Raw genomic sequence first — 132634 nt, 5'->3', positions numbered from 1 at the left:
CTGTAGTTGCCATTGTTCAACATGAGAACAAGAGCTGTGCCATTGAAAGTATAATAAAGAAGCTGTTCTGAGGCTAAAAAAAAACAAGAATGAAACCATTCGAGACATCAGTCAAACCTTGGAATATCAATAAGAAGAAAGTATGCACTGGCGATCTAATTAATCACTAAATTGACTGGTAGGCCAAGGAAGATTGCTACTGAACTTTTCATGAAATAAAGAGGCTACTCTACCAGATGCAAACCACTAAACAGATTGACCAGATTACAGTTCGCAAATAAATACTTTAAAAAGCCTGCAGAAGTTCTGAACACCTCAGATCAAGATTAACTTGTATCAGAGTGACGGCAAGAGAAAAGTATGGAGACAATGAGGAACTGCCCACAATCCAAAGCTTACCACCCTGCCCACCTGGCTTTGGCATGTATGGCTATGGCTATGGTTTATTTATATCTCCAGTTTATTTATATCTACAAGTTTTTAACTTATGTAGATGTGTATGTTGTGTATCTTATGTTATGTTGTGTAGTTTTTAATGTAAGTGTAAATAGCGTATGTGCTAGTGGTGGATTAGCAAAGTAAGAATTTCTTTGTACAGTGTAACTGCCTGCTTACTGTACAAATTACACTAAAACTCTTAAATCTTGCATCTCTTAATCCCTTGAGGCCTGGTGAGACAAAGGCAGTCTACCCTTTGTTCTCTAGTTAGTGAAAATTTGTTTTGAAGGTTACAACATCTGGAAGAGTAGCAGCTAAGGAGAAGTAACAGTAACAGCCCTGGCAGATTTTACATCATAATTATTGAAACAAAGGCCTCCCATCAACAAGGCAAAATAAATTCCCTTGAGGCCTATTAAATGTTAGACCAGGAAGAGCAACAGTCAAGGAGATCCTGGCAGACTTCACATCATGATCATTTAAATTATGTTAGGAACAGGTCTCTCATTAACAAGGGCAGAATAACCTTGAGGCCTGGTGAGACAAAGGCAGTCTACCCTTTGTTCTCTAGATCGCGAACATTTGTTTTGAAGGTTACAACATCTGGAAGAGCTAAAGTGGAGTAACACTAACAGTTGCAGCCCTGACAGACTTCAAATCATAATTATTGAACAAAAGGCCTCCCACCAAAAAGGGCAAATAATTTATTTGGGCCTAAAAATGTTATAACACCTGGAAGAGCAACAGTCAAGGAGATACTGGCACAATTCACATTACGATCATTTGAAATAGGAACAGGTCTCCCATCAACAAGGGCAGACTAATCCCTTGAGGCCTGGGGAGACAAAGGCAGTCTACCCTTTCTTCTCTATACTTGTTTTGAATGTTACAACATCTGGAAGAGATGCAGCTAATGAGACACTGACAGATTTCACATCATTATTATTGAAAAAAGGCCTCCCATCAAAAAGGTCAAAATAATCTCTTTGGGCCTACTAAATGTTACAACACCTGGAAGAGCAACAGTCAAAGAGATCCTGACAGAATTCACATTATGATCATTTTAAATAGTTTAGGAACAGGTCTCCCATCAACAAGGGCAGAATAATTCCCTTGAGGCCTGGTGAGACAAAGGCAGTCTACCCTTTGTTCTCTAGTTAGTGAAAATTTGTTTTGAAGGTTACAACATCTGGAAGAGCTAAAGTGGAGTAACACTAACAGTTACAGCCCTGACAGACTTCAAATCATAATTATTGAACAAAAGGCCTTCCACCAAAAAAGGCAAATAATCTTTTTGGGCCTAAAAAATTGTATAACACCTGGAAGAGCAACAGTCAAGGAGATACTGGCAAACTTCTAGTTATACCTTTTCAATCCGGTGTCAGCCAGAGGAGGATGGGTTTCCCTTTTTGAGTCTTGCTTCCTCTCAAGATTTCTTCCTCCTGCTCTGAGGGAGTTTTTTCTTGCCACTGTTGCCTTTGTCTTGCTCAATAAGGGCCTGGACACGGATTAAAAGGGTTAACTCATGTCCATTATCTTGTTGAATCAGATTTTATTGGTTAACACCTGCCATGATGAGAATCAACATTATCCTGTTAGATTATACATGAAATTTGAATGTAATTTAGTAATGAAAGCATTTCTCTTAAATTTAAGTAGAACTGTCATTAATGTTTAATTAGTTAGTAATGTTATTAATATTGCATGTTTGACTGACAGTATCTTGAAAGAATATTATTAAAATATGTGAAATTCATTCAAGTAATTGTGGGTGTTTTTCAGTTGATGGACAACCATATAATAAAATCCTTAAAGATGTACTCAGATTTCTATTCTGAATTCAACCTAATTCAGAATAGAACTCTGAGTACATCTTTAAGGATTTTATTATATAGTTGTACATCAACTTAAATTTCATGCAAGCAAGTTCTCACAGACTCACACTATGCACTTACTATGTGCGCAACACTGTATTTTGTACAAATTTGGGTTGTTTAAAAGTTTTTTTGTTTGTAAATGAATAATTTAATTGAATTTTACTGGCCTCTCCCAGAGGTTTTCCTTTTAGTCATACTTTTGTACCTAAATATTTGGGGGATTAATGGCCAGATTGTTCAGAGAACTCACTGGGTGTATCTACTTGTTGTACTCATTAAGTTTTAATAAAATATTTTTTTTAAAATAAATACTAAGTACTTGAAATTTTTTAAAACCAGTTTTCGTGTTTCGTGTTTATTAAAGTTAGCCTAATTAGCCTAAATAAAAATCTGATTTGAATTTGGAAATATGTATTTTATCACATTGTTAAGAAACTAACTTTAGAAATATTACAATATAAAAACTGTAAAAAGTATTGTAAACAGCTGAAAACCCTGCTGCCAGTATTTTACTGTAATTTTACAGGGAAATATTTACAGTGTGGTATTCAGTATATCTAGTGACCAGCCTAATCTTCTGTTTAACATAAACTGTGGTTGTATTGTTTTGGGCCACCAGGAGCTGCCGGAACAGCTATAGTATAGCTTGACACAGCTTTTAATAATAAAAAAATAATAATAACAAATTCAACTTTTAAAGCGCCTTTAATAAACTCAATGACACTTTACATAGGAAGAGAAAAAAGAAGAGTTATGGGAGTAGAAAAAATAAAAGAGAGCAGAGATTTGAAAGAAGGCAGGGTTGAACCTTTGCAGAGAGTATGAGGGAGAGAGTTCTAGGGGGCAGCAGCTCTGAAAAATCTGCCACTCAAAGAAGAATGTCTAATTGAAGAAACAGAGTTTGAAGGAGTCCAGAGGTAGAAGATCTAAGACTAAGAGAAGGAAAATATAAAAGAACAAGATCACAGAGATACAAAAGAGCCAGACCAGGTAGTGCCTTAAATAATTTTACTACAGTCAACAGAAAACCAGAGCAATTGTCAGAGAGCAGGAGTAGTGTGAGCTGAGTGCTTGGTGGATGATTCAAGGAGAAAACCAAACTTTTTAATAACATGGGTTGGCTTGATATCAATACCGTCAATGTCAACAGAGCAATCAGATGTCCAAAATGGTAAAGATATTAATCCAACTAATAAAACATGTTTATTAAAAATGTTTACTGCAGCCAAAGTTATTTATATGCAATGGTTGAACTTATAGCCTGGGCAGAGACAGACGCTGATGCCCAAGCTGTCTAGAAATAGCTTCTTTAAGATGGGGTCCACTCTGGCAGCCTTGAATGATGGATAGTACATGGCCTGATGACAAGGAGCTGTTAATGCTGAAAGAGATTAAAGGAATGAGGTTTGTAGCAATAGGTCTAAAAATAGCATGGATGAAACAGCATTAGTTGTGTTTTAGTAGGTGCTTTGACTGGTGAGTTTGATGAGGTAGGTAATGAAGTTATGCAGTTCTTGGGGCAGTTTGGCTCAGTTTGAACGTAAGATGGAGAAACAACTGGCGAAATGACATGCCCTTAAAAACAGCATCCCTTAAAAACAGGTCAAAGTCCTGTTAAATCAAGTAAGGAAAGTTTCAACCCAAAACCTTTATTGACAGAAGGCCACTGTTCAGGTGAATCCAAATACATAAAGAAGCCTCATCCTGCAGTAATGAACCAAATTCTGAACTTGTCAAGATGAAGTGCAAGTGTCCATAAATGCAAGTGTCGTCTCGGTTCGTCTTCCTCTGGAGATGGACTTCTTATTTAAAAAGGATAGTCTGTAACCACCGTCTTTAGTTGTAACAATGAAATATTTTATTCCAATCAAAAGTACAGTGTGGAGAGAGTCTGCCAATTCTGAGTGCCCCTCGATCTCTCTCTCCTTTACATAGGAATGCCTTGAGTTTTTATACCCTACTACACGTCATATGTTGGATTGTTCCCATATGCAGAATGTTTGCATTTAATCCATAAGGAACACTCATCAGCCCCCACCATTACATACGTGGTCCACAGACACATCTGGACCACTTTTTAAATCTATGTCATGTACACCCAAAGGGATGTCTAAATCTAAACAGCATCTTATGTTCGTTGATTCATGTATAGTTTTCACATTTGGTCAGGAAACAGGACCCCCTTTCTTTTCCACATCTACCCCGTGTGGCTTACCATATCATTCCTCAACTCCATACCATTCCTTCAGGCCTATGAACATCTGTATAGCCAATAAATACACTACACAAGTAAAGAGCTGGCCATGTGACCCTCAAATGCAAAGTACAGCAGGTGGTACTAGCTCAAGGGAGAGTCCTTCTGGAGGGCTATATCAAAGCTAACTAAGGCCACTGGTGACAACATCAGCAACCAGCAACATCTGGATTAACTGGTGGAACCTTTGTAAAGTGTTGCCTAGTCACTATTCCTGAACAACATCCCAACAAATTATCTGTGTGGGTTAGAAATTAAGATGAATAGGATTTAGCACTTTCATCCACTTGTGCCGTTGCAGAGCTTCATACTCTAAAAGAGGTCTATAATAATTTACCTGTCTTCAACAAAAATCTTGAGCCTGTCAAATGCTTCTCAATTCTCACTGAACCCACAAAGTCCAAACTTAAATTTGACTTCTTTGATTCCCCTCTAACAAAAGAGTGGAGGGACAGGAGAACTCAGAGTCTAAATGATTATGCACCTAGTACTTTCCAATGGGCAGCCTTAATATGAAAGAAGCACTGGTGTTCTTTTCAAGCATGCTTGATGAACACGAGAGTAGGCTCTTAGCAAGCTCAGTATGAAATTTAGGGCACACTGTTTCCAGCAAATGGTGGAGACCAACCCTGTGAAAGTCAGTGCTTCACAGACCTGGCCACAACTTCAAACTCTCAGTGAACTTACTAAGGGCTATCCACCTCATAAGAAGGACATAAAAGCCCTTTCCTAACCTTACCCTCGGGGTTACTTTGACCCCAAAGAACTGTTTGCCAACAGATGGACACCCTCTTGCCAGGGAGCTTTTGAGGCAATCCCACAATACCAGTTGCTAATCCAAAATTACCATATGTCCTCCACACGGATGCCAGCACTTCTGGTTTAGGGGCTGTCTTATAGGAACATGATAGGATGATGCCAGTTATCGCTTGTACTAGCAAAAAGCAGTGAAAGGCAGCATTCAGTCCATAAGCTGGAATTTCCTGCCCTGAAGTGTGCCATTGTAGAATAAATTCTGCACTACTTCTATGGAAACACATTCACGGTTGTGACAGATAACAGACCCTTGATATACATTTTGAGGTCGGCCAATCTTATTGCTGCCTGTTATCGCTGGCTGGCTGCTCTTTCTAGCTTTGACTGTGCAGAGAAAATAACAATGATACAGATGACTTGGCATATTAACTGGGTTTGGGATAAGAAAAAAGTGTACAGGTTTTATTTGTCTGTAAAATATTTATTGTGGCTGCATCCCAAACCACATGCTATTATAGTAACCTACACTACCTTTAGGTAAGAAGACACCGCAGACTTCACATAATAATACTAGGAAGTATCAGGCCTCACATCACCAAAGTCAGAATAATCGCCAGAGGCCTTCTGATCCTGGCAGACTTCACATCATCTGAATTATGTTAGGAACAGGTCTCCCATCAACAAGGGCAGAATAATCCCTTGAGGCGTGGCGAGACAAAGGCAGTCTACCCTTTGTTCTCTAGATAGATTATAATTCTTCTGAGTGATACAACATCTGGAAGATGACAAGTTGTGGAAACATTGGCAGAGTTTACAACATACTCATAGGACATAGCTTACGAACAGGTCTCCCATCAACAAGGGCAGAATAATCCCTTGAGGCCTGGTGAGACAAAGGCAGACTACCCTTTGTTCTCTAGATAGTGAACATTTGTTCTCGACGTTACAACATTTGGAAGAGCAACAGGTAAAGAAACCCTGGCAGACTTCACATCACCAAAAATGCCTCCTGTCAACAAGAGCAGAATCACATCTTTGGGCCTACTAAATGTTACAGCGTCTGAAAGAGCAACAGTCAAGGAGCTCCTGGCAGACTTTGCATCATGATCATCTGAATTATGTTAGGAACAGGTCTCTCATCAACAAGGGCAGAATAAATTCCCTTGAGGCCTGATGAGACAAAGGCAAAGATAGTGAACATTTGTTGTTAAAGCAATAGAAAAAACATGAAAGAGTAACAGGCAAGGAGACCCTGGGAGACTTCACATCATCATGGCAAGAAGTAAAATGCCTCACATCAACAAGGGCAGAATAAGGCCTGGTGGGACAAAGGTAATCTACCCTTTGTTCTCTAGACAGTGCATATTTCTATTGAATGTTATATCTAATAGAGTAACGATAAAGGAGAATTTCACGTTATAATAGTCTGAAAACGCCTCCAGACATTAGATCCACCAAAGTAACTGGTTCAAAATCAGTACTTTAATCAGCTCATCATTCCAACAGCTTCCTTCTGGTTATACTTTTTCAATCCGGTGTCAGCTAGAGGAGGATGGGTTTCCCTTTTTGAGTCTTGGTTCCTCTCAAGGTTTCTTTCTCCTGCTCTGAGGGAGTTTTTCCTTGCCACTGTCGCCTTTGGCTTGCTCAAAAAGGGCCTGGACCCAGATTAAAAGGGTTTACTCAAGATTTTATTGGTTAACACCTGCCATGATAAGAATCAACATTAGCCTGTTGGATTATACATGAAATTTGTGAATGTAATTTAGTAATGAAAGCATTAATCTTCTTTTAGTGGAACCATCATCAATAATTGAGATATTTTAATGTTTTGATTGGATAGTTATAAATATTGCATGTTTGACTGACAGTATCTTGAAACAATTGTAATAAAATATGAGAAATATGAGAAGTGATCATGTTTTTTTGTCCAGCTCCCTTCTATGCTCTGGTAGAATATTGAAGGTTGCTGTAGTCCAACATGTCGTGTGTTAGTTAGGTTACCCCATGTGCCCCCTTTGAACTTTTAGCATATCTTTAAGGGATATATATATATATATATATATATATATGTATATCCATGACAAAACGTCATTCAATATATATCAGCATTCATTCCATATATATCAGTGTTCATTCCATATATATCAGTGTTCATTCAATATATATCCGTATTCATTCAATGTATATCAGTATTCATTCCATATATATCAGTGTTCATTCCATATATTCTATATATATATATATATATATATATATATATATATATATATATATATATATATATAAACGTTCATTCATTATATATCATTAATTCTATATATGATATCTATAATATCATTAATTCTATATATAAGTTCATTAAATATTTCCAGTTTGGCTTGGCATAATATATATGTGTCCCTGGTATATACATATATTAAGATTAAAGATTAAAGATACCAACTCAAATTTCATACTGGCTCATACTAAGCTAGTTTATGCTGGTTTACACAACAGCAAAATATTCTATTTTATTGCGCCAATATATATTAGCTTCTGACATTCTGTATTGACATTCTCAGTCCTCTGATGAACAGCTTCTACATAAATAGATTGCTTTATCCATGTGACAACCACATTTGATGTATGTTGGTATATTTGATATCCATTGTCCTGTTGGAACATTGCAATTGTCTCCATGTTTAAATATCTAGTCTAATTTTGACCCTGTGCACAACATTATTTTTTTTTCAATAAAAGATGTATGTTCCCCCCTCACATGAACAGTTCAAAGGAATCATTGAAATCCCAATTTTGCCATGACATTCATGTATGACTTTCCCCATGTGTCACATTAGTGTTACTGTTCCTACTTAAACATGAACCAGTTGAGCAGTGTTTTTAAGCTCCATAATCTTTTCTAAAAAATTAATGAACTCTCTCTACATTTCTTTAATATCTTTTCCTCTTGTTTTGTTTCTCTTAATTTAGGATTAACCAAGGACAGTAGGGCCTGCTTAGCATTTCTATACACGCTGCAGTGCATGGTAGGATGTTTACTGCTTAACTGTATCACCAGTTTAGAAGCACTGTGTTGTTTTTCATAACCATTTATTGAGTTTTTTTCCTGTCACTTGTCACTCATCTGTGAACCACAGGAAATGGGGAAAATACTAACCAGCACTCTCAGCAGCCATTATGGCGACGTCCCATTAGCTCAGACCATACAAATAGCCCATGTTCTCCATCTTGAGATTAAATGCGGTCGCCATCCGTGCCAAGCAAGATACATTAACATTTAAGTGCTGCTCATACACATTACATGAAGCAAACCGTTAATTATTAACTAGCCATCATTTGAGAAGTATCCGAAAAGTTTTAGAGCATTTTTGTAACCGCCAGTATTCAGCAAATATCATATTGCTGATCATGATGTGTGTATCTGTGTGGGTGGGCATGTGTGAGTAAAGAGGTGGCCACACATGCTGTTACATGGGTACACGTTAAAGATTTCAGCGACATCCAGCCTAACAGACTCAGACAGATGACTATGTTGTGGCTGGACTGTGAAAAGTGAAACCCACTGAATCATCCAGCAAGAGCCTGGGTGCCTGATGTCACAGTGTATGTGATATGTGTGTGTGCATGTCTCAGTCTTGGTTTGTGTTTACATACACAACAAAAATGTTTCCACCTATCATATATGTGGATAGATGGAAATACACATATAAATACACATACACTAAATGTTTGAACACTTTAAAACACTGAAATATACATTATTTACTACCTTAACTTAAACAATAGTAATACCAGGACCTTCCTTACTACTCCCTCATAATTAGCGATATGAAATTGTAAAGCTTAATACTCTGTGAAATGTGCTTAATTGCCTCTGAAAGGAAACCTAAACCTTCATTAAATGTTTAAGGGTGTTCGCCTTGTGACAAGTGGTAGGTGTCATGTGTCCCAATGAGTGAGAGTGTATCTGCCAGTTTAATCAGACATAATAAGCTGTCTTTCTGGTCCTAAGAACAGCATTGATGTGTTTAGTGGGCCTTGAGATGTCCACTAGCTGAATGCTCCTTAACTGAACATTCTTTCATTCTCCTCAGTCCTTTTGTCTTGATTTCTCTGAGCTTTCTCTTGTTTATCATGAATGAATGTATGTCTGGCTCACATGTGAGAGGATTTATTTTTCATAGATCTTCATTTCTGCTCACACAGAGGAACTGATACCACTGCCCACTGATATTAAACATACCTGATGGGGAGGTCACGTGGTGTTGCCATGGCTATAGGGAGTCAGTTACTGGATAGCAGCTGCACACCTGGGCTGGCGCAATGTGCTAGACTGCCAGCGTCTAGCAGAACATTCCAGTGCACACGGCATCTCTGAATCTCCAAGATGCCAAAGAAAAGCGATGCTACGAGGAAATTAGAGGATGGTGAGTCTTCAAAATAAGTGGCTTAATTATTCAACCTGTTGTGCTCCATTTTCAAAATATTTGAAATATTAGTGTGATATAAAAGCTATGTTTTGGGATGCTGTGTTTGTTTTTTAGTTGGAATAGAGATTGATGGAGATGCTGAGAGTGCAGACGGTACGTCCAAATATTTCCCATTTATGTATACTTCTCATGCCTTTAATTTATAACTTACTGTAATGTTCCGTTAACTGTCATTTTGGTCTGCTTTATTACATGATTGTGTTGATTTCCCTCTTATCCATCTGTGCATACGAGTTTCTGACTTGATCAAGATGATGTGACATCAAGAATACATGGTTGTGTTGTGCTCCACATATACTGTACCTCTTTGTGTGTATTCAGAGGTCACGAATGCCAAAAGCAAAGGTGGCAGCAAAAAACCAGCAGGCAAACGAGGCAAGGCGGCTGCCAGCGAGGACGGCGAGGACGAAGATGATGATGATGAGCCCCCGAGAGGTCGCAGAGCAGCCAACAGGAGAAAAGCGGCCCAGAAGCAGGAGGAGGAGGACAGTGACGATGAAATTCCACAGAGGAGGGCCGCTGGAAACCGGAGGAGAGGCAAGCCGGGAGCGAACGGGGGTGAGAATGGGGAGACCAACAAGAGAAACAAGAGAGGCGGCAGGAAACAGAAGGAGGACAAAGGCAAGGGCAAAGGCAAAGACAATGACAAGAGTGGGAAGAAGAACAGTAGGTATGCTGGAAAACAACCTAAAGCAGGTTCTTCTGTTTTATGTTGTTTCTGCCAAATAAGTCATTTTCACTCCTACACTTATTGTGTAAGTATTGTGCATTTCTATTCATATAGCCCTTTTAAAACAATCAGCACTGAGCCTCCAAATAATAAAGTATCACATATAGATCAAATAAAGTGATTTGCCCAGTGGGCACTTTAAGATTTAGGTCCAGGGTGGAAAAACTGCAGACTGTAGATTGTAATTAGTAAAAGTAAAAATATAGGTACTGTAAAGATGGAATAACAAATTGGTGAAAGTGGACAGTTTTGGAAGTGTCATGTTCTCTGTCACTTTTGAGCATGGTTCTAAAATAACAACATAATGTACTTTTAAAAAGTTTGGGTTGTCTCCTTAAAAAGAACCAAACAAATGAAATTTTGTCTTCAAACCTCAAATGACCAACTCCAAGTCTTCTTTTTAGGGGAGGGATACCCATACTGTCAGTGGGACATTCCATTTTTATTTTAACCTCCTAAACTCCTCAGAACCACCAGTGGTTTTGTCTTTCCCCCCACTTTTAAAACTTAGGATTAACCCTGTCAGTGTTTTATATTTACCAATTAGAAATATTTTTCCTTGTTGTAATAAAAGTTTAAAAATTAAATAGATTTTTTTTCCCCTTATGGATTCAAATACTAAGTATATTTCTCATCCTGACATATAACCGCAATAACAACAACAAATAAAATTACACATTTGACATTAGACATAGACATAGACATTTTGGGATGACAAAACTCTAGAACAAGTCTTGGTTTGGCTGAGAGTGAGGAACAGCAAAAATACGCTGATCACAAGACCTCCAATATGTAGGGTTTGTATGTAGATTTGACATTGATCATTTAAGAGACAGTCTGTCCATTAAAAGCTTTGACAAATAGAAAAACTACTGACTACTTGCGGAATAAGAGCTCATTTGTAAAAAACAAACAAACAAACAAAAAACCCACTAAGCCTCAATAAACAGCCTCGTCAGAACACAGGTCATTTATATGTACACTGTTGTAGATTACAGCTAAAAAGCAAGTTAGCATAATTCATCATTCAAACTTTGTTTTATTATAGAATTTAAAGAGATGAGCACATGCTATTTTAGCATTTTTGAGCTACCTGAACTAGTGTCATTCTAACAAGCGGGTTAATTCTATATGTTTCTTGTATATTCTTTAACGAGTACATTAATCCAGAGTTGCTCTAAAAAGGGGAGTCGTCATATACTACTTTTTTCTTCAGGCTCTATGGTGAAACTTCCCTATTTATGCTGGTCTAGGCCTGTATTCCAATAGAAGGACCTGCAAAACTGGTCTCAGATCAGCATAAATGTCTGCTATAACCCTCTATTAGCATTGCTCATTGCTCCTTCTTTCTTCATCCCTCCATCCCCTGTAATGTCCCAGTGAGGACTCAAAGTCAGAGGGGGGGGACGAGGAGGAGGAGTCCATGTCAGAGGGGGAGAGGGCCCGGCTGATGGAAGAGGTGGAGGAAAAGAAGAAGCTGATCGCAAACATTAGGAACAAGCCCTGGCGGATGAAGAGGAGACTCAAACATCTCAAGTACTGTGCAGGAGTGCTGACTAGAGTAGGAATGCATGTTTTCCGAGAGCTGTTTGATGAGAGCAATTATTTAGCATTAGCATTAGCATAGTATATTTAATGTTTTAGCCTTTGTATCCAATATAAGTTTCCCACAAGAGAGAATCACTGAGAAACTAAAGTAATCTTAAAATCTTCTTGACACGACATGTCCATGTCCATTCTTAAGATCAAGATCAAGTTCAAAGATGGCCTGGTTAGACAACATTTGGCCACCTAGTTGTTTGGCAATTAGACATGGTGGTTTAGTATCAAGCACGCATGTTATCAAGTTCCACAAAGAGTTCTATGAAAAATGCCGTAGAGAAAGTGAAGCGATTATGGAGAATCTTATGAAGTTTTGAAGAACTGTTACATAATCTAAATGAAATTGTGGCCTGTGGGCCAGAGTAAGCCTTTGAAGATGTTTTTTTTGGCCCACTAGAACATTACACACCCCTCACCCAATGCAAACAAAGAATGTCTTGCTACATAGTACTTATTAAATTGTATTTTTTTTTTTTGTATTTAAAAAAACAAAATGTACACCCTTAAAACAGTCCTTCAGGGGTTCTCTAAAAAAGGCAGTGTATAGAACCATGGGAACTCAAAGAACCATTTAATGCATAAAGGTTTTTTTGCCTGGTCAACCCCACTGTAACCCTAATCCTAAATTGAACCTAGCAAAGGTCCTTAACGTGACCTTAACCTTAACGCTAACCCTAACACTTTTGAAAATAAACTGCATTTCACCAAATTGAAAATCAACAATTTGAACATCTGAAGATATTCTATATATATAAAAGAATCAAAGAATCCTTCTGAAGAATGATTTTTAAAGAACTGTCTATTGCAAGATTTGTTATGGAACTAACATTATTATAGGGTAATAGTGTTTTTGCTTTAAGATTAAATACTCCTTTGGCAGATTTCCTTGCTTTGGCATGCTTTTATTGCTAGTGGGGAACTTGATATACTTGAACTTGACGTAACTGAATCATCATAATAATAATCTTAAGTACCAAACACAGTCTCAAAAACAGGAAATATTGGATTTACTGCCTACTTTTAGAATATATCTTTCATTTCAATTGTAAGTGCAATCACTTAATCAATGCGTAGTCAATTTAGCCTTGATTCAAAAATGTTATTGCTTTCCCTTTAGGGAAGCACAGTTGTTTGTGGATAAGTTTGAGGGGGCACTGGGCAAAGGAAAAGGCAGGAAACTCTATGCCTACAAAGTCATGATGATGAAGGTAAGAAAGCAACAATACATCTCATAAAACACCAGATTATGGTTGACAATGTTTTATTCTTTAAATTTCTACATTTCTCTTCAATTTTGTTTTTTTTATTTTTTTTGTCAGAAATGGATCAAGTTTCAAAGAGATTTTGAAAATTTCAAAACTGCCTGCATTCCATGGGAGCGGAAAATAAAAGAGGTTGAGAGTGAGTGGTTTGGATATTAATAGCCAGTTTTAGTATAATATTACAATTACTCAGTTTATGGAATATGGGGGGTTGCTAATTCAGAATGAAACAGAGTTATATTTATTTTATTTGAGTTGCATTTCTGACTAATGAGAGAGTCACAACTCTGACCTCTTGAAAGTTAGGAAGTTTGTAGCACTGGCAGTTGTATGAAAAAGAGTCAACAACTGCCTTATAATGCTGTTTATTCAGCAGGATCTTTTATTTTCATTCTAGATTTTTATAATTGATACAACAAGCTGTTTCAGTATCAGGCCACAAGGGAAATGGTTACATGTTCTAATCATCATACAGACTGAGGTTAGCACAAAGAGCAATATTTAACCAAAACCTACTTTAAGAGGGGAATCTCCAAAGCATATTTTGCCAGTTATAGTCTTGTTCCATGTATACCTTTTGGCTCTTTAGATGTTGTTGAATTTTTCCTTTTTTCCCCCAATTTGGTACTGCCATTTAACCCACCCGTTCATAGCTTCTACTAGCACAGGCACCCATGCCAGGCAATGTTGCTTAAGAGTAATGAGGGGAGGGAACGCCATCTACTCACCCAGAGAAATCATAGCCAATTGTCCTCTCTTGAAATTCGGTCGCTGATGGCAATGCCACATGGCTTAGGATTGGTGGTTGGTTGGTGTGGCACAACAGATAACTCCACTACCTGCCACTGAGCTACCACACCATGTTGGAGACTGGGGTTAGAGTCCCGGTCTGGGTGACTGTGCTGCGCTACACCAATAAGAGTCCTTGGGCAAGACTCCTAACACTCCATTGGCCCACCTCTGTAATACAAGTAACCTTGTAAGTCGCTCTGGATATGAGCGTCAGCTAAATGCCGTAAATGTAAATTTAAATGATTCAAACTCACAACCCCCGGGCCATAGTGGTGGCACAATACATCACTGAGCCAGCCCTGCTAATCTTTTCTCAAGCCTAACCCTACTGCTGTTGAGTTTCTATGTTGTTAATAATTTAAACATCTATAAATAATCTATAGTGGGCTATCCAAATATAGTGAGTTGCAAAATGAATGTGTGAATGTGTAAAGCAGAAAGGTGACACACTGTATGGTTGTGCCAACACAGCCTTACGTTTTTTTTGGGTTGATGACTTTTTAAAGAAGACCCTTATCCACCTGGTGGAAAGAATAAGAACTGCATTCCCTTTGAATTCCCAGTCTGTACCTCTGCCTGCTTCACTCATAGGTCACTTTGGCTCTTCGGTGGCCTCTTACTTTATTTTCCTCCGGTGGATGTATGGCATGAACCTAGTCCTCTTCAGTTTAACCTTTGGCCTGGTCGTAATCCCCGAGGTCAGTAAGCACGGTCCATGTGGATGAATACTGCATGCTGCCATCATTTGGTTTTCTAATGAACTAAAACAGATAGTGGATGTTTCACAGGTTCTCATGGGCCTCCCCTATGGATCCATTCCTCGAAAAACAGTGCCACGGGAAGAACAGGACACAGCTATGGACTACTCTGTCCTCACAGACTTTAACGTAAGATGAATTCCATAGTTAATGCTGCTATTAAACATTTACATCTACATCTACAAATTTGGTTCTTCTGTAGCATAACACAGAACTGGTAACTTATTAAATGGGAATTCCACTCATTTTCAGTAATTGGAAAATTATTAGTATTAATTATTAAGATTGTGTACAATGGCAGTGACAGGAACGTAGAATCCAAAAATGTAGGATGAGACAAAATGTTTATTACATGAAATTGTGAAATAAATATTTTGCCAGAAGCCTTACACACTGTCACACAATAGTTTTGTATATAATCTATTTTTTTAAATAAACTAGCATCCGCTAGTTATCCACAAAATAGTTCTACAGTACACTAAATGTCCGAATGTTTGTAGACACCCCTTCTAATGAACGTTACTTTAAGTTGCACCTATTGCCGACAGCTTGTCTAGTCCCTGTAGAGAAGTACTGCCAATAGAATAGGACTCTCCGGAGCAGATAAACATGAAACATATTGGCAATATGCCTAATGGTAGATGTGGGCAAGAGGGGTATAAAGCCCCCCAGCATTGAGCAGTGGAGCAGTGGAAATGTGTTCTCTGGAATGATGGATGGTGCTCCATCCAGTACTTCCATCCAGGTAGTTGGGAATGAGGTAGGGTGCTGATCATTCAACATCCTGACCTCACTAATGCTCTCTAATCCACAGCAATGCTCCAAAATCTAGTAGAAAGCTTCCTATGAATGGTAGTGACATACCCTTGACGAACCAAGAATGAGCAGATGTCCCAATAATTTTGTCCAAATAGTGTATTTTTAAGGAAAGCAGTCCCTCGAGACAGTGTTATCAGCATTACATTTTTATGGGTTTTTGGTGAGTTTGTGCTTTCAACATGGTTTTTGAATGAGAAGAGACTGTATGAGAGGCTCTTAGAGCTTGGGCTGAAGTTCTGGGCAGCTTCTGCTCTGTGCTAGAATTCCGGAATTCTTCTTACATGAAAGAAGGGAGGTGAGAGAGAGAACCCTAAGTGCAGGGGGGATTTGGGGTGGCTGTAAGGTATGAAAACTTTGCCACAGACACAGGAAATTTATAGGACATTGAATTTGAAGGAGGAAGAGCTTTAGGCATGGTCCTCCTCCTGGTCATTTCAAAACTCAAAAGTATAACTCAAAATAGGCATGTCATTTCCCTGGTTATCTTTACATGTTGGATATGGTCTCTGGTTCCTATCACTAACATTGTAAAAACATCCCAATTGATATATTCTGATTGATTGTATTTTCTGTAAAACACTCCACATGACTTACATGGTTACATAATAAGAAGTAAATTATGATGAACATCTTAAAAAATCAGTGGAATTCCCCATTAACTATATGACCTTGTGTGCTATATAAAGAGTTACATGAATTGTCTCACTTGATAATCCCTCTCGCTGAATTCTATTTTAACAGGGATACTGCAAGTATTCGGTCCTTTTCTATGGCTACTATAATAACCAGAGAACCATTGGCTTCCTGAAGTTCCGTCTCCCTCTGTCCTACCTGATGGTGGGCATTGGGACCTTCGGGTATAGCCTGATGGTTGTGATCCGAACGTGAGTCTCTTGTTTCATCCATTACTAGATCCTCTAGAAGTGGCATGAAATGCTTTACTGCTACAGACCATACTTAATGTTGAACAGGTTAGTGTGTCTGAATGGTGTTCTTTTCATTGCGTAGAGTAGTGCAGGCCACACTCAGTAGATGTCATAACTATAAACATGATATTTTATATCTTCAGAGGTGCACATGAGCTAATGATGTGCTTTGTGATCAGATTCAGAGCACTGGGTTAGTCATTGGGTTAGGCATTGGATTGGCATTGGGTTGGCATTGTGATCATTAGAACATGATTAGGTTTTAGCATGTTGATAGTCAGCTATACATTTGCTTGGTGCGGTTCAAATCAGTTGCTTGCGCGGAAGAATGCGCTTCTGTTATCCTGCCAGCCAGAGTGGATTCCCAGTGAGTTTGTGAACGCAGTCCACTCTCGCCGTTAGGATGGCTAAAAACGCAGACGTGGGGGGCGGGGACGGCGAGGACAGTGAGTTCACCTTCGCCTGGAAGATGTTCACCAGCTGGGACTATCTCATTGGCAATGCAGAGACGGCCGACAACAAGTATGCCTCCATCACCACCAGCTTCAAGGTGGGTGTGTAGAGATGTGTGTCTGTGTGTTTATCCTGTATGTGTGTGTTTTTGGAATGGTGGGGACGGAGAGGACAAGTGCACACTTGCACATGTGTATGTGTGTATTCTGTATATCTCATTTTCTGGATGTCCTTTCAGATGAAAGCAGTGGATCTCCACCATCTGTAAGAGTTCATGCTCTTCAACATTTATGGCTATCATCTAAAAGAAACTATGTGTGAAGGTTCTTCATCTATTTAAGACTGGGTGTACCACAAATGAGTTGCTGCCTTCATACCAAAAAGTGGTGCAATGTGTTGCAGGAGTCCATCGTGGACGAACAGGAGAACCAGAAGGACGAGAACATTCACCTGAGGAGGTTCCTGCGTGTTCTGGCCAACTTCCTCATCACCTGCACCCTGGGAGGCAGCGGCTACCTCATCTACTTTGTGGTTAAACGTTCTCAAGAATTTGCTAACATGGATGATCTAGGATGGTATGAGAAAAATGAGGTAATATAGCACAACAGACATGTTAATGAGCCCAAACCCCTAAATATGTGGAACCAGAAGCTTTGTTTGAAGAACTTCTGTGGCACCATTGTTTTTAAGAGTAAAGCATTGGAAAGCTAAAATCACTGTACTCCTACACAAACCTCAAATGAGACCCAATACGCAATAGTCAATGCCAGCCTGAACAAATATGTTATTTAACTATTTTAACAATTTTACTTTTTATTTTGTTTTGTCAGATTTTTCCTTTTTTCTTCCAATTTCAATTAATGCACTGGTTTGTAACTCCCCCTAGTACCATCAAAAAACAACATTAGGAGGGTAAGGACACATATCTCCTCCGATATATGCAAAGCATCTACCGACACTTTTTTTGTGAACTGCCACCATTGCCGGGCAGCCGACAAGCTCGGAGGAAAGTGCCGAGTCCTCAGCTCCGCTACACCAGCTAACAGACGCCTGTGCCGGCGAGTATTGCTTAAGCTTAAAGGGAATAAGCACCACTGACAACCTCCAGAGCAACATGGCTCAGGATTCGAACTCACGACTCCTAGGCCATAGTGGTAGTTAGACCACTGAGCCACTCTGAGCCCACAAACATGTTTCGAAGTAGATTTGAGACAAAATCTCAGGCTCTCTGTTCCAGAGTTGAGGAGTGAAACAATTGATATTTAAGAGCTATGTAAGATTTGTTTTTTCTTTAAAGCATTTAAGATCCATAAATGATGATTACATGCTGGTGGATACCTTTCAGCTGGAGATCATCATGTCTCTTCTGGGATTGGTGGGCCCCATGCTGTTTGAAACCATTGCAGAGCTGGAGGACTACCACCCCCGTATCGCCCTCAAGTGGCAGCTTGGCCGCATTTTTGCTCTTTTCCTGGGCAACCTTTATACCTTCCTGCTGGCTCTGTTTGACGAGGTTAATGCAAAGGTAAGAAAAGTCATGATAACACTGTGAGCCTTTCATCTTTGTGAGGTGGTTCTTAGTATGAACATTTGCATGAGCATCATCTTTTAGATTTGAAATAAACATGTGGTAACACTTTGGATGGTTTATTGTAGATGCTTCATAGATGGCATGGCTAACATTCAACTAAATGTCTATTACATGTAACTCAACTCTAAGTTAAATGTAAATGATTCTCTACTGAATGTAACCCTACATCTAACCCTAACCCAAGCCTTAACCTTACCATTTTAGGGTCAGGTTTAGGGTTAGATGTTATTTGATTAGCATTTATGAGGCATCTATAATGAACCATCCAACTACAGTGTTATCAAACATCTTAACTAGTCAAGAGAGAATGAATGCAATAAGCATATAATTTTTTTTTTTGTTTTGTTCCCTAAGTTGGAGGAAGAACAGTCAATAAAAAATGCTAGCATCTGGTTCATGAAGGAGTATTATGCCAACTACAGTGCAAATAACCCCAATGAGACCGGCACACCGCCCCCGGTCAACCCTGCTGATGTCATCCGAGGCCCATGCTGGGAGACAACAGTGGGGATAGTAATGACCCACTTTACTCTCTCTCTGTGTTTGCTGTGGTTATTGTAGTCCCGTTTTGAGCTTGGGTTTTTGACACCACCTTGTCTTCAACTTTGATTTTGCCTCTTGACTCAAAACGTTACTCTACTTCCCCTCAATTAAATTAGCCTCGGCCAGATAATTAGCTAACTTCCTAAACTTTGTTTTACTAGCCATTATTTGAGAATCTGCATTGCATAAGACTACATTGACGGCTGTTAACTTTTACTACATGTACCAGCGTTTGTGGACACCCCTTATATTGAATGCATTCAGCTTTAAATTATGGCCATTGCTGACAGATGTGCAAATGCACACACACAGCTTGTGTAGTCCTGTAGATAAATATTGCCGACAGAACAGGACTTTCTGGAGCAGATAAACCTGAATCTTTTCGGGACCATGTTTAATGCCAGGCGTGGGCTAGAGGGGTATTATGCTCCCAAGCATTGAGCTGTGGAGCAGTGGAACTGTGTTCTCTGGAAGGATAGTTAGTGCTCCTTCCAACACTATTCAGATGAGTTGGTAAGTTGAGGATGAAGTGGGGTGGTGGTCATCCAACATCCTGACCTCACTAACGCTCTTGTTACTGAATGCTATCAAATCCTCACACTAGTGCTCCAAAATGTAGCAGAAACTCTTCACTGGACAGTAGGACAGTTACTTTAACAAACGCAGGATAAACTCTTTTGTCAAATCCTTGATATGGTGTCTCAATACTTTTGTCCATGTAGTCTTTATATAAGTCCATATCCTACAATTTTCTACTACAGCTAATACAGTAACTACACATAATGGAATTTAGATAAGATAGCTTCTGTGTCAAGAATGAGTCACTGCCTTTCTGCAAATAAAGCCATTTTATTTAATATCATAAATTAATATCTAGTCTCATGTTATCCTCCACAATTACTAACAGGAGTTTGTGAAGCTGACTATCTCAGATATCCAGGTGACCTATCTGACTATACTCATTGGAGACTTCCTGAGAGCTCTGATTGTACGGTTCCTCAACTACTGCTGGTGCTGGGACCTGGAGGCAGGCTGGGTAGGTTTTTTCTAAACAGCCTCACATGCTTTTTTTAATGTAGACAGTTTTGATAACTAAATGTCTCTCTATCTTCAGCCTTCCTATGGTGAGTTTGACATCAGCGGCAATGTCCTCGGGTTGGTCTTCAATCAAGGGATGATCTGGTAGGATATAATACATAATACAATAACACATGCAGCAGACCACACCCTCACATTTTTTAATGATTGGTCATAGATATCATGTTCAGTGTAGTTCATAAGTAATTAGACACTGATCATAAAGTTTTGGATTCTGTTTCCCAGCTCAAAACACTGTGACTTTTAGCAACTGTAACTTAGGCTAACTGTCTTGTGGTGAACCCTCTAAGTTAGCAAACATTTTATGGCAGGCCTTGACTCATCTATGCCTGTACTCCTAAAAATAAAGGTGCTACAAAGAGTTTTTTGAGCAATGTCATTAAAGAACCACTTTTGGTTCCATAAAGAACTGTGTTTGTAATAGACATGTGTGAGTGTGAGGAACCTTTAAGGTTCCATGTTAACCTTCATGTTCTTTATTAATTTAAAGATTCTTCATACTCACACATCTCTATTACAAACATGGTTCTTAATGGAACACAAAAGTGTTTCATAGCTTTTCTTGATGATTGACAGCATTCTTTAGTGATTGACAGCATACTTCTGTCACTACTCTGTAATTGTCTACTACATTGTAAAAAATAAAATCAGGCCAACTAAAATTATTTAATTTAAATGTTGATTACAGAGTTTTTTTTGTTGTTGTTGTTAAATTTAACTCAACTTAATTTTGTCAAAAGGTTTTTTGTGTTCTCCCTCTCTGTTTGGGGTGACATTTTAGGTTGAGGCAAATCAATTTTATTATTATTTTTTTTTTTTTACAAAATTAGTAAACCTTAAATTTCTTAAATATTCTGTATGTCTGTGGTCCTTTCCCTTAATTTGATTACTGTTTGTTAAAAATAAACAGTAAACAAATTGAGACACTGACTAAAGGGCTTTTTCAGCTGCAGCTCATTGCCTAATATTTTTGAGGCTCATCTTAAAATTTATTGTCAGACTGAAATTAAAGAACTTGTTGAGTTACGATCTGTAATCGTTACTTTATTACTTTGAGTTGGCCCACAGTGTATGTCCAGTGTGATTGATTACTGTATTGAGAGACTATTAGCATCTTTGTTCAGATCAGCCAGTTTGTGTTACACTGAAAATGTGACTTATGACCTCACCTGACATAATTATTGACATGGGTGTGTATGTGTATGGTTCTACCTGAAGGGGGAGCTGTTTGTCTTCTTTCAGATAAAACCACGATCACAAAATGCTGGGAAATGATGCTGTGAAACAGGAGGCCATGAAAACCTGACCAACCATATTGTCCAACTATCTGTCATCCTTATCTAAAATTGGAGAACTATGTGTTATAAAGAGAGTGGTAAATTCCGCACAGGTTACCAAACATGGAACCAATGTCCTTAAAGCATGTTAAGACTGGACAGGCCCTTCTGACAACGTCATGACCATTGTTTTATTTCAAGTCAAGTGTGCTTCAGCAACTACAAACCTAAAGTCATGTAGCTATCCTCAATGCAAATTGCTTTCATTTTGATGATGTTAGAAACTTTTGTTTGTGTGTGTGTGTGTTTGTGTTTTAGGATGGGAGCATTTTACGCCCCTGGACTAGTGGGTATCAACGTTCTTCGTCTACTGACCTCCATGTACTACCAATGCTGGGCTGTCATGGCCTGCAATGTGCCTCATGAGAGAGTCTTCAAAGCCTCCAAATCCAATAACTTCTACATGGGCCTTCTTCTCCTCATCCTCTTCCTAAGTCTGCTGCCTGTGGTCTATACGATCATGTCACTACCCCCATCATTCGACTGTGGACCCTTCAGGTTATTACATGTATACACATACAAGTTTGGAATGTTCATTATTTTTATGATAATATATGCTTATATATATATATATTTATACATATATATATATATATATATATATATTATAATATATTTTTATATATTATAACATATGTATTATTTTATTGAATAGTAACATAAAATCTAGAGTAATATTCTAAAAAAACAAATTATATGAAGTTATTAATTGACATCACAAAAAAATGACATTCATAGAAGAAGGAAAAAGACATATTAGCTTTGGATTCAAGCATTTTCTTTTGGTGCATCAATCATGAAATTTTCATCTGCAGCAGTTACTACATATACACACTATATGGACAAAAGTATTTGGACACCTGCTAATTTATTGCTACTTCCCAAATCAAGAATATTAAAAAGAGTTGATCCTGCTTTTGTTGGAGTAACTGCTTCTACTGTCCAGGGGAAGGCTTTCTACTAGATTTTGGAGCACTGCTGTGAGGGATTGATTGCATTCAGAACCTTTAGCGAGGTCAGGATGATCACTGCTTTACCTCATCCCCAACACCTATCCCAAAAGAATTGGATGGAACACCATCATTCCAGAGAACAGAGTTCTTCTACTGCTCTGCTGCTCAGTGCTGGGGGGCTTTATACCCCTCTAGCCCATGCCTGGTGCCAATAAGTTCATGTTCCCATTTGTGAGTCTTGGTTCCTCCCAAGGTTTTTTCCTCACCACTGTTGCCTTTGGCTTGCTCACTGGGAGTCGTAGGTTTTTATGTCTTTTTAATCTCTTGTCCTCTTACAGATTATTGATTCTGTAAAGCTGCTTTGTGACAACGGCGGCTGTAAAAAATCGATATACAGATAAATTTGATTTGATTCGATGTGATGATGTTGAGTCCTGTTTTATTGGCAATACATCTCTACAGGCATTTGCACATCTGTGTCAGCAACAGGCGCAACTTAAAATAGCCGAAAGCATTCATTAGAAAGGGTGTCCACAAACTTTTGGACATAAAGTGAATATGCTCAATAGTAATTTCTTGTCACACTATCTAACAACAAGTTATAACCACTTTTACAATACAACATATATTATATCATGTGAAGTTTCTTAGAACGTCTTCCTCAGTGGTGTAGAGCTCTCTCAGTTTAAAACATTTACAACGGTTTTCATCATTCTGTAAACATCTAAACATTCTTACATTTTTATAGCTTCCATTAGACAAACATTAGACAATGTTTGAACTTCTGCGTAGATCTGCATTATCTTCAACCAATTTGTTTCTATTTTATTGGAAACACTTATTCCAGACTTTACAGCATCACTACACACATTCTATCCAAACTGACACATTACGTATCACTTATGAACATGAGAATGAAGTCTGTTACACTGTCTGTCCTCTCTCACAGTGGCAAGGAGAGAATGTTTGATGTGATTATAGAGACCATAGAGCTGGATCTGCCCTCATTTTTGGGGACGCTGTTCAGTTATGCAGCAAACCCTGGCCTCATCATCCCTGCCATTCTACTGATGGTGTGAGTTACTCCCTAACATTTGTGTTTGCTCGTGTCTTGGATTCTATATTCTAGTATATTTGAAGCTTTGCTTGACAGTAACTGTCTTTAACACAGCTAAACTGTTCTTGCAGTCTGGCTATTTACTATCTCAACTCAGTGTCTGAGGCCTATCAAAATGCAAACTTGGAACTGAAAAAGAAAATGCAGATGGTAAGTTCCCATCCACCTCTTTCTTATCGTATCTGACCGTCTACAATTCAAATGAAATATTTCAAAGTGTTTTGTTAGTGAATTAGGGTGCAATCTCATTCCTAGGCGAGAGACGAGGAGAAGAACAGGCGGAATAACAAAGACAGCACTAATCAAGTGATGAAAGATTTGGAGGACTTACTACCCAACCGCTCAAATGTGCCTCCTCCAGAAGAAAAGAAAGGTCAGCAATAAATTACAGTCTGACAACATTTAATTGTAACTAATATTATATATATACTTTTTTTTTGTATATTCCATATTTCTCTTTGAGCATAAACAGCTTTGAGTTTTAATAAAAATTTTATGTATAGAGAAAGACAGGACCTAAACGGCGCATACAAAGTATTTGACTGAAGTATATGACTTTATTTGAGGTGAAAAATGCTCACACACAGTGAGTTTCTGTAGAATGTAGCATTTCACACCAAAAACATTATGGTTAATTTTTTTTGTACCCTATACGTATGCAGACATTTTAGGAAATCAGTAGAATTCTGCTTTAACTATTTCTTAGTACATATTGTAAGTATACAAAGTATTTAGGTAGTAGTAGGTATTTGTTTCCTAATTCAGCCATTTCTTTCTGTACGTAAGACAAACCTGAAGAAAGGAAACCTAAAGTGAAGCCGGGAGCAGCTGGCAATGCTGTGAACCTGCAGAAGGACGTGTCACTAGCGTCGGCTAATCCTAATGCACGAGGACCTGTGACCCAAGCTCCAGGCCCCAGGGCACCAGGACCAGGGGCCGGCCGTGGCAGGGGACAGGGGCCACCACCCAGACACTAGCATTCTACCTGGCTGATGATACAGTATAATGCTTCCTGTCTGTACTCCAAACTAATCTAGCTAACTTGGGGATAATTTTACCATCTTCCAGAAAGTAATATGAAGTAGAAAAGTCATGTTGTTGTAATCAGATAAATACATTATCATATACAGATTGTGAATGCATTTATGAAGGTTGTAGTATGGTATCATATTTAGAAGCATACCTCTAAGCCTGCAACATTTTACCCAGCTATGGAACGAAGAGCAACTAATATAATTTCTGTAATACTGTAATACTTTAAAATTATATCATAATTTTATTCATAACCAGTGTGTGTGATTTCTTTATTCACAAAAAAACAAGCAATTGCTTTCTTGCACCTTTTATAATAAACCGATTGTGAGAAACTTTAAGTGAGTGTACATTGAGTCATTGGGTGTGTGGGTTAATATAAAGTAGGATAGTTAATATACCTTCAAATGTGCCATATACTGCATTTATTGAGTATTTTGAGCATTCTTTGATGTAGAAATTATGAGAATGCGACTTTGTTTGAGGTAAAAAAAAAAATGCTGAGATGAGGTTCTACAAATTTATTTACAATCCTGTTATTTTGCCTTAGAATGAAGCAATGTTCCGAGGCAAAGATTGAAGTCAGGTTTTAGCCTTGCTTTTACGTCCTTCCCTGGGTTTGCCATTCTCTTTCAAGATAAAATAAGCCAGTGCTTCTGATATGTGTTTTACTCCAGTGTGGATAGCCAGCTAAGGTAATAAAGTTTCAGGGAGCAGACACTGGAGAGAAGTGACGGTAAAAAAAACAGTAGGTTAGCATTATCTTTTAGGATCCTAGTTTGCTTTCCTGTTTTCACTTTGTCATGTGCCTTTCATATTCCTTAATAACTAGCAGAGTCTTGTGGTTATTTGCTGCTTTCCAGTCTCAGCAACATGTTAGTGTGAGCAGGCAGCATGTACCGCCAGCCACCAGCAGGGGGCCCGGCCAGCAAAGTAGGAAAGCTGGTGGGGTTGGAGCAAAGAACTCCAAGCCCCAGAATTCCCAGCGGTAATCAACGCTGACCAGGTCCACCTGTGTGGCATGGTATAAATACACCCAGCCAAACACACTTCCCTGTTGCACCTTTGTAGAGGGGCGAATGGTAACAGTGGGTTTATGTTGTGAAAAGTGAAGAGAGAAAAGAGAAGTTTAAGCTGTGAACAAAAAAGAAAAGAGTTTAAGTTGTTAACAGTGAAAAGAGAAAAGCATTTGAGTTGTCTTTAGTTTGAGTTAACGTCACTCCTGGTTTTCCTTTGTTTTCCCGCCTTTTTGTGTTGCTTATGATCAGTGTTTATACTGCCACCTCTCACAGCTGTGGTGGCACAATAAAAATACACTGGGCTCTCATTACTAGGGTTGGTAGTTCAAGCCCAACAGTCACTAAGCACACACCATATGATTATCATTTCATCATAATAAAATGAATTCTGATTGCACTTGAGTCCAAACCCCACACCACACTGTAACAGTTAGTCTCCCAAAGTGGTCGTCATGATTTACCACTTTGTCAGTATTAACTACAGGTCTATCTGGGCCTGTGGTAGTGGACTGGCTGTATATACATTTGGGGGCAAAAATATAGTAAACCAACACTGTTATGAAATCAGACATAAAAAATCAGCCTTTGCTGCAACACTGAATTCACTACTTTGCTTCTTTTAAATAATGAATTAATAAAACAGTGTTTGAAGTTACTATTTGATCTTTCCTGACTTATCTGTTTTTCATTGCACATTCTGACACTATTTATTTTCTTAAATCACACTAGTTTATTCAAACTGCAGATTTTCTTAATACAACATCCATCCGCTGTATGATTAGTCAGACTCCTAAGCAAGGGAATAACTGCTGGTATGCAGACAAGTAGAACCAGAAGTATCTGATTCCATCCTCTCCACCCAGCATGTGTGGGTGTTCTCATAACTTGTTGAGTTGCTCTTTCAGTCTTTTGAGAAACTCTTCACAAAGACAGTGAACAGGTAAGATGCTCTTTGCCTTATTTTATAGTATATTTGGTTTTGATCATACATCCATAATTGTCATTGGACTGCTGGAGATTATATATTCCAAGAATGAGGTCTGACAGAATGGTTGTCAATTGTCAGCAAAGTTGATGTTTATAAATGACAGTACTTTCAGTTTTTTAATGAACTGAAAAGATAATACAAAAGGGCAGTTTTGGTATGTTCATGATACCCATTTTCATACAGCAAATATTAGGGATCCATTCTTTCCATTTCACCATAGACCTATTGGCTGTTTAGATTTGACTGATATTTCAATATTTGATGATATAATTATTGTTTTCCAGAAAGCAGGAATATTTAGATGCCATTTGGATATTGACCTACAACATTTCACTAATATTGATAACATTGTGTCTCAGTTTTTGCCATTTGCCATTTTTTATTTTTTGACATAATGTGAATCTGGCAGTTGATCTTTAAATTGTAGAGAATCACCTGAAACATGGTTCAAGAGAACCTAAATGTTTTCAAACTCAAAATCACATTAATGGCCATTTAAAGTTCATTTCAAAAGGTCTTTTCATTTACCTAAAAAGTTGCCATTTTGGACATACATGTTTTTTGTGTTACAGCAATAATATGCATTTTTTTGCATTTGTTACCCTCAACAAATAAAAAGCTTACTTTGTAAATATTAATTACATGTGACCTCAAGTTTCAAATGCTTATACATGTTTATATATGGTAGATGGTATCTGTCCACTTTTTTCACATTGGTTCATCAATAAATTCAGTAGTTTACTGTGAGTAATATTGAATGGAAGTGACAAGCAATTTGTTAGCATTCTGAATATGATATCAGGGTAATTGGTGATGCTTAGCTTTCATTCATTGTTATAAACATTTGCATGAATGGCTGAGCTATTCCTTTCATATTAATACAAAGCTTCCACATGGTGCTTGATCTCAATGGGCAGATGTTTAAGGTGTCGTTTCATAGAGATGAATATAATATATGTCTTATTAGATATTTCTGTTTTTTCAGAACTATCAAGATGGCTTTTTTCCAGAAACTAATAAAAAAGTTCACTGATGACAAGCCAAAAGACGACAGTGCGGTTAGTCATTATAATAAAAATGTCATCCTGTTTTTTATGTGACATAACTGTGCAGTTTTAAAATCAAGAAAAAAAAAACATTATCCTTCAAAATACTGTAGTGCACAGGTCTCCTATATGTCTCAATACCTCTGTACATGTATTCTATGACAGGGTAAGGATTCTTCCAAAGGAAGTGCCCAGCCTTACTTCGGGACCATCAAGCCTGATCCCAACTTCAATGCCAGCAGAGATGCTGCTGCTCTGCAGAAAGCCATTGAAACCAAAGGTACTGCGCTACAACAACAGCAAATAAATAAATAAATAAATAAATAAATAAATTCCTCTGATGTTTGGAAATATGTAACATTTATCATCTTGCTTATGTGCTCAATGTCATGAAATGAGGCCTTCCTAAACAAGCGTGGCCTTTGTGTGTGTGTATCTGTGCTGTAGAAATGGATTGCAGGCTAGAATTTCTGTCATTAGTTAGATGTTTGAGTGTCGGAATGATCAAAACAAGTGACTTAGTAACTTAATAAATTAACTTAGTAAATTAATAAAACAATATAATTCATCAACAGCTAGTAATGAACAGCTAGTTTCAAACCAACAAAATAACCCATTTTATGTAATTTATGTAATTGGTTTTGAGAATTTGTGCCAATCAGATCTACTCACAACCAATTGCTTATACAGGCAAGCAATATAGTCTGAACTGATACACTTATACATAAACATCTTGATTGTTCGAATAGTTAATTAATGTAAAAAGCATTCTAACATAATAATAATAATAATAACACAAATCAAGAGATATGATTACTTAATTTGACATCAGGCATAATCCAGTTCAAAATGATGTAATTTATTGCTCTACATCCAAGTCAGCAACCTTTCAGAGTTTACCCAATAAAAAACTCTGTTTATATACTTCCGCTCATCTGGGGCCACACAACGCAGGTGTTGTAGCATGTGCAGATGTCTATGTTCTTTCTGTCTGCAGGTGTGGATGAGAATGCCATCACAGAGATTCTAGCAAGACGGACTAACGCCCAGAGACAGGAGATCAAAGCAGCCTATGAACGAGACACTGGAAAAGTGAGACCCTCTCACTTTCTCACCCAGTCACTGAATCTCGTAGTTTAAACTCCACCTCTGACTAATTACTCTGGTTCATTTAAGGATGTTTTAGGGAAATACTGATGTGATATATTAGCATTCTGTTATTTTGCACTTATTGTATCTTAGAACCTTCCAAACACTTTGAAGTCAGCTCTGAAGAGCAGTTATGAAGATGTGGTCTTGGCCCTGCTGATGACACCAGCCCAGTTTGATGCCCATGAGCTCAGGCAGGCCATGAAGGTAATGAGCACAGTCTGCCATATGTTACCTAGTTCCATTCAGAACATTTCCTTATGTAAGTATTTGAGCTTTCAGCATGTTAATGCTTTCAAAAATATTCATGTTTAAATTAAACCAGGGTTTGACAACCAAAGAAAAGGTCCTGTGTGAAATTCTTGGGACCAGATCAAACCAGGAGATAAGGCTGATTAAAACGGCCTTCAAAGAAGGTTGGTACCCAGATTCAAGCATGTTGCACCTCTTTCATGACTATTTGTAAGTGCGTTTGTTTACAATATCCAACTTCAGCATACGGAGAGGAGCTGGAGCATGACATTAAAGGGGACACCAGTGGAGACTTCAAGACTGCCCTGCTTGCCTTATGCAAGGTACAAAAGCACCCAATTGAATTTGTTTTTCATAGTCAAAGAGATATTCTGATCTAAAGGCTTATGGTTAAATGGAGTGGGGGTTTTGTTTAAATACATCCTGCACCAAGAGGATTTCAGGGCAGTCAACAAAGTGTTATAATGTATAGAGCATATTCAAATATGGAATATGCTATAATATAGAGCATTGACAAAGTATCCCAGGAGACTGCTAATGAAGCTGCTTGACATGGGAGTATGTTAACTGTACAAAGTCTCTCCAGCGAAGTTCATTTAAAGGGCCTGCATCCTACATCGTTCTTGTATATACTGTATTTGTCCAGCTTAGAGTTGGGTATGGTTTTAGGTACCAAAACATTCAGAATGAATTTTTGTGCATGACCACTTTTCAACATCTCTTTATCCCTTAGCATTAAACAGCTTGACCCTTTAAGACTGCTATTTGTAATTACCTACATTATGTAATATGCCACACTGCAAAATCAAAAGCAGTAGAGTCTAAAACACTGTTGATATATGTAAATATGTTGGCTATCGTGACATGAATGAAGTAAATCAGGCCATTCTGCAGTTTAGTGTCCAAGTCAAATTGGGTCCATTGTCCCGGATTGGCTCTGGTATCTTCGGTCAGACGGCATTACTGAAAAGACTACAATGCTGATGGCTTTGCAGATGCAGTTTGTGGTGTAAATGTATGTATGGCATGCATGGACTGTATGAACTATGAAGCAGGTACATTTCAGTGTTCTGTGTTATGGGCTCTTTTTCTTTTTTGGTTACTGCACAAGCTTTGTTGTTTACACTGTTAAAATGTTTAAAATAGTGAAAACCAGAAGCAGCTGTATATCAGTGTGTCCAAACTTAACAGATACATGTTTGAACACAATGAAGCAAAATGAATTTGTTTAAAACACACAGGCTACCAGAAGTGAGGACTCTAACATTGATGACGGTCTGGCAAAAAGTGATGCAAAGGTAAGGACCTCTAACCTGTTTTTTCAACTATCAGGACAGTTTTGAGTGTTTGGTAACAAAATACCCACCCACAATGCATTCAACAAAATATACCCCACTACATAGATTTACCATGTATTGTGACACTGATGTGTTTTGTGGTTTCAGGCTCTGTTTGAAGCTGGGGAGAAAAAGTTAGGAACGGTGTCTTCTGTCTTCATCGACATTCTTACATCCAGGAGTGAAGCTCAGCTGTGCAAAAGTAAGCTGAATACATATAAAAAAATAAATATAATATAAAAATAAAAATAATAATAAAGAATTATTTATTGGCATATAGTTCAATTGTGACCAAATGCCATTGTGTGTTCTCTTCAGTTTTCAAGCAGTACGAGAAGGTTGGTACTCAAGGCTTAAATAATGCAATAGAGCATGAGCTAAGCGGAGATATCGAGGACTGTCTAATGACCCTGGGTAAGTGTGAGCAGGTGTGTGGGTCTGAGTCTTTAACCTATGCAACTGCAAACTATCTGAAGGCACGTAAGGAATTTTGTTCACTGACAAATTGTCTGGTGACACACAGAAAAAGAAAACAAAACTTTCCAGTTTAGCGTGTAGAGCATGACTACAGCCAGTAGGTTTGGCTACATTAACAAACAAAGCAGTTGCTTCTAAAGTCCAACCAAACCCCATGTGTCTAACTGACTGATTTGTTGTTTACACAGTGAAGGCCGCCTGGAACAAGCCTGCGTACTTTGCTGAAAGGTTGCATCTAGCTATGAAGGTAAAGTAAAGATTCATGGTCTATTTCTCTGCACAGCAAGTCCATGAATAAATAAATAACACCTATCACCTACCTTAAAAACATCTATCACTGTACTCTAAAAGCTCAACCAAATTAGTTAACAATTCTGTAGTAAACAAAACAAAGCAAGTTATCAACTAAGTGATTTAATACATTTATTGTGAATTTATTCCATTCAATAAATTATCTTAAAAATAAAGGCGAGACGTTAAAAACGGACAGAAAAACTGTACTTAAGTGACAGTAATTTGTCAGAATTTTATTCAGTTTACTCAAAGATGTTGTACCTCCAGAATGTCAGCTGTACAGGAAATCTTCTTTTAATGTAAAAAGATTAAATTCCAAGTTCTTTTGGAGCATTTTTATTGGTCAATTAATCATAGAATTTGAACCTAATTCTAAAAAGAAAATTTCAAATTCTAATTCAAAATATATAAAATAAAAGTCATATTAAAGAAAAACAGCAAAATGGAGACACAATGAACAGAAATTAAATGTATCTACTTTAAAACATGAATTTCTTTTGCTTACTGGTGTGATGTAGTGGTGTGTGGTGTAGTGTCTGGTATTATTAAAATAAATCTGTGTGATGTTAATGCATTTGGCTAGATGTTTTATTAAAAATAATAAAATGTGAATAAAACAAACAACTAATAACTGGCAAAAGCAAAAATGAAAGATATCCTTGACTTACAGCAACAAGCATCTCCCTCTGAATTGGTATAAAAGTATACAGGGATGTTATTATGTAAATGTGGGTTTATTAAATGAGAAAAGGCTGATCTTATTTACAGTCTTATTTCTCTGTATTTAGAGATCACTTAAAGGTTCTTTACACAATCAAATGAGTTAATCTGTGGAGTTTTGGTACATTACCTTTTTGAGTGTGCATTAATTGCACACTCTGCTGAGCCCTTGTTGTTGTTTCTGATCTGAGTCATTTTGTTTGAATGCAATGTGCTCCCTCTTTAGGGCATAGGAACCAACTGCAACACCCTGACCAGAATTCTAGTGAGTCGCTCAGAGAAGGACCTGCTGAAAATCAAACAGGAGTACAAAAGGATGTACGGCAAAACCCTTCAGGAGGCCATCCTTGTGAGTCAAACAGAGATCTGCATAGCAGAATAACACTACTGAGTTTAGTGTAATGTAATGGAATATAATAATGTTGCAGATTGTCTTGTGCATTGACTAGTGATTTTGTTTTTCTCACAGGCAGAAACTAAGGGAGATTATGAGAAGATTCTGCTGCTGCTTTGTGGAGAAAACTAAACAGATCTGTTTAGACACACACTGAAACTCCTCACCCATTGCACACTCAGTTATGTATCACTAATGATAGTAAAGATGTACAGTGATTTTGATAGAACATTAAAAAAAAATAAAAGAAAACATGAGCTTAAGAAAATTTAAACTAAAATTGATACACCCCCTTTGCAAACAGCTGTCGTTCATCAAAACTGGCATCTGAGTGAATCATTTACATTACTTTATTGGTTAGAGGTCAGTTGGACAGTTTTCTACACTATGAATTTACCTACTTTACTATCATTCCTTTGGAAATTATACACTGGACAAATCTGGGGGGTATATATAACATACAGAATTTGTATGTAGTTAAACAAGCAGCCTACATGATGGGTTTAGTTTAAAAAGAAAGGAGAGAAAGAAATGAGTCCGCATCCCTCATGAACATTCAGAAAATGTTTGTCTTGAAAGTTTTTTTTAAAAAAATGCACTACAGACGTTGTGTAAATAAAATCAATTTCAGCTTTACTGTGCTGATATTTGCAGTTGGGGGTCAAAAACAAATTTGCCATTGGATTTGTGCCATACATTTTCCAATTACACATTTATTTGGCTCCAGATCTTGTTATGAAAAATTGTAATAATATTTAGATGAGAGGACATGAACACAACCACAATGTTATGTTTACTAGTGGGAAAATTGTATTTTCATGAGACAATTCATTGCATAGACAATGTTTTACATACCACTGATCCTTAGGCCTGAAAAGCTCCAGTATTGATTCATTGCTCCACAAAACAGAGTCCCAAAACTTGAGTGATGAAGTAAACTGGAGCGTTTGGGGTATGTTTGGATTAGTGATGTGCCTGGAGGAGGAACAATTATGAATACACTGAAAAGAACACCCTGCCTACAGTGAAGCATGGCAGTGACTTGGTGATGCTCATGATAAAGTATCAGGAGAAAACATCATGCTTTCTGTGAAGAAATAAAGTTTGGGCGTCTTTAGACCTTTCAACAGGATAATTATGCCAAGTATATCTCAAAGTCCTAGCTTGTCATAGCTTGGTTTCAGAAGAAGTCCTGGACGATTCTGGAGTGGTCCTCACAGTTGTCTGACTGGAACCTCAAAGGTCTTAGGTGGGATTTAAACACAGGTGGTTGCAGCAGCAAACTCATAAATATTAGTGAGCTGGAGAGCATTGATCATGAGGAATGGGCTAAAACTCCTGCTGCCAGAATGCCAGGAGGCTGCCAGAAGCTGGAGTCTGGCTCTGCATCATGTTTGCAGCAGGTAATAACAGCTAAAATGTGCTCTACTATGTATGAAAGACGCTTGGCATGACAGAGATGCATAATTCCGAGACTGCAGTATGCATTTAATTGAATTTGGACAAAGTACTCGTTATATTAGTAGTGTTAAGCTCAGAGTCAGAATTATGCAGAAATATTGAAAAATCTATGGAATGTACTTTTAAATTGTGCAAAGCTGAAAATGAAGCTGTCACTGTAATTTCTTTGTGTGAAATGTGTGTGTACTGGCATTCCCTTGTTAATAAATCTAACTTTAGTTATAACTTAAATTTGTTTGGTTGGTTTAAGTGCTTCCTGCATCGAATGGCCTGTTGACCTGACGGAAAAGCATCTCTCTCCCACAAACTGGTAATCTGAGACTGACTGCAGGCAACAGATGCTGTGGAGGAACAGAACTCCACATTCAGCACCTTCAAACCAGGTCCACAGGGAACCACTCCGAAACTTCTTTTTTGAAACTCTACCTTTGTTTAGAATGTTGCCAACGACAGTCTTTTTCGCCATGTGTAGTTAGCTAGAGGAGCAGTGCACTTAAAGGTGGAGCGAGGGTCAGAAGAGCACACCATCCAGCCAAGATGATGACAGGAGCAAGCCCACCTGGATCACTTTTTTGCTATGCAATTTTTCTTGGATTTATACTCCCTCTTTGCCACATGCGACTATTCACCAATCATTGGGCGGTCAGAATATCAGGAGGTCAAGAAAATGCTGATTTGATTGCGGACAAATATGGATTTTTAAATATGGGTCAGGTATGTAGTCTACATTGTATGTGCTGCATGTAAGTTTGACCACCAAGCCATTATTTCTAGGCCATTTCTGGACAAAATCATCTCTGTTCTTCGTTAACTGATCAATGTTCAAATATATCAAATGAACCTGTTTTAACTGTAAAACAACTTCCTTATTTCCCATAAAGTTGAAAGTCACACTAATTTACATTTCCTCTGGGATTCATTTCAACATTTAACTAAGGCAAAATGGTCTTTGGTCACTCAAGAAGGCCTAGGCCTGACTCTTTGAGTATTAGCAAATGTAATTCCTCCCCTGTAATTAACATCATGCATCCACTGTATTAAACAACATGTGCTTTACTTGCTTTGTAACTTGTAGTTTTTCAGTGGATGAACTTTTGCTTGAACGATGGCTTTGCTGTATTAGATTCTCTAACTGAGTCATTCATCTCTTTTATTATGTATGTGGGTAACCATGCAAGGTGAGCTCTCAAACCACAGTGGCCTACTGAATGAACACAACTGGGCCCAGAATGAGTTAAAATACACCCCAAATAAAAACATTCCTACATTCAAAAGGGGAATTCCCACAGACTGTTCAAAATGTCTGCATAATCCAGTGGCTGAATTAAAATGGTTCATTGTAAAGACATTTAGATGCTTGGTAATTATAGAAACCATGGGTTGCATTTTGATATGCCTATCAAAATGACCACTGAGTTTGGACTATTTTCCCCTGCAACATTCTTAAGGTACCTTTTCACATATACTTAAAACACAAGCCTGAGGCCACAAGTATTGTAAAATAATATCTAAGGCTTCTCGTAGTGAAGTTGTAATGATGTTGTGTAATTTCTTTCTGTAAGGTAGCTTCAAGTGGCCTGTGAACAATTCTGAGTAGGTTTCTCTAGAACAGTGGTTTGACCATTTTGAAAGACTTTTTGACTGTACTATTTAATTATAAAGGTATTTTGATAAATCAGTGGAATTTGTCTTCAATATACACTCTTAGACATCTTTAAAAAAAAGTGATGCCATTGAAGAACCACTTTTGATAGATGTGTGAGTGTGAACAAGCTTGATATAGGTAAAGAACCTCTTTAGACCTTTAAAATGTTCTTCACACTCATATCTAAAAAATGTATTTAATTGAACCACTCAAAGAACCATTTGAATCATCTTTATTTTTAAGAGTGTAGAAAATAGTAGTAAAAGTTGTTTATCTTAAGGTTTTATGACATGACAGTGTGAAACACCCCAGAAAAAAGTTGTCCTTTAGCCTTGGCTAACATAATAACGTCATAGCAACAAGGTATCAGAGAGTACAGATCAGCCAATGGCTTATGCACCCACTGAGTACGTTCCTCTAGCTCAAGTTGCTCCTTTCTGGTAAGTTTATCAGTGCTGTAAGATGATCCACCCATTGGCTGAATGGCATACGTCAAGGATTGGTGCATAATTTATACTTCTGCCTGTCATGGTGTCGCTGCAGGTATGCAGGTGTATGTTTTAGGCACACAGGCCAATTCTGTTTCCATATTCTGGTGCAGATCGGTGGACTGAGGGACCACTACCACTTCCTGCACCCGGGCAGCATGAAACGGTCAACCGTAGCGAGCCAAGGGAACCACAGCCTGATAGCAACGGAAAGCAAGGTGCTCATATTGTGTGTCTGCTGTTACTGAGAAGCCACTAAATAGTTTATGGGTCAGACTACACATGCACCTGCAAGCATACACACACAGTTACATCAGTGCACTGAACCATACTGATGCAGCCTCAAAATTGCCAAGAAGCTAATTGATCCAACCTTAACTAATAGTATTCAATTATTCATTCTAAACACTCCCTTTTGTAGTTCATGGTTGCGCTTCGTGGTATGTAACTGTGTGCCCCCAATGTAATTCTTTATTGTTTCTCCTGCCAAAGGTGGAGTGGATCCAGCAGCAGATGGTTCATAGTAGGGTGAAACGGACCGACAGAGCCAGTGAAACCCATTCAACCAGCTTTAACGACCCAAAGTGGGGCAGCATGTGGTACATTGTTAGTATCCTACACAATCCGGTCAGACATGTAGAAGAACCTAACCTAAAGCATTACAGCTTACAGTTTGAGGGTGCACTAACTAGGAATAGGGAGAATTTTGTCTCTGTAGATTTCCTCTGCAGGTCCAGAACTGAGTGGAGCTGGATGGAGCTGCATTTTTGTGTAGAATCCTGTAATATTACTCTACGGCATCAGTCCACTACTTTTTCACTTCTGTGGCTCGTAGCTTAAAAATGCACATGTACAGCTGTTCATAAGGGGGCGCAATATGTATTTATGGTAGTGGTGTAAAAGTGTTTGTGTTGTTTTTAAACCAACAATAGAATGCAAATGTTGCATCAATCAATGAAAATATTTTAAGACACACATTCCTTTAAGAAGAGCCTGGACCAGTTCAAAATGTACACTCAAATATTAAAAATAATAAAGGTAAAATAGTTGAATCTATTTCTAGATATTTATACTTCTTTTTAGTCATTTTATCAAGTAGAATTATTTTATTATATTGGTGGATAGTAGAAAATAATATCCCAAGTTAGTGTAAATAGACTAGAGACCAAATATACCTCTAAGCTTAGCTGATCTCAATTGCTAAAGGTTTTGCTTGATTTCAAGCATATTTTTAGAAAGAGATATCTAGACTGCCCAGAAATAATACTCACTACAAAAACACTCAAGATGAGAAATACTAGATATATTTTAACTAGATTTAATCAAATACAATATCATATTATTTTTTTCCTATTTAAGGAGAATTCTGCCTATTAAATGACATTGTATTTCTTTTAATGTTTGATAAAGAAATTTGCATGCAAATATTACAAATATTTGTGATATCATACATATTGACATAACATGGAATGATTTCCCTGTTCACAAATACCTCAGTATATGGTTAAAAGAAACCAAAGAAAAAAGCATAAACAAAACATTTAGATTTGGTGCTGCATTTAAAGCTGCATTGTGTGAGAATTGGTATTTTCACTCCAGGGCTCCCCCTACAGGTGGGAAGTGCATTTAACTTTTACTCCACTGTAGTCAATACAAATCAGGCTATGAGATCCCTCTCATGGACACATTTTATATATGAATTTGTTGACAAGCTGAGACATACAGAATCAGCACTGAAAGTGGAACAAGCATAAGGACTGAGGGGGTAGAGTAATATTACAGGATTTTTACACAAATATGACTTGGGTTATGCAGCATTACACAATTCTGCTCCACCAAAGTTACATAGTGCAGTAGCAACATTCCAAGCCTGCAGGCCAGGCAGTGGCAATGACTGAGATGCCATTCTCTTTATTATGAACCAGTGTACCATCTAAATTATTCTGATGTTAAGGATAAATTAAATAATTAAGAATGTTGCCTTAAGCATATTTGTTTACTAAAAAAAATCAGTGTGTGTGTTTACTATGCCGTTACCAGGTACTGTAGTTAAAATATTTTTACTTAAATCATACTGTGGTGTAAAATTCACAATTCATACTGTAATGTGAAATTTCTGCCTTGTTACACCTCTAATGAGTACCATGCCCCACTGTTCTTCAGCACTGCGACCACAACTGCCTGACTGACATGAATATTAAGGCAGTGTGGAAAAGAGGTTACACAGGGAAAGGAGTGGTGGTCTCTATTTTGGATGATGGAGTGGAGCGGCAACACCCCGACCTGAAGCAGAACTATGTAAGTACTCCAGGTGACTCTGTCTAAATGGAAGGAAATTAGTGAAATAAAATAGATAGCAGTCAAAATGAATAAGGAAATAATTATATCCATATCTTTTGACTTATGGTTATTGTTCATGTGTCTTTGTAAGGATGCTCAAGCCAGCCACGATGTTAACGGAAATGATTCTGACCCCACGCCACGATACGATGCCACAAATGAGAACAAGTCTGTACCTACCACACTATGAAAAACCTTATCTTAACTATATTCATATTTTATACTTATTTTATAACCTCTATCTGTTTTCAAATTAGACATGGGACAAGGTGTGCTGGAGTGGTAGCTGCCGCTGCCAACAACTCACTGTGCATGGTTGGAATTGCCTACAATGCCAGGATAGGTGGTATGTGTTCATGATATACAGACAGTGTCTCTGCATTTGTATGTTTAGCAAATCTAGACATGAACGCCGACCCTTTACATTCAGGTGTTCGTATGCTGGATGGAGACATGACGGACATGGTGGAGGCCCAGTCGCTGAGCCTGAGACAGCAGTACATTGACATCTACAGCTCTAGCTGGGGGCCAGATGACGACGGCATAACAGTGGATGGTCCTGGACCCCTTGCTCGCCTTGCTTTAGAAAACGGCATAAGAAAAGTAAGTGTTTATGTGTGTGCGAGAGAGTGTGTTCAGTTTTTAATTCCTGGAGTATAAATGCACAAAGCAGAGCTATGTAGCAATAGTGTGTTTATATAAACCCGCACAAAGTAATGACTAATTTTAAAACTTTAATTGTAGCATCTCTAAATAGACTGGTCTCAACTTTATCACTCATGGAGAACTTAAAGCCCCAGTGAACCCAAATCCAATTTTGTCAGGTCAATCTTTCTCATGTGGGCACTCAATACACATGTACAAAGTATGCTGCATTAATAGCATTCAATTAACCCAAATGTTTTTTGCCATAGTTTCCCCCTTTTGATATAAACTGTGATGAGGTGCTATTCTTAGGTGCTGCTTGTTTCACAGCACATGTGTTTGTTCTCCACACACAGTTTTACCAAAACTATCCTTTCAGTACCATCTCACTCCGTTCCAGTCAGAGAAATGTACCAAGCAACCAACATAACTAGCAACCTAAATCTATATCAACCAGCATAATAAAAGCTAGAAAGCTCCCAGGCAAAATCACACTAGCTAGCCAAAGCTAAATCAACCAGCATATGCAACATTTTACTTATTTATTAAAATATTGGGACCACATGCTTTTATCATTCATTATTTGTGTTCTTTTAATATTACACTTAATTCTTGTACCATACGGGCAATTTGAAAATTTTACGCCATTTCATTTGGGATATTAAAGCGCAGGGAATCCTCTACAGCTCTGGACAAAAGTAAGAGACCACTTAATTTTTTTCTTAAATTTATATCTCTATGTGTATTCCAGTCATTTCATTCCTGGTATTTCATCAAACAAAGCTGAGTTACCTAAATTATGAATGGCATAGTGAAAAGTCACCCTGAAAGTCACCCAAAAGCAATGTGAAAGACTAAGCAGTTGTCATTTCTGCAAATAAATGTTTTAAATAGCAATATTTCTTTTTGGAATTTAGGGGAAATGTTGCCCATGATTTATGAAATACAACACAAATGTTAATTTCCCTAAACACATTGCCTACAAATAGTAAAAACAATAGAGAAACTGATAATGTAGGGTGATCTCTTATTGTTTGCGGAGCTGTATATTGCAATACTAATGATATATGTATAAAATACGCCCTGTGAATAACTTTCCAATTTGCAATAAAATATTGAGATATGTCATATTTGTCATATGTTTCTCTTCTGAATGAAAACTGGGCAGTTCTAATCTTGTATCCACTAACATAAGGGAAGCTAGCAATGTCTAAGCTAAAGCTAACCCAACCACACGTAACTAAAAGCCAGTGTAAGCAATATTTTATCAGACTCAAGTCTTGTAGTTGTAATCCAAACATTGCTGGATGTTGAATATAAGTATCATACAAGTATTGTTTATACATTGTGTTCCTTGAAACTTTAGGTTAAAAATGTGACTGTTTGGCAAATATTTGACATTAGTGAGTGCTGATCTCACTTTTTCAGAACTATAGAAACTGCACCTATAAATGAATAGGTTATGAAGCCAAACCTGGATTAAACCACCTTGGGCTAAGCTAAATCAGAAAATGTCTTCACAATACAAACAAAACATTTTTTTCCATGCAGGGTAGAAAGGGGCGTGGCTCCATCTTTGTGTGGGCGTCAGGCAATGGGGGCCGGAGGAAGGACCACTGCTCATGCGATGGCTACACCAACAGCATCTACACCATCTCCCTGGGCAGCACTACCCAAAGCGGCCGCAAGCCCTGGTACCTGGAGGAATGCTCCTCCACTTTAGCCACTACCTACAGCAGTGGGGAAAGCCAAGGCCTGGGCATTGTGAGTCATTCTGTGCTTTTTGAACTGTTGAAGATGCTGGGTGAAAAGGTTTGGAACATCTGCAGGAACTGTGTGACGTCACGTCAACATGGACCAGAATCTCAAAGGAATGTTCCCAACATCTTGAGGAATAAGGATTGTGCCACAAAGAATTGAGGATTTTTTGAGAGTAAAAAGAGGCCCTACCCAGTATTATTACAGTGTTCCTGGTTTTGTAGATGTGTTATCTGAGCTAGTAGTGTTAGCTTATTCTAAATGACCAAATAAATACATAGCATAATTATATATATTAAGTCTGAAGTTTTGCCACAAACAGTTGGCATTGATCCCTCTTTTCATCATTGGAAGGTTTTTTCATGCTGTAGCTGGGATGCTTCCATTAAAAAAACTTTTCCACTCAGCTCTTCCATCCTCTGAGGCTGGGGGTGATGTGGTAGGGTCCAGGGCTTATAAAGAGGGCAGTAATTCGAATACTAATGTGCCTGCATTTGACATATGAACAGGAGCTTAATCTGAATGGCTTGTTGAATCCCATGGTTTTTAATCTAAGCAGCCCACAGAAATGTACTGGGTGGTCTTACTTTACAAGTATGTTTTTAGGAACTCCAGAAACTCAACTGTATATGCAAAAGAATTGAAAGGGAGTTTTTCCTAAAAACCTATTTCAAAACCAGCATTTGCTGGTATCTGCTTTCAGATTCTCTAGGATGGTCAAGGTGGTAATAATTTGGTTCAACTGGTCATACTGGTGAACCTGTGTGGTCAGGCTTTTCGGGCTTTGACATGTTGGTCAAAAAGCTTGGTCATACTGGTTGATAAGCCTGTTTAAGAAAGACATGCTGGTAGATAAGCTAAATCATCAGTCCCAAACAAAAACATAGCCTATGCTGGTCAAGAGCTAAGCTAGAGAATCAACCAGCTTAACAAGTTCCACCATCTTGGACTGGCCAGACGTTTTTTAAAGAGGGATATTTATTTAAAAAAAAAACCTAACATAATGGATTCAGATAATGAAGCTTCCCAGTGTAGATTACCTGTAGGTTACATGGTTTTGTGTGTGTGTGTGTGTGTGTGTGTGTGTGTGTGTGTGTGTGTGTGTGTGCAGGTGACAACAGACCTGAGACAGCGTTGCACTGATGAACACTCTGGCACCTCAGCCTCAGCTCCCATAGCTGCTGGAATCATTGCACTGACCTTGGAGGCCAAGTAATGCTTAACGTTATCTGCTCATATGGAAATTTATGAGAAGATTATTTATTCTGTTGAATTGACATTAGTATAAACATTGTATGCAGAGGCTTTAAATTTACATGTAAATGTTATGCTCTCTTTAAACGGGACCTTAGTCCACTGCTGACCTGGAGGGATGTGCAGCACATCATTGTAAAAACATCACGCCGAGGTCACCTCAGTGCCCCTGACTGGGAGAGCAATGGAGCTGGATTTGATGGTAGTCCAACTGAAGTTTAATGGCTAGATATTATTCAAAAAGAATACAGTGGTTTTGGTTGCTTGTTTTTAGCAGCCTATAAAATCTTCTTGGATGCTGGTTTCTCTGTGATGTGTAAAGTGTACTTTTATTTGTCTTATGACAGTGAGTCACCTGTATGGGTTTGGGTTGATGGATGCTGAGGCAATGGTGAAAGAGGCAGAGACTTGGCGAGAGGTTCCTGCTCAGCACGTGTGTGAGGAAAGGACTGTTCAGAATGCAAGGTAGCATTGTAATTTACTCATGCAATGTGACTATGAAATTGTCAAGCTCATTCATACAAATTTTCCAATCTCTCATCTCCCCTCTTTCATTCTCTGTCAGAGTCATTAGTCCAGAGAGAGTGTTGAGGTTGGTCTACAAATCCTCAGGCTGCTCTGCCCAGCGTGCCCAGCATGTGACTTATGTGGAGCATGTAATCCTACGGGTCACCATCACACACCCACGGCGTGGAGACTTGTCCATAACCCTCACCTCCCCATCCGGTACCAAATCTCAGCTTCTTGCTATCCGGTAAGAATACACGACTTATTCAACATGATTTCAAATAATGCATGCAACATAAAAAAGGTTACAATTATTGTCAATTAAAGTCACAATTCAAGAAACCCCATCTCTAGCGGTTAAGTAGGTGAATGCAACAACACTGAACCCATTTTTTCCTTTTCCCTTTGTTCCTTATAAACACTTTAAATTCAGCTTGCAAGGATTTGCTGCTGTGAGAATAGTCGACTTTATTCACCACTTAAGATTTCTTTGTGATGAGCTCCAATTAGTTTATCAGTCAATATTTGTTTTACATACCACTTCTGCGTCCAACATTACTCCCACCACATCTAATAACTCTCTATTTTGGAAAAGCACTTCCACTCCAACAGCGACTGCATTCCACCATGTTTCTGTAACAAACAAAAAATGGGGAAATGGGGCAGAGTAATAGGGGGTTAAAGAGATGAGGATGAAGGAATGGGGCATTAAGGACATGGGTGGGATAATGTGGCGTCAGAAAGATGGGGATGGAGTAATGTGAGTGTCACAGATCAGGAAAAGTTGTTTTTCAGCGGTTTTCTTGCACTCAATATACTTAATACTTAACCTGTATATAATGCTAGTTATATCTGTACTGTGCTGCTCAGGCCCAATGACCACTCCACTCAGGGCTTTGTAAAGTGGGAGTTCATGACCACACACTGTTGGGGAGAGAAAGCAACTGGAGACTGGATCCTGGAAATCAGAGACACCCCATCCCCAAAGAGGAACACCCGATTACAGGGTAAAGGGCCACTTAATTCCTGCATGACAGCTTAGGTCTTCCACGTCTGGGCTCCTGGCATGTCCTTCCTTAAAATCTCATCCTCCTGAATATCGCAGTGCGCAGGCTCTGTGCTTTCTGTACTTTTCTAACCAGTATGTTTTATTGTGTTAAAAAACAGTGATGTATATTTGTAGTTAGATCATGTTATGGTGGGTCTCATTTCTCTAGGTAATGGACCCTTAAGTCTCTGCCAGCCACTTTGTATAAGGGCATCTTTTAATGCCGCATCTGAAACAAAGTAAATTGTAAATGTACAGGGTGACCGAAACTACAAAAATACTCACCACAACTTGGCAGCTACAGTCTGTTTGAGTTGAGCTGTTAGCATTTGACAATGATGTTAGCAGTTATATAGCAAAAGTCTCAGGAGGTCTCACTTGCTCTTTCTTGAATGTCTGCGTGTAGGGAAACTGTTAGAATGGACTCTGGTGCTCTACGGCACCTCCAGCCACCCATATCAGCGACGTGAACAGCCCCGCTCAGCTGAGATGTCCACCGGTGATGACAACACTGAGGAATACGATAGTGGGTTTTTCACCTTCATTTAATTCAGTGGCTTTAGAATTGAATTGAATGTTTTTTTGATAAAAAGAGATTCAGGTTTAAAGTTGGACACAATCACAAATATGTACTCATCTATGTCAGCAGTAGTCATATCTAGCTTATCCAGCATATCTGGGTATAGATATAGTGTAATTTAGCTTAGCTGGACCACATTCAAATAATTTCTAAGCATAATCAATGTTCAGAATGGTAGAAAATGGTGATGTGGTAATTCTTCCATACAAATATGCTGACATTCTTAATCTGGTGGGTATAGGATGCAAGTTTAATCTGAGCTATTTGCACATTTGAATGTTTTCATGTGTAAAAATATGTTTACATTAAATGTACATTAAATATACACTATGGTAGTCCACTTTTACAAGGTAGCACAAATCAACCAAACACTGCATTGGACCAAATCAAACCATAAATGTCCATAAATTAAGTAATTTAAGTAACTGAGTAATTAAGTAATTAAGTGACAAATCAATTCTTCAGTCTCATAACTACATAGAACCTTAAATTGAATTTTGTGGGGCACAAAGAGACAAAATATGCTAAACAGTTTCCAAATAATTCACAATAGTTTCCATGTTAGGATTAATAATTAAATAATAAACCCAGGGTCCAGGAGGGTTATTAGTGAATACAAGACCATTCTCTAGAGATTGTGTCAACTGCTATATGTGTATTCCCTGTGTATTCTCTATTTTCTGCACATCTATTCTTATGCACATCTATTCTATATCTTTCAAAGGTTCTTGTGACCCAGAATGCAGTGAAGATGGCTGTGAGGGGCCAGGTCCACATCAGTGTATTTCCTGCTTGCACTATTTCTTGAAATTCAAGAATGGCACCAGGTCTGACTTTCACTTTATTTATCCATAGTGAATCACAGGTCTCAAGACTGATGATAAATCATCTCTCCTCTGTGTGGGTGCATGCAGGTCGTGCGTGTCTCAGTGCCCACAGGGCTTCTGGGGTGACAGGAAGCGCTGTAAGAGGTGCTACTCTGCTTGTACAACGTGTACAGGCAGTCGTAGTGACCAGTGCTCGTCTTGCAAGCCTGGACACCACCTGGATGAGGAGAGCAGCAGCTGTGTGACCAGTTGTGGAGATGGGTACTACGTTGACCATGGCAAGTTGGTGCAAGCAGGGCTCATGACAGCACCCTTACTCTTAAAAATAAAGATGCAATTAAAGAACCATGATTCCTTAAAGAACCATGTTTGCATAAGAGATGTATGTACCATATGTATAGGTTCTTTACCAATTTGAAGGTTCTTCACAAGCACATAAATCTTCTACAAACATGGTTCTTCATGGAATCAAAAGTAGTTCTTTGGTGGTATGACTTAAAGAACCTTTGTCACACCTTATTTTTAAAAGCACAGGGAGCAGTTGGGGGGACAGGTGCCCGCACCCAACATGAATATTGAGGAAGGAGAAAGTACTGATTCTTCTGTGCCCACCACTTCCTGGTGGTCCAGGGGCTCAAACCAGCAACCTTCTGGTATAAAGCCTGCTTTACTTACCTGTCAGCTACGGCTGCCCCCACATCAAAATATGTAAACATGTACACATGTAATATGTATGTGTGTGGGTTCTCAAGAACCTATGTAATCTTATTTGTCAAGTCACTTGTCTGATGTTAACATTAGGGCATAGAGACCAATAGTAAAAAACATGACCATTAGAAGGCCAAAGAGTTGGGTCAGAGTACTCATACTCCCTAATTTTCCCAAAACCCTAATTTTGCCAGTTTTGACTTATATAACCATATTGACATATGGTTGTCTGGGCCGAGGTCAGTGATATTAATGCTGCGCAAGGAAAGCTCATGCAGAGCCTTGTTCTCTACATCTATGAGCATTTTTGAGAGAGTTTCCTGCTCACATGATTTATGGTCACATATGAGGAACATTGATATCTGCCCTAAAACACACCCACAGAAATACCATTGCATATCAATGCTTCTTTTTACAGATACCAAAGGATCTTTTCTAAGTAACATATGATGTACTTTATTTATCCCTTGTCCCACTACAGAGCAGAACATGTGTAGGAAATGCAGCGAGACCTGTGAGAAGTGTACCTCATCCAGTATTTGCACTGAATGCACAGAAGGCACAAGGTAATAGAGGTCATTTGCAATCACACTATAAGCAAACAGGGTTCTATAAAGCTAGTTTCTAATATATATATATATATATATATATATATATATATATATATATATATATATATATATATATAACCATCTACAAATGTTTCTCCACCAATCTGAAGAACTAGCATTATCATGGTTCTATATGTACATTTACATTTAAGGCATTTAGCAGACATCAGTGCTTCACTGTTTACTCAGAAAATATCCTTAGCTAGTTTGAATAGGCTACAATAAAAAAAACTCTAAAAAGGCTAAATGCTGCCAAATACAAAAGTTAGCATGAATACCTGGATATACAATGTTCAACATACGCTACATGCTGCCTTTGGATTGGGCTTTAGTCTGCGTTTGAAGACAACAAGCAATTTTGCCATAGATCCAGTTGCTTTAACCTTTATTCCATCCAAAAGTGTTATTACAAACTTCTATTACCTAAAAATAGCCACACCCATTTGTACAGAAGTCCCTGTAGTTACTGAGTAATACAGGGGTTAATAAAGAACCCTTGATAAACACAGTATTTAAGCAGGTATAAGATGAATTTCATTGGTTATAAGGAATACTTTCTGTAACTCTCGCTTTCTCTCACTCAGCCTAATTGGAAACAAGTGCCAGAAGAGTTGTGAGGCTGGTACCTTCTACAGTGAGCAGAGTGATGCTTGTGAGCCATGCCATGCAGCCTGTGCCACCTGCGCAGGTATTGACCATAAGATATGTCTCAACCAAGCAAAGCAGAGGGAATGTAGAACTGATTTGACTGGTGTGTGGTCTGCAGATTTAACCTGGTGGTTTTAAGTACATGTTTGTGAGTTTCTGTGTGTGTGTCTATGTGCAGCTGCAGGCCTAGAGTCATGTAACCGCTGTGCTGATGGGTATCTGATGGAGGATTGGATGTGTGTGTCGTCCTGCAGCCAGGGCTTTTACCCTACACAGTCTCGTTTGGACAACACAGGACAAACACAGAGCTTTTGCAGGAGGTATGTGTGTGTGTGTCCTTTTTTACATGAAGGTTCGAAATGCACAGCTATTGCAAAGTATTGTTTATAGAACCAGTCTGATCCAGTTCTGTAACAAATCCTGAAATATCATAGATTGGCTTGAAGTGCAAAATAATGTAAATGCAATGTAAATGTAATGTGATTACAACCATAGCCACATACAATATGTGTCCAAAAGTATCCAGACCCCCATTTTAACCTATTAGGCCCACACACTTCAATACTCATAACTATAATACGCTCGTTATTAACATCAGTCGCATATGGCCCAAATTAGAACCCTGTGGGACGTCCACAAGAAATGCTAAACCAAATTATTCACAATTGTTTCTGCAATATGATTAATAACTGAATAATAGCCCTAGGATATAAGGGGTTAATTAGAGAATTCTGCTAATTCAAGGTGAACCCTTTGCTAATACAGGCATTCCATTCAAGCATAGAAAAGCATTGAAAAGAGAATGTAATGCTCTGGAGCAGCCACACATGAGCCCAAGATCTCTATACCCAATGCCAAACACTGGCTTATTGAGTAGAAAGCTCCCCAGAACTGGACTGTGGAACAGTTGAACTGCTTTCTTCTGAGTGATGGAGATCTATCCAATATTTTTCAAATTGGTCTGAATTCTCATTTGTGATCCAGACCTGATCATCCACCATAAGTACCTGTAATTACTAATGCACTAATCCTCACAGCAAACAAGGAGTAGCTCAGTTTATCCAGGATCTACTATGCCTGTTCTTCTACATAGATGTGATGCCAGCTGTCTAGCATGTATTGGGCCAGGCAAAGGCAACTGCACTAAGTGTGTGGATGGGCACACACTGCAGGATGGTGTGTGTGTGCTGAGTCATGACTGCAATGATGGTGAGTAAGCTCATTTAACAAATCTCATTTAACATTCAAAAGTTGTTATTTGATCATAGGAGTGATCAGCATAGAGCATGTTTTCATGTGTGGCAGGTGAGTACCAGGATGACCGGGGAAAGTGCCGTGCATGTGATAGCACCTGCTATAAGTGCAAAGGATCAAAAGATGACGACTGCATTGTGTGTCCCTCCTCCCGGTGAGGATCAGTGCTTATTCTCAATTAGTCTACTTTTTTTTTTCTCTAAGGTTACATGATGCACTCAATGAAAAGTAGTTATTTTTCTTTGGAAACATGTCCGGCAACATATTCCTTGCTCGAACTGGATTTAACTCAGTAGTTAGTAAGCAGGTTTAGTAGTTGTATCAGTGTGCTGGATGGTGGCCGTCCAGTACCAGAATTGGCAAATCCTGGTGTAGACTAACTAAAAGTAAATGGACATTTTATTCATGCTTATTATTTTCCAATATCCTAAATGTGCATCTTTTGCTCCAGTCTTAATATCTTCTGGCCTCTGTTGTCCGTTTTTCTCCATCACTAGTTATACTCTATATTTGTTTTAGAAAAAAAGGTAGCAGTTGTTAAATGAAATCACATTTGCTGCCGGAAGAATTAAACAAATCCATACAGAAATGTGATCCATGGTAACATACTGATTTAAAAAATATGACATACATTAGAATATATGGAATTCCCTTTGTCCAACATATATTTCTCACATATATGTGACATGCTTTATATGTCCAAATGAATGCATTTAGCTTCTGTAAGTTGCACCTATTGCTGACACAAAGCTTGTCTAGTCCCTGTAGAGAAGTACTGCCAATAGAATAGGACTCTCTGGAGAAGATAAACATGACTCTATTGGCCTCATGCTGACTGCCAGCCGTGAGCAAGAGGGGTATAAAGCCCTCCAGCTCTGAGCTGTGGAGCATTGTAACTGTGTTTCTCCGCAGTCACTCAATCCGTTACTTTTGGGATGAGTTGGGGTGGTGATCATCCAACATTCTGACCTCAATAATGCTCTTCTCTCATCAAATCTTCCCAGCAGTGCTCCAAAATCTAGTAGAAAGCCTTCTCTGGACAGTAGAGACAGTTACTCCAACTAAAACAGGATAAACACTTTTTTAATACCCTTGATTTTGGAAGAAACAATAAATGAGCAGGTGTCCCAATACTTTTGCTCATATGATGTTTCAGTAACCTTTTACTTTTTCCTGTATTCATGCTTATTTGTATTTATGTTAAAATGCTATATAGTGTAAAGGAAAAAAGGTTTTACAGTCATCTTTAGTTTCTAATCTTTTATCCCAGCTGGTTAGATGAGGGTCGTTGTGTGGCACGCTGCTCAGAGGGAAAGTACCAGTCTAATGGGCAGTGTCAAGTGTGTGACCATACCTGTGCTAATTGTGTGGACACAGGCCCTGCCAACTGCACCAGTTGTGACAAAGGTGAGAAAACTGAAGGTAGACTTTTCATCATTCTTTGTTTTTTTTTTAATGATTTATCATGTCAGCACATTTATAGCTTAGAACATATGAAGTGTACTTCATCAGTTCACCATTAAAAATACAGTTTGGTTGTTATGGCTCTTTTGCCACGTTGGATTTTAAATAAAGCAAATGTTATGCAACTAATGCCATGTTAAATCAATCTGAGACAAAGCCAACACATCAGACATATTCACATCATAAAAATCTCCTTGCAGAATGCAGGCATACTGTAAACATGTCAAGGTAGTGTAAAAAGAATAGTACATGCATGACATCAGAGGGTTTATCACAAGATGCAAATCACTGGAAGAATACTGTACTGGCCAAATGACAAATAAACAGCCTGTTGAACTGTTTATGTGTCTGTCACTACTAATCTGATCCCAAGTGGGCACAGTCTGAATAATTAGAGTCACAACTGACAGCTGACTTATATAATAAAATATAGATATTTCACCACAAAGGCTACTATTAAGTGAGCTAGAAACTAATATAAATTAACCAATATATGTCTTTCATTTCAATATAAAGCAGTAAAAACTGTGACTGTACTTATCTGTAATTATGAGCTGTTGATGTGTAACTGATAGTATTAGCCACCTTAAGCTTGCTATTATGTCATAATGTTTGCTTTCACTTAGTCTTAATGGAAGGTCAGTGGTAGTTATAGGCCATTGTATAATATTTATTCATTTATTGATTTAAATTCTAACGTAGACACCAATGTTATCTGCGTAATAATTGTATTTTCCTTACATCTGAGTTGGTCAGCAAGCTACTGTTTTTGTATTGTTTGGTACATGTTCACTTACCCCTTTCTAAACCTCTTCCTGAAAGCACAGTATCATTTGTAGTTATTATCCTAAGAGTCTAATGTTGCTGTTAATCTAGATGGGCACAACTGTAAAAAAAAAAAACACAGGGGTCATTTTCAGCTCTGTCCTCTCATTTGATGCACACATATGCTACGTAAAATTGCCAAACTGCCAAATGTACTCTCTTTAAATGATACTGAGAAGCTGGTGCATGCATTTATAACCTCAGGATTGGATTGCTGTAATGCCCTTCTGGTTGGAGGTTCATGCAAATAACTAAATAAGCTCCAACTATTCGAGCATGCAGCTGCTAGAGTGCTCACTAGAGCTAGGAAATATGATCACATTAGTCCAATTCTCTCATCCATGCACTGGATTCCAGTTCAATTCCACATTGATTATAACATATTCCTTCTCATTGTTTTTAAGTCGCTCAACGGTTTGACCCCACAGTGTCTTGGGAAACTTCTTAAACCCTAAAACCCATCACATACACTTTGTTTACATGACACTGGCCTTCTCTTATAAAGCTCCCCCACCCCCAGCTCTGGGATAAACTTCCTGTTGCTGTACGGGAGTTAGACACACTCTCAGTGTTTAAATCTAGATTAAAAATGTACCTTTTTACTCAAGCTTTCGGTTAATCCATCTACATACTGCCCTGTTCTGCTTGCTGATGTAGCCTGTAGTGATCCAAACACTGTTCTATACTGCTCTGAACTTTGAATTATATTCAATACTTGGTTTGGCTAATCAGTGCTTCATGAAATGAATGGATCGTTTTTTCTTTCTAAATGTGATTATGCTGCTGTTACAGATAAGTTTGGAGTGGACCGCTACCTATATGGTGGGGAGTGTGTGGCTGCCTGCCCTGAGGCTCACTTCCACACTGTATTAAAAACATGTGAGCCATGTCCAGAGCAATGCAGACTTTGTTCCTCTGCCACACACTGCCTCAAATGCAACAGCTCATATTACCTCAGCCATGGAGCCTGCACACCCCTTGAGTGTGGAGAGGGTAGGAGGCATTGTTCTTTCAGTATGTAATGTATTTAGAGCTGTAGTTGGTTTGTACAGACATTTTATCTTACCCCTAAATATATTCATTCAGCTAAGACATGTTTGGTGTCTGAAATCTGCTTCTTTAGTTTTGCACTATATTCATTTGTAAATACAATTTCAGAAACACTAAGGTAAAACAGCCTTTAATGTACCATGAAATGCATTTATTGAGTATTTTACAATGTTATTTGATGTATAAATAATAAGTATGTAAAAAAAAAAAATGCTCAGATACAACCCTGTTATTTTGACAATAAAATAGCTTAACCTGGACATTTTGGCCGGTTTACGGCACCGCGGCAGCTCACAGGAGCCACATATCCAGAATGACTTCCATATTCTGGGCAGGGTATTGATACATTTTTGTAGTGTAAATAAAAATCAGAGAGTCAAGACTGTTATGTAAGAGTCTTGGGGTTTTGGAACAGGGCTGTTTTACAGTGCTTGTTTTGGCTATGCCAAATTTTCTTTTTAATAAAGACATGACGAGTGTTTGAGTGTTCGCGGTATGTCACTTCCATGTACCGAATGTCTGTGTACATTTTTCAATTTTTGTGCACTTTTAAAACTAACTGAAACTAAAATAAAATAAAAAATAACTTAATAAAAATGAATAAATATTTCAAAAAACTAAGAACCCTGGTGTGTATGTGTGTGTAGGAGAGGTTGAGGACCCAGAGTACGATGACTGCATGGCATGTGAAGAAGGCTGTAAGAAGTGTGTCCTTTGTAAGTTCTAATGTGATATCTAGCATTACTGCCACACATTACACCCTGACCTACTGTTGTCATAAAAAGAAACACCCTAGTAAGCAGAGGGGAGTATCCACATGCAGTAGTTTATGCATGAACCGTACCTCAAAATGAGTCACTATTTATTAAAGCCATGTTGACAGTTAATAACATTTTGGCCAAGGTGGCCTTTGTTAGGGAAAACGTCAATAGCCCAGGTGGCATAAGCCCATATGACAAAGAGAGTGTTTCTTTTTCTAAGACTTTATGGGAGTTTTTAGCCTTTATAAGCTTTATTTGGTCGATTGCTCATCCAAATCACTGCTGTTTTCTTCTGTTACAGATAATCCCAAACACTGCCTATCCTGCATTGAAGGCTACTATAAGTAAGTCTTGTATGTGTGGCTAATTTTGGTGCATTAGCATGAGCCTTTGAGTTAGTTATGGCTAAAACATGTATGTATTCTTGTGCCGTTGGATGTGTGGCGCAGGTATGAAGACGGCTGCTATAAACACTGTCCTGCAAAGACCTACCCTGTAGAGGGTACAATGAGCTGTGTGGCCTGCGATCCTGACTGTGTCAGCTGTGATGAGGAGGAGTGCTATTGGTGCGAAACAGACCTGTTCCTCTCAGGTAGGACTTATTTGTGTGTGTCTGAAGCCTACCCATTGGAGCCTGATCATGGTTTTTGTTGTTTAGTTTTTCTACTCCAACATATTAAAACAATGACCATGTCATTAAAGAGCGTTAATTTGATGAGCCATATGTGCACTGATTGAACTGACTGAAAATACTGGGTCTACCCTGACCCATCCTATTAAACTTGGAGGCAACAGTAATAACAGTCATAGTAATCAGGATATAGATCTAGTCACACAGGAGTAGAGTACACTGTATTTTTGTACATGGCTGAGTCTAGAGAGGTATGCCATTTTATTTAAGATTAAAATATTACTGTAATAAATTTCTCACATTTGTTCGTATGTATGAAAAGGAAGAACGAGCAAGAAATGAAAGGAGAATACAAATAGTATGTGCTGGGGTTTTATAACTTTTTATAACTATCATTTGCAACACATTCTACCAGAACTGTCTGGAAAAATAACATCCAATAATACAGGCATTTATTGCAGATGGGAAGTGTGTACGAGAGTGTCCAAAGGGTTTCTATGGTGATGAGGACACTCAAGAGTGTGAGGAGTGTCACACAGACTGCCAGACATGCAGTGGACCGGGGGATGATGAGTGTGTCATCTGCCATGAAGGCCTGGTGCTGGCAAGCGGAGAGTGTGTGACAGAGCAAGACATCTGCCCTGCTAAAACCTACCTTTCTGGTGAGCCCCATGCATTACTGATATTTAGTGATTTGGCTTTTTCATTGGCAGTTTCTAGTCTATTTATTTATTCTATATTTTGCACTTATTATACAATTTCCAAAATAAGTTGTACTGTACTTTCTAGTTTGTGAAATATATAACATTATATGCCATCTGTATAGCCGCGGAAATCGATGCCATGTTTACAGGTAACAGTGCTTAGTGGTAGCATATACAATGTAAATAGCAGAGGTCCTTGAACAGAACCTTGTGGAATGCCACAGTTTGTATATACAGATGTTTCACCATTTACCTTTACAAAGTGATAGAGATAAGTCAGGTAAGATCTGAATCAAGATAGGACTGTTCCTGTGACATGTGGTGTGGTCTATAGTGTCAAATGCAGAACTAAGATCAAGCAAAACTAGCAAATATCAGCTTTGGTCAGATGATCACTCGTAATCTGTCTCTGTACTATGATAAGGCCGATGGCCTGACTGGAATTTGTCATTATTTTGATTCTCATGCAAGTATGAATTTAACTTTAGGGGGACTTTGAAATAAAGGGAAGATTTGAAATGGGCCTAAAAGTTTATAGTTTACATGGGCTAGATTAGGATTAGATTAAGACTTATCATTGCTTAAAGAAGCTTTATTCTTTCTGGCACCATATTTAAAAAATGTTAATTAAACTGCAGTTCTTAGAGCTTCATCTTGCATATCTGAGTTGGTGAAAACATGCTCTAAAAAACATTTTTTTAAATAGCTTTGTTTGGTTCTGTTATTCAGATGATGGCGAGTGTGAGGCATGCCATTCCTCATGTGAGGTGTGCTGGGGCAGGCTGAAGAATCAGTGCAGCACCTGCATCACAGGTCTGAATATTTACCTTAAACAAGTGTGACCATATCCCTCCATTTCCCTCAATTTCTGTCTACATGTCTTTTCTTCACTATGTAAATGCAGACTTATAAGATCTGAGTTGAGCTGAAGGGTTTTAGGACCAGCTAGGCCCACCTAATGGCAGTCTACATCCAATGTTTAGCTACTGCATTGTTAGCTTCTCTCTTAAAAAAGTACCACCCTTCACTGTCGTATTCAGTGGGGATAGCACTATAGAAAATAATCAGACCTTCTGCCTATTTAGCCAAGTTTTACCACAAATAATTGTTATCTTATCTTGGCCAGAAGGTCATCACACTAGTATGTCACGCCGATAAGATTTTGCCATAGTATGAAAACCATGATAAGCCCAAAAACAGTGAATCACGAACAGCCTCTCTAAAACAAATAAAATATAATGGCTTAGGCAATTTAAATAATTCAATAAGCATATAAATTCCTATATTTAAACCATACTGTAAGTTATGCATGCACAAAGAAGGTTAAGATACTTTAAGACTACTTTAGACAGTGATATAGAAATATTGGGATATAATTATTTTATTATAACATTTTTAATGGATTCATTATTATATCATAATGTCCACCCCTAGATTGATCCTGGATTTCTTATGAGATCATTTTCACACATTTTAGTTTTATTATAAGTCTGTGTGTGTGTGTGTGTGTGTGTTTCAGGGCGGTTTCTAACCTCAGAGCAGCTGTGTGTGACACGATGCCCGGTGGGCAGCTTTGGCAGCAAGGAGAGTGGACAGTGTGAGGCATGCCCACAGGGCTGTGCCCAGTGCCAGGATGAGCAGCGCTGCACTCGATGCTTATCAACTCGCAAGAGTGCCCTCTACTTGCAGAATGGACAGTGTGTGCGACAGTGCTCCAGGTTAGAAGCATTGGTTATTATTGCATATGCATTCCATAAACTTCAATGTGACCAAGATGTGTAAAAATGAGATGATAAAAATAGAACTTCATGAGATCTGAGCCACTTTTATATTTGGGTCTAAATCAGAGCCGCAAGATAAAGAACATTTTCATACTAATTAAAAACTTTTTTAGCAGAGGTATTTGCACAGTGCCCCAGCTCACCTCGTTGTCTGTGTTTATGCTGATTTCCTGTTAGTCTGTGTGAGAGACTCCTCAATGTCCCTCACACCACCCCATCTCCTCTAAAGCCCATTACTCAACCTCATCTCCCCAATGCCCCATTAATCCATCTCCATCCCAGTCTGTTTGACTAAACAAGATAGAAAAAGCCAGTAAGTGCACTGCATCACTGTGGGCAAAGAAACATGCTGTGCTGTCAGAAAAACAACAAGAAACATACTAAACAGGATGGAGTCCAAAATGGAGTCAATAATTACACACAATGCGGATAAAGTTATTCACAGAATTAGTGACATTCCACCTGGACAAGGATGTAAATGCTGGGATTCTATACAACTGATTTGTGAACTGTTTGAGTGACAGACAAGTAGATACTTCTTTATCACTTAGAGAACTGAGTACAGTAAAGATATGGGTGAACCTCCTTCAGAGAAATATCTGTGATACTGGTCAGGTGCATCTAAAAATTGTAACACAGGCAGTGACTGATAAACTCATAAGAGCTCATTCTAAAATAAATCAGACAGCGAATACACTTGATTATTCTCACAGCAGCTTATCGCTACGAGATGAATATTAAGTGTATATAGGTTTTGTAATTTCACTATTAAATATCATGCTCTGGTCAAATGCTGGTGATTTACCAAGAAGAATTTGTTGAGTATGTATGTAACATGATTAGCCATGCTTTGTGCTCATGGCCAGGCATGAAAGGCAGATCTAAAAGGATCTGAATCTCGACCAATGCCCCTATAATATCAATAATAGCTGAAAAGCAGACCAGTAATGTGAACATATGCATAAAGTACTTTGTATATGTACACGTAATTGAACTCCCAATGTTTAATTGGATGCCAATAAACAAACCTTGTGTCTTGCCTCCTGTCTCCAAACTCCTGTTGCTAACCTAAAACCCTCCAATTTTATGTGTTTTCTTACTGCCTATATGATATAGGATTCAAATGCAGCGATGTCCCTGTTTTCAGATAAAGCTGCAAAAGATCACATCTGCAACCCATGTGTTTATTTGTGTGTGTTTGTGCGTGTGCACTCTTACAGAGGCTACCCTGCAGGACTGGTGTGTAAGAGCTGTGCGCCAAGCTGTACATCCTGTGAGCACAATGCCACACACTGTCTCAGCTGTCAGCAGCCTTTACTTCTCCACAAACACCAGTGTGTGCAATTATGTCCACCCGCACACACTCCACGGGGTGGCGAGTGTGTGCAGTGCCCACAGGCCTGTCTCCTGTGCTCAGATGAAGGCCAGTGTACAAGTAAGAAAAAGACACAATAAGCACAGTTCATTTATTTGATCCTTTGAACAGTTGAAAGAACCCATTAGCTTGATGTGGTTTGTATAATAGGTCTGAACAATGAATAGTATTTTTAATGTAATTGTGTTTGTAAGATATGCTAAATACATGCTAATCAGAGTATAGCACCACCCGGTGGCATAACAAATTTGGTTTCAGTCAGGCCTTGCATGCTCAGGTCATTCCCAACCCAGTCAAAAAAGCGCTGCACACATATTTTAAGGGGTATTTTTGCATAATAATGGCTTTGTATTGCCTTATAGTCAATTTTAAAATAAACTGATATAAATCCACAGACTAGTTTGAAAGGCTTGGCTTTAAATGAATAAAAAGGTAATAATTATGATTTTCATTGACAAAAATAGAAATTATTTGAAAGCCGCTGCATGTGTAAACGTTGAACAGCAGAAGAGATTTGATTGTTTTAGCAATTTAGAAATTTGAAAAGCTCCCCCTAGTGGTCAGTATCTTTCTTATTCACTAATTACTGTGTATTAGAGTCTTCATACCTTAAAGGCTGTCATAAACTGAGATCAGGTAAGACGATGGCCCCTTGTTTATGTATATGCATCAGCATCAAACCAATAAACACCCAACCTAGTACAGGAAATGGAAAAAGTGTGCAAAATGTTTATGCTAATCAGACAGTTTTTTTGTTGCATTACATTTTTACCATGTTATAGCGCCATCTAGGGTTTCACAAACACCAAAACATGAGTTTTGCGTAGTATTCCCATACAGCACACACCTGAGAAGTGCAGATCAGTCAAAACCCTTAGGTTTTCTAAGTGGGTGGAGCTAAATAATCCAAATGACAGTAAGCTAAGGAATCAGCGGAAAAGGATTTTCACTCTATGACATAATGTGTATGATACATGGACCAAACTGCTTTCAACTGCTGGGAGGGACTGCTATTGGCCACATTGTAAAACAAAGCAGCATCATAGCAGTAAGGACAAGGCTGATAATACTTCCACACTTCCATAACAATCAGTTTATACTGTTATGTATATCATGTAAAATCTCTAGCAGTAATATCTATAGTAATCAACCTACAAAGCACTGAACCACACAGAACAACTGTGAAATCTGTCTCTCTCTCCTTCTACATACATAGAGTGTGAAGAGGTTGCTTTCCTGCATGAGGGGGGGTGTGTAACAGCATGCCCTGAAGGATTTTCTGAGGACACAGAGCAGGGAGTGTGTGTGCGTTGCCACTCAGACTGTGAACTGTGTGACGGGCCGGGCCCTAACGACTGTGAGACCTGTGCTGATTCCAGCAGCACCCTCCACAATGGAGCATGTTTGTCATCCTGCCCTTCGCACACTTACAGGGACAGCAGGTCCGGGGAGTGCATGGGTAAGTATGAACACACACACACACAGTCAGGGTAAAAGAGTATCCTGTAAAAATCACAACCCTCCCCCTTCTTTCTCATTTGCATTATAGGGATATAACCTGATATAAGCATGTTGTAATCATTATGGGGTGTCCCAATACTTTTGTCCATATAGTTTAGATGAACAAACAGTATATGTGGAGTTATGATGCAGTTAAAATGTGTTAAAATTGCAATATTAACTTTCAGCTTTTTTTGTATGTTGCTGGTGTATTGTCAGTTTGTCACAGCACCTGTAGGACCTGCTCTGGTCCACTGGACACAGACTGCACCAGCTGCTCTGAAGACCTCAGGACAGACAACCATGGCCGCTGTGCCACACCCACTACCTGCCCCTCGCACCACTACACTGATCGTGAGGGTGAATGCCACCTGTGCCACAAGCACTGCAATCAGTGCTCTGGCCCGGACCACAGCCAGTGCCTTAGCTGCTACCCAAACCACTACCTGCTCAGTGAGTTGAGAGAAAGCACTGCTGTGGAGACTATAGTGCTGTCATCTATCCCTTTATAGATGCATCGAGACTAGGTCAATTGACGGTGTGAGCATTGTGGCATACTTCCCAGACTACCATAATCGTAAATGCAAATGTTACTAATTACAAATGATTTTACGGTGCCACTGCATATCGATGCTGTCCTATTAAAACATGATAACACCATTTGAAAGCACCAGTTACTTTACATTTTGTGAACAATTCATAGGTAAGCTAATAGAAATTGTTCAAAATTACTTGGAATAATCTAATTTAATGTACATGTAACTGATCCAGGATGCAGAAATATGTGTCTGAACAGTCCTTTAAACATAGCCTGAAGACCCATCTTTTTTTTAAAACCACTTAAAGGAACACACAAAATGAACATTATTTCCCACTTACAGCAGATGCAGTTGACCCGCCAAGACATGCTTGATGTCGGCTTCTTTAGATTAGAATAGAATATGCTAGGCTATTGTTACTAACATTGGACTTTGACAGTCTTAGACAATCTCATCTCGGTGAATACATGCCCAAAATCATTAGATGCTTTAAGTATTTACCAAAAAGCTATGAACAAGTTTTTTTTTCAAATATACATAGCATGGACCATATTCTAACAGTTGAACTACATTATCTTCTGCAGAACGCCCCACTACTCTGCTTTCAAACAGACAGAAACATACTATTCAGCTGTGCAGAGAAATTACTTAATAACTATTTACAGAGAAAAAATATATATTACACTATTTTTGTTTTCATAGCTTGAAGTAGACCATACTGTTTTCCACAGCACGCCCATTTGTGTGTGCGAAACAGCTTAAGATCTAAAAGTGTTTAGGGCAGATTGAGAGATGCGTGACAGTCTTAAGTTTTGAGTTTGTTAGCAGCGTTAGCTTAGCATCTCACTTTCCAAATTACAGAAGTGAACGTCCAAATCAAACATGTTTGACTCTTGTTTCTTGCTGTAGCTCAAGGATATCTGTAGCGTGTTTACAGTAGCAAGGAACACTTTTGTAAAACTTCCTGCGTATATGTGTCTGCTAAATACCATAAGTGTAAATGTAAATCATACATTTTAAGTTTTTCTGTTTGTTTTTTTTGCTGAGTTTACTGTTTTGGAGATTTGAGGAATGTTTACATGTATACAGTTTATATAAATGCATGCTCTTCATTTATACAGGACTTTTCATTTTACTTCCAAATGTCAAAGTGCATTAAGATTACTGCTGAGAAACCTTACTGTTTGTAAAGCCGTCCTTAAAGAGAGCCCTAATCATTAAGCCATGTATGTGTCCAATACTATTATATATAATATATGTATAAACCAAGTCAAACTGGCTTGATTATTTTAATTACCATGACAACTAGGCAAAATTCCAGTACTAGTAGTCCCCATTGTTGCACTATGATGGACTATGCATTGAACTCAGCCCTACAGAAAATCATACCTTCAGTTATGTTTCTTGGGTGATGCCTTTAACTAAAGTTGGAAAGGCTGAATAAAATTTGAGTCAAATAGAATATTGGATATTTAGCTCCCTGTTGTTCACTTAGTGGGCAAAACTATAAAGAGCTAAAACTATAACTATTGTAATATTGGGCATGTGTAGCATATTGCTAAGCAAGCTTACATGTCCGAGTATTCAGGGTTCCCCTCAAAGGCTCAAGCTAGGAGCACTGATCAGAATGTCCACACTGCTCTAGTTGTTGTTGTATTTGTTGTGTACTTGCAGATGGTACGTGTGTAAATGAGTGTCCCATGGGTTTCTTTAACGGTGAGACGCAGAGGTGTGAGCCATGCCACCCTAACTGCCTGAGCTGCATGGGGCGCCATAGTCATGAGTGCCTGAGCTGCAAGACTCATCTCTACAGAGAGGGCAAGGAGTGTGTGGAGTCTTGCCGGCCTAGGTGAGAAATCGACTGACTGCTCTATGACTGTATTTAATGTGAATGATATGGTTTGTACTGTGTACTCATTTATTTTCATGCAAAACTCCCAATATGCATAATTTCATCTGCTTTCTGGGCAATAATACCTGTGCTGAATATGAAAAAAATCACTGAACCAAAACTTCAGAAACATGCCAGTTTATTCTGAGGATTATTCTGGATTTCTATATTTTGGGGGGAAAAAAAGAAAAAAAAATATATATATATATGTGTGTGTGTGTGTATATATATATATATATATATATATAGAGAGAGAGAGAGAGAGAGAGAGAGAGTATTTATGTAGATAGATAGATGTGCTGTGCCGTTGCTAGGTGGCTGAGATAGTATCACAGGTGGTTGTTCTGGTGTTGCTAGGAGATGGCTAAGTGGTTGCTTTGGTATCTTAGGTGGTTGCTACGGTGTTGCTAAGTGGTTTATAGGTGGGTGCTATTGTGTTGTAAAGTGGTTGCTGGGGTACCCCATGCCATTGTTTGAGTGTTACTAGTGTAGTATTTGTATTATTGTGACATAAGGAGGGTGCACAAATGTTTGCACCCCATTCATTCCTATAGAAAAACAATCCATAAAAATCCATTGCAACCATAATAATCCACTTGCATAAGGAAAGTCAGTGAAAGTAGGGGGAAAAAACAGCGGTTTCCAAAACACCCACAGGTGTTTCCATCCTTCCACTCTTGTGAGAAGTTGATCTAAAATGTGGTGTTTAAGAAGCTCTTGCTGACAAAAAAGATTTTTTAAAATGTTTTTGCGTATTATTAGTGTTTTTAATCCATTAAACATAAATCTAAAGAACAATTGTTAGATTCAAATTATGTCAGCAGCAAAATTCTAATTAAAAACAGCAAAAATAGAGATACAACTTTTTTGCTGGACAGTAACAATGAATTACATATATGTACAATAATTGATAGTTATGTATGTTACTACATTTATGACCATATATGTATTCACAAAAAATCTGAAATATATGTATGATCCATATGTTATGCCTTTGTGCCCAATATATAATAAATACATCATCTGTGTAAAATTAATATATTCATATACTTTGATATATATGCCTTTACATATGTATCCATGACCATATATTGGAGTTCTGTATGATATAGTATGTATGCACTGATAGATTTCATATTATTTTTAGTTTTGACTAAAAAATTAAATAAAGGATGGGTGGTCTTTGACTTTTACACTGCAATGTACACTGTTTCTATGTGTTTTCTACAGAACAGTTGCTAGTTGTTTGGAAATGTCTGAAATAACTTGAATTATTTACCTGCATGTCCACAAGCATGCAGATCCCGCCACTCACACACAACTTTCTCCTCTCCCTCTCGGTTGAAGTCACTATGCAACCACGGACACAAGGACGTGTGAGCGCTGCGACGAGAGCTGTGCAGAGTGTGTGCGTGGGGGCACTGAGGGTTGTGTGAGCTGCAGGGAAGACTTGCTGTTTGTGAAGGAGCAGGGCCGTTGTGTGTTCTCTTGCCCCTTCCAGCATTACCAGGACACACTCCACCGTCACTGCGAGCTCTGCCACCACACCTGCAAAACATGTACAGGTACAAAGGCCTCTTATAAAGCAAGTGGAGCCCATTCAGAACACTTCAGAAAGCACCACTTGATACTGATTGTATTTATCTGTTCATGTCTGGTTGCTTTAAAAACTTTTTTTGGTTAGGAGTTTACATACACTCATTATGGACATATGGATAGACAGTGTCATGGCAACATTGAGAGTTCAGTGGTTAGTTTGAACTGTTCTTTTACTGGGACAGAATGAGTGTACACTACATATTTGGAGTACAGTGTACACTGTTAAAGGTATAAGATCCTTGAGGAACTTTTAGAAGTTCTTCCGTTTGAAACTGTGGAATAACTTCTTAAGGTTTGAGGAACCTTCAAAAAAAACTTTTATTTATTCTAAAAACCTTTTTTGAAGGTTCCTCTACAGAATCTTATACTTTTGCCTGGAGCGGTGGGTAGCCATCTTTGCAGCACTTGCAGCACTTGCCAACAATGGCCCACAACCCTGTCATCAATAGCCCAGTGCTCTTACCACTTAGTCACCTCTGCTCCCCATTGTGAAACGTATATTTTGAATGTCCAGATGTTTGTAAACTAATAGATGCATTCAGCTACTTTAATTTGCCCCCAATTGTGGACACAGATGTAATACAGTAGAGAATTTCCTCCAGAGAAGTGCTGCCAATAGAATAGGCCTCTCTGAAGCAGATCAACATGAACATATTGGCACCATGCATAATGCCAAGCACGGGTTAGAGGGGTATAAAGCCCCCCGGCATTGAGCTGAGGAGCAGTGGAACTGTGTTGAGGAATTGGGGGAGTTGGAGATGAGGTGGGGTAGTAACCATCCAACATCATGACCTTACTAACGCTCTTGTCACTGAATGCAATCAAATCCTCACAGCAGTGCTCCACAATCCAGTAGAAGGCTTGCCCTGGACAGTAGGGACAGTTACTCCAACAAAAGCAGGACTCTTAATACCCTTGATTTGGGAGGAAACAATGAATAAGCATGTGTCCCAATACATTTGTCCATATTGTGTATGATTTTGAGTCTGTGCACCAAATTATTTATTATCAGTTTTAGTAAAGATGTATGTTGTAACTCATTCTGCCCCAAAAAAGAACAGTTTAAAGAGATCATTAAAAGCCCCAATAGTGCCATGATGTCTATGATTGGTATATGTGAACTCTTCACACCTGTACATAAAACCTAACCTTTGAAATGCCATCTGGTGGGAGGTAGCAACATGTTTAATTAATTATGTAAGGTTAAATAGGTTTGGATAATGTAGGCTTTATCCAGTTATTGTAGCTTTCACCCACATAGTAAAAAGGCCAACTCTGCCCCCTGTATTGCAGCATCTCGTATCAACAGTCAAATGTTTTTCTTTGCTCACCCTTTAATATCTTTGGCAGGTAAAGGAACGGAGGCCTGCAGCTCATGTCATCTTGGATACACACTTTCAGAGGGAGCTTGTGATTCGCTCTGTGGCATGGGGGAATATGTTGTACCTGAGGTACATTTTAGCAGCCAGTGTTGTTACATAAACTATGAGTGTGTGTACATGCATTCATAATCCGATAACTGCAGAAATACAGATGTTTTCAGTAATCTGATCCACACGTTTACATACATGAGGAATTAGATAAAGGGAAAAATCCATGTCTACATGAGATATGCAGTTTGAGTCCAACCAGGACTTGCCATGACTCTGGTCCCACTGCTGGGATATGAACACTTAACATGGAAAGTTCAACTTTAAATGTAATGCAATAGCAAATTAACAGTGATGCTGGCTAACTACAAGGCTAAAGTTGGCCTGTTTCCATATCACCTTAAAAGGTGCGGAAGTTGCAGGCACCAGAATGTAACTGTGGCACTATTTTAAAAGTGAAACGGCAGCATCATGCTGTGCGGTAATATTTTTAAAGCAATTTAAACACGTGTTAGTAGTATTTAGTAGTTAGTAATCCACAAATTTGAAGATTTGTTCACATACTTTTATTACAGAATTTTTCAGTTCTATTTGAAATCCTCCCCATCAAGCCTCACTGTTCTTACAGGTCTTTCACTTTAAATCCATCTCTATCCTCCAGTAACGCACCTCATTTTAGCCATCAACTACCTAGTAAATGCTTTATGAATTTGATGTCTTAGAGCAGGGTGAACTGCTAAACATGTGTTGTTTTTGGCAGGATGTTCTTATTGGGTTTATTCTTTACAGGAGCAGGGTTATAACTGTCAAACCTGTGATGAGTCGTGTTTGGAGTGTAAAGGACCTGGGCCACACAACTGCACGATTTGTTCTACAGAGTTCATCCTGACCACTGAAGGGCGCTGTCTGCCCTGCTGTAGGAACGAGCTTCATGAGGAGGCAGATACTAGAGTAGAGGACCAGGAATGCTGTAACTGTACACAGACCAGAGGTAATGACTTTCACTGGGGTGGGCAATGCGTCTGAAAATGCATCTGAAATTGTTTCTTTGTGAAATGAAAAAGAAAACACAAGTACAACACACATTTTCACAAATTCTATGTATGTCCAGATCTTGTATCAGGGATACAAGGGAAAATTGAAAGAGGTTTTAAACATTTTTTAAAAAAAACTACCATCTCACTGTTGCATCTCCTTTTAATTAAAGTTTAAAGAAAAATATTTATACAATTATTTTATTTATAATAATAAAACAACAATATAAAGCATGACATACCCTGTTTAAAGCTACCTTCCTCTTTTGAAATGTTACAATTTGACAACTGTGTGTCATGCTGGCTAGGCGAGACAAGGGAACACTCGCAGGGACAGAGCAATGCAGAGAAACCGTCTTTAATGGACGAACCAAACAGAACAAACACAAACAAGACGAGGCAGCAAAGTACAGGGTCCAATAAACAGAAACAGAAAACAAACAGGTGAAAACTGAAAGGGGATAAACCAGGGAAAAACCACCTGAGGCTGGAAAGCCGTCCGGGAGCAAAGCGAGAGGGGACAAATAACAAACCGCGCTAGTCAGGCGCTGACGAACTTACTCGACTCAGGTGCTAGGGAACCGGACGCCAAATCCCCTTGGCGACCAACCGGTGTACCAGACAGCGAACTCCTGTACGAGAAACCGCTCCGATAGAGCATAGACTATTTGAACTTGTAGAACTTCCTAGAAGTCTCCAGACCATGAAGCCAACCTTACAGCTTGGCATCGCAAGAGTAATTCTCGGCGCCGATGCCTCTGCGTTTGCTCCCTTTGTACTCCAGCACTCAGGTGAAACCAATTAGATGTAAACACAAAAACATGGCGCCTTGCTGCGACCGCTGTCAACATAAAAGTCCTTAGAGTGCAAACCAACGGGAGGAACAGAAAGTACGTGAACATAGAAATTAACCTAACATTGACTGAAAAGTTCCCAGGAGCCTGTGGACCGCGGCCCGAAGCCGCCCCTGGGGGGGGCGCGGCGCCGCAGGGCTGACAGTACCCCCCCCCGAGGCGGCCGGTCGGGTCCCCCGACGGGGACACCCCGGTCGCCGGCCAGATGCCCGAGAGCCCAGAACGTCCAGGAGCGGGCCCACTCGGTCCGACGAGACGGACCGTGACACCTGCCGACTGGAGAGCCCTCCACGGGCGGGGGCCCGCGGCTTCTTGGGGCGACCGCGAGGCCTGGGAGCCGGCTTGTCCGGATAGCGTTCATGAAACTCCTGGACCAATGCCGGGTCCAGGACGTTACTAGCCGGTTCCCAGGAGCGTTCCTCCGGACCATACCCTTCCCAGTCCAGCAGATACTGCAGTCGGCCCCCGCGCCGTCGGGAGTCCAGTACTCGCCGGACCGTGTAAGCGGGCGTCCCTTCCACCTCTACAGGCTCCGGCGGTGTGTCCGCCGGGGTGGCCTCGTCCAGGGGCCCCGACACCACAGGCTTGAGCTGCGAAACATGAAACACGGGATGCATTCGTGAGTGTGGGGGTAAACGAACCTTAACCGAAACCTCATTGACGTGTTTGACAACCTCGAATGGACCCATGTACTTAGCTGCCAGTTTTTGAGACGGAAGACCAGTCCGAAAGTTCCGTGTGGAGACCCATACGCGATCTCCAGGCGCGTATGACGGGGTCTCCCCACGCTTCCTATCTGCCTGTGTCTTGTAGCGCCCCAGGAAGGTCTGGATGTGCTGATGGGTCTTGGTCCAGACGTCTTCGCTGCGGCGCATCCATGCATCAACTGCTGGTACCGGGGTCTCCGCAGCAGTCCAAGGGGCCAACGGGGGTTGGTAGCCTAACACGCACTGATAGGGGGTGAGGCCAGTGGTCGCGCACTTCAGCGAGTTCTGGGCCATCTCGGCCCAAACCAGATACCGCGACCAGTCGCTGGGGTAGTCGTGACAGTAGATTCGCAGAAATTTCCCCAGCTCCTGGTTAATGCGCTCGCACTGGCCATTGGTCTGAGGGTGGTATCCTGAGGACAGACTTACACTCACCCCCAGGTGCTCGCAAAACGCACCCCACACCCGGGATGTGAACTGGGCCCCTCGGTCTGATACTATGTCCTCCGGGATTCCGAAATTCCGGAGGAGATGGTCTACCAGGGCTTGGGCCGTCTGCATTGCTGTGGGCAACGCAGGGAACGGGATGAACTTAACCCCCCTCGAGAATCGATCCACCACCGTCATCACCACCGTGTAACCCCCGGATTCGGGCAGATCCGTGACAAAGTCTACCGCCAGGTGAGACCACGGGCGGTTGGGGACGGGCAGAGGCATGAGCTTCCCCGAAGGGAGCGTCTTGGGGGTTTTGCACAGGGCGCAGGTGCTACATGAAGCAATTATACGGTGAATGTCTGCCCGCATCCCTTCCCACCAGTACTTGGCCGCCAGTAGGTGGAAAGTACGGGTCTCACCTGGGTGGCCGGCTGTTGGAGAGGCGTGGGCCCAGCCAACGAGCCTCTCCCGGAACGTGCTCGGTACGTAGACCCTGTCCGGGGGGCACACTGTGGGAACGACGGTGCGGGAAAGTGCCTCGGCTAGCTCCGTATCTAGGTCCCATTGTATCGCCGCGACTGAGACCGAAGGTGGTAACAAGGGTACCGGGTCGACCTCCCCCCCCTCCGCCGTTTGGTGGATGCGGGAGAGGGCATCCGCCTTAGTGTTACGGGAGCCCGGCCTGTATGTGATGTGGAACTGGAACCTGGCGAAAAACAGGGACCACCTGGCCTGTCGGGGGTTCAGACACTTAGCTTGCCGGAGATACTCGAGGTTCTTATGGTCGGTAAGGACTAGGAATGGGTGGGCAGCCCCCTCCAACCAATGACGCCACTCGGACAGTGCCATCTTAACCGCCAGGAGCTCCCGATCCCCTACCCCGTAGTTCCTCTCTGCTCCTGTGAGCTTCTTGGAATAGAACGCAATGGGGTGTAAGCGGTCGCTTACCTCCTGTCTCTGTGACAGGACAGCCCCCACCCCTGTACCGGAGGCATCCACCTCCACCACGAACGGCCTACGGGGATCGGGGTGTCGTAACAACGGGGCCGACGTGAAAGCACGCTTGAGTGCTTGGAACGAGTCCTCCGCGGCGGGCGTCCAAGTGATGCGCCGCGGGGCTCCCTTTAGCAATGACGTGATGGGCGCTGCCAAACTACTGAAGTCTCTGATGAACCTTCTGTAGAAGTTCGCAAACCCCAGAAAACTTTGTACTTCCTTGACCGAGCCAGGTGTCGGCCAGTCCCGGACTGCCTGAACCTTTGCCTGATCCATAAGAACCCCCCGTTCGCTGATGATGTAACCCAGAAAAGGTATCTCCGGCACGTGGAACACACACTTTTCTAGTTTCACAAACAGCAGGTGGGACCTGAGTCTCGCCAGGACCAGGCGGACGTGGCGCACATGGGTGACCAGGTCGGGGGAGTACACCAGTATGTCGTCCAGAAAGACCACCACGAATCGTCCGAGGTAGTCCTTCAGGACGTCATTGATGAATGACTGGAAGACGGAGGGGGCGTTGGCTAGGCCATACGGCATGACCCGATACTGGTAATGCCCCCTGGTGGTCATAAACAGCGTCTTCCACTCGTCCCCCTCCCTGATCCGCACGAGATTATACGCGCTGCGCAAATCCAGCTTGCTAAACACTCGGGACCCCCGTAACTGTTCGAGGGCAGACGGGACCAACGGCATGGGATAGGGGAAGCGCCTGGTAATCGCGTTGAGTGCCCAGTAGTCTATACACGGCCTCAACCCCCCCCCCCCTTTCTTCTGAATGAAAAAAAACCCTGACGCTACGGGAGATTTGGACGGCGTGATGTACCCCTGTGCTAAGGCCTCGTCTATATAATCCTCCATCGCCCGTTCCTCCTCCCTAGTGAGGGGGTAAACTCGCGCTTTAGGTAAGACCGCTCCCTCGACTAGGTCGATGGCACAGTCGTACGGGCGGTGGGGGGGAAGCTTAGCAGCACCGGACTTGGAGAAGACATCAGCAAGGTCCTCATACTCGGACGGCAAGACGACTAGGGTTTCGGGTTCAGGGCTCTCCACCGAGGTGGATCCGATGCTAAGGGGGGGGCGAGATTGAGGCAGTGTGTGCGGCAATACGAGGACCAAGATACTATCTCCCTGTCTGGCCAGGAGATGTGCGGGTTGTGTTTACCTAGCCACGGCAGACCTAGTATCAGAGCATGCTCGGAGGCCGGGAGTACCAGCAGTGAGGCCTCCTCCTGGTGCAGGAAACTCGCGGCTAGGTGAACCTCAGTGGTCACGTGGGTAATGGGGCGAGGACCCATGGGCTGCCCATCCAGGGCGGTGATGCAGAGAGGTCTCTGGAGTTCCTCCACCGGGATTCCCAGACGCTCCACGATGTCGGCCCTCAGGAAGCTCCCCTCCGCGCCGCAGTCGATCAACGCTGCAACACACACACACTGAGACCGGTAGGTCACCAATACTGGCAACGTGATCGACCGAGACACTAGCCCCGGAACGGGCAGACTCACCGCATTAGCGCGAGGAGTCCCCTCCTCGCGCCCATCGGTGTTAGGGCGAGAAGCCATCAGGATCCTCCTCCGGCAGTCTCTGCGACGATGCCCCGCTTCCCCGCAGTAGAAGCATAGCCCCTCTCTGGTCCTCCGACCGCGTTCCTCCGGTGCCAAGCGGCCGAGACCCACCTCCATGGGCTCACTCTCCGGTGTACTGGGCGAGATGGAGGCCGCTGTACCCGCTGCACTAGGGAGTCCAATATTCCTTGGTGCACCTTGGCTGGCCTGCTTCTTGGGGCAGGCGACCGATCCCCCAGCTCCGTGGGGTCTGGGGTGAGTAGGGCGACCTAGGAGCTGGTCCAGCCGGATCGCGAGCGCGATGAAGTCGTCCAGCCCCAACGTCTCGCCCCGACAGGCCAACTCCCGCTGCAGACGGGGGTTCAACCCGTTACGAAACAGGGCCAAGAGGGCCGGCTGATTCCATCCGACTGGGAGCCCTGCTCCATGCGCAGCAGCAGATCGCCCTTGGTGAGTCCCTCTCGGGGGTGTAAAAACACTGCCTTAAAATGTGGCCCAATCCAGAGCCTTCCCTGCGAGCCGGGATACTATAAAGGCGATCTTCGCCTGGTCAGTGCCGGTCAGGGAGTTCTTAAAGAAGACCTCACACTGAAGCAAGAACCCCTCGCAAAGCTCCGGATTGCCACTGTACGTATCCGGTTTGCCAACCGGATACGCGCTATGGGGTGTGCTAGCAGGCTCTAACGAAGTCTTTACCAGATTCATGAGCCCCTAAACGTCACCCACTAGTTGGGTGACTTGGTGCTGCTGGCCCACCTGTTGCTGCGCCAGGTGGCCCACAGTCTCTGACACGCTCAGAGTGTGTTGCTGCTGCCCCAAGAATTGACCTTGGGCGCGAACAGCGTGATCCAAGGCGTCCATCCCCACTGTTCGGAGGGTGTCGGCCGAGAATTCTGTCATGCTGGCTAGGCGAGACAAGGGAACACACAGGGACAGAGCAATGCAGAGAAACCGTCTTTAATGGACGAACCAAACAGAACAAACACAAACAAGACGAGGCAGCAAAGTACAGGGTCCAATAAACAGAAACAGAAAACAAACAGGTGAAAACTGAAAGGGGATAAACCAGGGAAAAACCACCTGAGGCTGGAAAGCCGTCCGGGAGCAAAGCGAGAGGGGACAAATAACAAACCGCGCTAGTCAGGCGCTGACGAACTTACTCGACTCAGGTGCTAGGGAACCGGACGCCAAATCCCCTTGGCGACCAACCGGTGTACCAGACAGCGAACTCCTGTACGAGAAACCGCTCCGATAGAGCATAGACTATTTGAACTTGTAGAACTTCCTAGAAGTCTCCAGACCATGAAGCCAACCTTACAGCTTGGCATCGCAAGAGTAATTCTCGGCGCCGATGCCTCTGCGTTTGCTCCCTTTGTACTCCAGCACTCAGGTGAAACAAATCAGATGTAAACACAAAAACATGGCGCCTTGCTGCGACCGCTGTCAACATAAAAGTCCTTAGAGTGCAAACCAACGGGAGGAACAGAAAGTACGTGAACATAGAAATTAACCTAACATTGACTGAAAAGTTCCCAGGAGCCTGTGGACCGCGGCCCGAAGCCGCCCCTGGGGGGGGCGCGGCGCCGCAGGGCTGACAGTACCCCCCCCGAGGCGGCCGGTCGGGTCCCCCGACGGGGACACCCCGGTCGCCGGCCAGATGCCCGAGAGCCCAGAACGTCCAGGAGCGGGCCCACTCGGTCCGACGAGACGGACCGTGACACCTGCCGACTGGAGAGCCCTCCACGGGCGGGGGCCCGCGGCTTCTTGGGGCGACCGCGAGGCCTGGGAGCCGGCTTGTCCGGATAGCGTTCATGAAACTCCTGGACCAATGCCGGGTCCAGGACGTTACTAGCCGGTTCCCAGGAGCGTTCCTCCGGACCATACCCTTCCCAGTCCAGCAGATACTGCAGTCGGCCCCCGCGCCGTCGGGAGTCCAGTACTCGCCGGACCGTGTAAGCGGGCGTCCCTTCCACCTCTACAGGCTCCGGCGGTGTGTCCGCCGGGGTGGCCTCGTCCAGGGGCCCCGACACCACAGGCTTGAGCTGCGAAACATGAAACACGGGATGCATTCGTGAGTGTGGGGGTAAACGAACCTTAACCGAAACCTCATTGACGTGTTTGACAACCTCGAATGGACCCATGTACTTAGCTGCCAGTTTTTGAGACGGAAGACCAGTCCGAAAGTTCCGTGTGGAGACCCATACGCGATCTCCAGGCGCGTATGACGGGGTCTCCCCACGCTTCCTATCTGCCTGTGTCTTGTAGCGCCCCAGGAAGGTCTGGATGTGCTGATGGGTCTTGGTCCAGACGTCTTCGCTGCGGCGCATCCATGCATCAACTGCTGGTACCGGGGTCTCCGCAGCAGTCCAAGGGGCCAACGGGGGTTGGTAGCCTAACACGCACTGATAGGGGGTGAGGCCAGTGGTCGCGCACTTCAGCGAGTTCTGGGCCATCTCGGCCCAAACCAGATACCGCGACCAGTCGCTGGGGTAGTCGTGACAGTAGATTCGCAGAAACTTCCCCAGCTCCTGGTTAATGCGCTCGCACTGGCCATTGGTCTGAGGGTGGTATCCTGAGGACAGACTTACACTCACCCCCAGGTGCTCGCAAAACGCACCCCACACCCGGGATGTGAACTGGGCCCCTCGGTCTGATACTATGTCCTCCGGGATTCCGAAATTCCGGAGGAGATGGTCTACCAGGGCTTGGGCCGTCTGCATTGCTGTGGGCAACGCAGGGAACGGGATGAACTTAACCCCCCTCGAGAATCGATCCACCACCGTCATCACCACCGTGTAACCCCCGGATTCGGGCAGATCCGTGACAAAGTCTACCGCCAGGTGAGACCACGGGCGGTTGGGGACGGGCAGAGGCATGAGCTTCCCCGAAGGGAGCGTCTTGGGGGTTTTGCACAGGGCGCAGGTGCTACATGAAGCAATTATACGGTGAATGTCTGCCCGCATCCCTTCCCACCAGTACTTGGCCGCCAGTAGGTGGAAAGTACGGGTCTCACCTGGGTGGCCGGCTGTTGGAGAGGCGTGGGCCCAGCCAACGAGCCTCTCCCGGAACGTGCTCGGTACGTAGACCCTGTCCGGGGGGCACACTGTGGGAACGACGGTGCGGGAAAGTGCCTCGGCTAGCTCCGTATCTAGGTCCCATTGTATCGCCGCGACTGAGACCGAAGGTGGTAACAAGGGTACCGGGTCGACCTCCCCCCCCTCCGCCGTTTGGTGGATGCGGGAGAGGGCATCCGCCTTAGTGTTACGGGAGCCCGGCCTGTATGTGATGTGGAACTGGAACCTGGCGAAAAACAGGGACCACCTGGCCTGTCGGGGGTTCAGACACTTAGCTTGCCGGAGATACTCGAGGTTCTTATGGTCGGTAAGGACTAGGAATGGGTGGGCAGCCCCCTCCAACCAATGACGCCACTCGGACAGTGCCATCTTAACCGCCAGGAGCTCCCGATCCCCTACCCCGTAGTTCCTCTCTGCTCCTGTGAGCTTCTTGGAATAGAACGCAATGGGGTGTAAGCGGTCGCTTACCTCCTGTCTCTGTGACAGGACAGCCCCCACCCCTGTACCGGAGGCATCCACCTCCACCACGAACGGCCTACGGGGATCGGGGTGTCGTAACAACGGGGCCGACGTGAAAGCACGCTTGAGTGCTTGGAACGAGTCCTCCGCGGCGGGCGTCCAAGTGATGCGCCGCGGGGCTCCCTTTAGCAATGACGTGATGGGCGCTGCCAAACTACTGAAGTCTCTGATGAACCTTCTGTAGAAGTTCGCAAACCCCAGAAAACTTTGTACTTCCTTGACCGAGCCAGGTGTCGGCCAGTCCCGGACTGCCTGAACCTTTGCCTGATCCATAAGAACCCCCCGTTCGCTGATGATGTAACCCAGAAAAGGTATCTCCGGCACGTGGAACACACACTTTTCTAGTTTCACAAACAGCAGGTGGGACCTGAGTCTCGCCAGGACCAGGCGGACGTGGCGCACATGGGTGACCAGGTCGGGGGAGTACACCAGTATGTCGTCCAGAAAGACCACCACGAATCGTCCGAGGTAGTCCTTCAGGACGTCATTGATGAATGACTGGAAGACGGAGGGGGCGTTGGCTAGGCCATACGGCATGACCCGATACTGGTAATGCCCCCTGGTGGTCATAAACAGCGTCTTCCACTCGTCCCCCTCCCTGATCCGCACGAGATTATACGCGCTGCGCAAATCCAGCTTGCTAAACACTCGGGACCCCCGTAACTGTTCGAGGGCAGACGGGACCAACGGCATGGGATAGGGGAAGCGCCTGGTAATCGCGTTGAGTGCCCAGTAGTCTATACACGGCCTCAACCCCCCCCCCCCTTTCTTCTGAATGAAAAAAAACCCTGACGCTACGGGAGATTTGGACGGCGTGATGTACCCCTGTGCTAAGGCCTCGTCTATATAATCCTCCATCGCCCGTTCCTCCTCCCTAGTGAGGGGGTAAACTCGCGCTTTAGGTAAGACCGCTCCCTCGACTAGGTCGATGGCACAGTCGTACGGGCGGTGGGGGGGAAGCTTAGCAGCACCGGACTTGGAGAAGACATCAGCAAGGTCCTCATACTCGGACGGCAAGACGACTAGGGTTTCGGGTTCAGGGCTCTCCACCGAGGTGGATCCGATGCTAAGGGGGGGGCGAGATTGAGGCAGTGTGTGCGGCAATACGAGGACCAAGATACTATCTCCCTGTCTGGCCAGGAGATGTGCGGGTTGTGTTTACCTAGCCACGGCAGACCTAGTATCAGAGCATGCTCGGAGGCCGGGAGTACCAGCAGTGAGGCCTCCTCCTGGTGCAGGAAACTCGCGGCTAGGTGAACCTCAGTGGTCACGTGGGTAATGGGGCGAGGACCCATGGGCTGCCCATCCAGGGCGGTGATGCAGAGAGGTCTCTGGAGTTCCTCCACCGGGATTCCCAGACGCTCCACGATGTCGGCCCTCAGGAAGCTCCCCTCCGCGCCGCAGTCGATCAACGCTGCAACACACACACACTGAGACCGGTAGGTCACCAATACTGGCAACGTGATCGACCGAGACACTAGCCCCGGAACGGGCAGACTCACCGCATTAGCGCGAGGAGTCCCCTCCTCGCGCCCATCGGTGTTAGGGCGAGAAGCCATCAGGATCCTCCTCCGGCAGTCTCTGCGACGATGCCCCGCTTCCCCGCAGTAGAAGCATAGCCCCTCTCTGGTCCTCCGACCGCGTTCCTCCGGTGCCAAGCGGCCGAGACCCACCTCCATGGGCTCACTCTCCGGTGTACTGGGCGAGATGGAGGCCGCTGTACCCGCTGCACTAGGGAGTCCAATATTCCTTGGTGCACCTTGGCTGGCCTGCTTCTTGGGGCAGGCGACCGATCCCCCAGCTCCGTGGGGTCTGGGGTGAGTAGGGCGACCTAGGAGCTGGTCCAGCCGGATCGCGAGCGCGATGAAGTCGTCCAGCCCCAACGTCTCGCCCCGACAGGCCAACTCCCGCTGCAGACGGGGGTTCAACCCGTTACGAAACAGGGCCAAGAGGGCCGGCTGATTCCATCCGACTGGGAGCCCTGCTCCATGCGCAGCAGCAGATCGCCCTTGGTGAGTCCCTCTCGGGGGTGTAAAAACACTGCCTTAAAATGTGGCCCAATCCAGAGCCTTCCCTGCGAGCCGGGATACTATAAAGGCGATCTTCGCCTGGTCAGTGCCGGTCAGGGAGTTCTTAAAGAAGACCTCACACTGAAGCAAGAACCCCTCGCAAAGCTCCGGATTGCCACTGTACGTATCCGGTTTGCCAACCGGATACGCGCTATGGGGTGTGCTAGCAGGCTCTAACGAAGTCTTTACCAGATTCATGAGCCCCTAAACGTCACCCACTAGTTGGGTGACTTGGTGCTGCTGGCCCACCTGTTGCTGCGCCAGGTGGCCCACAGTCTCTGACACGCTCAGAGTGTGTTGCTGCTGCCCCAAGAATTGACCTTGGGCGCGAACAGCGTGATCCAAGGCGTCCATCCCCACTGTTCGGAGGGTGTCGGCCGAGAATTCTGTCATGCTGGCTAGGCGAGACAAGGGAACACACAGGGACAGAGCAATGCAGAGAAACCGTCTTTAATGGACGAACCAAACAGAACAAACACAAACAAGACGAGGCAGCAAAGTACAGGGTCCAATAAACAGAAACAGAAAACAAACAGGTGAAAACTGAAAGGGGATAAACCAGGGAAAAACCACCTGAGGCTGGAAAGCCGTCCGGGAGCAAAGCGAGAGGGGACAAATAACAAACCGCGCTAGTCAGGCGCTGACGAACTTACTCGACTCAGGTGCTAGGGAACCGGACGCCAAATCCCCTTGGCGACCAACCGGTGTACCAGACAGCGAACTCCTGTACGAGAAACCGCTCCGATAGAGCATAGACTATTTGAACTTGTAGAACTTCCTAGAAGTCTCCAGACCATGAAGCCAACCTTACAGCTTGGCATCGCAAGAGTAATTCTCGGCGCCGATGCCTCTGCGTTTGCTCCCTTTGTACTCCAGCACTCAGGTGAAACCAATTAGATGTAAACACAAAAACATGGCGCCTTGCTGCGACCGCTGTCAACATAAAAGTCCTTAGAGTGCAAACCAACGGGAGGAACAGAAAGTACGTGAACATAGAAATTAACCTAACATTGACTGAAAAGTTCCCAGGAGCCTGTGGACCGCGGCCCGAAGCCGCCCCTGGGGGGGGGGGGGCGCGGCGCCGCAGGGCTGACACTGTGCATCTATTTAGCATCTCACTTTTTAAAGAACAATGTAAATCCATGTAAAGCATCTATGTCTTTCAGAAAAAAAATTATAGGAATACTTCTGAACACAGTACTGAATAAATTGACATGCACTTTAGGTTCTATAATGAACCATTTTTTGTAAAAGAGATGTGTGTGAAGAACCTATAAATGGTAAATAACCTTTTTTACATTGATATCTTTAAACCTTCAAAAGAGATGTCACACACACACATATCTCCTCTACAAGAATCACTCAAAGTACCCTTTGAAGCACCTTTAAAACATTTCAGAACCTTCTTATACTTATGGTTGGCTGCACAAAAAATGTGCAGACAGCCATGACAGTCGACACCAGGGGTGGGCAAATCACTATGTGGAGGACCAGATTACAAAAAATCAGTAAACTGTGCTGGACTACGGCCCCCGTTGCCCACCCCTGGTCTACACTATAGGTCCAGATGTTTGTGGGCACCCCTTCTAATGAATTGCGGACACAGATGTGCAAATGCACATACAGCCTGTCTAGTCTCTGATAGAATAGCACTCTTTAGAACAGATAAGCATAAACCTATTGACACCAAGCCTAATGCCAGGCTGAAGTATAAGGCCCCCAGCATTGAGCTGTGAAACAGCGAAACTATGTTCTCTGGAATGATGGAGCTCCATCCAGTATATATCATGTAAGATGTGTTAATCATCCAATGACCTTGAACCTTACTAAGACTCAGATCCTCACAGTAATGCTCCAACATCTACCAGTAATCCTTCCCTGGACAGTAGAGACACTTACTCCAGCAAAAGCAGGGTAAACTCATTTCTAATACCCTAGATTTCATAAAAAACAATGAATGAGCAGGTGTCCCAATACTTCTGTCCATATAATGTATGTATTTCTGTAGTTGTTTCTACAGAACAAGATAAGCATCAGCAATCTAACACGGATATCGTTCATAACTAATATAAAACCTTTTGTGCAGTAACACTTTATATGGGCTAGAAAACAAATGCAGTTACCTACAGTACCTTCAGAAGACCATTAGTGACCTAGCCAATGTTTCTGTGTCCTTCAAGGCAAGTGTGTCCTCAGCTCCGCCTTGCACAACCTCGAGGAAGAGGAGTACCCAGGCAACCTGGCACTCTTCATCACCACCTCCATCCTGCTGGTGCTGGGCTTGGTCGCCATAGTTGTGCTCATCAAACGCTCCTCCAAACGACCTACGCCTGACACCGCTGTGGCCCGGGGTTATGAAAAACTGGGCCACAGCAGTGGTAAGGATAGCTACCGTGGAGGTACGACCTCGTCCTCTTCTACTTATGGCGGCCAGGCCAGCTCCAGTTCTGGACATTTCAATGAGAATCAGCTAGTGGACCTTGGGGATGGGCCGGCAGACGATGAGGATGATGAAGATGAAGATATCGTGTATATGGGGCAGGATGGCACGGTTTACCGCAAATTCCGCTATGGACAACTGGGAGAGGAGCAGGAGGATGAGCTGGAATATGATGATGAGAGCTATAATTTCAAATAGTTTTAGAAGATACCCTGAAATACAGCAAAAGTGTTCTGAAATATGAGTTTGCCCCACATCTCCAGTACATGACTCAATGTCCAAGTTGCTCCATAGAGACACTAAGACAAGGTAGCCTAGTATAATTTGTTGAACTTGTAGCCATATAGGTCAATATGTATGAAATAACAGACGTTTAATGTTACATTTTATGATGATATTACTAAGGAACAAATGTACTTGACCAGGTGTTTACAAGAGATTTACCACAGTGAGTTTGAAAGCTTTAGCATTAGCGACTCTTCCTGTTCTGTGATGTTATTTCTGTCTGTAAACTTTTGGCTCATAGGTCTTTACCTCATCACCTTTAGTCTATTAGCTTTCTGTGACATTTTGATTGTGTGAAGCAATGCATTTTGCTCGAGCAACAGTTGGATCCTGTTGGATCCAGTTGGAGCCTGAGCAGCATTACGTACAGTTTCTTAAGGGCGTACAATTCACTTTGTAGACGGGTTTGTTTGCAGTCATTGATTTGGTGTGGAAGTGTGTCTGTTCCACTTATTTTAATAAAAGTGGAATAAAACGCTTGTTGAAATGAGGTAGCAGGTAGTGTGTGCCGCACAGCTCCAGGTGCCTGGGGGAGTTTGGTGTGTTCTCCCGGTGCCATGTGGGTTTTTTTTCAGGTATTCCTGTTTCCTTCCTTCTCCCAAAACAGGTTAAAAATTGGTAGGTACATTGACTATGCTAAACTGTCCATAGGGGCTAGTGAATGATGAACTAGCACCCTGACAGGGAGTATTCCTGCCTTGCATGCGACCCTGACACGGAAAAATCAGATAAGAAGAATGAATGAATGAATGAACAAATGAATGGATGAATGAATGGGCTGATAGTGACTTAGGAAGCCAGTACAGCTTCAGTGGCCTTGGGTATTGGGTTTGATCCTCACTTTGATCATAGTCTGTGAGGAGTCGTTTGTTCTCTCGTGTCCAGGAGACATGAAAAACCGAGCCACTGCAGTATGGATACCACCTCATCCTCTTCTACTATTAGTGGCCAGGGCAGCTTCAGTTCTGGACATGTCAATAAGAATCAGCTAGTGGACCTTGGGGATGGGCCAGCGGATGATGAGGATGAAGATATTGTATATATGGGGCTATATGGCACAGTTTCGCTATGGACAACTAGAAGAGGAGCAGGAGGATGAGCTGGACTATGATGATGAGAGCAATAATTTTAAATAGGTTTAGAAGATACCCCAGATGTCTTCACTTTGGTCACAGTCTGTGAGGAGTGTTTTCTCCCACCTCCCAAAAACACATGGTTTGTGAAAAGGCTATGCTAAATTGGCCCTGGAAGTGGGAGGGTGAGAAAACTAGTGTCTGTGGTACCCTGCATTGGACTGGTGCCCTGTCCAGGGGGTATTCCTGCCTCATGACCAATGTTTCCAGATAGGCTCTGGACCCACCGTGACCAGAAGGGAACAGAAAAGATGGATGGATGGATGATGGCAGGAAAAAAAGATCAGCACTATCATTAGGGTTGAGGTAAATTTATTGATATATTCTGCATTATTTTACAACATCTTCATATGATCTGAGAAGGCCTCTAGGTCAAAAGTATCCACCTGTTCAATATTTTTTTGATATTTGATATTTTTAGTGACAACATATTAACAGCTAGGAGACATGCAGTGACATGCGTGCACTCACGCACACACTGAGAATGTGGATATTGTGCTTTACAGCTTTTTTTGATTCCCCGCCCTCTTTTCCCAAGATGAGCGCTTCCTTTTCTTTTTTGTTAAACCTATTATGGCAAACAACAGATATGATTTCCACATACACACTCCCAAATCACAACCTCACTTACAAAACTCATTCACACACACACACACACACACACACACACACACACAAGTCACATACACATACAAACAGGTGTTCAAAAGACACGAGCCACGCTGATTGACTTGACAGACCTCTGAAGCTGCATGCTCTCCAAATTGACAGACCACTTGACTGGAGCGACTAATCAGATCACTACACATGGCAAACACTGTGACTGGAGGAAAAGACCTTTAGAAACCCTTTCACTGCTTCTGTCTTACTCTGAGAGACGGATTACTCGTGGCATAAGACCAAGTTTTTTTATGAACAAGGGCTGGTAACAAAGTGACTTCTCTGCTGATCGAAAAAGTCTTTGCCTGCTTTTGTAATCATCTTGTTCTTTCGTCATACTTTTTGTTAAAAAGAACATGAAAAAAGAAAGCCATGAATTGGTTAACACTTTATTTTGAGAATCCACTCTAGATAGGTGATAGGTGCTCACACTGACTTTCACAAACATTCACCTAGGCTTTACTAACAGAACAAGTTGAATTTGAAGGAGCATTAGTCAAGATTTAAGAAACATGACCTCTAGCGGTTAAGAGGTGGTGAACGCAACAACACTGGACAGTTTCCATTTTACTGTGTTATCCACTTGACATGTCTCTAAAAGCTTTGTATTTGAGAGAATTATCGTCTAATCATACTACCTATATGCTCTACAAATTTGTCTTCATATAGCAGCTGTGTTTGGCCAGAGTAAGCCTCAAACCCCCAGGTGTAAGTGGGGTGATGGTGTTAGCATTTTACCCTGATATGTGGTACTCCCCACTAAGACATTTAGCTTCTTGAGAGTAAAAGTATGAACTCTATTCTAAACACACAGAATCTGGCTTGTAATGATTAGCTGATGTGAGAGTGAAGTGTTTTAACTGAAATGAGCTCCCATGAGTTTATCAGTCACTGACTGTGTTAGCTAGTTGGCATTGATAGCTGCAGCTGTCCAGTATTACAGATATTTCTGTTCACCCAGAGTTCACCCAGAGCTTTACGGTACTCAGCTTTCTAAGTGATAGAGGTTTATTTATTCTATTCATTATGTAAGGTCAAACAGTTCAGCGCATTACACACATTTCGAGCATTTACACGGATGTCCAGGAGGAACATACTTGTCCAGGAGCAAACTTCAGTTCCAGTGTTCACTCTTGTTAAGTGAGTTTCTTGTTGTAACTTATTTTAGCAGCGCAAGGTGTTTTCTAGTCCACAGCGATAATTAGCACTGACCAGCTTCAGCTATGTTGTTTTAAACAAACAGACTTACAGGAGATCGGTGTAAATACACTATCTGGACAAAAGTATTGGGACAGCTTGGGGCTCATTCACTAAATTTAAAGAAATGAAGAGTTTTAAAAATATTCATCCTGCTTTTGTTGGAGTAACTGTCTCTTCTGTCCAGGAAAGACTTTCTACTAGATTTTGGAGCACTGCTGTGAGGGTCTGGCTGCATTCAGCAACAAGAGGGTTAGTGAGGTCAGGATATTAGATGATCACCATCCCACCTCATCCCCAACTTCAAGTATTAGAACACCATCATTCCAGAGAACACAGTTGCACTGTTTAACAGCTCAATGCTGTGGGGCTTTACCCTCTAGCCTGGCATTAGGCATGGTGCCAAAAAGATTATGTTTATCTGCTCCAAAGAGTCCTATTCTATTGGCAATACTTCTCTACAGGGACTACAATGTGTGTGGGTGCAACTTAAAGTAGCCAAATGCATTAATTATAAGGGTTATCAGTGAAACGGGAGATAAAAATCGACTAATGCTCCTTTGATAGATTCTACTAGCATACACCTAACCTGAACCTTAACTTCAATTCTAAACCTAAAGCTAATCCTAACCCTAACATTGCTGAGTTTCACCATTTAAAAAATAAATCGCCTGTAGATGATCTATAGTGAACTATCAAAATAAAGTGTGTCCATAAATTGCTACAAACAAATCCAGGACTGTGTACAGAAATAGAGCATTAGCACATTAGCGCTCTAGCTAAAAGGAATTCTATGTTGTAGCTGACGATTTGAGGTCAAAACTGAGTGATCATACATATACCAATACAAGAAGATGGTGGCGGTGTTGTGATGTCCATGTGCGATCAATCCAGCTGATTCACTTATTTCAAGCAGACTTGTAAATCGACATGGTAGATCAAATACCTTAGCGTTAGATGTACATGTTGTTATTATTGCTCGAATGCTTCTAATGCATACCTCGAAGAACTAGAAGAAAACATATTGCCAAAACATACAAATAAGAACAACAATTGTGGAATTCTTGGTCCAGCTAAGAAACGTTGTTTGGCTGTGACGATTTAAGGGCTACACTAGTCTATGCTAGTTTTCTTTTCTTCTAAAGAGCTGATGTGTGTGGGGGAGGAATGGTGTGTTGGTGATGTACAGATCCAGGTGCCAGAAGAGATAAAAGCACAAGTAATCAGGTGTGTAGAGTCCAGCTTCCAGAAATATATCACATGACCTCTCTTCTATACACGCGCACATACACTCTGGCCATGCACTTCTCCATTGCTACCTAGGCTTCAGAACTGCTTGCACTGGGTTGGGCTCTGCACACACAGAACAAGCAAAAATAGTTAAAGATAGCAATAGCATTTAGCAGCCCCAAAAAACTGGAATGGCTCTCCTGAAGAATAGATAAGAAAAATCTTACATAGGTTCCGCTGGTGGCACCTCGGGTCCTTGGAGAAAGCTGTTGATTCTACGTAAAACAAATCATAATACACTTAGATTTAGTACCTAATTGCAGGTACTGGTTTGATATTGTCTCAACATTAACAAGGTTTATGTATAAAGTTGGAGGGCTCTATACCCTCTTTAGCCCACGCCTGGCATTACACATGGTGCCAATAGGTTTATGTTTACCTGCTTTTCTACAGAGACTAGACAAGCTGTGTGTGCATTTGCAAATCTGTGTCAGCAATGGGTGCCTGAAAGTGGCTGAATGTATGCATTATATAAGGTGTCCACAAACATTTGGACATGTGTGTATTTCAAAGAAATCTATGTTGTGACCTGCTAGGACCTATATAGGACTGAATGCTTTAAAAAAAATCCAGAAGAAATCTTTCAAAGACAGATTTAAGAATTTGTAGTGGGCCACATGCCAAATATACTGATACATGATACTGATAAAACCACCTGACTAATATTAGTCCCTCGTGCCACTAAAAGAGCTCTGACCTCTTAAGCCGTGGACGCCACAGAACAGCATTAATTTGCCTTTAAGAACTTTAAGAGCTGTTCACTTTCTGACTACTACATCCCATCCCTTAAGAGTTGCTATTGTAATGAGATAATCAATGTTATGTGCTTTGCTTCATGTCAGTGGTTTTAATGTTATGACTGAGGGGTGTATACCATGATGGTACGAACAAAACAACAGTGCCATATATATATTTTCTTCCAGTCATAGTCCTTAATGGACCTTTATTTTTGGCTGATACTTACTTGGAGTTCTCTGCTGCTTCCCGTAGCTCTTCGTCAAGTCTGTTGAGGAGAAGAGGAGAAATCTTGCTAATAGCTAATTATATGACTTACATTACATACACCTTGTTACACTGCAGTGACAGTGGTCTCCTGGACTATAGTAACATTGTCCTAACATGTGGGGAACTGTGTCAATTTTGCTAGAATTATTTGGGGAAAAAAACAATACAACCAAACTGGGCAGTGGTGAAGAAATACGGCTGTCTGACTGTAAGAAGGTCATAGCAGTGCGCTAAATCTGTCAAACTGTAGGTAACTAAAAAAGCCCCAAACTATTTTCTTTGCTACTCAGAACACAAGGTCAGGATACAGCCTGATTCATTAGCTCCCATTTCAATACTTCAGTCTCTGTTACCACGGAAACCCAGATTTGCAGGTGTGAAACACCAGTGTGAACGTTCACAGCTCCTACAGTGATTCTCAGGAACACGCTGACGCCTTGACACACCACTGAACCCACAACAGCAGTTCTGCATATGGGGAGGGTAGACAAGAGTGTACACTGCATCTGGTGTGTGTGATTCTACATATGTTCTCTTCATCAAGGAATCTTGTGAGACATCTGTTTGGCTTAAAGGACATGAATATATTTTACACACACACACACACACACACACACACACACACACACACACTCAACCACTTCTGTACTTCTTTATTAAACACTTTTACAGTAATTGAATCACTGCACAAAATGAACCTGCACTTACTTGACGATGCTTTCGGGAATATGGACATAGTCCATAGGGATTAGCTCTTCCAGCTCTGCTAAACTGTTCACATACCTAATCTTGCTACTGAACTTGGAACTGTATGAAATACACACAAACAACACAAAGAGTAGAGCGATTTAGAACACATACACACAAAATGCATAGTAAAATAGACCATATTGAGTACTGCACAGATGTCTTAGGCACCTGTGTAAAATGGAAAAAAATCAATATCTATATCTTAACTATATCTGTAAGTGTTTAAATAACATGCTTAGTTGCCTGACACCTCTGCACAGTACTGTAAGTATCCCTATTCTCAGTCAAGGAAAGGTTTAATCTTTTTACCTGATAAAGGGTCTGGTGATGGCTAGAACAGTCCTGATAAACCAGGAAGGGTGAACAATAATGAAGGATTTCAGGTTCTTCCTTAGCCTAAAAGCAGGTAATCCAGTTAGATGGGTTTCATGGCCATGCGTAAGAGGAAGTAAGAATGCTAGAAGAACAGTAACTACCTCCTGTCAATCATTTGGTAGCACTTTTTGAGCCAGCCAAGGCCAGGCATCCTGCGGTGAGGAGTGGCGCCATTCAGGTAGATGATCATGTAGTCCTCCGCCACCATCAGCTCCAACGTGCTGATCACATACCTGACATCACATTGAGTAAAAAGGGTTTAAGGTGTTGGAAAATGGGATATATTTCTAACGCCCTATTTCTAATGCCTAGAGCCACCATTATGATCCTAATCCGGCCCTGTTTCTATACACTTAAAAATACAGTGCTAGAAAGGTATCTTTAAGCAATACCATAGAAGAACCACTTTTGGTTCCATAAAGAACCGTGTTTTTAGCAGAGATGTGTAAATGTGCAGAATTTTTTCATTGGTGACGAATCTTTAAGTCAAACGAAGGTTCTGTAAACCTTGAAAAGGTTCTTCACACTCACACATCACACTCACACATCATTTAACCTCCTTTATGGAACCTAATGTGGTTCTTCTATGACATTGCACAAGGAAACTGCTGCAATCCTTCATTTAATAGAAAAAAGCTTTCTAATAACTGAAAACTTCACTCACAGAAAGAGGTTCTCCATTATTTCATGGTAGTCTTCTCTATCGCTGTCCGGAAGGAAGCAAGCAGCAAAAACAATGATGGCATTCACGCCATTCCCGTAGTAGCCTTTTTGGAGAGGAGAGATGATTGTTAGATATCTTCATAACTTTAGTATTAGTCACCATCTTCAAATACAACCATATATATAAATATATGTAAAGTTCCAATCATAATTTATTAGTACATAACACAGTTCCAACCACTTGTTATTGTATGGTTAAGACTGTTCACAAGCAGATTTTACCCAAAGAAAAATAGGATATATTCTACATATTACTCAACTGTTTTGAGTTAGGTAAACATTTGTAATTGGTTTCCAGATCTTTCAATTAAACCAACTTATAATAACTGAGTTCAGTCTGTTGCAAAAGGCAAATGAACAGTGATTGGTCCATGCGAGCCTAAAAAAGCACACTTTTAAAAATAACAAACTGCACTGTTGTTGGATTTATTCAAGTCTCCTATACTGATGGTACTCAATAGTTACCTGTAACTGAGTCAGTCGTGCTGGCACAATAATATACAGTGGGTTTGTGTGCAATACAAGTAAAACTCACACCTATTCCCATTGGCTCCTGCCACTACCTATTTGCATACTGGGCGTGTCTTTCCTTCTTTCACACACTGTCAGTGTGTAGTCATTCCCCAAATGACCATCTTCTAGGTATGTTGTTATATTTTTTTACCTCAGTGTTGTGGGCCATAAGAGCTAGTTACCAATTTCTGTATTGAGGCATGTGACTCTGTGCTGGCTGAGTACTGTAGTGTTCACACATGATTATGCTGTCAGTGTTTTTGACAGGTGAAAAATAGTCAATAAAGAAATCCAAGACTGAAAATGTATTAACCTTCAGCTGAGATTTTGGGTTAACTCAAAAGATTCAAGTATCTATAGTTAAGTATTATGTATGAAGACTTTAGGAGGTATTCTAATCTAATATATCTGAGTTGTTCTAGCATACCAGTATTTGGTATCTTAAGTACATTCAACTCAAACCTTTTGATTTCTTCAACAAAGTTTAATTTAAAAACATAAATAAATTAAGTTTGGTGTTTTAACTTAATAACTTATCCAGGTTTACAGTGTAAAAATGATCTCTGGGGCTATACTGTTGTAGGTTAAGTGAGTGGTTATGGGTTGATGTGTTCATGGTTGTGATGTCACAGCCTCATAAGTAAATGCTTTTACAGCTTACTTCGCAGTGTATTTTAAAACTTTAACAGCTTAAAAAGGGCTGTGTGTACCTCCATGAGAGATGACTTTTTGGTAAGGTTCAATACACTTCATATTGATTCGGTGCTCTTGTTCTCCGATGATAACAGTCCTCCAAAGTTTGGACTCCTGGCGCTCCTCTTCAGCACTACATGTAGGGATGGGTTCACTCGCCTCCTTCACTGAAGCTCTCTGGGACACCTTAGGCTCTGCATATGATCAAATCAGATGCAGAGGTGGAAAGAGTACTGAAACGAGTACTGGCCTTAAGTTCCCTGTTTTTGTTCAAAATTCTTCCCCTTGACCCAAAGACAATCTATTTACCCTTATGGGGGGTTTCTCTGTTCTCAAACAAACTGGTGGGTCATTAAGACAACACAAGGGTGGAAAGTGACTTTTTTGCATGGCTCCCACCATGAATTCCACCTAAATGACTCTACATTGCCAGAGCAGCTTCACACTGTGGCTTGGATGTATTCCCTGGCCCACTGCCAGAGAGACTCTACATCATGGCTTAGATGTTTTCATGAACCACCACTGAGTTCAATTCAATTTGTAATCACATGATTATTATTACACAAAAGATAACATTTTTTGTGTAATATATATATATTTTTTTAGAAGAATAAGCTGTGAGCATGAGATAATGGCACAGAAAATTACAGTTAACTCATGGCCTTTCTGGATGTTCAGTCTACATCCTTGCTTTTTCAGAAGAAAGTCCACCAACTTACAGATACCCTCATGATACAGAATAAAAAACGGCATACAGTGATCTACATGTCAATGAAATTAAAAGTATATACAGGACTGTTTTATAACTGTTTAATCTGTTATTATCTGTACAGACGTATGAGAGTTTTCCCTTGTGTGTGTACTGCTCACCTTCCCAGTCCATTTCATGATCAGTGTAGTCTAGGAAATCAGCTTCATCAGGTGTGTCCAGGTCATCCACATTAATGTCCAGGTCATCGGGTGTGTCAAACAGATCGTCCTCACTTTGGTCCAGTGAGAGGCTGATACGAGGAGCTGAGAGCTTTTTCCTCTGAGAGACCACGCCCCCATCCCCCTGCAGAGGCAGAGAGGTGGGTGGGGCTAAAGGAGGCCAAAAAAGACAAATCATTCAGAGAAATCCAAAACATCAAACTCAGCTTTAAATCATCACTGTTGAATCAAAACTTAATTTGAAAATGCAGCTGCTCATTATTTTATTTGGACATTTCGTAAATAATATACAAAACGAAACAAAACGTCCAACTTTGTAATAAAACGTGGAATATGTGGATATATTTTGTAATATAAAATCTATTTAGCTTTTGTCTCCTATAAAGCTTCCATTAAACCTGCGTTGTTAAATTGCTAGATAAGACATTGCCAAGGCACTGTAAAATGTTGCTGCAGAAGACTTACCTGGCCTGCCTTCTGCCCCCTCTGAGCTCATCTTATGTTCAGGAGGCTGCTCCATCCCCACATCACCGGGTGGGGTATCTGAAGGATTACACACAAACACATCCACATTGTTCATTTCTGGTCTATCACTATTGTTTAGGGGTGGAACTTTAGCAACTGTAAAAACAAAAGTTACTGGACCTAAGTATTGTTTTGGAAAATATGTATCATGAAAATTTAATATTTGTACGTTTACTCAATTACATTTCCTAAAGAAAAAAACATGTTTTTACTCCTTACAATTTCAACTAGACTTTTAAAGTACATGTCTCAAAGGCCAGAAGCATTGTCAGGAGACTAGTTGCCACACTCCCTGAGGAAGGTTTGGCGATTCTTCAATTTGAAACTGTTAGGGAACCTGTAAAGGTGCTTTGAGAAACCTTCAAGAAAAGGCTTTTAGAAGAAAAAGGTTTCTTAAAGGTTCCTCCAAGCACCCTAAGAGGTTCCTCCACAGTTTTAAATTGAAGAGCCCCTATAAGTGACTGAAACACACACCATCAAGTCCAATTTAATTAGATTAGTGTCAATAAAAGAAAGCAGAAACATGTTACTGAAAAAAGTAAACTATAAAAACTTTAGAATTTCGTTAAATTACATAAACAGTCGTATAAGAAAAGTTCAATCCATTCCTGATCACACTTGTTTTTTTTTAAAGTAAAAATAACTTAATAACCTAAATATGCAATTTCCTGTAGATTTTAGAGCACACACTGTATTTAACAGATGTGGAAATAAAACATAATTTAATAATAAACAGCAATCTCAAAGAATCTCAAGTTTGCAATATTATTATACAAACAGGAAATGAATTACCTTACTGCTATGGGTGAATTTGCGAATCTGTGAATATTCAAGTACTAATACAAAAACTAGACACTCTAAACATGACAAAACTTTTATTGTAATTTCCATATATTTAAAAAATATCATAAAAACAAGCTTAATTACAAAGCAATTCTGCCATGCTAGAAATGTCTATAATGAAACACAGATGACACACTAAGATGATTAAGTCTAAAGGTGCAATTAAACAATGATAATTGTAATGTAAAGCCTGAATAAAATGAAACTTTTTGGTATTTCTGGTGACATGAAAACCAAAACCCAAAACAGAGATAGAGAGAGAGGTCCATGCAACAGTCATCAAACACAATCTTGTTCATGGTATGGCAATAAGAAGAACCTAGATTAAAACTGATCTGTAATGTAGATGAGATCAAATAGAAAACTATGAAAAAAATCCCAGTACTCTACATATTACTCAAAAAAATAATTTTGTAAAAAAAGATTTGAACATTTTGAGAAATCAAATAATTACTCTGAACTAAGCAAAAGGTAGTATATAGAGTCTCAGAGGAGGAGACCTTTTAGAGCCTTAACAGTTCTCAGGGCTTCTTCCTCTCGCTCTAAGGCTGTTTTTTCCTGCTACTGTCGCCTTTAGTTTTATGAAAAGAGGCTCAAACGTCATTGTTAGGGTTTGGGAAGTTAAAGAGGAAAAGAGTTTATTTATATGGTTCATTTCATGCATGGAGAGTCACTGGACTAGACTCACTCTATTATCTGGGTGCTGTTAAATAAAACCAGCAGTATTTACAGGATTGCTCCAATCCTACTGCACAGGCTTGTGACTATATCTTCATAACAAAACTAGGACACAGTAATAGAAAGCCTCCTGAAAACCAACCGCAGCGTCCCAAATCTATTCCCCAATAGTGTTTTCATCTGCTGTGCTGTCAGGCATCTGCTATAGAATCAGCTATTTGGAACAGAAGGAAGGGGACATTGTAATGCAGTCTCACATACAGAAGATGTGCTCAATTTTGCATGAAATGCTTCCAGTAATAATTTAACTGCTTCTTCGTATGTGTACCAGTGTTTCATCGCAATACTGTTATCGCAATTACAGTACTATATTAAAGCAATACGCCACTTGAGCTGATATTCTCGTAAGTAACTTTATTGGATATATGCCACTGAAACATTTGTACAGTACAACTAAACTTTTCTCTTCGCATTTCTCAGGTTTAAAAGTCAGGGTCAGCCATGCTACACTACCTCTGGAGCAGAGAGGGTTAAGTAGCCTAATCTTGCTCAAGAGTGGCATATTAATGGAAATGGGTATTGAACCCCCAACCCTGTAAAATCAATAACTCAGTGAGGCATGACATATAGTACAAAACCCCCTCAATTAGTTAATTTATAAAGGTTTAATTTATAAACTGTGTTTCTTTAAGGTCACAGCTCAGCAGAATTTAGTGGTTTGCTAAAAGCTACTCAATGAACTGAATGAACCGTAATCTGCTTATTACTTGTGGTTGGTGTAGTGTAGTGGGTACCATCTACTTGGCTTTGATTCCCTGGTTGAACAAGTGTTTTGGGCAAGACTCCAAAAGCTACATTGGTCTACCTGTATAACACAGTTTGAATGGGAGCTGCTCTGAATAAGCCTAATGCTGTAACTGTAAGTTACAACAAATTACTAAGGCCTTCAACTTAGAGTGTTAGATGAAAAATGGCTAATCTCTGCCATGGCATGGACATGGAAGGACCCGTTTGCCACCCCTGAGCAAATTACAAAAGCTAGGCACTTGTTGGATATTTTTTGATTTTCTAGATATGAGTTGTCCATATATTGTGCGACCTTAAGTGACTTGACTGATAATCAATACATTTTACTGCATTATATAAAACAGGTGCAATTTCCATTTTCCAAGATCTTCTCCATAAATATGTATTTTCCCACTTCCCACAGGCATACAGTTCTTATAAATATTACCCTTTAATCCAACAGTCCCAGACAACGGAGCCAAATTCACAGTAAAACTAGACATGGTGGTAAATGGGTGATAAAATCGCCATAATTCTTCATGTGGTCAAGTTTCTGTCCTAGCACACATGGCAATCAATTTGGCCAATCCCTTTTGAATTTGTGTGAAGGGTGGTTTGGTTAAGCTTGATGAACCCAAACCATTGGGGGCAGTGGTTAGAGTACCGGGCTATTGATAACAGGGTTGTGGGTTCGATTCCCGGGCTCGGCAAGTTGCCACTGTTGGGCCCTTGAGCCTCTCTGTGTGTGTGTGTGTGTGTGTTCGTTCGTTCGTTCGTTCACTACCACAGATGGGTTAAATGCGGAGGACACATCTCGCTGTACATTGTACAGTGACAAATATGTGCACCTTTACATTCTCCCTTTCTTCTGGGCTGCTCAGATATCTCACTTCTTCTTTGTGGTGTCATTTAAGGCAACACTATTATTTATAGACAATACGAGTTAGTGTGACGGGGTTGTAGGTTATAACCAAGGGGTTCATAAAATGTATCAATCATAATGTTTTTTACAAAAATACTTAAAAAAAAATAAATATATCTTATTTAAACAAGGACAGACAATAATGCTATGAAATGTTAGGTTTTTCAAAAAATAAGAATTACTTGGTAAAACTTTAGATAATATCATGTTGGTCGATATGAACCATTTGTTAAAATGTCCATAAATTGACGAAAAATGATTAAAAGTTGTATGTTACTCTTTAGGAAACAGAAAAGAAGGAAAGATAGAAAGATGTCATGTTCCAAAGAACACTTAATTACTAGCTTTAAGCTTTGGAATCACACTTTGTACATTTTCAGTGCTTCTCATCTCATCAAACACTGGGGGTGTAAATGCCACCTTGTTTTGTCCCAGTTTCTACATTTCATAAATGCAATGTATCTGGATTGGTGCGTGAGTGAAAATGATCATATATCGGCCCACAGTTCCTATATAGCAGTGCATCCCAAGCATTAACACAGGACTCCTGAAAATGGTCCCAGTAAATGAGATTATAAAAAAAAACTGTTCTACATAGTACAGGGGTTCTGCTCTTTGGGTTCTATGCTAAATAGAACCCTTTTGCTAAGAGTGCATCAACTTCCACTCACACATACACACACTGATAGATCACACACACTCAACCTGCCTTAAAGGGTTGTGCCAGATGGATTTACCACACGTTAAACGTGTGTGTGTGTGTGAGTGTGTTTGGAGGGGAATGTCAGCTGCTTTTTTTTTTCCTCCTTTTTTAACTAAACTGACCAAATCCATCTATTAACCAACCATACATCCATCTTTCCAGCACAGCAGGAGGACTGGAGGGGAAGGGAGGGGAGTGTTATGTCATCAGCTACTCATTCTCTTTCACCCCTCCTCCACCTCATGTTCTCTCTCTCTCTCTCTCTCTCTCACACACACACACACACACACACACACAAACACATGTACACACACAATGTGTGACGTGGAGAAACAAAACTCGTATTCAAAGCCCCTGAGCTGGACGCAAATAGGGCAAAACTAGGGCAGGTGTGGCAGACAGTATCGAACCCTGTGGTTAACCATAATGACCAATACACCACCCCTCATTTGCAGAAGCTCACTGCACACAGCAGACATAACAGAATGTGCACCATCAAGGATGCTAAAACTACCCCCCCCCCTCCTCCCACATCTCACACACACACACACACACACACACTCACTTACACACGGCTATGCTCCGTGGTAAACAGCTGCCCCTCCCTCTACTCCGGTTTCTCTGCCTCTCTATCAGTTCCAGGTTATACCCGTACACACACAAAGCACTCACCGCTGCTGATACACGCTTCTCCCTCTCTCTTTTCTCTGCCAGGCTTCAGATCATGTGTGTGTGTTTTCTGCGCTTGCCTCCGTCTCCGTGCGCAGCCACGGAGATGCTCAGCTCAGCGACTGCTGCCATTTGTGATCATGTGACTCTCCATCGCCAAATAAGAACTCGCGGATGCGTGCAGCTCACAAGCATGCAGAGAGTGAGGCCCACTGCGCAGCTCCGCCAGAAGACAGCCTCACCGTGCAGGTAATGGAAGCGTAATAGGTCTGATAGTAAAGTAAACCCCAGCATGCAGCTCTGCCAAAAAAAAAAAAACAGGCTCAGGCGTGCAGCTCAACCAGATGAGAGCCTCACCGTGCAGTTAAAAAGAGTTGAATGGGTCTGATAGTAAAGTAAACCCCAGCATGCAGCTCTGCCAAAAAAGAGCCTAAATGAGGGAGCCCCAATGTGCCAGATCTGCCAGAAGAAAGCTTTACAACACAAGTAAAGAAAGCTCCCAGAATTTGACATTAATATGAGCCCAGGCATGCAGCTTTGACAGAGAAGAGAGCCTCAACATGCAGGTAAAGAAAGCTGAATGGGTTTGACCAAATAAAGAAAAGCTCAGTGGGTCTGACAGTGAAGTGAGCTGTGGAGTGCACCTCTGCCAGATAGAGTGTCATCATGCAAAAAAAGGACACTCAATGGGTCTTTCAGTATTTGTGAGTCCCAGCGCGCAGCTCTGCCAGTAGAAAGCCTCACCATGCAGGTAAAAAGAGCTGAATGAGTCTGAGAGCAAAGTGAGCCCGAGCATGCAGCTCTGCCAGAAGAGAGCCTCATCACACAGGCAAAGGTAACTTAATGGGTCTAAAAATAAAGTGGGCTCAGGCGTGCAGCTCAACCAGATGAGAGCCTCACCGTGCAGGTAAAAAGAGTTGAATGAGTCTGAGAGCAAAGTGAGCCCCAGCATGCAGCTCTGCCAGTAAAGTGAGCCCAGGCGTGGAGCTCAACCAGATGACAGCCTCACTGTGCTGGTAAAAAAAGGTGAATGGGTCTAAAAATAGTCTCACTGCACAAATTAATAGAGTTGAATGAGTCAGAGAGCAAAGTGAGCTCCAGCATGTAGCTCTGCCAGAAGAGAGTCTCACCACACAGGCAAAGTAGCTCAGTGGGTCTGGAAGCAGAGTGTGTCCCATTGTGAAGTCTTATAGCCTTACTGTGCGACTACAGTGTTTTCCTATCCGGCTCCTGAGTATAGAATATCCTGCACATTTGGTCCAAGGCTGGAAAACACTGAGCTAAAGGAAGCGGATCAGGTCTGACAGAAGATTGTGTCTTCATCAGCAGCAGAGGTATGGCTTAACAAATTTTAGAGGGAGCAGGTTTTTTTTTTCCTAAATGAATGTATATATTTTTGCTTTGAACACATCATCTCTGTACTTGGCTAATGTGGCACTGCTTCATTAATCTTTAAGAACATAAAGGGACTTGGTTTTCCCCAGCAGGTGTTTGATTTCAGAGCGGTACGGTGTAGAGGTGAATCATTATATGTGTTTGTACTTATCAGCGGATGATAAGGTTATACTATCTATGCACAATATGAATTTGTGGCAAATTGTAGCCAATATAGCTATCAGGTTTTACCATGGTCTAAGCTAGCAGGTTTTACCATGGTGTAAGCTAGCTAGCTAGCTAACTTTAGGTTAATATAAGTCAGCTGGGGATACCAAAACCTTATATTTATTATTCCTTGCTTTCAAATTTCTCTAGTTCGAATCTATCACACCAGTATTAGCCACATATAGTTGTTCAACTGTTCAGTCAGCGGTGTGTAGTGTTGATCATGCACAATATTTCTCTCAATTTCCCATCCTATGTCAAGCAGGTAAGAAGATTTTGCCTGTTCAACAAAAAAATACTTAATTAATCCAAGTATCAAGTTTCTCCAAATCAGATTTTAATTTAAAAAACAGTGTGTTGTTTAACACCGGAAAGAGGTTTCAGAAAGGTTAGCCTGTAACGTTACAGAAATAATGTTCCAGGAACGTTCCAACATTTCAAGTTCAAGACAAAAACTAACATTATGAGAACAATAACTTTCCCAATACTAACAATATAATATATAAAATACAATACACTAAACATATTGATAAAACTGATAAATATATAATAAACGTGTTTTGCAAACTTGAAGAATTGTAGCATATATGTAAAAATAAAACCTAAATTATGAATTTACATGATTTTTTTTAACCAAATGTGAAAAGCCCATGTTCAACTGTGATAAAAGAATATCCAAAAAACTTGACAGAGTAGCATAACGTATTACTAACCAAACATTTCTAGCTTGGAAAAGAGAGAGAAAGAAGCAGAAGGAAAGTTAAAGGTCTTGATTAGGCATTAGTCTATAGTCTAATCTAAGCTTAGAGGTATATTTGGATCCTAGTATACCTAAGGGTATTCTCTGAGTAAACAGTGAAGCACTTTTGTAAGTCGCTCTGGATAAGAGTGTCCTCTAAATGCCTTAAATGTAAATGGGGGAAAAAAACTTGTGGGAAATGCAGCATTTCAGACAAGGAGAAAACACTGCAGTACTTTTTGGTAGATGCGTATTTGTTGGAAGTTGATGAAGAGTATTTCAGTTGTCACTACTGTAGAAATCCAGGTAAAACAGACATTGTGGGGCTTTTTACTTATCTTTAAGGTGTATGCTCCCAAACCCTCTAGTAAAGGGGTTTATTCCAGAGGCCCTAATCCCCTGACCAGCAGAGATCAGCATCAGCATGTAGCCAAAAGCAGCTGAGTGGATCTGAGAGCTGAGTGAGACCAAGCATGAAGTTCCACCTTCAGAAAGCCTCACTGTGCAGCTAAAGAAAGCTAAACAGATCTGACAGTTGACTGAACACATGTGCAGCTAGACCACAATGCAGAGTACAGGTGCAAGAAAAGAAAGTGAACTACCAGAAATTATTCTTCTGCATTGATTACTAATAAAATGTGGCCCAATTGTTCTCTAGATTACAGTATACAAGCACAATTGAACTAAACTAATATGCACTAATTCACACACAGCTGTGCTGTTCTTATCTTGTACTGGCTAGAAAAAGAAAGTGAACCTCTGTGTAAATGGCATCTCCAAGAGCTAATTAACTAAAGGTATTCAGTTAAGGAGATTAGGCTGAAAGTATGTGTTTCACTAAGGCGTTGTCTATTAAAAACGTCACACAAACTGGTTACTGATACAGCTGTCCTTCTCTGGAAAGGTTAGTGTGAACCATTTGTCATTGTAAATAGCTGGAAAAGTATAGATAAAGAACATGGATGCACATTAATCCACAGTAAAAAGAAATTTAGCATTGTTGCTGCTTTCTCACTGTTGTGAACTACTTGTTAAGATCACTCCAGGAGTACAATGCACAGGGTCAGAACCCCTCTTTCAGACCCTTTTTTTTAACAGCACAAGACCTACAGAAGCCTCTTTTGTTTGTGTGTCCACTATTGAAAAATAATGGTGCTCATAGAAGGAAACCAAACAGAAACACACTGCTGCCTGTCACAGGTTTGCCCCAGATCTTCTGCATGTCCACAATTCTTCTGGTAAAACAGTCTATGCACAGTATGAGACAGAAGTGGAACTTTAAAGCACAAATGTACAACACCAAAACCTCATCCCGACTGACAAATGTGAAGCATGGTGGAAGGTTCATCATGGTTTGGGGCTGCTAGGTCAGAGCCGGCACAAGGCATACTCAAATTACACGGCCGCTTAGGGCCCCGGCGCCACCAGGGTCCCCCCAAGAGCACTAAGATATCATGATAAAAAATCCATAATTAAAAAAATAACATAATTGAATAATAAAACAAAATGGTATTACACAGGTATAAGCAATTTTTATATTCATTTACTTTCATAGTTGTCACACCAATACTAGGTTAATCAATTTCTGTTGTTGGGCAAATGCAGATATGCACCGCTTAGGTGGTCGATAAAGGACCGGGCGCTTCAGCGTATTGGAATAATGAAGCATCTGGTGTTGAGGTGGTGGTATGGAGGGCCCCCAAATGAAAATCTGCTTAGGACCCCATAAAGGCTTGGGCCAGCCCTGTCAAAGGTTCACTTACTTTTTCTAGCCTGCAATGTGGATGTGTATTCATTTTGTTTATTAAAAGATACGAACAGTACAACTGTTTTTACATTATTAGTTTAGTTTGCTTGTATTTGTCTAGAATTGTGATTTTAATAACAATGAGACCACATTTCATTAACAATTCGGCTATGGTTGTTGCCTTCATGTTTGGAGCTGAACGTTAAGCTAAAGCAAACAGCATTTGGTATTTAGTCGCATTTTGTATATCTTACTACACTAAATTACACTACATGTTCAAATACTTCTAGACATACGCTCATCCAAAGTATCTTAAAATCAAGGGTATTAAAAAGAACTTTTTGCTGCAATAACAGTCTCTGGAAAGTCTTTACACAAGTTACTGGGACTGTGAAGATCTGATTGCATTCGGCCACAACAGCATAAATAAAGTATTGATGTTGGATTATTTAGTCTTGATCGTAAACAGCACTTCATCTCATGCCAAGTATTGAGAGGCTCTCCATCGCTCCAGGGAATGGAATTCCCAATTGTGATGAGCACTTTATACACCTTGGCATTGAACATGGGCCATGGACATTAAAGTAAAGTCTGGAGTAAAGTCTTTTCTATAAGTTGCCAGTTTTATTCCTTTTTGAGCCTGTGCTCTAGAATAGGGGGGCCCCAAATGAAAATCTGCTTAGGCCCCTATAAAGGCTCGGGCCGGCCCTTACTTTTTCTAGCCTGCAATGTGGATGTGTATTCATTTTGTTCATTAAAATATACGAACAGTACGAAAATTATTAGTTTAGTTTGCTTGTGTTTGTCTAGAATTGTGATTTTAATAACAATGAGAGCACATTTCACTAGCAATGTAGAATCCAGGTAATTCAAAAGGCATTCACTTAGTTTTTTTTCGGGTTGTTGCTGTCCAAAGAAAATCATGTATCTGCATTGTAGTCTGTTTTTAGTTTTCTACATCATTTGAATCCAGTAGCTGCTTCGTCCATTATTACAAAAACAAAGTTGCCATTTTAGAGATACATATTTGTCATTGGACAGCAGCGATATGTAATGTATACACATGCATGTTGTAATTAAAGAATGGTTCTGTCATATGTTTTGTGAGAAGAGAACTATGGGGTTTAGACCCATAGGAAGGCAGCAAGTTTGTCAATGTCAAAGATTCACAACAGAACACACTGTTCAAAAGAGGGTGGGTCAAGTACAAACATCAGTTCAACAGATGATGACTTCAGCAGTGCTACTAAAACAACCTTGTGTCCAGTACACAGGAACAGTGGCTGAATTAGTGTGAAAGAAAGCTAGCTGTTGTGCTGGGTTTAGTAGCTTACTCACAGAATCTTGCAGAATCTCGCTGGTAGACCAGGAAGTAACACTGCTGCTTGCCTAACCTCTCCCATAGCTGCTGATATTCCAAAGGTCATCAGCACAACAGCACTGTCACAACTAAAGGACCAACCAACCGTTCACACACACACACACACACACACACACACAAGTGAGAAATCAAATACGCTCAACATGCACTGCCCCACATATTATGTAGGGCAGTTTTATTGTAGTACACTAAAAGACAGAGGAATTACCATTTCATAAACTGAAATAAAAATGTGTCATTATCATTATCATTATCAACAGTGTTGAATGTTACATCGGTGTAATGTGAAAAATGTAGTATGAGCTGATGATGACTAGGTGTACCAGGAAGAAAGACTTTCTGGAGATGCAGATAGCCTAGAGGTTAAAGGGTCAGAAGCTTCAGGGTCAGTGAGATTTATCCTGTTGCAACTGCCTAGATCATAAAAGTCATAAAGACTGACCATCCATTTAAAGAATACACCCTTGTTGCCTCTCCCTAAAGCTGCCTCTTCCAGCTGACATTTACATTTTCATGTATGGCATTTATCTGAAAATAACAAGGTTAATCATATTACAGAGGTGGGCCAGTGTAGTGTTAGGAGTCTTGCCTAGGGACTCTTATTGGTGTAGTGCAGCATAGCCACCCAGACCGGGAATCAAACCCCACTCTCCCACAAGGTGTGGTAGCTCACTGGTGGGTAGGGGTTCACCAAAGGCCTTTACACAAGTTACTGGGACTGTGAAGATCTGATTGCATTCGGCCACAACAGCATAAATAAGGTATTGATGTTGGATTATTTAGTCTTGATCATAAACAGCACTTCACCTCATGCCAAGTATTGAGAGGTTCTCCATCGCTGCAGGGAATGGAATTCCCAATTGGGATGAGCACTTTATACACCTTGGCATTGAACATGGTTGACTGGATTTTAAGCCTAGGTTTGGAGTAAAGTCTTTTCCATACGTTGCCAATTTTATTCCTTTTCGAGCCTGTGCTCTAGAATACTGCAGGGGAATGCAGTCAGGACACACACTTAACATAGATATCATAAGCTGCTCATTGTAGGTCTTCACATTCCAGAGTCAGTGTGTAAGCAGATGATTTAGCATTTTTCAACAAATACTTTTTTTTTTCCTTCTTCAACACATGAATCTCAATAGAGATGCTATCTGGAAGATTTTGCTAGATTGTTCATCAAAGTACTGATAGAGGTGGTTACATGAGTGAGATTTCAATCTCCTGAAGGTAAAGTATCTGTCAAGCTGGTTATGTGTATCTGAAGTGAGGGTGCTTTTATTCTTTTGTTTTCCTTTTCACTCTGCTTTATGGTTTTCTAAAGAACCTTTAAACTAATTGATTTCACCCAAGTCGATCTACTAAAAGTGCTTTAGGAAACCAAGAATGGTTCTTCTAAGGCATTCCTCAAAGTTTCCTTTGGGAAACTTTATTTTGAAGCAGCAGATTGAAAAGCATTTTAGAGGAATGCTATCAAACTACAGTACACCACCAAACACACACTGGTGGCACATACATAGGTCAATAATAGCTTCAAGGCCAGTTTGTTAACATACGAGGTGGAACAATTTTAGACTAAGACAAAGGCACAGTACTTGACGATGATGTGGGTAGAGCCAAAGTCACAAATCAAGTCCTGCTGCCAGCCCTTTTATTTCACTCCCACACATTAGTGTGATCATACACAATCAGCCACACAATTAACACCGCCTACCCCCAACAAGACATTAGCAGCAGATCCTTTAAATGTGCTAGTTGTGAGTTGGGGCCTACATGGATATCACCAATGAGTCTTAGGTGCCCATGACCCTGTTGCCGGTACACCGGTTGGCCTTTCTTGAAAAACCTTTGGTAGGTACTCACCACTGAACACCAGGATAAAACCCACAAGAGCTGTCTGATATTTTGGAGATGTTGTGACGCACGTCTATCCGTCACAATTTGGCTCAGATCCTTATGCTTGCCATTTTTTTCCTGCTGTTAACACATCAACCTCAAGAACTGACTGCTGTCTGTATCCCACCCATTGACAGATGCCACTGTAGATGAAGATAATCAGTGTTTCACTTCACCGGTCAGTGGTGCTGATTAGTAAATGAAATTGAATCAATTAAATACATTACAGAATCATTTACTGCATGGATTCAGTTTCCCAAGATATGAAAAAGTTGCTAATAGGTGCATTTTTGGGAATATATCATTCCATTCCAGCCCTCAACTATACAGCCTGACTTGACTTGACCTGACGTATCAAATGGCATTTACCAAACAAAAGGAAATCCGCCTTACAGCACAGCTCCACCATGTATTTAAATCAAGCAGAACCGGTCAGATAGTGCAGGTGAACCCTGAGGGCTAAAGGGGAAAAGAAAGAAAAGCACTGGGACTGAATAAGCTTAAAGTAGTCTAATTATCATATTGGTGTGGTTTCATTTAGCACACCCAACTCAATTTCTGTTTCAAATTTTGGGAGGCACTTGAAGCACTCCTCATCTCCTCCCATAACCACAGATCACATATTCAGAGCACTGTCTATAAGCTGTCTATAAGTCATTAGGAAACATTTGACAGATTGCCAAAATAAAAGGACACACAACACAAAAGGAAATCTTAATCAGTGCCTGTAATATTTCATTTATAAAGTACAAACATTTAAACTACAACACAAACCATGACATCATCAAAACCATGACTGGAAATCTTACAATCACAAAAAGTTACATTTAAGGCTGTAAAACCTGATTTTCAGATCCTACTGCTATGTAGGCAATGTAACTGTATGTAAGTAGCCATTGTTTTAAATACATGTTTCTTAGTTACCTCCTTTTCAGCAGCTCAGATTGTTAGCATGTTCATCTTCTGATCTTAACAGAAACCACAGCATCGCCCAACACAAACAATGCCATGATGATACATTTAAAACAACTGTGGCCATTTGCCAAAACATTGTGTACAGGATCAGCTGGGGTAGAACCCGTTCTGAAAATCATTAGTTGAAGACTGAGCCACGCAAAGTTGGGGTCCAAAAACCATGTATTTTGAAGACACTTACAAAATCCTAAGAGCTCAGAGTGGCTCAGTAGTCTAATGTGCTACCACCATGGCCTGGGGGTCAATTTGCCATCAGCAGACAGACTCTGAGAAAGCACAATTGGCCGTTCTCTCTTCGGGTGGGTGGATGGCTCTTTTTCCCCTCATCACTCTTAAAGTGATGTTGGTTGGCACAGCGATGCTAGTTGCCACAGCGATGCTAGTTGGTGGGGTGGCGCTTGAGACCCAGAACCTTCCTCCAGGACTTCCAAAAATAAGGCAGTGGCTGGCTTTGCATTTTTTGGAGGAGACATGTGTTAAGTCCCTATCCTCCTAGTGTTGGAAGCATTGCTAATGCTTGGGGGGAGTTACGTACAGGGGGTTATTCTGCGGTTCCAAATTGGAATAAAAAAGGGGGAAAATTGACAAACAAAATAAAAAAAATAAAAATCTTCTCCAAAAACAAACAAAAGTTTACTAGATCCCATTTGTTGTTATATGCTGTCTTCATAGCATCATAGCAGGCCTACAGTTGCACTCATGAGAACCAGTGACTACAAAATAAAACAATCTACAAAATAAAGTAAATAAACGAAGTACATATTATACCACACTTCAGCATCCCACAGCAGCCCTGCTGATATATAGAAACCCTGAAACTGGACAGTGCACTTGAATAAATATTAAATGATCATGACTTCATCAGTAAAAGCCACACAACCTATGAATATCTTTCTATGACAGGTTGTAACTCTTAAGGTGGGTCCTTGTGATGGTGTCTCTCACTGCCTTGAATGTAAAACGGATGTTTTCTGTGTCTGTGGCGCATGTGTAATGCGAGTAAATGTGCTCATGCTCCACGTTCTGTTCTTCATACATTGTGAGAATGAACTTCTTCGCAGCCTCAGCATCATTCTTAGGGCCTGGAAAGAAATTAACACATTTGAAGAGAACTAATTATTATTAATATTTTATTATTATTAATATTAATATTTTGAATGCAATGTCTAGTTAAACAACCTAAAGTGTAAAACTAGACTAGATATACAGTGACTGGATTAAAACTTAATAACAAGGGTAACATTAATGTGTCAATGGCAGGGTTTGACCTAAAAGGCATGCAATACTTTACTTCAGATGCTACACTAATCTCAAATGGACGACCATATGCATGATAAGAGGACATATAAAAATATTGATGCCCCTGCACTTCTTTCAGAAAATGCACCTCTTCTCCCAGAACACTGTTGCAATTACAAATGCTTTGGCACAAAACAGAAAAAGTCAAATCTCCACACAGAACTCCAGAAAGAGACTGGACAAAATGATTGGCACACCTAACTTGATATTTGGTAAACGTCCTTTGGAAAAAGCAACTGAAATCCATCAATTCCTGTAACCGTGAATGAGTTCTCCCGTCTGCTGTTTTCAGATCTCTCCACATGTGATCTTTAGGATTTAGATCTAGACTCATTGCTGGTCAATTCAGAACTCTCTAGCTCTTGTGACTTCAACAAGTTCAGCTATCTGACACTAAACTACCCTGCATGACAGCAAAACAACCCCAAAACAACCACCATGTTTGACTGAATGAAACAAAGATATGTTTGATCAAAAAGCTTTGTTTTGGTCTCATCTGTCCACAAGACATTCTCCCAGAAGACTTGTGGCTTCCTCAGGTAAGGTCTTCAGTGGAGTCTCCTACCATAGCATCCATTTCATTAAGATGGTGATTGATAGTCTGAGCTGACACTGTTGTATTTTGTGTCTAAAGGTCAGCTTAAATTTGTTTGGAAGTTGATTGAGGTATTGAATTATTAATGATATTTTAATTTTTTGGTGTTGTTCCAACACTAACAAAAGAAAAGCTGCCAATATATTTGGCCATGACTGTAGTACCATTCTATTGGCTTTCCAGTGTTTTTTCTATTTTCCCGTATTCGTTCTTTATTACTTCACAAGTAAAAACAAAAGCAATTCTGCCTTTGATGTTTCAATAGTCTCGATATCTATTTTAATAGTTTCTATATCAATTAAGCCTCTCACCCTGGTATTGAGGAAAGTAGTCTGCAAGATGGTACTTGGAGATTTTCTCTTGCAGAAGATCCGTCTTGTTGAGGAAGAGGATGACGTGTGAATATTTGAACCATCGGTTGTTAATAATGGACTTAAACAGAGCTTTACTCTCGCTCATACGGCTCTGTACGAGGGTGGAATAGAAAACATGATTTCCTTAAATCAGTATTCTTTCATCAACTGAATTGTGAGTTTTCAGTAATTGTGAGAAGCAGAGTGAACAAGAATCTCACCACACTGGCATCCTCAGGCAATACCTGGTCATACTCGCTTATTGCCACCACGAAGATTACAGACTGCACATCGTCAAGGATGTAGCACCGTAACTTTGGGTGCATACAGTAACCGTTAAAGTTAATGACTCTGTAATTACATTGGCATGTCCGTCATAAATACATATTCAAATCAATAAATAGGGGTGAACTGATTTAACTATTTTGTATCTCGAGAATTTGCAATAAACTAATCAAACATGAACAATATAAAAAAAGCTCAACACAACTAATAGAACAAGTGCTTTCCCCATATTCAACACAAAATACAAAATACTAATTAACTAATATTCTTGGGTTTGCGTGTTGCAATAACCTTCTTCAAATCCCACCAAAGATATTTTATGGGGTTTAAATCAGATGACTGTGGCGACCACTTTAGAACCTTCCTCTTCTGAAACCATGACTTGGTGGACTTTAAGGTATGCTTAGGAAAATTGTCCTGTTGGAAGTTCTAATGACACCCAAGTTTCAGCTTCCTCATGGAAAGCATGGTGTTTTCTCCAAGGATTTGTGCCCAGAGCTGCACCACCACCATGCTTCATTGTTCCTCCTCCAGACATACAAAACTGAAACTTTTTGGGTACGTAAAATTGTTAAGAAAGGTTTGCAATAGTGAACTGTCATCATTTTAGAATAAATTTAACTAAGAAACATTGAATGTGAATTTGTCATGTTTGATAGATATCTGCTTTATAGTTTTAAAATCTTACTCTATCAGATTGTCTAGTAATTTTAGTTACTATACCAATAGCCTGGAAGAACAAGATTTGTACCTGAATATTACAGGGCTGAGCTCAAAGATGTACTCTGGAATCCCATACTCGGAAATTCCAGTGAAACGTTTTCTGACTCGTAGGATATCCTGGTCCGTAGGTAAGTAAAAAGCAGAGGAGATTCTGTCCATGTCATCCAGGAAACTAACAAACAACAACAAACAAGTTATATAATTAGAGCCAGAAAATGTTTGCTAAACTACAAGTAAATTAGCAACATATTCATAATATTGAACACTATTTACAAGTAGATACAAGATTATAAATAAATAAAAACAATTACTTACAAAAGTAATAGAGCAATCCTTAAAACAGTCATGCGACCAAATTAGAAACCTCAATGTTCGAAACACATGGGCATTTGATGTCCATTTGAACAATATTTAGAGATGTTAGTAATACGATTACACTTAAAACTGAAGAAATGTCTTTTTAAAATACATTTGTAAAATGTATTGCTGGAGAGTTCTGGTGATCTGCTCTTGGGCTGAACTTGCTAGGGCAGCTTGACCTGCCCAATGTAATCAGTTGTTTCTTATTACTAAATGATTTTGTGGATTTCTAACTGCACCTGCAACTTCTTTTCTAAATGCCTTATTAAGCATTTTGGATCTGATCAGGGCGATGACATTCACTTCAACAATCAAGAGCGACCCAAAGGAAATGTCTGAGGTTTAAATAAGTCTGAATCCTCTCTAACTATGTTCTAATCATCTCCAGCTGATGTTCTGCATCTGATTGTAATTTCAGGCATTTTAGGTAGTAATATGTCTATGTGCCCTAACTTCTTGCCTTTTTCTATCAGTTACATTTTACAAATGATTTGTAAAAGACATTTCTTTACTTTTATGTGTTTAGTACTATTACTCTCATCTCTCAATATTGTCAAAATGAAGATCAAATGTTCACATGTTTAAAAATGTTAAAATCACAAAGGTTTTCATAGTGTGTCCTCATTGTTCACATGCCTGTAAATGCGTTATGTTTTATATTTCTCTAATATATAAGCTGGCTTTGGTGCACAACACCACAATCCAAAACATACAGATAACAATTGTTAGATGAACTCACTATTTTGCTGAGTCTAACAGCTGGAACTCTCTCCTGCGCTCATAGCATTGCTGAATGCCATGATCACTCCATACGCGCTTTATGGCCTCAGCATGGTCAGGTTCCATAGAGTTCACCGCATTTGTGTTTACCTTGCTTAACATTGCAGCATATTTCTAAAAAGAATGTGATTATAAACAAAAGTATTGATATATCCAATAATGACTCAAGCAGATGTAAAAGTCTATAAAAATACAGTATATACACAAGTCTCACACTGGGAAGCTAGAGACTGAGGACCCTTTAGAAGGCTAAAGCACTCAGACGTGCTTTCACAAACAAAAAGATGAAAGGGAATACAGTAAAAAAGCTTTATGGAAGTGTGTAAATTAGTATGTAAATTAGTATGTACAGTACTGAACATAGGTCAGACACCACTCTTCCTTTTTTATTTAACTTCCACTCAGCCACTATATATGAGTCATTCATTTTTTTCAAGAACAGTTACAAAGCTTCTCTCTCAGCTACACAGCATTTCAGGCCCACAATATTGACTGAAAGGTTTAAATGCTGTTTATCTGATGGATAATGTTGGCCAGACCAAGTCCCATCTTTTAGTTTTAACTCCAATTTTGGAAATTTATGTTTTTGTTTTTTAATCATTTTCAGTTGACTTTCCTTAACCAATCTCAGAAATGTCTCCTGAACAAATCCATAACAGTAATCAGGCTGGACTGATAATGTTGACTGTATTTTAACCGGAAATAAAAGGTTTCTGACTTTTGCACAATACTCTAAATGGATCTTGGTGTCGAGGTCTGGTTTCTAGGGTAACAAGTGCTTACTGTGTTTTTGTCATCTGTGAATGGGGTATTCAGGGTCTCCATGGCATGGATCAAAGTTTGAACTGCAGTGAATACATTCTGGAAGACGAATCTGGTGAAGTCTCTTCTGTCCTCTTCTGAGTAGCCCTTTCCATATATTATTCTCAACTGCTTGCAAATGGTGTGCTTACCACTCTCCCCTGTACCTGAACAGATTTTAAACATATTGGTTTATTAGTCTCTGTGAATTCTCAAGGTTATGAGAAAACTTTTAACTTTTACTTTTAAAGGTTTATGAACGTTTGGCTGAGCATTTAATTCTGCTTTATGTGCTTGAAAGATTGCTCTTTGACAGAGGTGAGAACAAGTATCTACTGTAACTACATTTTCATGTAGTCATCATCATTTACACTGTTCTAGAGGCCAGCTATTTCCTAATACAGAAGGTTTAGAAATGGTAAAGTAAAATAAGGCACTTATACATTTCATTCTCAAGTTCACTGCACCTGTGCAAACAATTGGTCTAGCTGTTTCATATAAATCCATTTGTATTACAATAGAGGAAATGAAATATATTGTTTTGTATTTTTAACATTATCTTACATTGGCCTAGACCAGCATCTAGAAGGCATAAATGCTTACACAAACAGTGACCGTTACAACGATCATATAGTGGAAAACCACACCCAGATTTTGTATTAATTTAATTTGACTCATTATTTTTAAAAGCCATTTGTTTACCACTGTTGACATGCTGTGCCACAACAGGTTGAGCTAGCGTCATAACAATCACAACATTGTTTTTAATAGCTACATATAAATAGACTGTTTTTGTAATATTAATCATATTTTCATTATTCATGATATCACCTTTTATCATCACATTTTCTGGCATCGTTTTCTTGTGTTTTAAATAACCGTTATGTCGCTTCATTTCTACAAGAGAATTGTTCATGTTAAAATGTATTTATTTAATTGTTGTCAAAATTGGAGTCGTAGAATTTCAGTGGTATTGGAATTGTGATATCATGACTTCCGCTAATTCTCAGGGGAAAGGATCTGCATGAAAAAATAGAAGAATAATAAATCAAATTTGACACAGATTTGTATCTCAAACATTTACATTTACGGCATTTAGCAGACGCTCTTATCCAGAGCGACTTACTAAAGTGCTTTGCTATTTACTCAAGAAAAACCTCAGCTAGTTTGAATAGGCTAAAATTCAAAGATACCTCTAAGTTTAGACTCTACTAAACACAAGTCAATAAGGTGACCACTCTACACTTCACCCAAGTACTCTCTGAAGAGGTGGGTCTTCAGTCTGCGAGCGACTCTGCCGTTCGGACACCCAAGGGAAGTTAAACAAATCTAAAACTTCTATTTCTATGCATATTGTTTTATTTTTTACAATCTGTTGAATTTAGGACATAAGGCACATTTAAATAAATAGGATATTTCCCTCAAGTATTTTACAACAGCTGAGCAGAGCCCTCAGCCAGTCAAATTACAGAATCTGTATAATAATTGTTGGTTCCAAATCATTTTAACATTCTTCAGATGTAATGGTACAGACATACCTGTGCATTTGGCTGAGTGGAATCAACCTTTGAGGTTCGACTGGGAAACATGTTGAAATAAACCTTTTCTTTTCTCATGTTCTTCATTAGTTGGTTTGTTATTTGCCATAACTGAACACCTACAGAATACAGCCCTGTTTGGTTCTTCAAAACTAACACAGAAACATACCTAGAAGTAGCATCTTCATTGTTCGACATGCATCCACTCTATCCTTTCTCAGCTGTCTCTCAATCTCTTTGTGAATCCTGTAGCTCTCCTTCTCTTCACTAGACATGCAACAGTTGTCCATGTCTTCACCACAACAAAAAAGTCTGTAAAACAATGGCAGAACCTGAGGGAGAGGTTCACATTATTCCATAAATAATCAGGAGCAAAGCACCATTAAACAAATGATAAACAACAACAGCAATAAAACAAAAGCTCCAGCCTCACAGGTTATACCACCAACTGTCTGTAGATGCTTTCCACCTTCTACTGTAAATGGGGTCTGTTTCATGGAACCCAGAATGAACTTCATTTAACTCATTCTTTCCTCATGCTGCTTTCCTTTCTTTTGCCTCTCCAACAGGCTCACCTAGTAAATGACAAAAATTCTGGTTTATAAAGAGCAATCATTTATTCCATAATAGTTTATTAGAAAGCATTTTAAACATCTGCTCTAATCACAATGTTCTGAAAAAAGGTGCCTGCAAACCAAGATTGACTCAGCTATCCATGTCAGTATCAGGAGAAGCTTCCCACTCAGCAACATTGCCTGTACCTAGTCTTGACAGTTTCTCTAAAAAATCTGACATGACCCTTGGTTCTGACACTTTACATAATATATGATGCATGATAGATTAATAAATATATTGAGTCATTTAAATTGGTTTGATTTTTTTATTAAAACAAGAAATTACAAAAAAAGGTTGTTTAGGCAATTTCTCTTTGAATTCGTTCAGGCTAAGCAGTCCCATTAATATCTATGCATGAGCTTTCTTCTGTGTAAGAATCAAGGCCTGGATGTGGTACAGGATGCATAAAAGCAGGAGAGGGGGTGGAGAGCTGGGTCAGAGCAGCACAGGGCATCTCAATGCATGAGAGAGAGAGACAGGAGGAGGAAAGAAAAGAGAGGAAGGAAAAACAAAGAGGTTACAAGGGCTGTAGCAAACTAAACTAACATAGAAAAATTCAGCCAGGAGGAAAACAAGTGCAGGGGTCAGTCTTGAAGAAGCAAAGCCACAAACGGGCTCACACCACCACTGAGCAGCTCAGGACATGGGACAGAGGGAGGGAGGAAAAAAAGAATAAAACAGGGTTAGAGAGTGTTTATACAGTCTGGTGGATGAAGTGGACAACAGACTACAACAAAAATAATCAGAATTCCATAATGTAAGTAGTACAATACAGAGCAGTAGTAACATATAAACTAGCTAGAATAACAATAATTACACAGTAGCCTGTAATGGATGGTTTACAAAAAACTTGCATGAAGAGGGAGGTATTTAATCTAGATTTAATAGTGCGTCTGAGTGCTGAACAGTAACAGGAAGAACATTCCAGAGTTGAGCAACTTTATGAGAGAACGTTCTTCCTCCAGCATGTTTAAAAAGCAGGCCATTATTGTGAGCGAAGTCTATGTGATGGGTTACAGTGTTTAAGACATGCGCCAGGATACTGTGGGACCAAACTATTGAGAGATTTATAGGTCAAGAGGAGTATTGTATAATCAATGCAGAATTTAAAAGATATACAGTCCAGGGATGAGAGAACTGGAGCGATATGATCAGATTTTCTGGCTCTGGTGAGCACTCTCGTTAGAATCACTTCATAATACATATGCATGTAGTATGATCAACAATGAAGAGTTTTATGGAAAACTGTTTTGAGTTGTATAATCTCATTTTGGATGCCATTTACCTAAAAACTGTGCAGTATAATTCCTTCACATTTCATTTGTAAATAGGAAAAGAAACAAGTTGGACAATTAGGTGGATTTCGGACGCCATTTACCGAAAACCTGTGCAGTACAATCACCCCGTAATGCGTATATACCTCCTCAAACTCTGTACTGATGTATGTTTGTTTTATGGATTACTTATTAGAAATGACCATAATGTGTTCAATTCCACTTATTGAAACGATCAAAATATTTTGGATGCTTTTTATTCAAAAACTGTAGTGAAATTCCTTCATAATTTATAAGCTAAACATATATTATTAACATGATATTATGATATGTTAATTGTGTGGTCTAAGTCTTAATTTTTTTGTTGTTGTTGTTTAACCCTGTGTTTAATTTAAATTCATTATTAATATACAAATGACAATTATTGGATTTTGCATGCCATCTACATAAGACTGTGCTGTACAATCACTTCATTATTCATATGTACACATAATGATAAATATTAATATCTGTTTGATTTATGGACTAAGCATTAGAAATGACCATTTTATAATGTGTGCAGTTTCCCTCATCATTAAACATAGGCAATTATGGAGCTATTGGATGCCATTTACTCAACGGTGTGCAGCAGAATCCCTTCATAATTCATATGTACATGGTCTGATCAACACAGAACTGATATGCTGGCTGTGTGGACTGCTTATATGAAATTAAGGATTAAGGATTAAAAAGGAAAGAATTTGAATTTAGCACTAAGGACTTTTTCAGTAGGTAAAAGCGTGTGCTGTGACCCCTACCACTAAGTCCCTAGTAGCTGCGCACACCAATCTGACGTGCGGCCAATTTAACCGTAATAAAGGCAGCTGTCTTAAGCGCAGTGGACTGTAAAACTCGGTTAGCTAGCTAACAGTGTTTGGAAAGAAAAGGCAAAGAGCCACAGCCAAAGAGTACTTTATGAAAACTGACAACAAACAGGACGCCTCCTTGTTACAGCTCACGTTACAGCTATAGCTTAGCTTAGTTCCCGGTGGAGAAAACACGCTGTACACGCTGCCTACATGGACTGCCATTGTGTAGATCACTGTAAAAGTAGAGTAGTGCTAAATGACAGAACACTGAGACAGTGGGCAGCTCGAAATAGTCAAAGTGTGCTAAACTAAACGCTCCTGGTGAGGCTTTTGTTGATATTAGCTAGCTAAAGCTTCACTTTCCCTCACTGGGTTCAGCGCTACAGGAGCTCTACTGCTTCTGGAAGCTGCGAAACAGAAACACTCGACTGGCTAAACTTGGGAGCTATTCCAGAAAGCTGTTTAGACTAACTTTAAACTTCAAACTCTGTTTAAAGTCTGATTTGACTTAACTTTACCTCGGCGTGGAATATCCAGACGTTTCTGATCCAGAACAGCTGATCAGTGTTTGAGTAGTCAGGTCTGAATAGGTTGACCCTAGCTGAAAGCGCATTCACGTTGCCCATTAAAAGACATTCTCAATGGAGCGCCGATAAAAGGATGCACCATGAATGGGGAAAATAGTAGAGCGTCGTCTTTTACACCACTGGATCTGGAAATATTAATGTCTGAATAAAACATATATCTCCTGACTTTACAGGAGAAGACAAAAAAACTTCAATGTAAAAAAAAAAGTCAATGTAAAAAAAAAAATCCAAATTTAATTTTAGTGCATTTCTATTGGTCCATTCATCATGACTTACTTACACGATGTACAGAACAGCTACAGGGTTCAGATGATGGAGAAAACCCAAAATGGATAAAAATGTAGATACATTGGGGCAAAAGTTTTTAATCATAGGTACACTTCGACTATGAGAGACAAGATGAGAAAGAAAATCCAGGAAATCACATTGTAGGATTTTTAAATAATTTATTTGTAAATTATAGTGGAAAATAAGTATTTGGTCACCTACAAACAAGCAAGATTTCTGGCTCTCACAGACCTGTAACGTCTTCTTTAAGAAGCTATTCTGTCCTCCACCTGTTACCTGTATTAATGGCACCTGTTTGACCTCGTTATCTGTGTAAAAGACACCTGTCCACAGCCTCAAACAGTCAGACTCCAAACTTAACCATGGCCAAGACCAAAGAGCTGTCGAAGGACACCAGGAAGAAAATTGTAGACCTGCACCAGGCTGGGAAGAGTGAATCTAGAATAGGCCCAGCAGGTTGGTGTGAATAAACCAACTCTGTGAGCAACTGTAAGAAAATGGAAGACAAACAAGACCATTGATAATCTCCCTCGATCTGGGGCCCCATGCAAGATCTCATCCCGTGGGGTCAAAATGATCATGAGAATGGTGATCAAAAATCACCCAGAACTACACGGAGGGACCTGATGAATGACCTGCAGAGAGCTGGGACCAAAGTAACAAAGACTACCATCAGTAACACACTACACCGAGAGGGACTCAAATCCAGTGCCAGGGATCTCCCCCTGCTTAAAGCCAAAACCTCCTTCCATCAGTGAGCGCATTAAAGATGGAACGTGGCTGGGTCTTCCAGCATGACAATGATCCCACACCGCTTGGGCAACGAAGGAGTGGCTCTGCAAAAAGCATTTCAAGGTCCTGGAGTGGCCTAGCCAGTCTCCAGACCTCAACTCCATAGACAATTTGTGGTGGGAGTTGAAAGTCTGTGTTGCCCAGCGACAGCCCCAAAACATCACTGCTCTAGAGTAGATCTGCATGGAGGAATGGGCCAAAATACCAGCTACGGTGTGTGCAAACCTGGTGAAGACAGGAAACATTTGACATCTGTCATTGCCAACAAAGGTTATGTTACAAATTGAGTTGAACTTTTGTTATTGACCAAATACTTATTTTCCACCATAATTTACAAATAAATTCTTTAAAAAATCCTACAATGTGATTTCCTGGATTTCTTTTCTCATTGTGTCTCTCATAGTTTAAGTGTACCTATGATGAAAATTACAGACCTCTCTCATCTTTCTAAGCAGGAGAACTTGCACAATCAGTGGCTGACTAAACACTTTTTTGCCCCACTGAAGGCAGAGGCCGCCACATTTTGCACAAGCAGTAGAGCTGGCACTGTTACAGAGCCAACAAGCCCACAGGACACTGGTGCGGTAGCATAGAGCTCATTGGAGGTGAGCATTTGAGGGAAAGAGCCCAACTTGATTTTCAAGCAGCAAATTGGAAAACATTTAAAGGAATATAATGAAACAACAGTACACCACCAAACACACAGCTGACATCAACATCTACCTGTTAATATTCATTATATGCATAAGCAAATACATACTGTCCAAATGTTTGTGGACACCCCTTCTAATGAATGCATCCAGCGACTTTAAGCTGCACCCGTTGCTGCACAGATGGGCAAATGCACACACACACACGGCTTGTTTAGTCCATGTAGAATAGTACTGCTTATAGAACAGGACGCTCTTAAGAAGATAAACATAAACCTATATTGGCACCAGGCTTGGGCTAGAAGGGTATAAAGCTGTGAAGCAGTGGAACTGTGTTTTCCAGAATTATGGTGCTCCGTCCAATACTATTGACATGAGTGGGAAATAAGGTGGGGTGGCGATTACCCTACATCCTGACCTCACTTATGCTCTTGTCGCCGAATGCAATCAACGCATTCCCTGGACAGTAGAGATAGATGCTCCAACAAATGAGCAGGTGTCCTTGTACTTATGTACATATAGTATAAATGCCTACATGGTTGCATGGCTGGTTGGTTCACATACAACGTGGAACAATTTCAGGCTAAAGCATACTAGCAGATAATGATGTGGGTAGAGTCAAAGTCACAAATCCTGTTCTGCTGCCAGTGGTTTCATTTCACTCCCACACAGAACAGAATGATTACAGTGTGATTACAGAAGGAATTGCAGTTGAAGCAACTGAAGCTATTAGAAAGTTAGTTAGTTCAAAAGTCAGGGACAAACACAGAGCTCTCAGATATACAGCCTGAGCTGACTTGATGCATTAAATAGCATTAAGCAAACCAAAGGCAATTAGCCTTACAGCACAGCTCCACCACTAGGAAGCTCCACCATGTATTTAAATCAAGCAGAACAGGTCTGACAGTGAAGGTGAACACTGAGGGCTGTGGTTTCATGTACCAAAATCTTAATTCTATTTTTTTTTTTCTCTGAAGTGGTAGAGCTCAATTAGGTGCCTTAAGGAGGAGTAGGAGTGGTGTTAGTAATACATAACCAATCATTCAACATCAATACCTGAACTCACTAATGCCACTACCTCAGGACCCAGGAGCCGTGCAGCACACACACTACCTGCTGCACCACCATACCACTCAGGCTTTAGCATAAGAACAGCTAATTAGAATTAGCTTTTTTCAGGGCACAATTTTAATAGTTGTTTAAAACTCTGCATGTCATGGAGGAAAGGTTGACAGGTTACCAAAATAAAAGGACACAGAACGCTTGTAATGTTTCAGTATAAACATTTCAAAACTGCAACACAAACCATTACATTATCAAAACATTGACTGGAAAAAAAATACCAACAGTCTAGAATGTGAAAGAAAACTTCTAATTTCTATTTTGTGATTAAAGCTTTTAGGATATAAACTATAATTAACAAAAAAAAGATTACATTTAAATAAGCCTGACCCATTATATATCAGCAGCTGGTCTGCTCTGCATTATAACAAAAAAAAAAAAAAAACATACAAGTACAAAAAAGGCAAGTTACATTCACAGTTTTGCAGGATTATATAAGTAGCCATGGTTTTGAATCACATGTATCTGTGTCGCTTTATTTTCAGCAGCTCAGCTTGTTGCTAACATGATCATCTTTATCTTCATCATAAATATATAGCTGGTGTACAGCTGGTGCAGTTATTCTGAAAAACTAAATCTTCAGGATCATACAGCATTTTCACACAATTTCCCACTACGTAACAAATTCCTTCTCTAAAAACAAACAAACAAACAAACAAGAGTTTTTCAGTCTATTACCAGTTGTCATCTCTTCTCAACTGGTTTCAAATGTTACGCATCATAGCAGGCCTCATACTCATACTAAAACTCATACTAAAACCAGTAACTACAAAATAAAACAAAAAATATATAAAAGGCTAAAAAGGTTTATATGCTGATTTCTATTCATTTTGCAAACCCACAGCCTTACTGATATACTGAAACCCTGATTCTGGACAGTGCGCAGGAATAAATAATAAAGGATCATGACTTACATACAACCTACCTACCGACAACCTACAAATATCTTTCTATTACAGGATAAAAACATCAAGGTGGCTCCTCATTATGGTGTCTTTCACTGCCTTGAAGGTAAAACGGATGTTTTCTGTGTCGGTGGCGCATGTGTAATGTGAGTACATGCGCTTGTGCTCTGTGTTCTGCTCTTCATACATTGTAAGAATGAACTTCTTCGCAGCTTCAGTGTCATTCTTAGGGCCTGGAAAGAAATGGACAAATATAACAAAATTGAGGACAACCCATGGAAATATTTTCTTTTAAAATATACTTTTTTAAACTAATTTTTTAAACTAACTAACATTTGGACATTACATCTGCATTTTAATAATATAGAGAGATGAAGGTAATACAGCTCAACAGCATGTATAAAATGTAATTAACCGAAATGCAAATTTCTTGTGTGGAAAAGCGTCCAAGACACCAAAGACACCTCCACATTTATTATTATCTAAATTGCCTAAAATTTTTTATCAACTGCAGATAATTAGAAAATGGGGGGGGGGGGGGGTACAGGTAGCTCTCACCACAGTTGATGTCAAAGTACAGCATCTACAATCAGAAAGAGAGTCTGATTTTCATGGGAGGTTTACAAGGAGGAAACCTTATCTGGTTTGGTAGATGCTGTACTTAGACATAAACAGTCAGAAAAGATTTAGCAGGATCTGAAGTGGTGGTGCACTGTTCTACTGTGCAGTGACACCTGCCCGATTATGTAAAACAAACGCAGCGTCAAAGGGTTTCAAAAAAGAAACAAGCCTGGTGCATTTTGGAAAGACGTCTTTTCGCCTGGTAAATCTAAATTTTAATTTTGGCCAAAGTGAGCAAAGTGCATTTGGAGAAAAAAGAGTGCAGAAATTCATGAGGGGGGGCTCAAGCATGCTTTGAGCTTGTGTTGCACCCAGTGGCTGTAAAAAAGTGGAGATGATGATCCTAAACACATCTTAAAATCCTGAATGAGCAACCTGAAACGGTGCAAGCTAAAGATTTTGACATGGCCCTTACAGTCTCCAGAACGAAACATTATCGAAAAACAGACTCAAGAGAGCAGTGCATGCGAGACATCTCACAAAACTAGAAGCTGGCTACAAAAAGCGTTTACAGGCTGTGGTTTACAGGTACTCGCTATTCAGGCTGCCCAATCGTTTGCTTAGGGAAAATGTTAACTTCATGCCTTTTGGAAATCAGGTCATCTTTACTTGCTTAGCTATTCACAGTAATTTTACACACATCTTGTGTGGAAGCATTAACATTCATCTAACTTCATCTAAAATGTAAGCATTAAAAAAAGCATTATATTATTATATCTGTTTTTTCCCATCTTTATTTTTATATCATATCACAAGTACAAGCAAAATTAATTCTGCCTTTGCTGTTTCAGTAGTCTCGAAAGCCTATCTATCTATTAAAAATCTCACCCTTGTATTGGGGAAAGTAGTCTGCCAGGTTGGACTTGGTGATTTTCTCTTGAAGAAGATCTTTCTTGTTGAGGAAGAGGATGATGGAGGTATTTTGGAACCATGGGTAGCTAATTATGGTCTTAAACAGAGCCTTACTCTCCTCCATACGGTTCTGTAAGAGGGGTGGAATACAAGACATATGGTTTCTTTGAGTCAATATTCCTCTATCAGCTGAATTGTGATTTTGGTTTTTAGTAACTGTGAGAAGCAGAGCGAAAGGACATCCCACCTCATGGGCATTCTCAAGCAAGACCTGGTCATATTCGCATAGTGCCACCAGAAAGATTATAGACGTCACATTCTCAAAGCAGTGGATCCATTTCTTCCTCTCAGACCTCTGACCTCCAACGTCTACCATCCTGTAAGCACATTGGCTTGCATGTCATAAATACATATTCAAATGAATAAACAGGGATGCACTGATCCAACCACACTACTCTAGAAATCTAAACTCATGGTATTAGTGCAAAGTACGTAAACATCACATCACAGTCGCACCAAAAACATCTCCAAAATCTCAACTTTAAAAAATTTTGAAAAAACCTACTTAATTTTTAGTAAAAAGATTTTTGGAGCATCTTTATTGGTCCATTCTTTCACATGTTCACACAATGTAAAGGAGAACTTCCAGAATTAAGAAGACAGCAAAAAAAGAAGATACACTGTTTGTATGTGAAAGTGATTTTACGCAGTGAGGTGGATTCAGGATTGTGAATTTGGTTTTGAATAATTTTGTCATATAAAGTTTACAGTAGCAGACTATCACAATTTTAGAATGACCAAGACACAAAAAAACCACAAGATTGTACCTGAATATTACAGAGTTGAGGTCAAAGGGGTACTCAATAATTCCAGTGGTGGGCACTCTGACTCGTAGGATATCCTGGATTGTAGGTAAGTAAAATGCAGAGGAGATTCTGTCTATGTCATCCAGGTAACTAAGAAGCAACAAGTTCACAAATATTTACAACCAGAAAAGCCACAAATATTTGCTAGAACACATAAATTATATTTCACAATATTTAATACATAATAATATATAATTTAATACACATAATAAACAGATATTATAAATGATATGTTTACTTACATAAGATACTTACTTACATGAGTAATAGAGCATGCCTTGCAGATGTCTTTATTTTTATAAATCAGATAGTAATAAGTGCTGGCTTTGGTACACAACAGCATAATCCAAAACAGCATATGGTCAGAGGAATAGCAATGGTTAGAGGAACTCACTATTTGGCAGAATCCGACAGCTGGAACTCTCTCTTGCGTTCGTAGCATTGCTGCATGCCATGATCACTCCATACACTCTTTATGGCCTCAGCATAACGGGACTCCATAGTGTTCACCGTTTCTAACTCTACACTGCTTATTATTGCAGCAAATGTCTGAGAAAAAACAAACAAACACACACACTTGCTTTTGTCTTATCTGGTCTTAAACTTCTCCTAGATTGAGGTATTTATAGAACTGCATTTGAATGTCTTTGCTTCTGTCAGAAGCTGTCTAGAACCTACGGTTTGTAAGGAGCTACATTAATCTTTTTCTAGGCAACTTCTGTTTGATTAGTTGTTTTTTTTTTGTCAGACAGCACCTGTTATTTATTTCCAGTAACTTACATTTAGCCAGTCAGTATAGGTTATTTATTTTTCCAGAGTCAAGAAACAACTGAAATACATATTTTCTCTTTGTGTTATCCTCAACAACTATATACAATAAAATAATAATACATTTTACATTATATTTAGATGGACAATCAGTTGTTCTGAGAACACCAGCATTGTATGTTTTTTTGTTTGTTTGTTTGTTTGTTTGTTTTTTACTTTGCTTTTCTCAGCAAGAGCTTCTTGATCATCTACACAAAGTAAAAATGTTGAGTCATGTTTATCTGATTGGGACAGTCTTGGTGGCCTGCCGAGTTCCTTAACTAATCTCAAAAATATCACTTGTACTTCATGGCTGTTTTCACTGGAAACTTTTGCACACTACTTTAAATGAAACCTGGTGTTGTAACTATTTCATATCGAGCTCTGATGTCTTGGCTAACAAGTGCTTACTGTGTTTTTGTCATCTAGGAATTTGATATCCAGGGTCTTCATGGCATTGATCAAATCATGAACTGCTTTGAATATATTTTGGAAGACGAGCTTGGTGAAGCCTCTTCTGTCCTCTTCCGAGTAGCCCTTTCCATGGATGATTCTCATCTGCTTGATAAAGGTGCTCTTACCACTCTCCCCTGTACCTAAACAGATTTTAAACAAATTGGTTTAAGTCTCAGTAGCAGGCACCAGGATTTGAAGGGGGATGCAAGGGAATGTCTTCCCCTTTACATCACTTTTAATTACAGTCATCATATGCTACAGATTTGAAATCTACCCATATATGAGATTAACACAGACATGTCAATGCCTCAGGATGCACCACCACAGCCACTGCAAGATTTTAAAAAGCTTTTTTATATTCGTAAGCATCATCAAGTTTGATGACCTAAACTGGGTTGTAACAACATGGTATTCAAAACATACATATGATCACTGATGTTTAGGCAATTTAATCACAATGTAAAATGATGGGTATCTAGAAACACTTTTACTCTTTGATAATGCAGTACAAAAAGTACCTCCCAAAGCACAGCCACCACCCCCCACCACCTTTTATTGGTTCAGCCACTAAATACAGTGACATGGTTGTTTGTTCATTCCCAAGAATTACCATGAAAACTTAATCTTCTTCCAGACAATCAATCCCATATGTCCTTTCTGAAGGATATCAGATGCATTTTGGCATTTCAATAAAAAAGACTACTATAGAGCTACTTCCATGATGTACTGCATCAAATAATAAAGATGGTCATTTCAGAAGACCAAACACCTTCTGCAGTCTGCAGTAGTCACTGTTCGACATGAGGACAAGAGTTGTGCCAATATAAGTCAAAGAAGCTACTATTAGGCTAAAAACAAGAATAAAACAATTACCGACATTAAATTACTATAATGAATATCATTAGGCTATGGTGGATGGTGAAAGAATCCACACTATCGTAAAGAAACCCATATTAACCATTAACAGATAGCAAAGTGTGGAGCCAAAAGGAACTGCCCACAATCCATAGCATACCACCTTATCTGTAAACCATCTGTGAAACATGGTGGTGGGAGTGTCATGGCTTGGGCATGTATGGCTGACACAGATACTGATACAGATCTCTGTACTGACGATGCTGAAGTAGCACAATGAATTCTGAGGTGTATAAGAACTTATCTGCTCAAGATCTAGTACATGCCTCTGAACTCATTGAGTGGTGCTTAATCTTACAGCAAGACAATAATCCCAAACACACTACACAATTCACACAGCCCTCACACATCTGGAGGGCAAGGACCTGTACGTGAGAATGCTGTCTATCGACTACAGCTCATCATTTAACATGGTCATTACAACAAAACTGTCAGAAAAGCTCCTCACTCTCGGACTGACACCCACCCTCTGCAACTGGGTGCTGAACTTCCTGACGGACAGACCCCAGTCAGTCAGAATTGGCAGCCGCACATCGAGCACAAGAACTGTTAGCACTGGGACCCCCCAGGGCTGTGTGCTGAGCCCCCTGCTATACACACTCTTCACGTATGACTGTGTGGTCTCCCAGAGCAACACCAGTATCATCAAGTTTGCTGCTGATACTACAGTCATCAGACCGATCGGGACGAGACTGCATACAGGAGGGAGGTGGCTAATCTGGTGTAATAACAACAATCTTTCCTTGAATACCTTGAATGGTGGAGAGCATGAAAACCTTCAAATTCCTTGGATCAGTGACGATCTCACCTGGTCACACAACACGCACCACATCATCCAGAAGTCCCATGTCAGCCAATATTCTCAGCAACTTCTACAGAAGTACGATCGAGAGTGTTCTTACCAGCTCCATCACGGTCTGGTACAGAAACTATACCACTCAGGACAGGAAGGCTCTTCAGCATGTGATCAAGACTGCACAGTCAATTTCCGGAGCAGCCTTCCCCTCACCGCAGGACAACTACAGGACCAGGGTCATCAGGAGGGCCCACTGCATTATCAGGGACTGTACACACCCTCAGCACAGCCACTTCACACTCCTACCATCGGGCCGATGCTACAGGAGCGTGAAGTCCAGGACAGCCAGACTGACAAACAGTTTTTATCCACAAGCCATCCGGCTTGGAAACACCTCCTCCCCCTTTCCACTCTGAACTGGCTGAACTCTGACATGCACCCAGTAATATAAGCCTGTTTTACGATACTGTTTACTGTTGTACTTGCACAATGCACATGCACATCCATACTCTCCTGTGTAATATAGTATTATACTTACTCTGTTTCTCTCTTTTTATAGTGAAATTTATAAGATTGTTGGTAAATAGCAAAGTAAGAATTTCCTTGTACAGTGTAACTGCGTGTTTAATAATAACAAACAAGGCCCGAAACAAGCAAGAGCTAAAGATGGCTGTATTAAAAACATTATGGAGGGCACTGTACATATACAGTGTGTATGTGACATTATGACCTCAACATTTTAAAGCCTTGACCCCCACTAATGTTAATGATCATAGCCCCCTCCTCTTGACTATCACTACAATAACCTCTACATTTCCACCGAAACACCCCACACAGGTCCAAGGCCAGCTATAGGTAGCATAGTTGTAGTTGCTTAGGGTCTTCCACATCTTTGCTTTGCATCAGTGAAATAATTTCCTAATCCAGTACCTTTGATGGTTGTCACTGATCATTATAAAAACCAGTGTCACTGATTCACTTCTTATTGTAAGAAAAGATCTGAAAACACACCCTTCTACACTCACAAATCTAATCACCAATCTTCTACCAGTTCTCCTGAAACACACTACACCAACCTTCTACACACTCCTCCACTAAAACACACTACACCAACCTTCTACACACTCCTCTACTAAAACACACTACACCAACCTTCTACACACTCCTCCACTAAAACACACTACACCAACCTTCTACACACTCCTCCACTAAAACACACTACACCAACCTTCTACACACTCCTCTACTAAAACACACTACACCAACCTTCTACACACTCCTTTACTAAAACACACTACACCAACCTTCTACACACTCCTCCACTAAAACACACTACACCAACCTTCTACACACTCCTCCACTAAAACACACTACACCAACCTTCTACACACTCCTCCACTAAAACACACTACACCAACCTTCTACACACTCCTCCACTAAAACACACTAGACCAACCTTCTACACACTCCTCCACTAAAACACACTACACCAACCTTCTACACACTATTCCACTAAAACACACTAGACCAACCTTCTACACACTCCTCCACTAAAACACACTACACCAACCTTCTACACATTTCTCCACTAAAATACACTACACCAACCTTCTACACATTTCTCCACTAAAACACACTACACCAACCTTCTACACACTCCTCCACTAAAACACACTAGACCAACCTTCTACACACTCCTTCACTAAAACACACTACAACAACCTTCTACATACTATTCCACTAAAACACACTAGACCAACCTTCTACACACTCCTCCACTAAAACACACTACACCAACCTTCTACACACTCCTCCACTAAAACACACTAGACCAACCTTCTACACACTATTCCACTAAAACACACTAGACCAACCTTCTACACACTCCTCCACTAAAACACACTACAACAACCTTCTACACACTCCTTCACTAAAATACACTACACCAACCTTCTACACATTTCTCCACTAAAACACACTACACCAACCTTCTACACACTATTCCACTAAAACACACTAGACCAACCTTCTACACACTCCTTCACTAAAATACACTACAACAACCTTCTACACATTTCTCCACTAAAACACACTTCACCAACCTTCTACACACTCCTTCACTAAAACACACTACACCAACCTTCTACACACTCCTTCACTAAAATACACTACACCAACCTTCTACACATTTCTCCACTAAAACACACTTCACCAACCTTCTACACACTCCTCCACTAAAACACACTACACCAACCTTCTACACACTCCTTCACTAAAACACACTACACCAACCTTCTACACACTATTCCACTAAAACACACTACACCAACCTTCTACACACTATTCCACTAAAACACACTACACCAACCTTCTACACATTTCTCCACTAAAACACACTACACCAACCCTCTACACACTCCTCCACTAAAACACACTACACCAACCTTCTACACATTTCTCCACTAAAACACACTACACCAACCTTCTACACACTCCTCCACTAAAACACACTACACCAACCTTCTACACACTCCTCCACTAAAACACACTACACCAACCTTCTACACATTTCTCCACTAAAATACACTACACCAACCTTCTACACATTTCTCCACTAAAACACACTACACCAACCTTCTACACACTCCTCCACTAAAACACACTAGACCAACCTTCTACACACTCCTCCACTAAAACACACTACAACAACCTTCTACACACTATTCCACTAAAACACACTACAACAACCTTCTACACACTCCTCCACTAAAACACACTAGACCAACCTTCTACACATTTCTCCACTAAAACACACTACACCAACCTTCTACACACTCCTCCACTAAAACACACTACAACAACCTTCTACACACTCCTCCACTAAAACACACTACAACAACCTTCTACACACTATTCCACTAAAACACACTAGACCAACCTTCTACACACTCCTCCACTAAAACACACTACACCAACCTTCTACACACTCCTCCACTAAAACACACTACACCAACCTTCTACACACTCCTCCACTAAAACACACTAGACCAACCTTCTACACACTCCTTAACTAAAACACACTACACCAACCTTCTACACACTCCTTCACTAAAACACACTACACCAACCTTCTACACACTCCTCCACTAAAACACACTACACCAACCTTCTACACATTTCTCCACTAAAACACACTACACCAACCTTCTACACACTATTCCACTAAAACACACTACACCAACCTTCTACACACTCCTCCACTAAAACACACACCAACCTTCTACACATTTCTCCACTAAAACACACTACACCAACCTTCTACACACTCCTCCACTAAAACACACTACACCAACCTTCTACACACTCCTTCACTAAAACACACTACACCAACCTTCTACACACTCCTCCACTAAAATACACTACACCAACCTTCTACACACTATTCCACTAAAACACACTACACCAACCTTCTACACACTCCTTCACTAAAATACTCTACAACAACCTTCTACACACTCCTCCACTAAAATACACTACACCAACCTTCTACACATTTCTCCACTAAAACACACTACACCAACCTTCTACACACTCCTCCACCAAAAAAACACTATACCAACCTTCTACACACTCCTTCACTAAAATACACTACAACAACCTTCTACACACTCCTTCACTAAAACACACTACACCAACCTTCTACACACTCCTTCACTAAAATACACTACACCAACCTTCTACACATTTCTCCACTAAAACACACTACACCAACCTTCTACACACTATTCCACTGAAACACACTTCAATATACAGGATATATGGCACTGAATCATAATGCAAGTCAGACATTATGATGATTCTCAAGGAAACGTAAGGAAATTTCTCTAAATGGAAATTTAATTTTACTTGAATTTTACTTTACACCAATCTTCTTCACATTAATTCATTGAAACATGCTCCACCAATCTTCACATTTTACCTCACAACACATCAGTGATCCACAACCCTGGTCCTTGAGGCCCACTTCCCTCCATATTTTAGTATTTTCTTTGCTTTGACACACTATCTTTAACTCAGTATGAGCTTGTCTCTCTAAAAACACAAGAAGTAGAAGATCGGTTCTGCAGTCCAGCTCTGCTTTACTTGGTTGCTTTAGCTTTAATGACAAGAAGGCTTTATAGGAGTTCTCTTTCGTTCTCAAAAATCTCAGAAGTTTTCAGAAGCTTCCCTTATGCTAATATGGGGGTTCTTGTGTACTGCAGTAGGCAGAATTAACTGGCCTCTAGTGAGTAGAGGAGAGATTGACTGGGATGAAGACTGGGATCTACTATATTTATGTAATCATACTGCAATATATGTTCCTAATGATAAACCACCTAATGTTTTTAATTGCCTCACACACACTTTTAGAACTGCTACAATACTTGTGCTTTCCAGACATGCATTAAATGAATGAGATTGATGAATGTTAATCTCTGTAAAAGTCTCCCCCCCAAACAGGTTTGTTTATGTAAACTCTATTAAGATGAAAAGAAGGAAGCACTACACTGTGTTTGTTCATCTCTTCCTTCTATCAGCCAAACGATGGGCACACCTGATTAGCAACATGCACAACACAAGGAACTAAATTTCATTCAAATACAGAGCCAGAACTGTGACTAATTATTCAAGCTCAAGTTAACTTTTATAACTATTTCCAACTTCTACAACCATACGTTATTCCTTTAACAAACTCCATACTGTAAACTATACTAATTACTCAGGAACCATATTGTTTTTTGATAACATGCTTCTGTGACAAACACCATGGTCATTTGGCTAGATCAGGTCGTTTTCAAAGCCACAGAGAACAGATATACATGTTTGCATTTATTTGCATGAACACAGAACATATACTCTACTGAAATGTTGCCGTTTTACTTTAGCACATGGCAGCATATGACAAAAAAGCCTTTTCAGTTCTTCAAAACTGATACAAGAACAGAAACATACCTAGAAGTAGCAGCTTCACCTGTCGATGGGCTTCCAGTTTGTCAAGTTTCAGCTGTCTCTCGATCTCTCTGTGAATCCTGTGGCGCTCAAGGTCTTCATTAGACATGCAACAGTCATCCATGTTCCCAAACTAAAAATGTCACAGGAACAAGTCCGTTGAACTAAAAGGTCGTAAAGCAGTTGCTTTGGAAGGTCAGGAAAACCTTTCTTTATATAAGAGCAGTGTAGTTCAGTGCTGAAAAAGAAGGCCACAAAACAGATTTCATAAACGACCAGGAGCGAAGCATCAGCCACACAGGTTATTCCACTGTCTGTAGATGCTTTGCTCCTTCTGCTGGGCATGGGGCGTGTTTAATGGAACCAAAGCTGAGCACTAGACCTGAATGGACTTCATTTTTCTCATTCTTTCCTCATGCCACTTTTCCTACTGCATACTTTCTTCTCTCTCCCTCTCCAACGGGCTCACCTACTGAATGACAACACATCTGAAGGTTCTGGTTTATGAAGTGGAATCATTTATTCCATAACAGCTGATTAGAAAGCATTTTAGACATCTGCCTTAATGACAATGCTCTGAAGAACAAAAAAGAGCTACTTGAGAACTTGAGAAAAGAAAGAGGAAAACAACACACAGCAACTTGACACTAAACTGTCCATATGAAGGTAGTAGAGAATTGAAAACTTGATCCAGATTTTGTCTCATCATGGACACTTCTGACTAAGGCTAATCATTAGATTAGGACGTTTCAGTATGGCATCAAAACCAGTGTCACACTTGTTTTCTTCTCTACTCTTGGAGATGTTGTGTGTTGTTGGACTAATAGATCAGTGAAGCTCATACTGGCAACATGATCAAAGTTAAAGTGTGTGTGTGGGGAGGGGGGCATATATTCACATGGCAGATTCATGAAAGTACATGAGGCACCTCAAACCATGGCATACTATCAAGTAACCATTAAACATGTGAAGAATGTACTGAATAACTAGGGGTTGAGTCAGACTCACCATTCAAGTAGAACTGCTTTTGGTTTTATGTTACTCCACTACAGCCCTAGAAATATATCCAGTTAATGAATTCAGTTATTCAATGTGTGCTTGCAGTTCCCAGTGGAAAAATGAGAAGATGTGGAAATATCAGTGTTTCGTTCATGCTTGCCTTGGGGCACATTTCTGTGGTGTTATAAAAAAAAACAGTAACAAAAGATGCTGTTGCAAAGATTCAACTCCTGTGATAACCTGTGTTAGAGGCAGCACTTCCGAGATCATTCAGAGCTCAACTGAATGATCATCCGACAGATTTAACACTGTCAACCATGCTGGAGGTAGAGTTTCATTTGAGATCAGCCATTTTAGGAATGATTTCAACACCATCAGATTAACACCAAAATCCCTTGAGGACTCCTACTTCATTTTCATAACATTTGGATGGTGAACACCACACAGCACGAACACCACCACTGATACTTTCTAAACTAGCCTCCCTTCATTAATAAGAGTTTGTAAACCAAAGGGAATTTGAGATTACTTGAATCATTTCCCACTTCCAAACTGTAGAGTTTGGAAAGATTCGCAGAAGCAATTTAGTTTTGAAGGAACATCTTCTTATATTCTATAAATGTTTTTGTTGAGCCAATGTATTTCTACAATGTAAACTTTACCTTAAATCCTACTGAAGTCAATGTGAAAAAAGGCTTAAGCTAGAACTGTCTTTTGAGTGTAATTATTACGAATAGTGCCTAATAGGACATTAACTAACATGCTACAAAGTTAGGTTCTCTTTTTTTCAATTATTTTTGACACAGATGTGCAAATGCAGACACATAGCTTGTTTAGTCCCTGTAGAGCAGTATTACCAATAGAATAGGACTCTCTGAAGCAGATAAACACAAACCTGTTGGCACCATGCCTAATGCCAGGTCAGGAAACCTTACTTCAAATAAACTCAGCGTAGTTCAGTGCTGAAGACGAAGACCACACACACAAAAAAAGATTTCATAACAATCAGGAGCACAGCAGCAGCCACACAGGTTATGCCACAACATGGACCTTTTGATTAAGGGGGTATAAGGACCCCCAGCATTCAGCTGTGGAACAGTAGAACTGTGCTCTGTGGAGTGATGGTGCTACGTCCAATATGATGAGTTGGGGATGCGGTGGGGTGTCACTTAATGCGATCAAATCCTCACAGCAGTGCTCTAAAATCTAATAGAACGACTTCCCTGGACAGCAGAGTTACTCCAACAGTAGCAGGGTAAACTCCAGTGTTTAGGTGTTGCACTCACAGACTTTCTACACTTAACATAAACCGCCCACCATCAGACTCAGGAATGTGAAAACATTATTTAGTCCTCCAACACTGAATCACTGAAAAAAAATCTGCAACCCAGGATACGTTATGATGGTCCTAAACAGCATTCTGCTTTTTTCCATTCAGTTCTTGAAGAACTGTGAAGTTATTTCACAAAATCATACACTTTTTGGGTACTGTAATATCAATTCAATGAAATGATCTAATCAGTTAATTGTGTACATATAAAAAAACAAAGTTCCTAAGAAAGATCTCAGAGAGTGGAGAACACACGGCACTGGCAGCATATTTAGGTTCATTGTGATATGTTGTTCTAATGCTAATGGTCACCTGTTATTCTAACCATGGTGGTTTGCATTTAAATTCACCAGTTCAATCTGTACTGTGAACTGAGAACTGAATCTATGAACTTCTGAACTTTCCCAGTAGCACAGCCGTCTAAGGTTTCACCCTCAAGAGAAATCAAGTTCTAACCCCAGCAATACAGCAGCTAAAAATAGTCAGTAATTATCAACATCTTAATAAAAATGCTGGTCATCAATAAAGGCTGATATCCACCAATGCACATGGACATGTGCAGCCACTACTTGATATTGGAGGTAAATGGGCTAGTATGTATCAGCAAATTGGTTGATTGAATACTAAGCACCTCTCTGACAGAGGTGATGTTATTAGATTACCAGTACAAACAAGCTTTTTAATAAATACATTAAAAAATCATTGACATATTCAAAAATCCAACTGTCCTAAAGAGAAGCATATCTTTTCCATCTACTTGGTGAGAGGCCCACTGTGAGTGCTACTCTGGCTCCCTCTGCTGACCGTACAGAGACAGACACACACCTTATTGGCAGATTCCACCAGAACTTGGTCATATTCACTCAGCGCCACCAGGAACACAATGAAGGTGACATTCTTGAAGCAATGGAGCCACTCCCGCTGGCCACCCACATCAACCAATCTAGAGAATTATCAGAGGTCAAAGATCAACATGAGAATGACACCAGATGTCGTAGACCACACACACACACATACACACACACACACACACAGCAGCAGCAATATAACAGAAAGATAAAACAACTGTGCAGCAAGGCAAACAGGAGCACTGCAGTACGTTAACTATTCCCGTTACTGAACTATCCACATTAGATGAGAATTAGAGATGTATAGATATAGACGTTCTACATACATACATTAAGTTTCCTTTGCCATGACATGGTACACCAGCAACTACTGTGAACAATTACTGTGTCCTGGCCTGGACACAAAATCAAACCCCTGATTTTAGGTGTGTGGGAGGTTGGTGTTTATCACTGTAATGCTACTATTCAAGATTCAAAAGGTTATTGTCATGTGCACAGCAGAAACACACAGCTACACAGTACAATGAAATTCTTACTTTGCAGTTTCTCTATTTACTGGCAATCTTATAAATATTACTATAAAAGGGGAGAAACAGAATGAGTATGGATGTGCATGTGTAAAGTGCATGTGCATTGTGCAAGTACAACAGTAAACAGAATTGTAAAACGGTAACAGTTTATATCGGTAGCAATATATGTAGTGGGCTTATATTAATGGATGCATGTCAGAGTTCAGCCAGTTCTGAGTGTGAGGAGAAGGAGGTGTTTCCAAGCCTGATGTCTTGTGGATAAAAACTGTTTGTCAGTCTGGCCGTCTTGGACTTCACACTCATGTAGCGTCTGCCCGATGGAAGGAGTGTGAAGAGGCTCTCCTGATGACCCTACTTTGGCATGCTACTAATCTAAATGACAATTAAAGTTAAATCAATCAGTTGTAGATCTGTTTTCTCCAGTTTGTCTGAGAATAATACATTGCACATCCCTTCTTAGAAAAGGATAAGCTTCATGTGAATGGAGGAGAGCATCAGGTCTCTCTGAATATGACGCTTTGCAGGTCAAAGGTGTATTTAATGATGTCGGTTGTGGGCACTCTGATCCTGAGCACATCACGTGATGGTTCTGCAATACCATCGCAGTAAACCTACAATAAACTACAATAAAAAGTCAAACTCAAATGTGATCAGATCACCAACAATGCAAGTTAATGCCACGTCTTAACAGGCTGAGAGTTAACGTAAGCAGAAAGAGAGGAGCTATACAACATATTTTTTTGCAAAAAAAGGTATTGGAATTTGTAAGAATCAGGACATGATGACAAGGCAGCCAAGGTGATAATGTTTTACATGTATGTGCTGTTGTGTTCAGAAAGCATCCGGAGGGTTAGTGATGCTGGGACTTTTTAAAGTGTTGGCTACTAAGTAAAGAAAGCATTACCCCACCTAATAATCAATATTCCCACAACTTTGACTAACGCTATTGAAATATTCTCTCAGAGTTAGGAGCAAACAATCTCACCCTAACGTTGATGGAAAGTTTTGAAAACGCTGAAACATGCCCTTGAACCAATGTTAGCATCAAGCATTTTCCCCCCAAAAATCAATTGAACATTCAAGAAATGTTACTTGACCTCAATAAAGGTTCTCCCAATGTTTGCAGCAAACGTTCTCACAGTGACATTAATGGATGATGATCATGATCTTGATGATGGATGATGATCATGATCTTGATGATCATGCTCATAATGTTGGTCTAAAAACATTAGGCATCACTTTACTTGGATGGTCCATTTTAGATGTCTCGTAGATGCTCATCTGACATTCATCTGAATATATGTATTAAATGCAACTCAGCACTAAGCTGAATGTAAATGCCTGTCTATTGAATGAAATCCTAACTCCTTACCTTAACCCTAACCTTGAATCAACCCTAACTAAACCCAGTGTTGGCATTGTGAATAAGCTGTGGCTGTTGAATATATACCAAGGCACCATTTTACTCCAGTTTTCTCCAGTTTTAGCTATGTAAAAAAGGTAAAATACTGTTTTCTGACACTCAGCAGCTCAGCTGGTGCCTGTATACGCTAAAATGTTTATCTATATAAGGTCTGCAGAGCGATATAGCTACTTATACTTCTTTCGATTTAACGCAGCAAACAATAATGTTAAGGTTAGCTAACAAACATTGAGTAGATAATACTATCTAGCTGACTTGTGCTAGCCACATAATTAGCTAGCTAGCTAACTAGCTAACCAACTCCATCACGAGTTAGCTAGATATCTAAAACTGGACTGTACAGGCTCATATTAACCTGGCTATCTAACTAATGTGTTACCTTAGGAAAGAGGTGTTACCTTCATTTTTGAAGCTGTTGTCTGTTTTCTGACCATTTAAAATGTAGCTATAGTGCTAGCTAAAATTAGCACTAGCTAGCGTTAGTGATTGGTAGACAGAGACCTAGACAGGGCAGCAGATGTTAGCTAATAGCTAGATTGGGCTGCAGGCTCGATGCTGCTAGAGGTTTATACGTCTAGTAATGTTAACTGGCTAACAAAAATAACTTAATAAAGTAATAAACCTGTGTAATTGTAGCTGAGAAACATGAAGTTTAGATAAATAGCTGTATATTAGTATATATTAAATGTTAGCTAGTGAACACTAATGTTAAGGAACACTAGCTAGCATTTTTATCATCATCATCATCATCATCATCATCATTATTATTATTATTATTGTTATTATTATTATTATTATTAATAATAGTATTAATAATAATAATAGTAATCATTGTATTATTAATAGTGCTATTATTATTAATATAATAAAAAAAATTATCATAATGACACTTTTAAAGATAGCCAAATTAAATAAGCCAAGGGAAATCTTTTAGACACAGGTTTTGTATTGGACACTCCAATTGCATTAAAAATGCACATTAAAATAATAATAATAATAATAATTCTGTCTCAGTTGATGAAAGCAGGTGATTTGAGACCCAAGTAATAATAAGTAGCTTAATGGAAAAGCGTCAGTAGCATTAAGGGAAAGTGTGATTCATTATTCAACTTTTTAAAAACAGTAAAACTGACTTTTAAAACATTAGATTTTGCACTGCTAAAAAAAAAAACAAATTAAACCAGGGGGACTTTAATGATGGAAGCTCAAATAAAAAAATACACTCTGTACAACTAAATGTGCTGCTCCCACCAATTGCTGTCTCAACCGATGATAACAAGGCTTTACTGATAAAACAAATATGTTCTGATATTAGAAATTGTTTAAAATTAAAAGAAAAAAATTATGCTAGTTTAGACCCAGCCTAAAAGACTGCTCACGTTCTGTGCCAGAAACACAAAGGCATAAGTGCTTGAAATCTGCGACATATTAAAACAACAACAAAAAAACAGCTAATGCAGAAGCCCCCATACACAGCAATACTACAGCGTTTAATTCTATTAGAGGAAAATAATCACAGTATCACATTTGCATCCTTCTTAATTAGGTTTGGTTAATTTTTACATTTTATTCTGTACAGCTCTCATAATTTTAACACTATAAAGTTTGGTCAATAGTTGGACCAGGGCACTCAACACTCAACCTCAAACTTCGAACACAGCCATTGGCTGAGAAGAGCATGCTTAGTGTAAATGTAAATGAGGTGCTGATAGGCTGACACTTCATTTCATAAACTGAAGCTGATTAATCATTTCATCAAGGTATGAAGGTTTCATGAATCAGATGCAGAGTAGTACTTTTTATGCACCTTGTGAATGAGGGTCACTGACTTTCTACATGAGATTTTAGCAAGATCTGCATGAATTAATACTGTAAATCATATTATTCAGATACTTATCAGCACCAATCAGTAAAAAGAAGACTTCACAGAACCTTCCAGGTGAGATCCAGTGCATATGCAATGCTTTTTTAGTGGATTCATGTGCAAGAAAGATATTTACATATGTACAAAAATGTTACACCTACTGGCTGTGTAGTAAGTTGCGTTATGATTCAGGACACATATGAACCACATATAAATTGCAGAAGTTTAACCATAACAGTGCGGGGAAACAGTTTTTGTTATTATTATTATTTTATTGCTGCTGTTACTTTTTACAGTAATAATTACCATAACATGTATGCAGTCGCTCAGAAAAAAACTTTACATTTTGTAAATATCACAAATCAACTAATTCTGCATTATTGCCACAGATTATAAAATGCATGCTATTTTTATTATTATTATTATTATTATTATTATTAAAAGCACATATGTTGCACATAAGTTTTCTAAATTAAAATAAGTTCATCATCTACAGAAAAACACACTTCTGAAGCATAATTAGTTGCTTAATGTAACACAACGGCAAAGAATTTAAAATAAATGGTGTGTGCAAAAGTAGTGGCACATTAAATACATTTTTTTATATATTCTGTATGTTATATTTAGCAAGTAAAAAGCAAATTCATTCCTGTATTTTTAGTCTTATCAATAGTTTGGTCAAATTACACATTAATTTATTAAACGTTAAGAAACATTTAAGAAGAGTTATTCACTTCTAAGTGAATAACTCTTCTAGAGGAACCTTAACCATGAATATTTTTGCACATTTTAGATACAATTTAATTGTATTAATTTTAGAAACTATGTTTTTTAACAAATTTGAAAAATAAAACCATGTATTTAGTGGTTCATTACTTTTACACACACACACAGACACACATTAAATTCAGTAAATAAACAGTAATCCTGCTTTAGAATGAGCAGAATTGTGTCTCTGTGGACTTTTTGTGACTTATTGTGTTAAAATGATATATAGTTTGCATTTATTGGATACAAATTGTATTTCTTCTTGTTATTCCTCCAT

At 40.3% G+C, this 132634-nt stretch overlaps 6 protein-coding genes across 10 annotated transcripts; 3 read left to right on the top strand and 3 right to left on the bottom strand.

Annotated features, from left to right (window-relative positions):
- The first annotated feature begins 9712 nt into the window (after window positions 1-9712).
- On the top strand, window positions 9713-24773 carry tmc2a (transmembrane channel-like 2a). The gene is made up of 20 exons (XM_072692979.1): window positions 9713-9752; window positions 9870-9908; window positions 10137-10485; window positions 11926-12081; window positions 13265-13355; window positions 13467-13548; window positions 14793-14899; window positions 14990-15088; window positions 16520-16662; window positions 17107-17254; window positions 17560-17748; window positions 18503-18682; window positions 19103-19261; window positions 20199-20327; window positions 20406-20473; window positions 21985-22224; window positions 23629-23754; window positions 23868-23946; window positions 24052-24169; window positions 24583-24773. The coding sequence occupies exons 1-20, from the start codon at window positions 9713-9715 to the stop codon at window positions 24771-24773; spliced, it is 2733 nt and encodes a 910-aa protein (XP_072549080.1).
- A 3057-nt stretch (window positions 24774-27830) lies between these two features.
- Window positions 27831-32636, top strand: LOC140573534 (annexin A1-like). Of its 3 annotated transcripts, none has more exons than XM_072692967.1 (12): window positions 27831-27888; window positions 28066-28161; window positions 28879-28973; window positions 29124-29237; window positions 29356-29446; window positions 29526-29605; window positions 30524-30580; window positions 30728-30821; window positions 30938-31033; window positions 31285-31343; window positions 32337-32459; window positions 32580-32636. In XM_072692967.1, the coding sequence occupies exons 1-12, from the start codon at window positions 27831-27833 to the stop codon at window positions 32634-32636; spliced, it is 1020 nt and encodes a 339-aa protein (XP_072549068.1). The 3 variants fall into 3 exon arrangements, with proteins under 3 accessions (XP_072549068.1, XP_072549059.1, XP_072549050.1); XM_072692958.1 differs by having other exon boundaries at window positions 27831-27890; window positions 28047-28161; XM_072692949.1 differs by having other exon boundaries at window positions 27831-27893; window positions 28047-28161.
- Window positions 32637-34580: 1944 nt separating this feature from the next.
- Window positions 34581-77659, top strand: pcsk5a (proprotein convertase subtilisin/kexin type 5a). Its single transcript, XM_072673034.1, has 37 exons — window positions 34581-34679; window positions 36212-36316; window positions 36591-36704; window positions 38262-38396; window positions 38530-38606; window positions 38696-38784; window positions 38869-39041; window positions 40635-40847; window positions 41953-42053; window positions 42194-42297; window positions 42443-42560; window positions 42661-42849; window positions 43473-43609; window positions 44057-44176; window positions 44955-45057; window positions 45145-45335; window positions 46247-46331; window positions 46961-47064; window positions 47203-47344; window positions 48118-48233; window positions 48330-48432; window positions 49549-49685; window positions 51360-51560; window positions 52265-52333; window positions 52680-52722; window positions 52828-52970; window positions 53471-53671; window positions 54443-54526; window positions 55233-55431; window positions 56715-56929; window positions 58086-58328; window positions 58589-58822; window positions 60583-60757; window positions 62147-62364; window positions 63749-63849; window positions 64558-64759; window positions 77202-77659. The coding sequence occupies exons 1-37, from the start codon at window positions 34581-34583 to the stop codon at window positions 77657-77659; spliced, it is 5541 nt and encodes a 1846-aa protein (XP_072529135.1).
- Window positions 77660-79174: 1515 nt separating this feature from the next.
- On the bottom strand, window positions 79175-97624 carry prune2 (prune homolog 2 with BCH domain). Of its 2 annotated transcripts, none has more exons than XM_072673020.1 (11): window positions 97568-97624; window positions 87481-87558; window positions 86956-87165; window positions 86103-86279; window positions 84821-84923; window positions 84258-84389; window positions 84091-84177; window positions 83740-83838; window positions 82991-83029; window positions 82194-82241; window positions 79175-82089 (listed from the first exon to the last, which is right to left on the bottom strand). In XM_072673020.1, exons 2-11 carry the CDS (start codon window positions 87533-87535, stop codon window positions 82056-82058), a joined length of 984 nt encoding a protein of 327 aa, XP_072529121.1. In that variant the 5' UTR covers window positions 87536-87558; window positions 97568-97624; the 3' UTR covers window positions 79175-82055. The 2 variants fall into 2 exon arrangements, with proteins under 2 accessions (XP_072529121.1, XP_072529113.1); XM_072673012.1 differs by lacking the exon at window positions 97568-97624 and adding an exon at window positions 92145-92388.
- A 2607-nt stretch (window positions 97625-100231) lies between these two features.
- LOC140549389 (guanine nucleotide-binding protein subunit alpha-14-like) lies at window positions 100232-110509 on the bottom strand. Of its 2 annotated transcripts, none has more exons than XM_072672988.1 (9): window positions 110468-110509; window positions 107646-107787; window positions 107382-107544; window positions 105657-105841; window positions 104833-104987; window positions 103762-103905; window positions 102947-103076; window positions 102684-102837; window positions 100232-101560 (listed from the first exon to the last, which is right to left on the bottom strand). In XM_072672988.1, the coding sequence occupies exons 3-9, from the start codon at window positions 107500-107502 to the stop codon at window positions 101373-101375; spliced, it is 1077 nt and encodes a 358-aa protein (XP_072529089.1). In that variant the 5' UTR covers window positions 107503-107544; window positions 107646-107787; window positions 110468-110509; the 3' UTR covers window positions 100232-101372. The 2 variants fall into 2 exon arrangements, with proteins under 2 accessions (XP_072529089.1, XP_072529099.1); XM_072672998.1 differs by having other exon boundaries at window positions 107382-107524.
- A 3832-nt stretch (window positions 110510-114341) lies between these two features.
- Window positions 114342-124719, bottom strand: LOC140537933 (guanine nucleotide-binding protein subunit alpha-14-like). The gene is made up of 7 exons (XM_072660262.1): window positions 124599-124719; window positions 117851-118035; window positions 117027-117181; window positions 116594-116722; window positions 116014-116143; window positions 115743-115896; window positions 114342-114526 (listed from the first exon to the last, which is right to left on the bottom strand). The coding sequence occupies exons 1-7, from the start codon at window positions 124717-124719 to the stop codon at window positions 114342-114344; spliced, it is 1059 nt and encodes a 352-aa protein (XP_072516363.1).
- Between the last annotated feature and the right edge of the window lie 7915 nt (window positions 124720-132634).

The sequence above is a fragment of the Salminus brasiliensis genome, chromosome 1 (assembly GCF_030463535.1).
Source record: "Salminus brasiliensis chromosome 1, fSalBra1.hap2, whole genome shotgun sequence".
Classification (NCBI taxonomy): domain Eukaryota; kingdom Metazoa; phylum Chordata; class Actinopteri; order Characiformes; family Bryconidae; genus Salminus; species Salminus brasiliensis.
The sequence above is the reverse complement of the archived record's forward strand: the minus strand, read 5'-3'. Positions and strand labels throughout refer to the sequence as shown.

What these genes read in the sequence shown, in the direction of transcription:
- tmc2a (XM_072692979.1), top strand. Translation starts at nt 9,713, where the DNA reads ATGCCAAAGAAAAGCGATGCTACGAGGAAATTAGAGGATG. An exon ending in AGTGGGAAGAAGAACAGTAG is followed by an intron (nt 10,486 to 11,925) that starts GTATGCTGGAAA and finishes GTAATGTCCCAG; the next exon opens with TGAGGACTCAAAGTCAGAGG. An exon ending in TTCGACTGTGGACCCTTCAG is followed by an intron (nt 22,225 to 23,628) that starts GTTATTACATGT and finishes CCTCTCTCACAG; the next exon opens with TGGCAAGGAGAGAATGTTTG.
- LOC140573534 (XM_072692949.1), top strand. Translation starts at nt 27,831, where the DNA reads ATGGCTTTTTTCCAGAAACTAATAAAAAAGTTCACTGATGACAAGCCA. An exon ending in GAAAGCCATTGAAACCAAAG is followed by an intron (nt 28,162 to 28,878) that starts GTACTGCGCTAC and finishes TTCTGTCTGCAG; the next exon opens with GTGTGGATGAGAATGCCATC. An exon ending in TAAAACGGCCTTCAAAGAAG is followed by an intron (nt 29,447 to 29,525) that starts GTTGGTACCCAG and finishes ATCCAACTTCAG; the next exon opens with CATACGGAGAGGAGCTGGAG.
- pcsk5a (XM_072673034.1), top strand. Translation starts at nt 34,581, where the DNA reads ATGCGACTATTCACCAATCATTGGGCGGTCAGAATATCAGGAGGTCAA. An exon ending in TGATAGCAACGGAAAGCAAG is followed by an intron (nt 36,317 to 36,590) that starts GTGCTCATATTG and finishes CTCCTGCCAAAG; the next exon opens with GTGGAGTGGATCCAGCAGCA. An exon ending in GCACTGACCTTGGAGGCCAA is followed by an intron (nt 42,054 to 42,193) that starts GTAATGCTTAAC and finishes ACGGGACCTTAG; the next exon opens with TCCACTGCTGACCTGGAGGG.
- prune2 (XM_072673020.1), bottom strand. Translation starts at nt 87,535, where the DNA reads ATGGAGCAGCCTCCTGAACATAAGATGAGCTCAGAGGGGGCAGAAGGC. An exon ending in GGGGGCAGAAGGCAGGCCAG is followed by an intron (nt 87,166 to 87,480) that starts GTAAGTCTTCTG and finishes GGCCTCCTTTAG; the next exon opens with CCCCACCCACCTCTCTGCCT. An exon ending in GTGCCACCAGCGGAACCTAT is followed by an intron (nt 82,090 to 82,193) that starts GTAAGATTTTTC and finishes CTGTGTGTGCAG; the next exon opens with AGCCCAACCCAGTGCAAGCA.
- LOC140549389 (XM_072672988.1), bottom strand. Translation starts at nt 107,502, where the DNA reads ATGGACAACTGTTGCATGTCTAGTGAAGAGAAGGAGAGCTACAGGATT. An exon ending in AATGAAGATGCTACTTCTAG is followed by an intron (nt 105,842 to 107,381) that starts GTATGTTTCTGT and finishes AAATCTGTTCAG; the next exon opens with GTACAGGGGAGAGTGGTAAG. An exon ending in TGCCTGAGGATGCCAGTGTG is followed by an intron (nt 102,838 to 102,946) that starts GTGAGATTCTTG and finishes ACCCTCGTACAG; the next exon opens with AGCCGTATGAGCGAGAGTAA.
- LOC140537933 (XM_072660262.1), bottom strand. Translation starts at nt 124,719, where the DNA reads ATGGATGACTGTTGCATGTCTAATGAAGACCTTGAGCGCCACAGGATT. An exon ending in CTGTCGGATTCTGCCAAATA is followed by an intron (nt 116,723 to 117,026) that starts GTGAGTTCCTCT and finishes GTTGCTTCTTAG; the next exon opens with TTACCTGGATGACATAGACA. An exon ending in CTACTTTCCCCAATACAAGG is followed by an intron (nt 114,527 to 115,742) that starts GTGAGATTTTTA and finishes ATTTCTTTCCAG; the next exon opens with GCCCTAAGAATGACACTGAA.